Source organism: Myotis nattereri, assembly GCF_964212035.1.
Source record: "Myotis nattereri genome assembly, chromosome: 6".
Lineage (NCBI taxonomy): Eukaryota > Metazoa > Chordata > Mammalia > Chiroptera > Vespertilionidae > Myotis > Myotis nattereri.
The window spans coordinates 17,805,808-17,949,986 of record NC_138081.1 but is presented as its reverse complement, the minus strand read 5'-3'; the positions used below and the strand labels follow the sequence as shown (position 1 = coordinate 17,949,986).

General features: G+C 45.9%; 2 protein-coding genes across 2 annotated transcripts; one reads left to right on the top strand and one right to left on the bottom strand.

Moving 5' to 3' along the window:
• Positions 1–24,815: 24,815 nt before the first annotated feature.
• Positions 24,816–122,604, top strand: CLIC5 (chloride intracellular channel 5; the record flags this gene model as incomplete). Its single annotated transcript, XM_081094708.1, has 6 exons — positions 24,816–24,878; positions 84,092–84,201; positions 88,520–88,645; positions 94,047–94,153; positions 114,986–115,170; positions 121,503–122,604. 6 exons carry the CDS (start codon positions 24,816–24,818, stop codon positions 121,668–121,670), a joined length of 759 nt encoding a protein of 252 aa, XP_080950834.1. The 3' UTR covers positions 121,671–122,604.
• Positions 51,341–54,377, bottom strand: LOC308521644 (F-box only protein 33-like; the record flags this gene model as incomplete). The annotated part of the gene is made up of 1 exon (XM_081094707.1): positions 51,341–54,377. Exon 1 carries the CDS (start codon positions 52,862–52,864, stop codon positions 51,341–51,343), a length of 1,524 nt encoding a protein of 507 aa, XP_080950833.1. The 5' UTR covers positions 52,865–54,377.
• Positions 122,605–144,179: the final 21,575 nt, after the last annotated feature.

The following is a 144,179-nucleotide window of genomic DNA, read 5'->3' as shown; positions in this document are numbered from 1 at the left end:
TGGGAAAGCTTTCCCTTTAAAATTTACATTTAATTTTCTCACTTAATTATATTTATCTTTTAAGCCTTTTTGTTTTTTTTTATAATCTAGCATCTATTTAATATCTAATTACAAATTATGGAATCAGAAATGTTTCTTTCTTCATTTAGTTGGAAAGAATATGCTTATTTTCTTCTATGTTTATCATTTTGCTTTGACCAACATTTATTGTAGTATATGTTGGGTTTTGACCCCGGTAGAGAGCTTTCCCAGGTATAATTGGGAACTGGCCCCTGTTTGCGAAGGGCAGGAAGAGACTGAAGAAAGAGGCAGACCAGTGTAGATTGGTAGGAGGCAGGTTTAATAAACCAGGAAATTTATATACAGGTTTGTCTTGGGTGGTCACAAGATGAGTAGACCTCTGAACCCACTCCCCAAAATATCAAGAGTTATAGAGGCTTTAACTGGGGTCAGTCACATACCCAGTCCAGATGGGCTCAACACCGCATTTTTATTTCAAGGCTGTGTCCCTCGAGCAGCTTCTAGGAGGAGGGAAGGCAAGCAGAACACACATTGCAAAGCCCTGGGGAGGGACAAGAAACCTCCAATCACCCAGGTTCAGCTCAGGGGTCAAACTGGTGGTCACATCTTCTTGACCTTCCCCAACAGTATATGATATGAGGTGTGATATTCTCTGTACTAGGGTTTGATCATCTCTATGTTCTAAATAATTATTATTTCTTAAGTTGCCTGTTCTATTTTTTAATTTAGCAAGTTCTTAATAGTTTTTTTTTTATCTATTTTTGAAATGTCCTAGTCTATAATTTCTTCCTGCTTTTAACCCGGTATCATATAGTTTGGGTAATTGTCACTTGTTTTAAAATTTAGAAGGCAAATTATTTTTTTAACCACTTTTATTTTATTTTACCCCTCCCCCCCCCAATTAATCCCCTCCAGCCTCCCCCTCCTCCCCGCCCCAGGCTTTTACCACCTAACTGTCCGTGTCCATGGATTATGCATATATACATACAAGGTCTTTGGTTGATTACCTCCCCCCCCCACCCCCCACCCCCACTTTCCTCTGAGATTCTGCATTCTGGTCCATGCTTCCGTGTCTCTGGATCCTCTCTGTTCATCAATTTATTTTGTTAATTCGATTCCACATGTGAGTGAGACCATGTGATACTTGTCTTTCTCTAACTGACTTATTTTACTTAGCATGATACTCTCTAGGCTAGGTCCTTCCATGCTGTCTCAAAGGGTAAGAGATGTTTTAAAATGTAGACGGCAAATTCTTAATCAATCCCTTTGGGGAAAAATATTTTTGATATTTTTTTCCTGCTTATCCTCCTGGAGGAATCTTTAAGTCAGTATTTCAGATTTTATAAAATATACTATGGGGACTTTGTTTATCTTAAGAACATTTGGCTTTCCATCCATGAATAAAGTTTAATTTCTCATTTATTCATAGTATCCTTTTTTCTTCTATAATACTTATTGCTTTCAAAATAGTTTCCTCATTTGTAGCTGAATTATTATCTAAGCATTTCATTACATTTTATCACCAGAATACATTAATTTTATAGCATTATAAAGTTATTCATCACCTAAGTATCAAGATACAAGTAATTTTAGTGAATTTATATTTTCCCAACTCATCAGCTTTTGCTGAACCTACAAAATCTAGGAAGATGAATATTCAGATGCTGAAACAATTTTCTCTTTCACTTGAAAAACAACATCCAAATTAGTAAAAACCATGACATCTGCTTGTTTGCCTCTTTTCTACCAAAGATGGAGCATTGCCCCTGGGTACTAAGGGGACCCAGGGACATGAGGACCCACCTAGGTGGGCAGCACCCTTCTGAAAGGCAGGGTCTTTACGTTTGGAGCCTAGATTTTGCAGTCACAGCAAAGGTAAATGAGTTCAATATCCATTCATTCATTCAACACATATTACTGGGCCATGCATTCACTAACTGCATGGACAAAACATCTGAGCTTAATTTTTTTTTCATCTGTGGAAGTGAAAAGGGGGAAAATACAGACACTGAACCAAATGAGCTAGCTCCTAGAAGCCTGTCACTTAGGATTTAGAATTTGTAGGCCTGCTACCACAGACTGGCTACCCAAGGAGCTTGCCAATGAGCTCTGCTAATTAAAAAACGAGTATTAGTAAGTGAGCCCTATGAGTATAATAAGTCCCACTGGGGCCAAGATTGGACTTTTTCTGAAGGCCCAGCTCTCAGTTCCAACCCTGAGGCTCATTGTTTCTGGTTTTATCTTTTCAATACAATTTGAGTGTCTTCCACCCACTGAGCAATCTGCCTTTTGATGAATCCCTGTCAGTAACTAATTACCAGTCCTTCCTGGGATTCTTCGGTTACATGCCCCCACTCCCATCCTTTCAGCCACGCAGCAATCACCACACCCTTAGTACACACCCAAGATGGGCAAGGAGTGTTCAGCAAACGGTTGTCAAGAAGTGTTCTGACATGGGTGCCTTTCTTTAGGTGCTCTGTCCACTTACGCATTTATTCATTCCTTTGTGCTTTCACTGTTTTTGTTTTTGTGTGTTTTTTCTGAGCACAGTTTATGTGCCCACACCCTTGGGCCTTCCTGCCCAATGACACAACTGAAATAATTTCTTCTTTCAAGCTAGCCAAGCACACCATTCAGTGGATAAACTATGACCAAATAGTGTATTTTAAAACTAAATGGAGGTTTGAACGTCAATCTACAGAAGAATTCCTAAGCACTGTTGTGAGTAAAGGGACAAATAATTAAGTCACTCACCAACCTGAATGACAGCCATAGTCTCCTCAGGGAGGATGTCCAGGGGTATTCCTGTGGGAAGCCAAGGAGATGAAGTGTAGCACCTACAAAACAGGTTAACACCTGAGGTTAAATAGGAGTTATTAAGCTAAGGATGAGAAAAAAAAATTTGGGAATATTTTTTTCTACTTGTTCTGTTGGAGTCTTAAAAGGGGATTTTTAAACTTTAATAGAATATACTATGGAGACTTGAATTATTATTTTTAATTCTTCTGTAACAGGCAATTGTCTGACGCCTCCATCAGAATCTGGAAGGCAGGGATTTCCAAGGACAAGACTTCCCATGTTATTTTCAAAACAAGCTATAAAACTCTTATACTGAAAAACACATAAGGTTTACAAAACTGGAACCCTTGGGATTTGCTAATCAAATGCTTGCTATTCTGCAATGCCCCTGAATTCATTTAACATCTATTCATTTATTCAACAAATACTTCCTCAGAACAATCTAGCACTCTGTGTGCTCTGTGGGGAAATAAAAAGAAGGGTAGGATGTCTTCCCTAATCTCCAAGACACTGCAGTCTGGTTAGCAGATAAGACGTATGGAGTGAAAGAAAACTAATAATAGAACACAAATAAATAAATTGCCAACTAAAACAATAAGTGACCCCGAGTCTCCAAGGGAATAAATCACTGTAGACTGGAGGAGTCAGAGCAGGCTTCCTGGCAAGGTAGGACTCGAGTATTTGAACACAGGGAGGACACAGGCCAGGCTCTCTGACTTGGGAGGCGGGAGGGATATTAAAAATCTCCTCTGGCTGGGACACAGCCACTGGGTCAGCCTGTGCTCCAGCCAAGCAAGTGGTCATTAGAATGACGACTAATTGCAAAATGACCAGTGACTTCAGCCCAAATGACCAAACTGAGAGCCTGGGGTAGACACGGATTGTGCACAGACCTCATGTAATTCTATATAAGTTTTGCAAACACAATTCTGAGAAATTCAACATCTAGATGCAAGCAAACCCAAAGGATTGCAGAGATGGAGGCATCGATGGGGGAGCAGAGGCAGCTATGTCATTTCAAAGGAATGGAGCCATCAGACAATTGCCAGGTAGTCACTGAACAGCACATATGTTTAAGCAATACATCCTGAAACAAATGGCTACACTTGTCACTTAATCCAAGTGCCCGGTGAAGAATATTTCCTGCTCCATGAGCCTTTTTTCTTCATCTAATAATAGTCAATGACTTGAACATTTCTGTGGTCTTTTAAGGAAAAGGTCACAGCACAATATAAAATAGGGAAACGGAAGTGGCTATTAAAAGCCAAGAGACCTGAGTTCCTGGCCTGGTTTCGCCATTGATACTCTTGAAAACTTGAGACTTGTCACTTAAACTTTCTGGATCTGCTTCCCCCCTCCTCCCCCTCCCCCACAAGACGATGACAACATCACCCACCTTAATTATCTTACAGGGTTATTTGGGTATGAAGTATGATGATATGAATTCATTTTTTTTATAAATGTGTTGAACACCTGTTTCAATCAAGTACTTTTACATTCTTTATGTCTTTTAATGTGGAGGACAATAGTTCACGATAAGCACTAAAAGCTCTGTTCATCAATAGGAAAAGTTTGCTGAAGAGATTAAATAATTTGTCCAGGGCCACATAGCTATTGGAACCTCAGTTCTTTGAAACCTTCTTGTCTCAGGAAGGTCTGAGAATGAAAGTTGCAAGTACAGTCCCTGAGGTGCGATGTCAGCCTGTATCAGGCAGAAAGCAGCGGCGGATCGCACGGAGGTGACATGGAGTGCCCAGAGGGCTGCAACCGCCTCATTTTCTAAACAGATCTATGAAACATCTCATCCTGAAGTGCCTGTACTGGGATTGTTTCCCGGCTCAGGACCACCTGAAGGGCAGGTCTTGCCTTCCATCTGTGGGACCCAAAGGGCTCCCCAACAACAGCCACCTAACTTAGATTGTGCGTTAGAATCAGCTGGGGAGCTTGAAAACTAACCCCAGTGCCCAGGCCACATTGCAGACCAACAACATCAGGACCTGTGCGTGGATGGGAGAGGAGAATAAACATTTTTTTAAAAGATAGTTATTTTTTAATGTGTTTTTATTGATTTCAGGGAGGAAGGGAGAGGGAGAGAGCGAGAGAAACATCAATGATGAGAGAAAATTATTGATTGGCTGCCTCCTGCACGCCCCCTACTGGGGATGGAGCCCACAACCTGGGCATGTGTCCTTGACTGGAATTGAACCCAGGACCCTTCAGTCCGCAGGCCAATGCTCTATCCACTGAGCCAAACCGGATAGGGCAGAATAAGCATTTTGATAGCTCCCAAATGTGGCAAGTTTGAGAACCACAGAGCCTAGAGAGCAGAGGAAGGATTTACCCAGGACACATCTGAGTGTGCAGTATTCCAACATCCAGCCTCTCCGGTGACAGGGGGAGGCTCCGTCTGGCATCATCTGCACCATCCATCTGTTTTATTTCTGTGTTGTTAGCACGTGATCAGTAGGAGTTCTGAGGTCCCACCTGAAGTCTTTGTACTCCAAGACCCCACTGTTGCCTTTAACATGAATAATCTCTTGTATTAACATAGCAGTTTGTGGCCATCTTCTCTGCTTACTCTTAAAACTGGCTCTTTAGGTGTCATGTAAGGAACAAATGTTGATTTTTAAAAAACCTCATTCTTGCCCTCATCAGTTTGGCTCAGTGGATAGAGCATTGGCCTGCAGGCTGAAGGATCCTGCTTTGATTTCGGTCAAGGTCACATGCCGGGGTTGCTGGCTCAATCCCCAGTAGGGGGCATGCAGGAGGCAGCCAATTAATGATTCGCTCTCATCATTGATGTTTCTATTTCTCTTTCCCTCTCTGAAATCAATAAAAATATTTTTTAAGTTAACAAATCCAGTATTTGCTTTATGGTACCACGGATCATAAATAATTTAGGAATCACACATTGCTCTCTGCTGTTTTTCCCGTCGCTGGTATCAGTTGGAGATGCCAGCACCTCTTTTCCTTCCAACTTCTATTTGGTTTAACACAACAGGCAGAAAGCAGCGGATCGCACGGAGGTGACATGGAGTGCCCAGAGGGCTGCAACTGCCTCATTTTCTAAACAGATCTATGAAACATCTCATCCTGAAGCGCCTGTACTGGGATTGTTTCCCGGCTCAGGACCACCTGAAGGGCAGGTCTTGCCTTCCATCTGTGGGACCCAAAGGGCTCCCAACAACAGCCACCTAACTTAGATTGTCCATTAGAATCAGCTGGGGAGCTGTGGGACAGGCTGTTTTGTGGTGAAATCAACACTTTGCCCAATTTACAAATAATTGTCCTGTGCAATAAAAGCAGGACAGCTGTGGTGACCCCAGGAAGTGCCCAGCCCCCATGGGCTCCCTCTGCTGCCTTGGCTGTGGGGCTTCAGGGGGAAGAAAATCACCCAGGACTTAGGGAAAGTGTAGATTTCCAGGTCCCACCCTCAGACTCAATGTTTGTGGGAGGCGCTCAGAGAAATCTGTTTTTAAGAAGCTCCTGAAGTGATTTGGTACAGACTGTCCCAGGAAACGCTGCTGGCCCCACACCCTTCTTGGAATGCTGGCCTTTGTGTAAATTCCCTTCTCCTATGATGCCCTTTGTAAGCGTGTGGCCGTGTGTGTGTGTGTGTGTGTGTGTGTGTGTGTGTGTGTTGCCCTTTTCAGATCCAGGTGTGATTGTAGCCTGAACAACTAAGTTCCTCTCTGCTGTGGGTAAATGTGAGGACCAGGGCAGTAGGAGTGTCTCCATATGTTTTCATTGAATGAACCAGAGGAAGGTAAGATCTGCTAGTGTGAGAATGCCGGTAAGGAACCAGGGTTCTGAACCCAGGACAAGTCGGTGGGAGAGGAAATTGTCTTCCCAAAGACAAACGTGTTGACTTCACAGCACAGGGGCAGCCCATGTAGCTGAGGGAACAACATTTCTGACAATATACAAAGTAAAAATTGTAAAAAGCGAAAGTTGAAAAGTTTTTCCTCCCAATTCTATTATCCTTAAATAACCATTATTTACAGTTTAGTATGTAGCCTTCCAACAATGTATATTATATAAAATTACGTATTTTACAAAAATGAAACAAATGCATGCACTCTCCCATAATTTCATTTAATGATATATCCCAAATACCTCTCCATGTCACTTCATATATGAACTTTTTGCTGATATGGATGCACCAAAATGTAACCAATCAAACTGCTGATGGATATTTAATTTGCTTTTAGTTTTTTCTTATTTCAAGCAATGATACAATGAACATCTTTGAACATCCATCCTTTGCTCACTTAAGAGTTTCCTGTCAGTAGACTTGTTAAGTCTTCATATGACCCAAATACACCTTCAAAACTGAGATTACAGGCCCACCAAAAAGGTTGTACCAATGTACACTCATTACCCATAGTACATATTTACCCATAATTTTCACATGTGTCTTTTAAAAAAATTTACCGATTAAATGAGTGAATAAAATCTCTCATTGGTGCAATTCCAGTTTCTTAACCAAGTGGCATGGCTTTGCATACATTCAATAGTCCCTGTGTTCCTGTGCACTAACTGTTCATATCTTTTACCGAGACTCAAGGCTCACCTCTGTGTTTTCTTATTTTCACTCCTGCATCTGTAGGTAAACAGCAAATAGTCATGTGCTCAAGAGAGTTAATCCCTTGAAAGGGTGAGGGTTGAGGGAGCCATTTTCCCCTTAATAGAGGTATGAGAACCAGCAACTTATTAAAAGGCACTGCTTGTTGTTATTTAGTGTGTGAGACCTTGAGAACTGAAGCCACATCTTATATTCTGCAATGCACTGTGATAGGAATAAAATAGGATCTTAAAAAAGTATTTGTCCCCTGGCTGGTTTAGCTTGATGAATAGAGCGTCAGCCTGTGGACTGAAAGGTCCCAGGTTCTATTCCAGTCAAGGGCTCATGCCTGGGTTGCAGGCTCGACCCCCTGTGGGGGGTGTCCAGGAGGCAGCCGATCAATGATTCTCTCTCATCATTGATGTTTCTATCTCTCTCTCCCTCTCCCTTCCTCTCTGAAATCAATAAAAATATATATATTTTTTTAAAAAAGTATTTGTTGAACAAATGAGTGACTGTAGACAGACAGGCATACCCAGACATACATCATGCGTCTGACTTTGTGCTAGGTGCAGGGAGACAGATGAGGAACATCATCCCTGCTTTTAAAACGTTGAAGCTTTGTTGAGGCTATAGCTATGCAAAGTGATAATGACAATGTAAAAAGTGATTGGTAGAGGGATGAGTAGATATATCCTGTATTTGAAGATCTTAGCTCTAAAGGACAACAGATGCATAATCAAAGGACTTCAGTGTAATAGACCAAGAGGAGAGGTTAACACAGGGTGCTATGGAAGCTTGAGTTTTAAGGATGTGGAATGGTCAGCTGGGTGAGGAAGTGTAGGGGAAGTGTAAGTAATGAGAGCAAAGACATGGGGGCATGAAATAGCAATGTGTGGATATAGGAAAACAAACAATATTAGGGCTTCCAGAATCGTTAGGGCCTGACCACATGAGTCCAGATGAGCAGATAGGTCATAACCCATCCCATCACCCTGTAGAGCCACAGAAGGGCTGGTGAGGCCTGACGTGCACTGTAGATCGCTTCTTCTGGCTACCCGGTGGAGGGTGGACTTCAGGTGGGTGGTCGAGAGAAAGTGCAGTTAAGAATGTTCTATGACCTTTCATGGATGAAGCACTGCAGCTGTGGTAATAGGGCTGAAAAATGGAGAGATTGGAGAGTAGGAAATTGGTGACTAATTGGATTTGGGATGACGGAAGAATTAAACAAAAATATGGGTTTGGTTTCTGGTTTGGGTGGCTGGATAGATGATGGTGTTACTGACTGGGAAAGAAAATGCAAGCGAGGATTTTGGGAAGATTATTGGTGTGTTATTTTGGAAACGTTGACTTTGAGGAAACTGGGACATCCAAGGGAAATATTCAGCAAATAGGTATATATTAGTTTGAGGCTCTCAAAGAAGAGATAAAGGCTAAATGTTAAGATCCGGGCATGAGTGAATGAATTTTAGATGGCAGTAGATTTCAAGGCAAGGCCTTTATGAGCCTCACCCAGAACTCACTCATAACCAGGCCGAACTCCCAGGGCAAGTTCATTGCCCCTTCAAGGACCCATCATAACGGAAGATCTGGAATGAATTTTGACTTAGATCCCTGAAGCTTTTTTCTCAAACAGGAGCAGGGGAAGCCCAGCAGTGCATTCTTCACTGTTGAATGAGAATGAACTACTCACTGATCAGTTGTTTTAAAATTTCCTTCCCAGAAATCAATTTTTCTGCCCAGCAGTAGTTTGCTTATGGTGAAAAACAACAACAACAACATGCCTAGGGTTTGCTGATATGGCTGCAAGGTCAGAGTCAAGGTCACTCTTCTTTGTGAGAAGATGTGCTCCCCTGAGTAGCAAGATTGTATAGCCCACATCTGTCAATGTATCAGCAGGACTTACTTTCTTGTTCAATATTTGTCCCTTGGAATGACCCAGAGGTTGGCTTTAGGGGAGACGATGCACAAGGTAAGGGCACCCAAGGCCACCAGGGCGTGTGGAGGCCACTGCTTGCTCTGCCACTTCCCCATGCAGGGACTTTGGACAAGCTATTTTACTTCTCTGAATCTGAGTTTCCTGATCTTGTTAAAGTGGGGACAATCAGAGGAGTATCTGCTCTCTTACTTTTCACTTTTACATAAAATAAGACACATTTTTGGAAATCAGATGCAAATGATATCATTGTTTGAAGATGCCTGGGAGAGAGGTGCACTTAATAGGCCTCAGCGTGAGTAGTTGTTAATGATGCACGAACTACACTCATTGATTTGCTCATTTATTCAACCCATTTATCCAACCAGAGCTCAGTGAGGGTCTAATCTGTGTGAGGCACTAGGGATAGAAAGGGAATGGACATCAGGAAAAGACATGGAAGAATCTAAATGCTGTTTACTAAGTGAAAAAAGCCAGTCTGAGGTGGCTACATACTGTCTGGACATTCTGGAAAAGGCAAAACTATCGAGATTGTAAAAAGATCGGTTGTTCACAGAGGCTAGGGAGAAGGAAGGGATGATGAATAATCAGAGTGCAGAGGATCTTTAGGGCAACAAGACTACTCTGAATGATACCATCGTGATGGATATGTCATTATACATGTGTCCAAGTCCATAGCATGTGCAACACCAAAAGTGCATCTTAACATAAACCATGGACTTAGGGTGATAATGTTCGTCCATGTAGCTTCACTGATTGTGACAAATGCACCACGCTGGATTGGGACGTCCATAGTGGGGGAGGCTGTGCAGGAGTGGGGGCTGGGGGTATATAGGGACTTTCTATACTTTCCACTCAATTTTTCTGTGAACCTAAAACCATGTATGTGTGATTTTTTAAAGTCTGTGTCTTAAAAAAATAGGGAGAGAGAGAGAAAGAATGCATTGTGTATATCTTAAAGGCCCCTACAGCTGACTGGAGGATAGGAGCCTGTGAATAGATCTGCAAATAGCAGCAAATGTGAAGTATGGTCAGGCACAAACATGGTATGTATGAGCAAGCTTCTTCTTTTTTTATTGTTTCCATATGTTGTCTTCATTTGTGACAGGTGCGTGTAGAGGGTCAGTAATGTTTATTGTTCAGATAGGACCCCCTAATCCTTTATTTACTGCAGGGTATATGCTCACCCAGTGGTGTGCAAATGCAATTGCCTATGGCCCACTGGTATGGGGGCAAGGGGTATGGTCCAGTCAGCATCCACGTGGGCAGCATACAGCCTCCCTGTGACCGGAGGGAAGGAGTTGATGTTGACTGGTGAACTTGGCCAGACAATTTTGGCGTGGCTGTTTTGCATCCCTCTGCCCTTTAATTTGATGACTTCCCGCAGGGAGCAGGGTGCAATGAGTAAGGCAGAGCTTAAGTCAGTGGTTTGACTCTTCAGGCCTTAATGCTTCATTAAGAGTATGAAGTCTGGTGTCTACTGATGCAATTGCCCTGTGTTAACCGGTGATAAATGACTGTGTTTATTCATCTTGGGACTTAATTTTATGAGAAAGGAAGTGACAATGCTTGGGTTTACAAGATACCAAAAGCGCAAGGTAAAAAAGGATGAATTTCAATGTAATCCAGTGAAATTCAAAGCAACTTTCTAAACAGAAACTCACTTAGATGGAATAGTCTTTGGGAGCGGGTTATGCTTCCCCCGCATGCCCAAGCCTGCTGTGTGGGAGACAGCCAAATGTGAGGGACCCTGAGATGAAAATGTGTATTGCAAAGGAGCCTTAGACTAATTCTGTCTTTTGTGGTCACTGCAAACCTTTTCAAAGTGTATTTAACTGAGGAAATGATCAATAGTTACAGAGCAATGCGGAAAGTCATTTGCTGCAAACAGCACACATTCAGTGGCCCTGTCATTATTCCTTCACACTAGAACTGTTTCTCTGAAGGAAAACCTCTGGGTAGATTTCCTCCCACATGTACTGAAATTACAAGGGTTGCGCAATGTACAGTTGACCCTTGAACAACACTGTTGAACTGTGTGGGTCCACGTATATGTGGATTCTTTTCAATAAGTATATACAAGTATTGTAAATATATTTTCTCTTCCTTATGATATTCTTAACATTTTACTTATTCTAGCTTACTTTATTGTAAGAATACAGCAATATATGTGTATATATATTTACATATGTATAATATACTAGAGGCCTGGTGCACAAAATTTGTGCACTACGGGGGGAGGGGGGGAATCCCTCAGCCCGGTCTGTGCCCTCTCACAGTCTGGGGGCCCTTGGGGGATGTCCAATGGCTTAGACCTGCTCCCACATTGAGCGTCTGCCCCCTGGTGGTCAGCGCACATCATAGCAACCAGTTGTTCCACTGTTTGGTCGATTTGCATATTAGCCTTTTATTATATAGGATATTTATAATACAAAATATGTGTTAATCAACTATTTATGTAATTGGTAAGGTTTTCAGTCAATGTTAAGTTTTTTGTGGAGTCAAAGCTATACTTGGATTTTATCTGCAGGGTGTTTGGGATCCTTAATTCCCATGTTGTGCAAAGGTCAACTGTAATTTCATAGGAAAAGGTGAAAATGTGACCCCATGATGAGATCCCATGGAGATACTGTGGGGAAATTCAAGTTAGGCCTTCTGCCCCTCAGCATAAAACACTTTCTCCTACCTCAGGGCCCTCGCACATGCTGTTCCCTCCTCTCCTCCCTTTAGACTTCAAATGACTGCCCCTTTTTTATCTTTTAGGTCTGGGCTTAAATGCCACCTCTCTACAGATACCCTACAAAGGAGGTTCCTTCAACTTCCACTGTGACTTTTTAGCATTATAACCCAGATTCCCCAATAATATTTTTATCATGTTTTATCATTGTAATTGTATTTGTTTTATTTAATTGTTTGTTGTGTCTCCCACAGTGGATTGCAGAACCCCCCAGGCAGGGGTTATCCACAACTGCGTTATCCCCCAAGATATACTTTAAGTGTCTTTAAGAGTATTTGGTGTAGAGTAGGTGGTTAATAGAGAAATGAAAGTGAAAATGATAAACTAACTCTGGCCACTGCTGTCTTAGTACAAGACAACTCATTTGTGAGGCAGCTGGTAGACCCAAGTGCTCTCTCATTTTCTGGTTATGGAAACTTAGGCATGAGCGTCTTTTCTCAATGCAGTCAGATTTATTTCAATTCTACAGGGTGGGGCAAGAGTAGTTTTACAGTTGTTCACATATAATAATACAATAATAAATAATGATACAAGAATAAACTCTTTCATGTACTCACAACTATAAACCTACTTTTGCCTAGAACACATTGTATCTATTCAAGCTAGAAATGGGGTGAGGAGTGAGAGCACCCCACATGTATTTCAGGCACTGGAGCTCCTTGCAGACGGGGGCTGGGTCTTATTCATAAATTTATCCTCAGCACTGAGCACAGTGCCTGGCACACAGCAGCCAGCCCAGGTATGTTTGCTAACCTGCTTTCTGCCTTCTCCTTGGAAAAAGGGAATTAAAGCAATTCAAGGTAAAACTCTCTGATTTTCTGTCTACCTAGCTTTATGGGAATAGGGTTAACCTTCCTGGCAGATCATAAAAGATTGCACAGTTGGACAAAATATATGATAAAAATAGAATCAATGTTTACTCCCTGATTACAGATTAAAGAGCACCAGTTATTACAGCGAGGCAGAAATCAATTTTCTCTGTGTGTGCCTAGCTATGACCAGCTAATAATGCATAGAAATGTTTTATTATCTTGTTTCTCTGAGATGCTAAAATGGAGAGAAAGAGAGAGACAGAGACAAACAGGCAAGAAAATAAATGGAAAGAGAAAAGAAAAACACTTCAATATGAATATGTACCTAGAATTCTTGGGAGGAACAGACACCTCAGGATAGATTATTTTTAAAAGAATAACAGCAATTCAGTTAGATCAACCCTGCCCAGTTTTAAGAAGGAATTTGTAATTTTTCTCAATAAAATTCGATGCCTTTCAGGGAAGAATTCCTTACGTAGCTTCAAGAGCTGGAAGGATGACAGGGAGACAGATAAAGGCTGAAGGTCATCCAATGTGGTCAGGGTCATCTCAGGGTCTGTATTTTATTCTTTACCTGGGAGCATTTCTTACTTAAATGCTCCAGCAGCTGGTCTTCAGCCTTCACTTGCAGACTGGGCCTGTATGTAGGTATTCACTTAACTTTTCTGTTCATTTGTATAATTCATTAATAATAAACCATACTACTAACTAGTACTCAATAAAAGCAGACACTTGGATGTTAAACAGACCTGGATCCAAATCCCAGCTCTAGAGCTTTCTGATGAGTTATGTTTACTGGCTAACGGAGTTGCTATCTCAGAATTAGGGCCGCAGTGAGGAATTAAGTAACTGCCTTGAAATGAAATGCTGTCTTGTACACATGGGGGGAGGGGGAGATAGCTCTTTTGTTCTTTATTTTATAGGTCTGTCAATATGGTGGATGCTTTATGTATATTCATAAATAGTATTATTTAAACTTTACATAAATTTCAGGGAAGGTACTGTTATTCCCGTTTAACAGATAAGGAAATTGAGGTATAGAAGGTTGATGACCAGGTTACAGGGCAAGAAAGTGACAGGAGCCAAGTCTTGAATTCGAAACTTCTGGATCTAAGCCCAGTGCCCTTTTCACTGTGCTGTTAGATATTCTCTCTGTTGTGAGATTTTTAAAAAGCAGTTTATGAAGACACTGTTTTATTTTTACTTATGATGTTACCATTTTATTCTGTAGCTATCTATGATCACCTTAAACCTACACATAGAGCCCATCTCTGCAACTTTCTCAATTTCTGAATATATTTTACTTTCATTTTTGTATTTATCTTGTGAGCATGGAAAGTGGTTTTATGAGGATCTGGAACTTTTATAGATAACTAGAGGCCTGGTGCATGGATTCGTACACTGGTGGGGTCCCTGCAGGGATTGGGTTGAATCCAGCAGTCCAATGCCGCCTGCTGCTCCTGCCTGCTGTTCCTGCTCATCCTGGCCCTGCTGTGCCTGCTGCCACTGCCACTCAGTAGGCTTGCTTCCCCTCTGCTGTGGTCTCCAGGCTGCAATAGCCGGCAGTGAGCCCTGCGTCGGGCACCCTTAGGTCAGCTGAGTGGCGCTCCCACTGTGGGAGCACACTGACCACTACTGAGCAGAGATAGCCTTTAATGAGTTATTAAAGGGCAAGGTATTAAAGAGCACCAGAGTTTGGGGGAGAACCAAAGTGAGGAACCTTGGGGAGGGGAAATCAGCATTTATATAGGTGGGAGCAGAATATAGGATGTTTTGAGGAAAGTAGGCAAATGCCCATGAACAAATATATTAAAGTTTTAAAAGGAAAGGTGGACTGGTCATTTGGTCGTTCAGTTGCTTAGGCTTTTATATATATAGACTAAAGGCCTGGTGCACGGATTCATGCATGGGGGGGTGGGAGGGGCAGTCCCTGGGCCTGGCTGGGGATTGGGGCCGATTAGAGCCATCTGGCCCAGTCCCGATTGGGAGCACACTGACCACCAGGGGGCAGCTCTTGTGTTGAGCATCTGCCCCCTGGTGGTCAGTGCACATCATAGCTACTGGCTGGTTGTCTGGTCATCTGATCGTAACAGTCACTTAGGCTTTTATATCTATAGATACTTTTTATTCATCTCAGGGTGTGGCCTCCTTTTTAAAGTGTATCACTGTTGTTAGCTCATGTCCCCCTTACAATATCTCTGAGATCTTTCTTCTGTCATATGAACTATGTCTTGACCATAGCCCTCTTTACTCGATGCAGTCTCTAACTGCTGTGGATATAAATCTCCAGTTGCAAACACCAGAAATCCCAATTCAAGTTAGTCTGAGCCCAAAAGGACTTTACTGACTATCAGGGACAGGAAAGCCCAGGGGTATCAAGCTTCAGGCACACCGAGAGTCACTCAAACAACACATCAGAATGTGGGCTTCCTCTCCATCTCTTGGCCCTTGTTTTTTCTCTGTTGACTTTTCTCTCAGTCAGAGTCTTACTGGGTTTCTCCATAAGCCCAGCAGAAACAGGAATTGACTTTTAAATACCTTTCTGACAAAAGTCCCAGATTTGAATCTCACTGGATCCAAGTTGATCATGTGTCCATTTTGAACTAATCACTGTGCTCAGGGATGTAGTGCTCCCATTGGCCAACATGACTCTCCTGTCCACTCCAGAATCTCCACTTGAACCTAATTGGCTGTGAATAGAGGTGTAGATTCCCAAGAAGTATTGGGCTGGTCTTTTAACAAAAGGGTGAATGGATTCTAGTTGTCAATCATTACAAGTACCCTTCACCTTTCCTTTTAAAGCTTTAATCTATTTGTTCATGGGCATTTGCCTACTTTCCTCAAAACATCCTGCATTCTGCTCCCACCTGTATAAATGCTGATTTCCCCTCCCCAAGATTCCTCGCTTTGGTTCTCCCCCAAACCCTGGTCCTCTTTAATACTTTGCCCTTTAATAACTCATTAAAGGCTATCTCTGCTCAATTGGCAAGATGGGCCTAGTGGCCAAAAGAAAATCAGATGTGTGGATAAAGGTAATATGGATAAACAGTTTTTCAAAAATGTGTAACATGTGTTTATCTTGGGCCCTATCCAAGTTTCTTTTAAAATGCATTTTGAGTAATACTTGAATTTTTATGTATTCTTGCTGTGACTAAAATATGAACTTTGCCATGAAGTGAGGACAGTCACCAGAGCAGTAAATCCTGCCCAAAGCACATGGTGATGCAACAGACTATGACCTCAGATCCCTTTTCTCCTGACTTTTGTCTTCCATGTTTTCCTGTCTCTAGGGGGCTGGGTGTTTTTTGTTTTTTTGTGTGCCACCTCCCATGTTTCTTCTTGCAGCTCATGGCTGAGTGTCTGTTAGGTTAAGCAGAGTACAGAAGGGTTCCAGAATCCCCAGATGGGCTTTAATGATGGAGAGACTTGTGTCAAAATACCAGCTGTTTTATTTATAATTACCCATGTGACCCGGACGAGTTACTTACCCCCTTTAAATCCTTTCCTCCTCATTTGTGAAAGGGGACTACTAGCACCTGCCTCACTCAGTTATTATGGAGATGAAGTGAGCTAATAAGGGATGCAGAGCTCCAGGCACGTGATGGGCTCTTAGTAAATGTTATTATTTTTACTTAACTCTTTCCCATGTTTTAGTTCAAAATTAGAATCTTAGAACCTCAACTGTAATGTCCATTTCACTGATGTCAGCCTTTGAGTAATGCATGTACAGGCAGAATCCCAACTGGAGGAGGAGGCTGTGAATTAAAGAGGTGCCAGTTATTCATTAGTTGAGTCCATCAACAATTATCTATTGAGCATGTACACTGTACTGGGAATATTACCAGTTTGTTAACGAGTTTGTAGCAAGAGACTGCTCCATCTGTGGGTCATGCAAAAGAGACACAAAGCTGGATTCCTGTTCTCAGGGATCTTGTGGGAAAGACATGCTTCAGCCCATGAAGGAATAATGCAGGAGCAAAGACTGTTCATCGCCAGGAGGGGATGTGCATACTGCATGCTCTCAGATGGTTCTCGAAAGAACATGAGCAGTGCTCGGCACACAGTAGGCACCTCCAAAACACTGGTTGGAGGAATGAGTAATGAGTGAATCAGTGGGATGAGTGACTGGTTTTGACAAGACTCTTGGCTTCAGTGCAGCCCACCCACAGGCCTCTCCCTTTGCTAAGCACAAGTAGAAGGACTGGTATGGGGACAAAGATTACTGGCAGTGTTGGGCACACCCAAGGGCACATCCTATATAATAAAAGCATAGTATGCAAATTGTCCCCTTGACCAGGAGTTCGTCCGGGAGTTCAACCAGGGGGCGGGGCTGGCTGGGGAAAGGGAGGGAGGCCCCAGGCGGCAGCTGGCAGCCACTAGGGACCCTACCAGTGCACTGGGCCTCTAGTTATTTTATAAAGGAATGAATAGAAATAACAACCCACCTTGATCCTCCTTACAGATCAGTCTGTGACCTTCTGCAGGTGTGATTCCTCCAGGACTCACCTCTCCTTGTCCACACTCACCTGGTCCTCCCACAGAGACTCAAAGTAACGGATGCTTCTGCAGCTGTCATCAACATTTACCAGTCTGCCTGGCTGGCGTGTCTCAGTGGTTGAGCATTGACCTATGAACCAGGAGGTTGCGACTCAGTTTGGACCGGGGCACATTCATGGGTTGTGGGCTTGATCCCCAGTGTAGAGCGTGATGATTCTCTCTCATCACTGATGTTTCTATCTCTCTCTCCCTCTCCATTCCTTTCTGAAATCAATAAAAATATATTTTTTAAAAATTACCAGTTGCTTCAGCTTGAACTTCAAACCCTTGGGATTGTTCAAGAGATTCCCTGTAGAGAATGTAAGGGTGGAACAATGTAATTTTCATAGAAATAGCTGCTACTGTGGGCAGAGTGAGTGGGTTCAACTAAGTATCATTAAATACATGAAATTTTGAGCTTATAACTGACTAGAGGCCCCAGTGCACAAATTCATGCACGGGTGGGGTCCCTCGGCCTGGCCAGTGATGGGGGCCATCTCATCCAGTCCCTATTGTGGGGAGTGACTGTGGGAGGTTGGCTGGCTGACCAGGGGGGCAGGGCCAATCAGGGCCAATCAGGGCCAGCCAGCTGAGGGGAAGGGACCACAGGAGGTTGGCCAGCCATGAGAGGTTGGCTGTGGGAGCGCACTGACCACCAGGGGGAAGCTCGTTGTTGAGTGTCTTCCCCCTGGTGGTCAGTGTGCATCATAATGACTGGTCGACTGGTCATTCGGTCATTTAGTCGTAATGGTTGCTTAGGCTTTTATATATATAGATAGTATGGCTATAGTCTGATACTGGGTTTGGTGAACCTATCTGGAAAATGTATAAGAATAATCATTATTTCATAATAAATGTCCTTTTATCACATATACACACATTCTTTCAGTCTAAATAAGCTTACTTTGTTTTATTTTTTATTTCAATGAAGGTTTGTCCTATTTTATTGATTGGCTATGATAGGAGCACTAAGCCTCATGGAATAGATCTTTTTAATGTTTCTGCAGTCAATGGTAAGATAAGATGTGATGTTAAGGGTTTGAAACAAAGAAAGAATGAAAAGGGGAGGTGGAAATAGAACCTAGTGGCTTTATTTTTTGAAGTTTTTTAAGCATCTTGATAATTTTTAAAATTTACATATCTATTCTCTTTTTTGGTATACAGTTCTATGTGCTTTAACACTTACAGAAATGTTTATAACCACTGCCACAAACATGACACAAAATATTCCATCACCTGAAAAAATCCTCTTGTGCTGCCCATTTACAGTCAAACTCCCCTTTACTCCAACACTTCACAGACACTCATTTCCTCTCCATCCCTATAATTTTGTCTTTTCCAGAATAAATAGAATCATATAGTATGTATCCTTTTGATACTGCTTTCTCTCACTTAATATAGTGTATTTGAGATTCACCGTATTTTGTATCTACCCATTCCTTTTTATTGCTCAGTAGTATATCATTGTATGATGCGCCACTGTTTGTTTATTCATTCATCCACTGAGTGACATTTGGGTTCTTTCCAGTTTGGGTCAATTATGAATTATGTTGCTATCAATATTTATGTCCAGATTTTTGTGAGAATCTATGTTTTCATTTCTCTAGCATAATCCCCAGGAGATGTTAAGTGGGCCGTATGGCAAGTGTATGTTTGATTTCATGCAAAATTGACGAAACTGCCAGAATTATACAATTGTGCATTCCTGCCAATTATGTATGGGAGTTCCATTTGCTCTTCATTCTTGCTTCCACATGGGATTGTCCTGTGTGTATAGTTTAATCTTTCAAGTAGGTGTTTGTGGTATCTTTCATTTAATTTGCATTTCTCTAGTGAATAATGATGTTGTTCATCTTTTCATATACTTATTTGCCATTGGTATGTTCTTTTTTGGTAAAGTGTTCAGCTCTTATGGCTATCTTTAAAAATTGTGTTGCTTGTTTTCTTATTTTTGAGTTGTAACAATTCCTTATTCATTCTGGATACAAGTCATTTATTTCATCTTCTTCTCACTTGTGGAAGAGATTGGATAGAGCTGTGGGTTTGTTTGTTTGTTTGTTTGTTTGTTTTTCTGGAATGTTTGGTTGAATTCATTAATGAAGACATTTGGGCTTAGAGTTTTTGGAGTTTTTTCCTAGGAGAATTTTCCACTGTGTATTTCATATTTTCAGTAGATATAGAACTATTTAGGTTATTTACTACTTCTTGAGTGAATTTTGTTAGTTTGTGTCTTTCAAGATTTGGTCCTTTTCATCCAAGTTTCTAATTTGTCTGCATAGAATTGCCTGTAGTTTTCCTTTAGTATCTTTTTATCTTGGTAAATCTATAGAGAAGTTTACCAATCTTAGTGATTTTTTACAATAACCAGCTTCTGTTTCATTGATTTTCTCCACTATTTCTCTTTTTTCAATTTCATTAATTTCTTTTCTTATATTTATTATTTTATTCCTTCCTGCTTTGGCTTTAGCTATCTATTATTTCCCTAGTTTCTTAAGATAAGAAGCTTGGATTATTGATTTGAAACTTTCCTCCCCCCTAAAAACAGCACTTCAAGTATAAATTTCTTTCTAGGCACTCATTAGGCTGCATCCCACAAATTTCGATAAGTTGTATGTTCATTTGCATTCAGTTCATATATTTTATAATTTTTTAAATTTCCTAAAACTATCCTCTTGAGACTTTCTTGCTGGCAAATGAATTTCTTAAAGGGTATTAATTTCCAAATATTTAGATGTTTTCCTGAAATTTTTTTATGGGTCAAACTGATTCTATTATGGTTAAAGAACATATTTTGTATGATTCCATTCTTTTAAATATGTTGGTTTTATGATGCATATGCTCTATTTTGGTGAATGTTCCATGTGTACTTGGAAATAGTGTGTATTCTGTTGTTATTTGGGTGGGATAATCTATGAATGCTCAGTAGGTCAAATTGATTGATAGTATTGTTTAGGTCTTCTATGTTCTTGCTGTTTTGTTTTGTTTTGTTTTTCTTTTTTGGTCTACTTGTGCTATCAATTGCTAAGAGAGGAGTTTAGTCTCCAACTATAATTGTGTTTTTGTCTCTTTCTTCTTTCACTAATCAGCTCATGCTTCATGCATTTTGAAGCTCTGTTATGTATACATATACATTTAGTGTTGCTATATCTTCTCAATGAATTGACTCTTTGATCATTATGTAATATTCCTTTTTATCTCTAATAGTTTTCTCCTCCTGGATTCTATTTTGTCTGATGTTAATATAGCCACTAATTTTCTTTTGATTAGTGTTTGCATAATATTTCTTTCCCCATCATTTTACTTTTAATCTATCTACATCATTATATTTAAAGTGTAACAACATGTGGTTGGGTCCTGGGTTTTTTAAAAAATTTTATTCAGTCCAACAATCTCCAGCTTTTAATTAATGTGTTTAGTTAGATCATGTTTTTTTTTTAATATATTTTATTGATTTTTTACAGAGAGGAAGGGAGAGAGATAGAGAGTTAGAAACATCAATGAGAGAGAAACATCGATCAGCTGCCTCCCGCACATCTCCCACTGGGGATGTGCCCGCAACCCAGGTACATGCCCTTGACCAGAATCGAACCCGGGACCCTTGAGTCCGCAGGCCAACGCTCTATCCACTGAGCCAAACCGGTTTCGGCAGTTAGTTAGATCATGTTTATTTAGTGTAAGCATTTATATGGTTGGATTTAGACTCACCATTTTATTATCAATTTTCTATTTGCTCTCTTTTCCAAAATATTTTTTATGAAAGTATATTTTCATTTATCAATTGGTTTTTATTATATCTATTTGTATAACTTTTGTAGTTGTTGCTTTAGGTGCTGTGATAATATACATACCTAACTTTTCTCAATCTGCTTAGAGTTCATAATTTACCACTTCAAGTGAAGCATAGAAACCACACAACTATATAAATCTCTTTCCCTTAACCCTTTATGTCATATCATTGAACCTGAATATATTGAATACTATATCCATAAAACAAGTTGTAATTCTTTCTTTCAACAATCATTAAAAAGTATGGATGTCACATAGACTTGCATGCCATCCTTTCATTGGAGCCATGCTAATCTTCTCTGTATTGTTACGAAGTGAGCACTGAATATATTTTTGACATGCTTTTCTGGTAAATATTTATTCAAAATTTGCACCAAATTTGTGAAACTATGATTATTAGAAGTACAGTCTATGATCAAGGAAGTGTTTTCTCTGAAGAAATCTAGAATTGATTCTAAGCGGTTAAGCTTTGACATTCAAAGGTGAAAAATGAAGTCATCTTATCTTGAACTAAAGCAGAATTTAAAACTAGAAATATTTTATAACCAAAGCTGATTTTTTTTTTTTTTTGCAACATGAAGGTTTATAAATTATCAGTTATCTGTAGGGATGTCCAAATGGGAAGTATTATCTAAAAATTAAAAAGAAACTTTTCCATTTTCCAATAAGCAGCAGATATTTGGATAAGATGAAATGAAAGCAAACTCTGCTAGGTGTGGGATTAAAAAAGGTAGAGGTCATACCACACATTGTTTAGATCACAGCCAGGAAAGTGATCACACGTGTAAAGCATCTTTCATTCAAACAAAAGCCTCTCAGGTACCTTTATACATATAATTTTATTTATCTCTGCCACATTGCTATTGCAAATATTGTCCACACTCCAGACCAGGACAGTGATGAATCTGTGCAGCATGCAGTGAAGGTACCAGTCTCCCTCTGTAACCTTGTCCTTCCCACAGGGTGCAGCCATTAGCTCAGAATATATAGCCCTGAAGGTTTCTGTAAGGGCTTGGGTGATGTAAGCCCAAAGCCAAGGAGGAGGAGAGAAATGAACCTCACCTTGATTAAGCTATTGTATGTTGTGTGGGTTGCCAAGTTGGGCTTGGTGACTGATTCTTCAGTGAGGAGACACAAGTTTATGGGCACACAGCCTGCCATAAAGGGTGGTCAAGATACCTTGCCATCTTCTCTGCCTGTCAGATACCTGACATTCAGGACCGTTTGGCTGAAGTACCTTCTGCTGTAGGAGGCCTTTTCCTTCCCCACCCCAGTCATGGTGAATAATATTTCTACCTGCTGAATTTATGTAGCCCCTCCATCTGCCTAATTCATGTGACAGCCTTAGTTCTCCTTTCATGTGACCACTATCCTGAAATGGATTTTAATTTCTGTTAAGACAAGGGCAGTGTCTTGTTTCCACAAAGTAACTTGTATGAACTGAGCTTGGGAGAGGCAGTTAGTAGAGTGGCTGAGAGCACAGGCTCAGCCTTCCGGGCTTCAAATTCTGACTTCAGCATTTCCCAGCTGGATGGCTGGGGGCAGTTACTGAATCATCTATGCATTGGTTTCCCCCCTTGTAAATGGAAATAACAACACTATTGTAAAGATTAAACAAGTTAAGACATATGGAGTACTTAGTATTTTTTTCCTGGTACATAATCAATACTGTTACTTATTTATTTTACTGCTTTGCTAATCCTCACTCAAGGTATTTTTCCATTGATTTTTTTTTTTTTTTTTTTAGATATAGTAGAAGGGAGGGGGAGAAACTGAAAACATCAGTGTGAGAGAGACACATCCATCGGTTGCCTCCCAAACAGGGCTGGGGATTGAACCTGCAACCGAGATCCGTGCCCTTGACCGGAATCAAACCCAGGACCCTTCAGTCCATGGGCTGAAGCTCTATCCAATGGAGCAAAACTGGCTAAGGAAACTATTACTTATTTTTATTGTCAAGTGATTATTTTGTTTAATAAACCTCTGAAAAAATTTATATTTGTAAGTAAGGCAAGACAGAGCACAAACAGAATTAGCTAACAAGAAGGCAAAGGAAGCAGACAGAATTTGATCAGATTTCAGATGTAAAAGACCTAGTGTTTATTTTTAAAAGAAATGAAGGGCAGCAATGTAAATTGGTACAACCACTTTGGAAAACCACCTGGCTGAATTTACTCAAGAAGCACCTTCTCATGCTCTATAGCCTAGCAATTCCACTCCTAGATATGTACCTAACAGAAGAGTGTGCATGTACTCACTGAAGGATGTTTGATAGACAGAATGTTGTTGGCAACAGTATCCATGGTAGTCATTAACTGGAAACTATGCAAATGTCCATCAACAGAAGAATGGGTAAATATGTTGTGGCAATGAAAATGCGTGATTTACACCTGCACACAGCAGAATGGATGAAGCTCACAAATGTAATGTAAGATTCCAGGCAAAAGTGACCTGTGCTGATACAAGTCAGCCTAACGTTGCCCTGGTCAGGGAGGGGTCGGGTGGGGTGGGGGAGAAGAGTTAGAGAGGAAAGACCAGGAGGAACTTCTGGGGGTGTAACTAACATTTTATTTTTTCATCTGATGTTGGTTTTACATGGGTGGGTTCAGACTGTGAAAATTAATTGAACTGCACACTCAGGATATGAGCATTTTTTTTCTAAGTGTATCAGGCTTCATTTAAAGGCAAACAGAAAACAGAAATAAAATAAGAGGAAGGGAGGGGGGGAATAAAAAGCAAAAGAAAAGAAAAAGAAAGGAAAGAAAGAACAAACCCAGAAGGTTAAAGACAGGGATTCTTGGCTGGGCTGCACCTGACCCCGTTGGCTCACGCCGCTACCTTCCAGCCCCGTTCTCCGCCCCGCCCCCTGACTACCCGCCCAGCAGGAGGGTGGCACATGCCCTGTTTGGGGTCTTTCCTTCCGTCTCCCGCACCCCACACCAACTCTCTGTTCTGAGCATTGCTAAGGCAGGGAGGGCTTTCCCAGCGGGGAACGCTGGTAGTATGTCATCTGGAGGAGGTTAAGCTTCATCATTGAAACTTAAAAGACCTAAAACCATCCCTTCTCTCCCCTTCTCTTCTCCCTGTCTCTCAGATCCCTCTCCCGCCCCCTTTCCCTCTCCTAGGACATCCTTTGGGCCTTAGTGGCGGCGGCCCCGCTGGGTCCACGCCTCGCGCCCGGCGGGGTGGCCTGTCTTGGGGGCGGCCCGGCTGCTCGCGGGGAGCCCCTCCCGCCACCCCCACCCCCGGGCTGACCCCGCCCCGCGGCCAACGGCTATTTTGGGCGCGTTGGCGGCGGCGGCGGGATCGCTGACAGGCGCGGATCCTGTGACACCTCCCGCAGCCGGCACTTGTTGCTCAGGGACCTGCTGCCATCCCTGCACCTCGCTCTCCCGGTGCCCCCTGTCCTCTCCGGGTTTCTCTCCTGTTCACGCGGTCACCCGGGGCTGGTTCGCAGGCATCGCGGTCCCGGGCTGGAGACACAGAAAAGGGGGCGAGAACCTACCAGGACGCCGCTCCGAAGGGAGGCCCCCCTGGGCAGGAGCCGGAGCGCAGGGCGCTGGCCCGGGCGCCGCAGGGCTGGCGCCTCCCCGACCCGGGACGGTGGCCCCGGGCGCCGACGGCATGACGGACTCGGCGACAGCGAACGGGGACGACAGGGACCCCGAGATCGAGCTCTTTGTGAAGGTAGGTCGGCGCCTGGGCGCTCCCGCACCTGCGCCGGCTCACGTGCACCCGCGCGGCTCGCGCCGGGGCGCCTGACCCTCCCCGGGGAGCGCAGCCCGGCCCTGGCGGTCCCCTGGGCCGCCTGTCTGCGAGCCCGAGCCTGGCCTCAGGGCTCCCGGGCGGGCGGATGCAGTCGGGTGCGGTCTGGCAGGTGGCTGTCTTCTTGGAGAGTTGGCCGGCAGTTTGTCCCAGCGGCCGCAGGACAGGCGGTCCCCGCTGTGGGTCCAGAGCCCTGCCCGCAGGGTGTCGGCTTTTCTTAAGGGGCATCCTCAGGTGTAGGGAGATGGTCAGAACCTGGCTGGACCCGTGAACCCATCTTCTAAAACTGTGTGTGTGCAATAAAAGGAAGCATTGGTGGTCATTACCTTTGGCAAAGCAAAAATAACATTTCTTAAAAACCTCTTTCTCTCTATTATTCAGAGCTAAAAGCAAAGCAAAGGGAAACAAAAGACGTTTTCTTGCGTTGTGCCCTGCAAAGCAGAAAACAAACACTCGCATTTCTCCCAATATTATTATTATTATTATTATTATTATTATTATTATTATTATTGTCGTGATCATGATCCTGCAGGGTAGTATCAGGAAACGCTAAGGGTTGGACAAATCGGAAAACGTCCCGGGCAACCTGGGCAGACGGTCGTGAAGGGGTGCAGCGAAAAAATAAACTAGTCACCTCGCTCCCGAGGCAGAAACAGTGTAACGTCAAAGCCGCGCACTTCAGTTGCAACCTGTAGGAGGAAGGATGGAAGCCGCAGCACGTTTCCCGTCCGCCCGCTGGTGTAATAAGAAAGAAACATTTGATCGGTCCTCGGGTGCGACACCGCAGAAGCTGGGAAACCTGAGGCGGCGGGAGAGTTGCCTCCAGGGTGGTGCAGGCAGAGTCGCCAGGGCTTGGGGGAGGGGAAGTCTGCAGGCTGCCTGAGAGCCAAGACCTTTCACAAAGCGGGAAGAAACCCTGCAAATGCAAAGTTTCTCTAGAAATATGCAGATCGGGGAGAAGGCAAGGGTCCCTGAAGTTTAAATGGCGTGTGTATTTCCTGGGACCCGGGAAGAAGTCATCTGTCCTAGTTGGCCCAGGTGCTACAAGGGTCTGTTAAATTTTTTTCCACTGGGTTTTACATTCTCTCTCTCTCTCTCTCTCTCTCTCTCTCTCTCTCTCTCTCTCACTGTAAAAATTACACCTGTCATTTAGTGATACTTGCTTTTCTCAGCCTGTTTCTCTCCCCTCAACTGTGGCTTCTGGTGCCCTCATTTGGTTTCTGGGACCCCTTTGGGTAGGATTTCCAGGCCTCTGGCAGACCCAGGTAATGAGAGGGGTCGCGTCCCCTGGGAGGCTGAGCGCGTGGGCCTCAGTGGTGACCGGAGCCTCAGCCTCCAGGCCTGCGGTCTGGTCTGGGGAGTGAAGAGGGAGGGCTCTCACAAAGCCAGGAGTCTTGCTGCTCTCCTTGAGGAAAGCTATTCTGGGACTTTCTCAGGTTCCCTGGGAGCAGGTAGTTTCACAGCGTCAAGTTCCTGAAAGCTATTTGAAACACAAATTGACTCTTTAGAGCCAAAGAAACCCTGCGCCCGACTCCTAGGTGTGGGCACCAAGTCTCCCGGCACCTTTGGAATTTCATGTTGGCAGCTTTGGAGGTTTTCTCCATTTATATAAAAAGCTCACTGCATAGCCCCCGTGCCCCCAGAGAATTCTAAAATGCCCGTGCTGTCATTTGTTTTATTTTCCCCAAAGAAAAGCAATCCATGAGAGCCAGCAGGCCTTCATGGTCAGCTCAAAAACCAGATGGATGCAGGTGTTTTTTTTTCAGGTGGGAAAGCTCTTTTGACATTCCCCGCCCCCCCCCCCCCCTTTCAGCTTCTGGTTAGTAGTTATCATTGACAGGGACAAGTAAAGACGCAAAGTAATCTATAATAATAAAAGCATAATATGCGAATTAGACCAGACAGCCAAATGACCTTCTGGACATCCTTCTGGACGACCTTCCTGATGAAGCCGGGGCTGCGAGGGCTGAGCCCCTTGCACGGATTTCGTGCATTGGGCCTCTAGTTGTGAAATAAGACCCTGGCCGTGGTTTGCACAGTTTCAATGTCCTGATTTACGAAATTAGGCATTTCCAAGTTTGACATTTCTCTTAGCTCTATGATTCCCATACGAAGAAAGGCTTTCTTGTTGAAGGGGTCAGGTACCTGAGGTGCTTTCTGAAGAGCAGGGTAATTGTCAGCCCTCATTCGAGGATGCCTCCCAGGCAGGCTGGCCCCACCCAGCACGAGTCATGGTGTTGCTTATGCTCAACACTCCCACGAAGCAACTCTTCCACCCCGCCTTCCACTGGGTGTGTCATACAAAACCTCCGTCACCCAGGGAGTTTCAAGGACATACGACTCAGACCCACATCAATTGATCATCATGATCTGTTGCCATTGCAGCTGCTAATAACAATAATATGAAAAGGCAGCGTTTTAGGACTTATTCACATACTTTATCTCCTTGAATCCCCAGCATCCTTGTTCGTGAGCCTTGGTCCACTCATGTGAAAAATGAAGGAAACAAATAAACATGAGTCACAGGGCCCTCGGGAGACCTGCTGCTGTCAGCACTCGGTGAGCCGCAGTTTGCTCTCCTGGTAACAACCTCAGGACATAAGAATGATGATTACTTCCGTTTTGTGGTTGAACTACACTTGTGCTCACAGAGGGTACGTGAAATGCCCAGAGCAGAGGGTGCTAGTCCTCAAATCTAGAGGTTCTGACTCTAAATTTCTTACTCTTTTTTTAAACACCCGTATGTCAGGCCTTGTTCCTTCTTTTGTCAAGTTAGACTCTCGAGTGCCATCCAAGACAATTATTGATAACTTACTAATCTGTTCCCATGTGGTCATGGGATGCTGTCAAGGGGCCTGGCCATCCCTGCTCTGCACCCCAAAGCTTTCCTTCCCAGGGAACATTCTGATGGTGACTTTTAAGAGATTGCCTCCCAATGTGTTTCGTTTCTTCATCTATAATAAGCAAGGTTTGAGGAGATAAGCTCTGATTCTATTGCTCCATAATATCCATGTATGGAGCAGAGCTCTGGAGACACAGGACCTGAGTTCAAGTGTTGTCTCTGCCTCTAGTTAGTTGAGTGACTCTGAACAAATTACTTAATTTCTCCGAGTCTCAATAGTCCCCTCTTAAAACAAGAAGGTGGTTGTGAACAAGGTGACCAACCATATCATCTATTGTCCAAACCACGATGCTTCTGAGAGTGAAAAAGGGTGCGACCAATAATTAGGCTGGGACAACAGATGTATTCTGGAATTGATCAGGGCCAATCAGGCTATGTGGCTCCCTGGTTATGAAAATACTGTCACCACAGACTTGCTGTCAGGATTCCACAGCAGCCAGTAGGTGAAAGCGCTTTGTAAATGGAAAATTGCTATAGGCACATGGAAGGGAAATAATGATGTGAATTCCATGGCTCCCAGAACCTTTCTTGATCTGCAGGTCCCTGATTCGCCTTAGGATACAAAAGCCTGGCTCCTTCCTCACTTGCAGGGCTCTTTTGAGAATAACTGAGATCGTACGTAGTTTGGACTATGATCATAAAGGGAGGACCGCAGGTTAGAGAATAGATAGCTGGCACTGAGTGTGGTTTATTGAAAGAAAAAAGAGCAAGGAAGTAAAAGCAAAACAGAAAGTGATTTAGAAAGGCAAACACAGGACGTGCTGAGTAGTGAGAGATCAAGGCATCTCTCCCAGCTGCATTGACTCACCCATCCCCACCCTGATCCCAAGATGTAGAAAGTCATGAAGTGAGGTGCTGATGGTGGACCAATCTATGCTAATAAAAGAGTAATATGCTAATTAGACCGGGAGAACTTCCGGGAGACCTTCCAGATGTCCTTCTGGACAAAGCCATGGTGGCGGGGCCGAGGCAGAGGCAGTTAGGGGTGATCAGGCCAGGAGGGGAGGGCAGTTGGGGACGAGCAGGTCAGCAGTGGGGGGCAGTTGGGGGCAATCAGACCGGCAATGGGGGACAGTTGGGGGCGAGCAGACCAGCAGGGGGGGCAGTTGGGGGCGATCAGGCTGGCAGGGGGGCAGTTGGGTGTGATCAGGCCAGCAAGGAGGGGGCAGTTGGGGGTGAGAAGGGCAGCAGGGGGGCAGTTAGGAGTGAGCAGGCCAGCAGGCAGAGTGGTTAGGCAATCAGGCAGGCAGGCAGGTGAGCGGTTAGGAGCCAGCAGTCCCGGATTCCGAGAGGGATGTCCGACTGCCACAGGGATCGGGCATAAACTGGCAGTTGGACATCCCCTGAGGGGTCCCAGATTGGAGAGGGTGCAGGCTGGGCTGAGGGACAACCCCCATGCACGAATTTCGTGCACCGGGCTACTAGTTTGCTATAAATGTCTCTTGGGGCCATGGGTGTGGGTTTCTACAGAAACCAGTGGTTCTCAACGTTGGCTGCATATTCAGATTGTCTGGGGAAATTTTAAAACTCCTGATGCCACACTGCTCCCCAGGCCAACTACATCGAAGTTCCTGTGGGTGGAACCCAGAAACAATATTTATACCCCCACCCCCAGGTACGGCTCTACTGGAGAGCTTCTGAATCATAGTCAGAGGGGGCCTGAGAGGCAGGCAGCTTCAGTCACAGCTGAAATAGGTGGGCTGCCTGGTGCAGATTCATGTCCAGAACTTGCAACAGCCTCAGGGCACCGTGATCAGGGGTGTTGCAGGTAGAGAGCTTGTGCCCAATCAGTGCTCAGCTAACAGATGCTGACAGACAATAAGGCCCCATCCACCGGACTCCAGAACAATCAGTGCCTGGGGTCAAATAGTCATCCGTTCAGCATGAGGGAAAATAGAACGGAGTCCTGCTGATTGTCTGGCAGAAATGACTAGTCCTTCCATTTACTGAGTGATCCGAAAGGCTCTGACGGTGGTGCAGGGTCAAGTCAAGTCACGGTGCCCCACGTGTGGTCATTTGACTTCCAGAACAGACAAGAGCCAATCCCGTGGCGCTCCCTCGCAGGCCCCTGCGGCCCGCTGGCTGCCTGGGCACTTTGGGCAGCTTGCCTAAGCATGGGCTCAGCAGGCTTTGACATTTGCTTCATCACATTAAGCAAATGTTTTTCTTCTTCACCACCTCCACAGGTTTTGATCTGCAGTCCATAATCCGATACACAAATTCATCTTCCCTGCTATGTCAGTGAGTGCGTCTTTTCCTGTTAACACACCCATGGGAGTGCTAGTGTCAGATGTCGGCTGGTGCACATCTCAGGTGCCGTTCAGCAGGTAGTGGGAGTGAGGACTGGGGATCTGTAGACGCTGAAGTGCACGGTCAGTGGTGTCAGCTCCTGATTTCCTACTGACTTTGTGTTGTTTATCTGAGTGCTTATTGACTCCATCCAGCAAAGAGCCCAAAGATTTTTAGACAGTCAGGTCAGAAGCTTTTTACTCTTGGTTCCTTTTGAGTTGCTGGGTGCTAGGTCCATGTTCATGGTGGCAGGGGGTGCAGTGGAGGAGTATCAGGCTGTGGGTTACCTGCGGAGTGGTCTAGGACAGGCTGCTTGGCCTTCCTGGACCACAGTTTTCTTACCAGTGCAATGGTGACAATGGCAGTACCTATAACATGGGGTTGGTGTGAGCATTGAACGAACTGAGTATGAGTCTGGGGTATAAGTAAAGCCCCCTCTGAAGGCCCAGTATAGCCCAAATGGTGAGAAGCTAAACCCTTGAGTTTCCCTCCCTTGATGTTTTGGAGAAGTCAGACTCAGTCCTGGCTGCCCCTGCCTCATTGCTGGAGCCAGGACACAGACACTGGGAGCTGGAGCACAGTGACGCCATCCCTGGATCAGTCTGCCTCTGACGGGGCTGCTGCTCAGAGAGTTGGAGAACATAACAGATTCTCAATACCTGCTGTCATTTAAAACGATTACCAAGGAGGCATCCTCAGTTGGCCCTGTCATCAAGTCTGGGGATGAGAAATAGTGAAGAAGCCAAGTGGTCAAGCAGGGGTTTCCTGAAAACGTGAGTCAGTGTAGGGGTCCTCCCACCCAGGGGCACCAGAGATCTGCCCCTGCTGGTGTTCTGAGGGGGCAGCTCCAGCTACTGGGAACACTTCTCAGCCAGCCTGTGAGTGAGAATCTACTTTGGAAACTCACAAATTTACTCAAGGAGTATCTTAGCTCTGAACTGTGAAATTCTTTGAAGATAAGTCAGATAGTCTGCTGTCAGAACTGAAATGAATCTTTTCTGGGGAAAAGAAATGAGATTGTTAACTCTAGATGCACCCGTAGCGCTGCCAGTCTTTGGTCTGTATTTACTGTGCATTCAGGTTGAACCACGGCGAGGCCAATGGTGCTCAGCCTTGTGGCGTGGAAAAGTCACTGCCAAGCTTCTTCACATGGACCTGACTCAGGAGGTCTGGGTGAGGCCCAGGCATCTGTACCCTTATAAAACTACCCCTGGGTGATTTGGGGATTCATCAAAGACTGAGAACCTTTGGCCTAGACCATGGGTGAATAGAGCTGAACTACCCAGTAGGGCACCCAAAGGGCAAGATGAAATTCAGTCTCCATTGGAATCACGCATTTCATAGCATGGAGGAGGCTGAGACAAAGATGCTGGTAGCATGAATCACCCCAGATTACCCACAAATAAACCAGGAAAGGGAGGAAAGGAATGCTTTTGACCTTTCTTTTATAACTTGATTTTATGCCTTTGCAATTTTTTTTATGACATGGGAGTGACAAGTAATTTTAAAAGCTAGGCATGAAGGAAATGTTAGTAAGATAAAGAATTTCTGGAATTAAGGGATTACAGTCAATCAATCAATCCGCTGGCCAATTTACAAACATGTGTATGGAGCCACCCACTCTGAGAAACTGAAAGCTGGAAACAGAGAGGGGATATCTAGGAAGATGGGGTCCATAATCTCGCAGCCAAGAAGCAAAAATGCAAGGAAGCCTCAGAGCCACATGTGTGGCAGGACATGAAATGAAGGGTTCAAATGAGGGGACCAGTGTGGCTTGAATGAGGTATCCAGGCCTACTCTGGAAGGGGTTGGGGGGCGGGGGGAAGGCAGGGCGAGGCAGGACCTGCGTTGCACTTTTAAAAATTATTAGGATGCACAGAGTAGCTAGGAGTGGGTAACAGGTCAAGTCCAGCAACAGTATGGCAGTGAGGATGTTCAGGGCGCAGTGGCTATACAAAGTTGGCTGAAGAGAATGGTATATGGAGAGTGCAGTTGAAAACAAGATTAACACACACACACACACACACACACACACACACACACACACACACACCACAAACAGTGAGAATGGTTTTGAATGACAGGCAGTGGTTTTTGCCCCCTTGTGAGTAATGGGGAGTAAGTAACTAAGTTTTTACACAGAATAGAAGCTTGATTTGGTCCCTGCTTCTAGAAAGGTCCATAGGCTGTGTTGCTTGATGTGGTGGGAAGACTGATGAACTCAAAGTAAGAAGACCTGGATTCCATTGTTGGTGTGAAACTTCTTCAAGTATCCTCTTCTGTAAAATGGGACCAGCAATCATACCACCATAGAATTTCTGATTTGGGAAAACCTCTTAGAAGTCATCTAGTCTGGCCCCCTCTTATCAGAAAAATTCACAATCTAACTCTTCAGGATGCATGCTGCTAATGGATTGAAGGAAGAAGAGTGAGATAAAATGTGAGCTGCTGCTGTTTTTGTCCTTGCTCTTATGATTGTGTTCATTGTGACCATGTTGGGATACAGAGAGCCTTGAGGCAGAGCCTATGGGGAGGATTCTTCAGTGTTCCTGCCAGGAGGTGATAATGAGCCTAAACTAGGGCTGAACGGAACAGCGTGCTTTGAAAAGTGATGTGAACACAAAATTGGGCACAGGCCTTGGAAGAAATGTGTACACCTATAATTTCCAGTAATTCACCTCTGAAGAGACTGGTTTCCATATTTGGAATGGTGACACCCTTGATGGGCTTGCCCATTATTTTGCCATATACTAGTAAGATGTTGTAAATGGGTTGAGTGCAGATAAACTAATTGAGCTTGAGCTTTCTGTTTCCTTTTAATCACGAATCCCTATGACTGATAGAAATAGAGCCATGGCGAAGGGAGTTGTCATTAATGAGGAGAATATGGTTTTAGAACTGTTTTGTTCGAGGTGATGACAGACCAGGCAAGCACAGATGTCCTTTACAATGCTGGAAAATCAGAATGAAGGATGAGGGCAAGGTCAAGACTAGGAATGTGGGTTTGAACTTCTGCTCAGAGCAGAATAAGTTGAAGGAATAACTTCCCTGAAGGAGGAAGTATGGAGAAGGGGTAAAGAAATAAGGACTGCACTTTAGAAAATGCCCATTTGAGGGGAGGAATGAGGCATAAGCTGAGTTAGCCAAGGTGATGAAAAAGGTAGGAAATAAATGTAAATCCCAGAGGAAGGGAACTCTGTGGACAATGGCTCATGTAGAAGCAAGAAATGGCCGGATGTGTACGGAAGAACTAAGTGTTCTGCTTGGCTGTGGCAAAGAGTGTGTGAAGGGATGTTGGGAAGGTGGACAGGAATATAAGTTAGGGTTGGATCATGAGGCACCTCTCATGGAAGGCTGAGTGATTTGGAACTTTTATTTATAATGTAGAAGACTGCACGTGCTATCACGTGCCTGTGGACAATGCAATTATGTTTAGACGTGAGGAAGTGCGTACCTACCTAAGGATGCCTGGTGCTGCTGCATCAGTGGGGAAGTATTTTGAAGTGGGAGGTCTCAAAGTGTGTTTCGGGTCCCCTACAGGCTGTGGTGTTTACAAGTTTTGTGCTGGTTACTCTACACCCCACATCAACCCCTAGGAACTTTAAAAGGATTTCCCCACTTCTGTTTATCATTCTATAGTAAGGGGGAAAGAAATAAGCACCACTGAAGGAAAAACACTAACGGTGAAAAGGAGCATGTGTGAAAATGGAGACCAACTGAGAAGCCATTGTCTAAAATGAAGAAGAAGTGAAAACCATTGTTCCAGTCACGATCTTTTAAAAATCCAATTTGGGAAGTTGTCATGGCAACAGATATCGGTTTCTTGACTCAGCCCAAGGCTCCTCTCCCCTCAATGCAGGCCTCTTCTTCCTAATTCTATCGATGAGCAGAGACCCAGTAAACACAGCAGGAAGGGGTGGGCAATCTCACCTGCCTTTTATTCATTGGGGTCCTGTGGCATTTTACAGTCATATCATAAAATCTAGGACCCACAGTGTCTTTATAATTTGCCTGTGGTCCTTTATCACAAATACCTCAGGTTTGTCCTGTGGGGATAAAGGGTTCTGGACAGGGCTTGGCCAGAGGACTCCAGGAGAGGAGAGCCACTTGGGAAAGTTGTGTGACCTCTCCTGTTTTGGGGACTTCATGAGTATAACAGAGATCTGATCTGTCTAGCAGTATTATTATGTGTCAAATAAGAAGAAACTCAAACCCCTTTTGTAAACTCGAGTTTTCATTGTTCAAGAGTAAGTCATTGTGTTGTTCAGTATACGCCCCACTGCTAAAACCACAGTCCATGAACTTGTTCATATAATACCCAATGCCATGTTTGATGAATTGTCTTCCCTGCTCAGCCTCCTCCCTCTCCATATCCTGCCACATCCAAGGGCTGCCAACTTCTCTGATGGCCTCTGCATTGGGCAGCACAGGTGGAATACCCAAATGAGGATCACATGGCAGGTGTGCATGGTCCCTGCCTGGAAATGGCCAGATCCCTCCCAACCACTTTCCATAGTCCAGACCTTAAGTGCCATCTAGTTGCCTTCCCAGAAAAAAAAGGGAAGCGGGTTTGACAAACAACAAACCTGTCTCTTCCATAGAAATGATTTATTTCCTTGCTTCCTTTCCTCTTCACTCTCTAAGAGGGCATCCTGCCTAGAGCCTCTCTCACCTCTCATCCACCATGTTTGATACCATTGACTTAATCTTCCTAGAATACTGTCTTTATCACACCCACTCCTTTAGCTGCTACATCAAGTTCAACTGCTTCAACCTGATATTGAAGATACTCCAACTAGGCCCTCATTCCCTTCCCTCACCTTACTTTGTATACTCTTAAAGTGGTTCCTTATGGGTCCATAGAGTTTTTGGAGCATCTTTGAGTCCCTTGGTTTTATTCTCACACAGTCCCTTTGAGGGAGGAAGAGATTTAACCCTCATCACAGACAAGGGAACCTGCTGGGGCCTGTGCACTGTGTTGCTCTGCATAAGCTGAGGGAGAAATCCGGGGATCCTGACTCCAGCCCTTGGCAGTCTTCACCAGATCAGGGTTTCGCTTCTGTACATGATCTCACCAACCACCTGGACCACTTTCCAAATTCCAGCACAAACTTGTGAATCAGAGTCTTCAGGAGAGGGTCCCAGACGTCTGTAATTAACCAGAGCCCCATGACTGCTGCATGGGCCACTGAGGGAACACTGCTCATAACCTAACAAAGGTCCATGTGAATAGCTGAACCCAGAGAGGTGAGTCTAACGGTGGACATTTCTGTTTAAATGGTGCAAATGTGGGAGAGAACTTTGAGGGGCAGTGGGCCTTCCAGCTGCTCATAGGTCACCCCAATGAGCATAGTATTCCAGACTTCCTAAAAAGTGGTCCTTGACTTTAGAATCCGCTCCATGACCCATGGAATTATAAAAACAGTCACGGAGTCATGGGGTTTTTGGTAGTTGGTTTTTTGTTGTTGTTGTTTTTGGCACAGCTGCTCATCCCCATCCCTAGAGTATCTGGTGCTTGAAGTGGAAAGTGTTGGGAAAGAGATTGGGCGATGGCAGGGGATAAAAGGGTAGGAGAAGCAGAGGGGAACTGACTTACGAAGTAGAGGAAGTAGTCCTCATTCTTTAGTCCTTGTTGGACTCTGCATGTTGGGATGGCCACAGAATGGATTTATAACTGAATACTAATAGCTGTGGCTATGTGATGTTCTGAACACCTTACTCACATTGACTCCTTGAATTCTGTGATAGGTCCTGTTAATAATCCCAAGTTACAGATGAGGAAACTGAAGCTCAGAAAGGCAGGGTCCTCTGACCAAGGCCACAGAGCTGGGACCTGGTAAGACCAGGTTTCAGACCCCAGGCTGGGGCATCAGCTCTGTCCTCTCTGCTGCCTTGATTCACCCAGATGCTCCCAGCTGTGCAAGGAGAAAATATTCTTCCTGAAGCCAAAGACATTTTTTTTAAATTGCCAATAGAGCAGAATGCACAAGGCTTTGCCTTTTTCTTTCATTCTCCATTGGTCACAATGAATAGGCTAAGGTCAAGGTTGATCTCTATGCTTAAGCAAAGCCAGACAATTACCAGGTAGGGAGTTAACTCTACAGAAAGACCCCACTGTTCTCAAGTCTCCTTCCGGCTTCTCTGCCACAGTAACATCAATTCCCACTCATTGGTTGACACATTTGTTTTAGGTCATGTCCCCCAGAGTTCCTTTTTAAAAAATAAGTGTTACTCTGAATGAGCTACACATGGACATGATAGCTCAGATGTCATACCAGCTAGGATTGCTATATCAGGCCAAGAAACAGGAGGGAAAGGAATAAAGGGAGGGGGAGAGAGACACCAGGAGTGCTGCATGCCACTGGGGTACGGCCTGTACTGTACTCGGTGTCTGTCAGCACCCTGATCCGGTGAAGACTGCCAAGGCCTGGAGTCAGGATCCCCGGGTTTCTCCCTTGTGTGTGGCAGGATATTTAGTCCTTATTTAGTCCTTCGGCACTGAATACTTCCTCTACTTCAGAAATCAAGTCAGTTCCCCTCTGTATCTCCTACCCTTTTATCCCCTGGGAAGGGAGTGAAAGTAGAACTTGCTGTGTGATGTGGGGATGGCTACCAAAGGCAGACTTCTTTGGAAGGGCTGGCTTTCCATTGCCCCAGGATTCTAGGCTAGACTTCGAAACTCATCTTTGCATGGATGGAGTCCTTGGCTTGAAAAAAACCTATGCTTATTCCAATTAGTTGTTCTGCACTGCTAAGAACTGGACTCATTTACAGACATATGGAGAGTCCCACAGTAAAACAACAACAACAATACAGACAGTTTGCCAGGGCACTATGAAGGTGAAAAACTATCAATTGAAAGAAAACTAACAATTTTATTTCAGGAGTTCACTGGATTCCATTGAATCTTCATGGGATTTTAGTAGCTTCCAAGGAGCCTGCTATAGGATATTGAGGCCCAGAGAAGTTAGCTATCATAATGCCAGAGAGCAGCCTGAGGTTCTCTCTGAGGGCCCAGCCTCCCTGATGCTAGGTCCTTTCTGAATCATTCTGAGACAAGTGGCATACGCAAAGGTAGCAAGTCTATGGGAGGCATTATAATACCATTATTTGAGTATCTGCTATGTTCTAGACATTATGCTAGTCACTCTATTTAATTCACTACCCCTAACGCCACAGTGCCATGGGGTAGGTATATTGTGACTGTTTTATAGATGAGAAATCTGGTGCTTGGAAAGGTCCCATGGAAAATGGTAGAGTTGGGATTCAAACTCAGTTCTGGCTGATTCCAAGACCACATCTTTTAATGTATGTTAATAATTGAACATAAAATTAAAGTCAAAGTTTCTTGAAATATACTTGTCTGTATGGCAGTTATTTATTGAGGTCTACCAGGTGCCAGACCCTGAGCTGGGTGGGAATCAGGTGCACAGAACAGACACAGCTGGGCTCTGGCTGAACCTGCAGCCTGAGTGTGGGAGGGGCAGGGCAGCCATTGGACAGGCAGAAGGACTGTGACCCATGGGCATGTATGAGGCTATGGGAGCTTGAAACCATGGGACCTGGTCCTGGGAAGGCACTGAACAGGATTCTCTGAAGCACAGGCAGGGAAGGTACTTGGGATTCAATTCAGGGGTAGGACGTGAGGGGAGAGTGCTGGCTAAGCTGTGACAGAGAAGGGGAAGGGAGCCACCTTCCCCCAACAGACCTGTTGCCATGGCAGATTCTGGAGGGAGCAGATGAAGGGACCCCAGGTTCTCCATCCCTATCGGGACCCCAGGAGCTTCTCTTGACCAGGAGAATAAGGGCAACCCTAGAGAAAAACCATGGACTATCCCTTCTGGCCCCTCCCCCACCTTAGGTCACTTTTAAAAGCTATTTGAACCTTATCTAGGCCTAATACCCTTCAGAAAACATTTTTCTACCTGTGTGCCAAGAATTACTCTATCGTGGGCGAGGTACCTTTCATTCCAGAGTGGGAGATAAACGGCTCTCAGTGGGAACGCCTGGCTGGTTAACACTTTGCAGTGATGGAGAACCGCCCAGTGTGTCATCAGACATCCGTCAGAAGGGAAAGCAGTGGTTATCAGATGTGCCTCATTGATGAAGGCTTTGACTTGGGAAAAGGATGGTCTACAGGAGCTGAAAAAGAGGCTGGGATGAAAGATAAAGGTCCCCAGGCTTGGTGCTGATTTCCTCCAGTGGTTCAGCAAATAGGACAGGAATCAACTGGCCATGGGACCTTAACGTCACAGATCACATGGATCCACTCCTCATGACTGGCTGCTTCCTATAGGGCAGCATGTGTGCCATAATTTTTTTCTTTTTCATAATTTTATTATTTATATATATATTAGAGGCCCAATGCATAAAATTCATGCAAGAGGCTCAGCCCTCGCAGACCTGGCTGTCTCGGCTGCCCCTCGAAGCCTCTGCCGGCCCTCGCAGCCCCAGCTTTGTCTGGAAGGTCGTCCGGATGGTCATCTGGAAGGTCGTCCAGACAGTTGTTCTGCTGTTTGGTCTAATTAGCATATTAGCTCTTTATTATATAGAATTTACTATTTGTATATATTATTTGTATATATTCTACATACCAATTAGATATACTTTATACATCTACTCTTCTCCAGAGATTTGAGATCCAAGACTGAAATGCCTATATCCATATAGTGTTTAGCATACACTGTATACTCAATCAAATTGCTATATAATTCCACACATATCTTTGCATTTCTTCCATAATCACTCAATATTTGTTAAGTAACAGAGCAATACAGTGGAACTCAGGAACTTGTCTTTTGCTCTGCTTCCTGTCGTTCTATTATTGTGGACTAGTCATTTGGATTTCTTCATCTTCAAAATAAGGGGATTAGATGAAATAGCTGAGGTCTTGATTCTTTGATTGAGCCCTGTGCGAGGCCCTGTGGGATATTCCAGAAGGACTCTCTCAGGCAGTTTACCATCTACTTGGTAAGGGTCTTGGAGCTCCTGTAACGTAGGGGCCAACAAACTTTTTTATAAAGGGTCACACAGAAAACACTTTCAGCTTCGAGGCCCATGCAGTCATTGTCCCAGCTACCCAACTGTGTCAATTGTAGCATGAAAGCAGCCACAGACAATACGTAAACAATGGGCATGCCTGTGTTCTAATTAAACTTTATTTACAAAAATAGTCAGCAGGTGCCCAACTGACAAGGAATTGAACTAAATTTGGTGTGGTGCCCAGAGCTGTGGGCTTGGCCTTCTCCATGAATGATGATGAGATTGGACAGGATGCCTTTGCTGGAGGTGGCCATCATCACCCATGGCTGTCCATTCCAGGAAGCGTTGAGATCCTGTGACCCCAAGGTTGAGTCATAAGACTCAACATCTAGGAGAATATTCCTATGTGAATCTAAATGATTAATATTCCTATCCTACATGTGATGAAATATTCACCGAGCCTGATGCTCTGGACTTCGTTGCCAGACCCATGGAAAGGTGTCCACGGTCATGCACTCAGGTTCTTGTGTGTAGAGCTGCCCATGGACAGAACTCATTACCAGCTCCCACCCCTTCATTCTTCTTTCTCACTTTCCCCTGCACTCGGGGTGTGGCTCTGTCCAGTGATCCCCCTTGACATGTACTGCTTGGCCTGGCTCCCTCCGAGACGTGCTGCTGACATAGGCTGCTTCTCTGGGCAGTGCCCTGACGTCAATGTGCTGGGCCTCAGCCACCTGGCAGTGGGGAGGTGCAGCAGGGTCCGCCCAGGGACATCACCCGGGAAAACACGACGATGACCTCATTTCCGAACCAATTTCACATACCAGGTGAGACAGGTAAAGAATTCACACACGCAAGCCAATCTGTGAGGCCTCAGGTGGCGAAGGTAGACTTCCTGAGAAAGGAGAATGTTGATTTACCAGGAGAAGACAAACATTCCTAATGGTGAACACTTGGGTTGGTTTATGCCCTTGACTTCCCTGTGCCCCTGATTAAGACACTTGGCCTCTCTGGGGAATTTCTCAACTATGCAGTAGATGGAACTGCATTCCTGGGCCTGCTGGATCCTGGCCTCAATTTAAATTGTGTAAAACCGTGGAATCCACTTATGGTCTCTGGCTACTGTTGACTTATGCTGGTTAACTTTCACATTAGCCAGTTTCAGTGTGTATGTGTGTGTGTGGTGGGGGGCGGGGGAGGGGGGATTGCGAGCGCACCTAGCTTGCTCATATTCAAGGTCTTGGCAGGAAATTGGTTCTTTCCTATGCCAAGCAACAATAAAGAGCATGCTACTCATTATTCATATGTTTATACTTTGGAGAGTATTTTCAACTGATTTCAGTATTGAGGTGTAGTGGGCATTTGTCCTACTTTGTTGCTGCCCTGCACCTTTCAGACATGCTTCTTATGGGCCCAGCGTCTTCAAGGCAGAAGCCAGGAAATGACTTTCCAGACCAATTCCTTTTTTGCTTAAATTAGCCAGAGTGAGTTCTGTGGTTTACTAAAGAGCCCTTATCAATATTTCCTTAGAAAAAATAATGTGTAACAGACTCTTTTTTGAAGTCTTAGCAATCCTATGACATTAATTATAATACCTAATCTGAGTGCTTAGAATATCCTATTAGGATATTTAATGCCAAATATTTATTTTACAACTTTAGTAAATTCGTTGGGTTGATTTTAATGGAGACGGACAAAAATGTAGATCCAGGATCTCATCTGGGCCTCTTGGCCGGGTGGGGGAAACTGGGGCAGAGCAGATTACACCAAGTTCTTTCCCTGCCTCCATGCCCTTCACGTCATCAAAGTGGAGCCTTTTCACTGAGTGAGAACAAGTGGCAATAATTCCCAAGCGTCTCCTCCAAGGGGAAAGAATAATGGTAGTAATAACTAATATTTATTATATGCTTACTGTGTGCTTTCTAACTGCTTTACATGTACTTATTTAATCCCTACAACTCTCTGTGTGAATTACTACTATTAGTATCCTCATTGTAGAGATGAGGAAACTGAGGCACCCACAGTTAGGTGGCTGGTCCAAGGTCACTTAAGTGTTCCTGGTCTATCAGTTCCCTAGAGTGACCTATGACACCAAAGCAGTCACTGTGGTGTGTGGAGCCAAAGGGACAGTTTTTCTCAAGTTAGAACTTGGCATCACTGATTTAACTGACTAGGCCCCCAAGTGACTGCACATCAGAACCTTCCAGGGAACTTCAAAAAATACAAGCCTTTAAGCTCCACCCAGGAACTCGGGTGTGGGAGTGGAAAGCTGTATTTGCCCTAATGCCCTGCTTGGCCTTACAGCCTCTGGCCTCCGGATGTGTCCTTTCCTCTGCTTGAAATGCTCTCCTCCTCCTCCTCTCTCTTTTGCCTTCCTGGCAGCCAGCTCAGGATTGGCTTGTTTTAAAGAACCTCCTTTCTGACCAACACACCATCCCATTCCTGCATGCCATTGGCTCTCGTACCCTCTGTCTCAGTTAATAGAATGTGGATTTGCAGTACTAGTTTTACCTATGATTCCAATAGGTGTGATTTCAGGCAATTATGGTGCATCGAACCTTTAGAGACTTAAATGGTTATCCTACTTCAGTGGGAGTGAAGCTTCTGATGTCAGGTGTGAGGCGGGGTGAGGGGGACAGGACTGGTGAAGGTGGGGTGAGGGGGGACAGGAGGGTGAAACTGAATGTGCCTGCGAACCTCCACAGCTGGTGAGCAGCTCCCCTGTGTCAGACCCAGGACAAGAATGGAGGACCCGGTCCCTGCCCACAGTGAGCTTGCACCCTGAGTGGTAAACAGAGAGACAATGGGCAGTTTCAGTACTTCCCTTAGGGGGTTGATGGGAGGGTTACATGAGGTAATATATGCAAAGTGCTTAAAACAGAGCCAGGCACTTAGTAAGTGCTCAACAGGTGCCCCCATTATTATTGTTATTATCTGTCTGTAAGCCTGGCCTGGCCTGGCCTGCTTTCTTGTCTGTAAGGCTCTATGACATTTCTTATTTAAAGCTCCTGGCCTTTCATACCTTCAGCAAACTTTTGTCTCATTTCATCTTATGTCAACAAAGGTCACTGAGTGCTTTCAGTGTCCTAGATTGCTGCCAGGTGGGGCTCAGAAGTGATGAGGAGTCAGGGTGTCTGCCCTCGATCAGATTTGGGGGAGACTCCACTTTCATGCCTGCCTGCGGGTGAGAGACAGAGGCGCTGTAGCAGGAGGATGGCCAGTGGAGGGACTTCGGGGATGCAGGGGGGAGCAGCCACTTCAAGCTGGGTGGAGTGGATGGAGACAGCACTCACAGATGCCTACATTGGAGGAGAGGCCGTGAAAGAGCAGGTCTGGTGATACAAATGGGCCACATTTTCTCTCTGTACCTAGGCTCTGCTCAGGCATCACCTGCACTGTCATTTAATCCTTACCTTATAAAGCAGGTCCTCTTAGAATCCCTAATTTATGGGTGGGGAACCTGAGGCTTAGAGACACGAATGTGCCAGTCGTCGGTATTTCAGACCTGGTAGGAATATGGTCAGGCAGACAGTATGGGGAGCGGAGAAGGCTTCTGGGCAGCTGAGAATAAGAGCTTAGCCCAACTTTACAGGGTAGGTCAGCAAACCACGGCAAGGTGGTCACGGCACAGCTTCCTGGGTACCTGGGCCTCCACAGGGTGGCAAGAGCCAGGTGAGGGTCAAGAGCACTGTATGAGGAGCCTTCCTAGCTGCTGCACCAGGCACAGTCCTCAGAAACGGGACCAGTGGTGTCTGGGGAAGCTTCCTTTTCTTTCTCTCATCCCTGCATCTAACCCTTCAACGAATGTGACGAAGGTGAGCGCTATCTTCCTCAACCCAAGCCTGTCTCCAGGAAGTGATTTCCGGAAGCAGTGGTCACTAGTTTTCTATTGGTGTGTCACAATTTGCCACAAATATAGTGGTTTAAAAGCAATACGTTTACAACCTCAGGGTCTGTGGGTTAGGAGTCTGACAACGGCTTAGCTGGGTCCCCTTCTCAGCATCTCACCTGGAGCTCAGAGCCCGTTTCCAAGCTCTTGTGGTTATTGGCAGACGTAGGACTAAGGCCCTGAGCTCCTCCAGGCCCCTCCGGGTTCCCTGCCACATGGCCCTCCCTGGGCCAACAGTCAACTTTCACAAATTTAGACATTCACACTGCAGGATAGTTAAGGGAATGTATGCAAAACCCCTGTTTAGAAAAGATATCGATGCCAAGTCCAAGGTCACAGATATGCTCTTAATCTAAGCTGGGGCAGAAATAGAAAGAAAGTTGGTGAGCATCCAGGAAGGTGAAAGGAAAACTTTAGTTTCCAATACAATGACGTCCTCTGCGTACTTAAGACTCTCAGCTTCCCTAAGTGGCATTTTCGGTTGATTTTTGGTTAATGGGCAATTCACATCATCATCGCTTGTTTCTTCAAGGCCAGCAGAGGAGCCTCTCTTTTAGACGCTTTCCCCTCATTAAGTCAGGCCCCCTCAGGATACACTCCTTTGGAGGAACTTAAAATCAACTGATTTGGGGCCTTGATTCCATCTGCAAAATTCCTTCAATTTTACTGTATTCTCCTGGATAGAAACAAGTCATAGATCTCAGCCGCACTCAAGGGAGGGGATTCAATTCAATTGCAAATCTTGCGTGAATTTTGGGACACCCTATACAAGAGCATAAATGCCAGAAGACAGGGCTCCAGGGGGCATGTGGGCAGGGGAGAGGGTCGCCTTCGGGTCTGTGTCACAGGTAGGTTTAACTAACTTTCCTCCTCACATAGTAACATAGCCAAGCACCTCATATACAACCTTTGCTCATTTAATCACAACTGCATGAGGAAAGGACATAGTGGCCATTTCACGGGAACAGAAACTGAGGTTTAGAGATCCATCCCTTTCTCAAGGTCACACAGGCAGTAGGGACCGAACCATTTCTTGAATTCAGGGTTGTCTAACATCAAACCGATCAACCCCAAATCTGTGTGCCACTTAAGGGAGCTTACTTACTGTCTTAAGTAACAGAGGACATCTTTGTATTGGAAACTAAAGTTTTCCTTTCACCTTCCTGGATGCTCACCAACTTTCTTTCTATTTCTGCCCCAGCTTAGATGAAGAGCACCTCTATGACCTTGGACTTGGCATCAATATATTTTCTGAGGGAGGAAGGACACCTTTACCACATTACTGGGGGTTTTGCATTCATTCCCTTGTAACCATCCTGCAGTGTGAATGTTATCCAAATGTTTGCTACAAGGAAACTCACCTGCAGGCTCAGGGAAGGTATTCGACACGACACCTCTTGTACTTGCTCGGAGTCAGATACTAAACTTACCGTCTTTCTATCACATTGGGCACTCGTAGGCCAACTCAAGTGGTTTTCTAAAACAAAAGGGAGAGACAAGAGGAGGTTCCTTCTTTGCTTTCGGCAGATCTATTTTTAGCTCGCTGACCTGTTGCTAGAATGGAAACTAGTGACTTAAACATGAATGGAAACCACTTTAAAAAATAATAGCAAGGCCCTGGTGCTGCCTACAGTGAAACTGAGGGTAAAGTTTTCAGAGGAGTATATAGAGACTCTGCCTTGTTTTGCTCTATTGTAATAATACCCTTCATTTGTAGAACTGACTGCAACCTAGAAAGAAGATTCACAAAATTATATAACTGAATTGTTCTAACGACTCTGTTTACAGATGAGGGAAAGTTTCAGGGGAGGTTCTGTGTCCTGCCTGCCGTGGCACAGTGCACAAGAGGAAAGGCTGGGTCTACTGCACAGGCACTCCCTGTCGGCTGCCCTGTTGCCCTCTGTCTCCTAAGCAAAGGTTGACCTATGAGTGGAGATGTCACTGGAGAATGTAACAGATGTGAGATGAACCCCATCAGGCACCACAGAAACACCCAGGGTTGACTCCAGAGTTCAGCCATCAACATCCTGTTGGTGAAACTCCTCAAACCACTAGGCCAGGACTATTGTCTCGCATCCTGGAGGGTGAGGTGACTCACCCTGCACTCTGCCCTTTGCATGATTTTGGTACCTTTAATGGGATGCCTAGTTTTTTGTGTAGTTTAATATCCCTCATTTGCAAAACAGAGCCAGGGAAGAGCATGCTTATAGAGAGCAAGCTGGGCCTTTCCCATTTCCCCATTCAGGTTCAAATGCACTACCTGGTTTGCACGTTTACTGACATTGTAAATGTGATGTTGTGAAGGCACCACCCAAGGTACTGGACAAACAGTGCTATCAGACCCAGAAAGGTGGAGAATCTAGAAAACGACTGTTGGGGTCCAGCCCCAGCAGGTCCAGGGGTTCCCAAAGGTGTGGACGGAGTCGGAGAAGAAGGAATGACACAGAGGCAGCATTCAGATGATCAGCAAAGCCAGGTTCTCTAGCTAGGTTCTTCAGCTAGGTTCTGTCTTTATTCTCCTGTTACATCTGTATTTATACTAGTTGATTTTAATCCTATCCATTCTATTCCAAAGGTTAGGGCGTTTGTTATCTCCATTCCAAGGTCACCATTCTATTGTTCTGTTAAGCTACAAGGAAGTAACTGAAGGAGATTATCCTAAGTAAAGATTATGTAGCTTAAGCGTGATTGTTCGTAGTTAAAGTGATTAACTACCCACCTTAGTTAAGGAGTTTTACTGACTTATTCCCATCCTTAGTCCTGTTAATCCCTAACTCCAGGGAAAAATCCCCACCTGGGGAAACAACCTTTCTTGGAGAGGTGACCTTGGTTAAAACACATAGTGCTAAGAAGGGGAGCAAACATATTAAGAACAGTATGCCATATACGCCAGGTCCCTTGAAACATATGCTGTGCAGATGTTTCTTCCCTGCAGCGACTGTGTCAAGCAGCAAGGATGGACTGGCTTCCAGAAAATTCCCCCTTTTTTATTTTTTAAATGATAGCACGTGTAAATCAATGGCCACCTCTCGGATTGGGTTGTTTAAGACTCGGAAGAAGATTGACAAGCAATGATAGCAAGCATAGCAATAAACATACTGGATGGAGTGCACACAGAGCCTTGTTCCTGTAGAAGGTTGCTGACCTCTTCAGTCAAGGATTTCAGCTGTCCCCAAGTCGGTGGTTTGGTTGTCCTCCTTGATCTGGCTAGCAGGTGGCGTCACTGGCAATGGGCTTCCCGAAGCGTCAGCGCGTTGAATGGCTGTACCAACGGGACCATCAGGGCCATGCTTGATGGTGGTGTCAGTGTCCAGGGAGGAGTCAGCTGTGCCCTCTGGGTCGGCTGAAATGGATGATACCAGGGAGGAGGATGAGGTGGAGATGGAGGGTGGTGTGACATAAGGTCGGACTAGAACCAGGGGTGGGCTAACTTTTTGACTCGAGGGCCACAATTGGTTCTTAAACTGGACCGGAGGGCCGGAACAAAAGCATGGATGGAGTGTTTATGTGAACTAGTATAAATTCAAAGTAAACATCATTAAATAAAAGGGCACAGTCTTTTTTTTTTAGTTTTATTCATTTCAAACGGGCCGGATCCGGCCCGCGGGCCGTAGTTTGCCCACGGCTGGACTAGACGGTTTGGAATCCACACAGGTGAGTCTGCGTCCTGTGGAAATATACAAGCATATCCTCTCCCCCAGGTTAAAAGTACATCAGGTCCCTTCCAGGCTCCTGTAAGTAAGTCTCTTCATTTGACGAGGGCTATAGGTTTAGTTAGATTAGGGTTCCAATGTCTGTACATCGGGGAATTTCCCTCAGAATCTACATTTAGTATATTAATTACAAATAGAGTATGTTGTAGTACATGATGAGGAGAGGAATATTTAAACTCATTTTCTTGTAATTTTTGGTAACAGGAGTAAATCAAACACCACTGGGCCTATATAATAGAACTCCCATTTGAGACAAGATATCTCTTCCCCATAATGTAAAGGGGATAGTCGTAATTATATAGGGACAGAATGTTCCTGAATGTTGATCTTCATCAGCCCAAGTTAAAATCTGAGAACTCTTTTTTACATTAGATGCCTTGCCTAGTCCTACTAGGGAAGTGGAGGTGGTGTGCGTGGGCCATGAAGAGGGCCAATCCTTCCCTGCTATGCAGGAAACATCTGCTCCTGTATCCAATAGACCTTCAATTGGTTTTCCCTGAATTTGTAAAATTTTTGTAGGTCTAGCAGCATGAATTCCTTGTATCCAAAATGCTGCATCACTAGATTCAAAGCCTCTGGCCCCTCTGGCTTCCTGAGTAACAGCTGTCCCTATTTTATGTATTGGTAAAAGGAGTAATTGGGCAATTCTCTGGTTGGGCTGAATCTGTATAGTTGTGGTGGGTGGGGAAAGTAAAATCTGTATTTCTCCTGTGTAGTCTGCATCAACAACTTCTGGGATGACTAAGATCCCCTGTAACGAGGTAGAGCTCTGTCCCAATATTAAACCTACAGTTCCCCCAGGCAGCGGCCCGGACACACCTATAGGAATGGCTGCTACTGGCGAGTCTGGGGTTAGTATTGCGTGGGTGGTTGAATGGAGGTCCAATCCTGCACTGCCTGGGGTTGCCCTGAAGAGGTCACTGACTGATTGAAATTTGCAGAGGGGTTGAGGGTTGATGCCCCAATTATTGCAGGGGCCTGGGGCTGGCCCCCTCTCAAGTTTCCCAATTGAGGTGATGGGATAGAACTTCCTTGGGAGAGGTTTGTAGAATTTAAAGGCTGACCATTTTTATGGTATTTTTCATCTACATTTCTTTGCCCAGTGGAATCCTTTCTGACATCGGGGACAAACAGTTTTTGGAGGATTAAGATTATTCCCTGATGTATTTCCAGGCTGTTGAGGAGCTTGCCATCTGGCCTGAGTATTATTATTTTTATTTGGGCATTCTCTGCTAAAGTGCGCAGGTAGGCCACAAGAGTAGCAGTTCATATTTCTATTATTACCTGTATTATTACTGGCTTGTCCTATACCCTGTACATATTGAGGGTATGTCTCCCCCTTGAGGGCTGCAGCTATAGTTACACTGTGTATAAAAGCTGGACTTACATCTGCACACTGTTTTATAAAATCATTTATAGTTCCTGTTCTACGAATCGGCCTTAATAAAGCCTGACAGGTGTTGTTAGCATTTTCAAAAGCCAGTTGTTTGATTAGGATATCAGCTGCCTCTTCATTAGTGATTACTCACTTGACTGCCTGTATGAGGTGAGAAAGGAAATCCTGATACGGTTCCTTGACTTTCTGTTTAACCTCTGTAAGGGTAGTTGTTTATCCCACTGTACAAGGTAAGGATTTCCAGGCATTTACTGCACAACTGGTTACTTTAATAAGTGTCTCTTTGGGCAAATACATTTGCTCCTGAGCCGTGTTAAAATCACCTTCTCCTAATATCATGTTATTATATCATACCTGTTATTATATTATACCTTCTCCTAATATCATATTAGGGTTATTCCTCCTCTGGAATTTTTGCTAGTGGCTACAGCTCTCTTAGCAAGATCATCATATTCAGTTTTCCATAATAAGTAATCGCCTCCTGAGAGACAGGCTTTACAAACCTGTGACCAATCATAAGGAGTCATCCATTTACTGGCTAGGGTTTCTACCAAGGTTTGTGTGTAAGGAGCTAGAGGTCCATATTCAGAGCAGACCGATTTTAATTATTTAAGTATTTTGTAAGGTATAGGCTCCCTTCTGGGATCATCGTCACCAAACTCATTCTCATATGCAAGTGGGAAGCAGAGTGAGAATTCAAGATCTCCATTAGCTTCAGCTTCTCTTATCGCCCTTTGAAATTTAGACATGGAGCTCATAGGAGCCGGAGGACCTGGTTTAGGCTTCCTTTCTAATTTGGGGAGCCTGTTTTGAATGGGAGGGCTTTTCTCCTCTCTACTGACTGGAAAGGACCAAGGGTCATGTTTATGATATTTATTCTCCTTCCGATCAGTAGGCATAGCTAAATTGCTCTTAGATTGAGCTGGAGACAGTAATGATGTGCCCTCTCTAGGTGGAGCTGAGGGACTATTTAAAGTTTGAGAAAGTTCAACGGTTTTTGCCTCTGGTGCCAAGGTGTCACGAATTAAATTCCAGAGGGAAAGGGTATCTGCCGGGACCTTCTCAGATCCATGGAATCTGTAATAAGTCTTTAATTGCTCTCTCCTACTTTAGTCCAAGTTTCTAAATTAACAGCTCCTTCCTCAGGAAGCCATGGACATACTTCTTGTATAAAACTTTCTGTCTGACTGGGAGTAACCTTAACTCTTCTGCTAGCAAGCATATGTGTTAAAAGATCAATACAGAGTCTTTTTTCTTTAGACTCAGTATGACTCATCTTCTCAATCTAAGTTCTGTACTATCCACCCTCTTACCCTACTTATCCTCTATAGGGGGGTCTGCAGCACCCTACAGTGCAGTCCTATCTGTCCCGAGTGCGGGGGTGGGGGGGTGGGGGGGCTTACCCAGGGGAACCTTGTTCGGGTGCCAGTTGTTTGAGTCCTTTTTCCCCCCACTTTTTAATGCTTTATTCATTGCTTAAAAGACTATACATTTAACATAAACCATATAACATCAGTCATCAGGTCAAACATTCAGCTGGTTTCCTTACAGTTTCTGTCAGGAGTTATTTTATCTGATCATATTTATAAGATAAAATCTCACCACATCTGGCATTTACACACACTGTGCCAGTGGATTCACACTACTGATGTACATATAAAATCCGCATGGTATGTGCCCACTGGAGACAAAACAGTGTACACCTGTCAAAAGGTCATTTTAATATAAGATGGTAAAAAACCATCTGTAAAACACATATAAACTTTTTCCATAAATAGAATCATATCTGGACATCTGTTGCATAAATTGTGTTTCCAAAGCTTACAATAGAGCAGCCAGGTCTCAGCACTGCTGGGCACCCATGTTGGCTACTTTATTATTGAAGACTGTCTTTTAACATTAAATGCACAGCATTCGTACCACTTAAAACTGGGGTCAGGTAGAAGTCTCACAGAGACCATGTCTGTACCGCGGTTGCCCTGAAACAGTTAAATTGGCTTTTAAAGCCTCTTAGATATAACAAGGTTTTAAAACATACTTCATGGAATGTTCTTCATGTATTATAGCAGCTCATACCTGTGATAGAACAAGTTTTCAGTTTTTCCTCTCTTCCTTTACATTCACTATTCACAGTGAAACAGGTGCATGTTTTTTTTTTCTTTTTTGTGTGTTTTGTTTTTCAGAGTTCTGAGGTTGCTGACTGAGCCACAGCACAGCTGTGTACCATAGGTCAAAATTCAACCTTAAATATTACAATCTAGAAGAATCTGGCTGGCCAGAGTGGGCTGGCCCCTGCCAGCATGTGGGCACTTCTTCAATTAAGTCTATTCTTTGGCAGCTGACACGCCCGCTGACAGAGAAAAATTCAGTGACTTGTTGCTAGGGATTTCACGACTAATGTTTGTTTGCAAGCATGTGTGTTTACAGTTCTGTTTTTTGATTTTCTTTTAGGAGGTTTTACCCTGGAATATAGCTTTTTTCTTCCTCCACTACTTGAAATCTGGGCTTAAAAGCTAACTTGAACGTGTAATATAATTGATAAATAAAATCATGTCAGATATAGTTTCTAAAAATCCAACAATTTTAGTATTTGTTTATGTAAATGCATTTTAAAATAAGGGTTAAGCAAGATTCTAACCTAGTACTATACAAAATTCAGAATGGTAATTGGTTATAATCAATTTTATATATGTAATGAAAGTTAAAATTTTGGCTTTTCTGTTAAAGATAACTCATTTAGGACATTGTCCTCCCTTCCATTTCAAATCAAAATTAATGAAATGCTATTAGAATGTGTGAATGCAGTATACTGCATACAAATCCACCAGGCTATAGGTATATATCTATATATGTATAAAAATATTTTGGCTCCTGAGTTCAGCTCTGACACACAAAGAATAAAATAATCAAAAAGAGAGAGTAACTCAGTGAAAAATAAAGTGAGCCAGCAACCTCAGACAACCTTCGATTGTGTATCTTTAAGGTTTGGTAAGAGGTCTATTAACCGTGAAAGCCTTATACATTGTCATTTCGAACTTCTAATCCAATACCCGACTACGTTCTTTGATCAAGAAGTAGAATATACATATATAATTCTATGAAGCTAATACTGATTAAATACAGCACAAAGGGATTAATTCACACTACTGAAAAAAACATAATAGGACCCTACTTGCATATGTAACCACAGGAATTGTACATTTAAAAGAAAAGCTAAATGTCTTCGCTAAAGCTTTGCATCTCTCTGTAAAAATGACGATTTGTTTTGGTGAAGACACTGAATGATTCATTGTCCATGACTCTGTGCCAAGGTTGACCCAGGCCCAGGGACACCTGCTCAATAAGGTTATGCACTGGATCCACATCCTGGTCGACCAGTTCATCTGGGTCAAAATCAATGCTTTCTTCAGTGACTTCAAGTACTTTTAGATTAGAGCCACGAAGACGAGCAATGGCAATGAGGTTGTGTGCCCACACTGTGTAACCGTGAATTGCCAGAAGAGAAAGCTTTGTGCATCTCCACGCTAATAACACCAATGGATCTTCGTTTTGGTTATCACTAAGATCTACAATATCAGACGTGTCAAGCACATCATTCTTTAATATGAAATGAGTGAAGAACTTGTCATATTGCCTAGATATAAGATCAACAATAGCTCCCGAAACAGCAGTGAAACACCAGTAGCTGTCAAAATGAATCCTCTCTAGTGGTATACTGGGTTTCAGAATCTTTAACATGTCTTCCATCATAATATCAAAAGCCATGATATAGACTCGGAGGCTGGGGCTCCTTCGTGACAAGGCTTCCCAATGCTCATCATTTGGCATGTTGTCCAGAGACTTGTGCATCACAGAAACATCGCGGACCAGGAGAGACAGTCGCTGCAAAGGCACATGGTTGCTATGGCTTAAGACTCTTGCCATCTCAGCTGTAAAGTCGCAGAAATCCAGGGCAAGTGAGCGCAGATTCACAAATCGCTCTAGTTCCACTGTAGTGATAAGGGTGCTGTGACCAGGAATATTGTTGTCCAGTAAACTCAGGTGCTCCATGGTGTTGGCAGTAGAGTTTGAGAGAGATGACAGTGATGTTGGGGTTACTATTTCCAGCTGAAACCCACAGGACAGCCATTTCAGTCGCCTACTATTACTCAGTATTTCTTCAAACAGCTGCCGAATTTGCTTGATTTTTTTGCCATCAGGGTCCACCTTGCTGAGGTATGTATTGGACAAATTTCCTTGCTGTTGTGGAACGCTCATATCTCCAAAAAGGCTAAGCTTCTGGAGGTTCCTGTTGTTCCGGACGCTGACCAGCACGCACAGCACCAGCTCCAAGTAGGTGCGCAGCTCTTCCAGCCAGTGGGTGAAGAATTGCAAGGCCTGGACTTCTTCCCCGCTGATCCCGGTTCCGGGGTCCGGGCCACCTTGGTCTCCAGGCCCGCTGCCTCCGCTCAGGTAATCCTCGGCGGCGGCGTCAGGGGCGGCGAACTCAACGTGCAGCTCCTGCACGAACCGGCCGCACTTGCGCATGAGGAACTCGAGCCTAGGCTTCTCCGCCAGGGAGACCCGGAGGCAGATGCGGAGCTGGGGCCAGAGGGCCGGGTGGAAGAGGCACTCGCGCCAGTGTGAGCAGGAGGCCGAGGCCCGCAGCCTGTCGGGCTCCGGCAGGAAGGAGAAGATGTGCACGATCACCTCGCTGGGCAGCGACTCAGCTCCCACTGCCTGCCTGCACAGAGCCATCCAGCCTGCTGGGTTGACCCCAGAGAACCAGCTGCTAGCCTGGCAACCTTTACTCACAGCCTCTGAGGCCTGCAGACTCAGTTACTTCAAAACTGTTGTCTGGTTGGTTTCTGCCAGGGTCCAGCCACACGGGTCCAGGGGTTCTGAAAGGTGAGGACGGAGTAGGCGAAGAATGAAGGACACCGAGACAGAGTTCAGATCATCAGCATAGCCAGGTTCTGTCTTTATTCTCTTGTTACATCTGTATTTATACCAGTTGATTTTAATCCTATCCATTCTATTGAAAGGTTAGGGCGTTTGTTATCTCCATTCCAAAGTCACTATTCTATTGTTCTGTTAAGCTACAAGGAAGTAACTGAAGGAGATTATCCTAAATAAAGATTATGTAGCTTAAGCGTGATTGTTCGTAGTTAAAGTGATTAACTACCCACCTTAGTTAAGGAGTTTTACTGATTTATTCCCATCCTTAGTCCTGTTAATTTCTAACTCCAGGGAAAAATCCTCACCTGGGGAAATAACCTTTCTCGGGGAGGTGACCTTGGCTAAAACACATAGTGCTAAGAAGGGGAGCAAACATATTAAGAACAGTATGCCATATACGCCAGGTCCCTTGAAACATATGCTGTGCAGATGTTTCTTCCCTGCAGCGACTGTGTCAAGCAGCAAGGATGGACCAGCTTCCGGCAAACGACTTCTATTGATCTGCATCTTAATGGGAATTTTCTCCCCAGAATTTCAAAGCAATTCTGACCGATGCCAGTCAAAAGGTTTCTTTCTTTAGAGGTAGTATGTGGAATTAGAATATTTATAGAACAATTTAGCTTCCGAAGATACTGGGCTCTTTGTAGAAGCTGGAAGGGGGTCTCTGAGGCCTTAGGGATGACAATCAGGAAAGGGGACACGATTCATGGTAAATGATGCCTGGAAGACATCAGTGGGGACAGAGAGAGGATTCAGAGTTAAAGCCAATCATGCTGTGTTCTCTCCTCCCCACAACATTTGGACAAGAGTGAAACAAGATTCAAATGGATGCCAAGTGCAGCCAAGCCGGGCAGACCAAGTCCCGCACGTCAGCACCTCTGGACGAGTTCCACCATGTGGGCAGGAGATTCATGCTGCTACCCAGGAAGGGGAGAGCCTGGGCCTCAGTACTGACCTCTGCACTCAGCCAGGGCCCAAAAGACCGAGATTTATCTCCAAGTCATCACCTCCTGCTAAGTGCCTGCAGCTGCACTGATGCGGCCAGAGGTCAGAGTCTGTGTGGGGACCATATTTGTCTTGCCCTGAAAAGGCTCTGCTCTCCCGTGGGCACCTCTGCTCACTGGCCAAGCACTACAGTGTGCAGGTCAGTAGCAACCTTGGCTTTAAAAATTCCATGCCTTGACTTGTATGCATGCATATAAGCATAACCAGTGGACATAAGACATTGGGGGATAGGGGAGGCTAGGGGACTGTCTAGGGTGGGGGGATAAAATGGACACATATGTAATACCCTTTGTAATACTTTAAGCAATAAATTAAAAAAAATAAAAATAAAAATAAAAAAATAAAAATTCCATGCCTTGAATCCACAGTCTTTATGATTTTAATCTAAACTTAATTTGTCTTTGAAGGCAAATTAATAGAACCCTGATAAAAACAAGGATAATATGTAAGAACCACCTGACAATCCAATCAGGTTGACACAAAAAATTAACCATCACAGGGGTCTCAGAAGTCATCTGGTGCAGCCCCTTCGCCAAAGCATGACTTCCTGTGACCATTCATCATCAATAAACCCTAGGACAGGGGTGGGCAACCCCTGGCACGCGTGCCAAACATGGCACGCCAGTAACTTTTGCTGGTACTCGAAACCCTCTCTTATGATCTTCCATTTACAATTATGAATCTTGGTTCTCAGTGATGAATTTTGTTAAGTCTTGTAATAGGAGTAGCCTGACGGATGAAAGTAGTAGCTCGTGCATATCTCTGAAGGTCACAAAATATAAACCTGATGTCAAATCTCTGTCATCAGTGATGCAGCAGCAAAAGTCCCACTGATAATATCAAACGGAGTCAAAGTTTTCTGTCGGACTATCAGTGTACATGTATACATTAAAAATAAATGTATTTTTCATCATCATATACTGTGTTTTTGTCACTCGAATGAATTTTATTATTTCTTTAAGGTTCTTCACATACGTACACCTTAAGAGATATCAAGTAGGCGTAACATGGTCTCAAAAAATTAGGGTTGGCACGGAGAAGAATTTTGAGTCAGAGATTTTGCTGGTTTTGGCACGCACTCACAAAAAGGTTGCCCACCCTGGCCCTAGGAGGTTCATACCTATAGGAAGTTCATGCCTATTGTCCTTCCTGATGTGTCCTTCCTGAACCAAACAATTAAAGACCTAAGTAGAACAAAGAGGAACTCCTCCTGTCTGTCTCCCTTGGACATCAGTGTTTTCTTGTCTTTGGAAACATCGGCTCTTCTTGGATCTGGAGCTTAGACTACTGGCTCTCCTAGTTCTTAGGTCTTTGGACTCAAACTTGAATTTATATACCATTGACTCTCCTGAGTCTCCAGCTTGCTGACTGAAGATGGTGAGACTTCTCAGCTGCCAGTCACATGCACCAAGTCCTTATAATAAGTGTATTATAAGGGTTCTCCAGAAAACCATGCTATTCTACTGGTTTTGTTTCCTTGGAGAACCCTAACTAATATACCTAGATTTGCATGTTGTGTAACAAATACCTAAAGTTGTAGAAGTGGTTTTGAGTCATGAGTGTTGGGTAATGGGTAGACAGGGGAAGACCTTTGAGGTACATGCTAGAAATGTGTATGTTAAAGATGATTCTGATGCGATTTCAGGAGGAAATGAGTAACAGGTTATTGGAAACTGGAGGAAAGATAATTCTTGTTATAACATGATACATAACCTACTGAATTATGGGCTAGTGTTTTGTAAAAGAACTTTTGAATGATGAAATCAGATGTTCAGTAGCGGAGATTTCTAGACCAAGTAGTGCAGGTGTGACTTGGATTCTCCTTACTGCTGTGTGAGAGGAGAGATTTGAATTAAAGAAGTTCTTGTTAGGCAAAAAGGAACCAGACTTGAGATTTGGAAAATTCTCAGTTTACCTGTATTCTAAAAAATGAGAAAGTTTGTTCTGAGAAGAACACGGAGGGTGTGTCTCAACAAACATTGGACTTAACCGCCCAAGGACTTAACCGCCCAAGGACTTAACCAGACATCTCAGTAGAAGCCAAAAATAGAGATGGAGTTATATCAGCAGATATATTGTGGGCTGGAACTAAAGAACAGAAAAATGAGACAAAAATGAAGGAGGGCTGTTGGACTTCATAGATCCTACAGGCCCAGATCATAGAGCTAACATACACTATTCTTCAAGTAGAGAATGACTCTGAAGGCAATTCCAACAGAAATCATCATCTCAGTTTCATAGACTGGAGCCATTGCCTTGGTTTCAATAGGCCAAATGGCCTTCAACTGCGCAGAGCTTTGGGGACAGGGCTTCCCAGAGCCTTGGTGCAGGACTCCCACCCAGCAGAGCCATGAGGGCGGGACTACTGCCTGGTGGTTTTGAGAGGTAGGGCAGTGAGTTAAAAAGAATTATTTTTGAGCTTTAACATCTGACGAAATTTGCTTTATGTTTTGAACCTACTTGGGAACTGTCGCCCTTTCTTATTTCTTGTTTCTCCCTTTTGGAAAGGGAATGTCTATCCTATGTTTCCCCCACAGTTGTGTTTTAGAAACTCATAATTTGTCTGTTTTCACAGCGTCATAACTGGAGATAAATTTTGCTTCAGGGTGAGTGGTACCTGGATTCTCACCTGATGTAGATGAAATTTAGGTGAGACTTTGGATTTTAGAGTGCTGGAAAGAGTTAAGACTTTTGGAGCTATTTGTGTAGAATGGATGTATTTTGCCTGTGAGAAGAACATGACTTTGGGGAGAGCAAGAGTGGAATGCTATAGACTGAATTGTGTCTCCCTATAACTCACACGTTGGAGCTCTAACCCTCCAAGTGACTATATTTGAAGATGAGGCCGTTGGGAAGTAATTGAAGTTAAATGAGGTTATAAGGGCAGGGCCCAAATCCAGTAGTATTGATGGCTTTATAAAAAGAGAAAGGGTGAGATCTCTATTTCTCCACCATGTGAGGAGCCAGTGATAAGGAGGTCATCTGCAAGTCAGCAAGAGAATTTTCATCAGGAACCAAATCTGGTAGCATCTTGATCTTGGTCTCCCCAACCGCCAGAACAAGAGAAGTAAATTTCAATTGTTTAAGGTATTTAGTCTGTGACATTTTTTATGGAAGTTCCAGCAGACTAAGGCATCTCTTTAAACAGTTGTTCTCAACCTTCTGGCCCTTGAAATACAGCTCCTCATGTTGTGACCCAACCATAAAATTATTTTCGTTGCTACTTCATAACTGTAATGTTGCTACTGTTAAGAATCGTAATGTAAATATCTGATATGCAGGATGGTCTTAGGCGACCCCTGTGAAAGGGTCATTCGATCGCCAAAGGGGTCGCGACCCACAGGTTGAGAACCGCTGCTTTAAGATCTTAGTGTTGTGATTACAAACAAAAAGCAACGCTTACCATCTGCCAATAAGTCAATCAGCTTTTTCTTAGCTTCCTCTGTGTAGAAAGCAATGCAGAGAATATAGAGCTGTGCACATGCTTCTTTTGCCAATGGAGACTACAGGTTAGCAGAAGAGATAGAACTTGGACATGTACACCAACAGGTATCTAAATTCAAAGGGCGGCAGAAGATAGCACTAATATTGAGTTTGGAAGGAGGAGCAATGATTTTTGGCAGAGAAGTTACCCAGTAAGGTTTTATGGAGTGAGAAGTGATGTTAATAAATGTCTCTAGGAAGCAAACTTTTTGCAGAGCTCCCTACATACCAGCTAAGTTAATGGGTCACATGCTTGGGTCAAGTCCACGGTATCACTCATGTTGCTATTCTCAGCATCTTTCACTGGCTGCCAGTGGAAGAGAATCAGGTCTCCAGTTTCATGGGCAACATGGAAGCCTCACTAACTTTCAAGTGAGACATGACTGCCACAGATACATATGAGCAGTTCATGGAAAATGACTCAGGTTAATGCTTTTCTACAATTGTGTACAAGCAATAGGGCTCCAGGTTGTCTGTCCCTGTACAAGCATCGCGTTGGGCAAGGTCACAATTACTGCCCCTTTGTAATCTTAGTAATTAAGTGATGCCACAAGTGCTTGAGCTACTGGCTGCCATACTTGTGGATTGTTAGCGGAGATTACATCCTTAGCCAGTTCTCTATCCAATGAATGAGCAGAGCGGAAATGTCAGCTCTAAAAATAGAAAGGACCTCATAGCTTCATCAATCCCAATAGTTTTCAAGACTTCCTGGTGGCAAGGAATTCTTTTTTGGTCAAAATAAATTTTTTATGGAACCTTACTATATATATAAAAAAGGGTTCAGGCCCTATGGAGAGGGTGAAGAGTGGATAGGGAGGGACAGCTCACCAACACACCTGATTAGGAAGCAGTCACTTCACTGCGGCACTGCCTGGTGAAACACTGTTTCGAGGGAGCTTTTTACAGAAAGGTAACCATGGGAAGAAATTAATAAGGAGATTGTGCATATTTCCTGCTCTGCTGCACTGAAATGGTACAATGATTTTTTAAATTAATATGTGAGATTAAATACTTATGTTTCTCCTCTGGGTAGAATGAATCACTTCAGGATCTGTTCCATTTATTTCTCTACCCATCTCTCACCATTCCCTACCTTGTTGCCCAAGCGATATGGTACTGAACAAACAGCTCAGGGCTCCCAGAGGGGCCAAGCATCCCCTCCTCCCAGGTATTGCACATGCTTCCCTCTCTATCTTACACTTTTCTCCTTTCTTCTGTTGCCTAGACTTAGCTGTAGGAAGCCTTTCAGCCTCTCCCTCCCACCCATCCTGGTTCCGGACTCTCTTGGGTGTTCCTCCAACACCCTTTGAATGGCTTTGTCACCACTCCCTTCCCATTGTCTTCTACAGAGCATGCTAGGTGATCTGGGTCTGCCCTTGAGGCAGCCATAGGGCCAAGGGTGGCGATTACTGACCCTATTGCCCTGATAGGAAGACAGTGCCTGACACAGCAGCTCAGTGATGCTGTGGAGGGAAAGAAGGACTTCTTGGGCTCCAGTCTTCTCCTCTTTGAAAACAGAATATGGAAAACTCAGTGAATTCTTTATGAAAGATTTTGATCCATGGCTATAAACGAAGGCGCTCACCTATTGACTTATTTATTTCCTTTACAGTCCACTTTAGAGCTCCATTTTATGAATAATGAACCCCAGCAAAGGCAGCAAGTCCACAAAGGTCTTCCCTGCATGAGTCACAGGAGGAGGCCTCCTGGTGGTGGCCAAATAGCTCCACGCGATGTCCACGTTTATGGAGCATGCACACTGTTACCAACTGGGACCTCAAAACAAAACTGTGGGGCTGGGGCAATTAGTCCAAAAGTCATTATCCGCATCTTACTGATAGAGGAAAACTGAAGTTCCCAAAGTCACACAGCCAGTTACAGATCCATGTAGGGCTGAGCCTCCTGACCTCTGCCCAGTGTCCTTTCCGCTCCAGCACAGCGACCTGAAGGAGCATTGGCACCGTCTGCTCAGGCCGTTCATCCCACACATGAGGAACCAATACACTGATGATTGCTCTGATGGTTTGCTACTTTTGAGATGCCAAATACGTTAAAATTTGGAGTGGAGGGCCAGTTACATTTTTGTGCTGACTTTCCCTTTTCCTTACTGCCCCACTAGGTGTTTTTCCACACTCTCTTAGAATCTCTTCTCAAAGGACCCGGGTTATGTTAATCTCTGAGTCACTCATTCAAAGAAACATTTTTTTGAGGACCTACTATGTGCTAGACACTGTTCTAGATGCTGGAGGACAGCAGGGAATAAAGTAGACAGGGTCCCTGCTCATATTTTAGAGGGTGAGACAGATAGGACATAAAGAAATAAGCAAAGTAATTTCAGATTACAAAAAGTGTTGTGAAGGAAATAATCTCCTATGATTTATTTAGATAGGAGAGGGGGATAAAAGACTTAGCTGACAAAGGCACTATATTGTAGTCTATAATTGAGGGCTTAGCCCTTCCTTATCAGGTGCTGAGGACATACTTGGTAAATGAATGCATATATGCAACAATTAAAGTGAATGAATGAATGAATGTTTATTTGTATCCTCTTTTTAACCAGACATCCCCCAACCTATCTTGACCTAGCTGTTGTTTCTTTGTACCAGCCTGTCCATACTTAACACCTGCGTGTGTCTCCTCCCTCCATCCCCACACGCCCTTAGTAAGCTGAGATGTGCAGGAGCAGTGTAGGCCTGAGCTGAGCTCTGCAGAACGCTTCATTCCCTTTTCCAGCAGGCTGGGAGGGAATCTACCCATGAGAGGATGTGGTGTGCAAGAACTCCTCTTCCTTGACATCACTTTCCCAACTTTGACCCTCTGTGCCCTCCCCCCCCCCCCCCCAGCAGTTTAAAGACATTACTCTTTCACTGGCCCTTTGGTGGCTCTGCGCATGACTGCACACTCCCCTTCCCAGAAGGTGTGGAATTTCAAGGCTTTCTAGTAAGAATACTAACAAAGCCCTACCCAGCCATTCCCCACATTCCTCCCTGTCTGTACTGCTGCGTGGACTTTAGACCAAGTGGGATCAGGCTGTGAAGAAGTCCCTGGAGAGAGGGCTGAGGGTTTACATCGAGAACTACGGGCTCTCACTGAATATACTCCACAAGGAAGCTCAGCTCCTCTGTTTTATTGGCATTGCATTTTCTTCCATTTCCCCAAACATGCAGGATTCTCCCTGGGCGGTTCAAAAAAACAGGCACCCAGGCTTAATAATTCCCTTTATGTGCCAATCATTTCTCCCCTCTACTAAGGCTTATTCCATTTATCACTATTCTTTTCAGTTCCCACAAACTCCAATTGCATGTCATTTAAATGGACTCCCAGACAGGAGATAAAAGTGTCAGTCAGTACTAAAAGCTAATCATTGCCTTCTTAAATGTCCCTTATTAAAACCACCCGTCTATGCAGCCATGCAACCCGAGACCAACAGAGTCGACCCAAGTCTTTATCTCCATGTGTGAAATCTCTCCCGAGTTGTGGAGCTTATATAAACATAATGTCACAGACTCATCCGGTGAGTTTCTAAAAAGGTCATAGGTTTAGAAATTTCAGAAATTATATAGGATGAGAAGGTTCTACTTGTCTAATAAGTATAAGTATTTCCTTTAATAGGAAATTGCAATAAAATAGAAAATGAAAATAAGGACTCTAAGAACCTGTGACAAGGAACCACATAGCTTTTGAGGCTGTGCTTCAAATATGATTTTGAGCTCCTTGGAAGGCATCAAAATAAAAAGAAAAACCACAATTAGTTATAGAATTTCTGAGAGCAGACGAAGCCATCTAATTTCTTGGAGGAAATAAAATTCCCTCCCAACGAATTACTTTGAAAAATAATGTTGTTTGTTTTCTATTTAAAAAAGAAAAAAAGTAGTTCATGCTCTTTGTAGAAAATTTGCAACAGCTAAGCATAAAGAATAGCATCCCTAACCCACCTTCCAGTGATAGCTTCTGATCACATTTTCCTTTCCTTTTCCAGTCTTTAAAAAAAAAATGAGGATCATGTAGCCTACACATCTTGCAGTGTTTTAGTCACAACATTTTAGCATTAGCTTTCCTTAACATTAACTACGTTTTTGCATGGGGCACTGGGTTCTAAGGCCATTTCTCACAAGATGTTTTATGTGGAGTATGTAGGGGACATTGAGAACTGTAAGGAGCAATGTTATTAACTCTTTAAAATTAGCAAGTGCAGTAGAAAACTTTGTATGTTTTTTTCTAGTGGTAAAATCTGAGGCCAGGATATTTAAAATGTAACTTAGTGAGGGTGGTTTTCACAGGTGCTGACCTTACGTGGTAGGAGTATTTAACTACTGGAAATCCAACAGGATTCAAGACAAGACAGAAGCTGGGAAGGGTACATGGCATCACATACCCTTGGTGGACCTTCCCTAAATGTCACTTTCCAGAGCGGGGGTGGAGGGGGTGGGGGTGTGGGACTTTTGATTCAAAGCTGTTTTGAGGTTTTACATTATTAAGGAATCTATTCAGGTGGTAGTTGGGTCTCTAAGGTACTAAATAATACTTCAGTGAATTGGAAAAGGTTGTGACTAGCTTAGAGGGTCTCTCTTGCATTCAAGGGGTCACTTTGGACTGAAAAAATGGGAGGATGTGTCCCCTCTTTTGACTCTTCAATTGCATCTTCAGTCAGCACTTTGCATTTTTCCTGCGTCTTCTCCACACTGTGAGGTATGAAGGGAATGTTCCCATCCTAAATTTGTAAATAAGGAAACCAGGGCTCAGGGGATGTAGTGCCCTGTCCAAGGCCATATTCCAGTGAAGGATGGAGCCAGGGCTAGACTTGTATGGTCCATCCCACTGGGCTGTGTGCTTTGCTCAGCCCCTGGCCCTGCTCCTTTGGGGGCTGAACTGGCCCTCTCATTGTTCTCCATCCCTGGCACCCAGGGCCCAGCTTCCCAAAGTGCGGCTCCTATGCCGGAAGCCTCGCCTGGGAACTTGTTAGAAATACAAACTCTTGGGCTTCCCTCCAGATCCACTGGGTTTGAACAAGCTTTCCAGATGGCCCCGAGGCATGCTAACATTTGAGAACCACAGTTCTAGACATTCTCAATAAATATGGTTGAATGAAAGTCCTAAAATTCCCATAGACTTTCATGAACATATTTACAACATTTAAGAACTCCCATTTATACCTTTATTTAAAAACTTCCAATGACTTCTCAGGAACCACCCCTTATTCACTAACCCCCAGTCAGAGAGGGGAATATTCTATCACACGGTGACAGGAGGCCGACACTGTGCTCCTATCTGTGGGAAGCAGGGAGAGAAAACCAGGCACCACAGGGACAGACAATGCTGATGGGCATGTGACGTCACATAGAAGATGGTAGTATAAGTATTGCTTATTTTGTATCACAAACTATCCTTAAATGCTTTATATGAACTACCTCATTTAACTCTGACCACAACTCTATGAGGGATGTACTACATTGCATTCCCACTTTACAGATGAACAAACCAAGGCCAGGAAACTTGCCCAAGATTACAAAGCTGGGTAGTGGTGAAGTCCAGTAGATTGCAGAGTGCAGGAGCTTACCTGCTGTTGCACTTTGCCTTCTCATGGTCTTCATTAGCACCACAGCAAGGCGCAGGGGAAGATGCTGAGTGGAGACTTGCCGGATATCTCTTGCACCTGGAACAGTACCAAGCATGTTGTTGATGACTGATATTTGTCGGTGAATGAATGGAATGAACTATTCATAAAATAATTCTAATAGAAATGATTAGAAAAGGTTTTACAGGAGGGTGGGATCTGAGTTGGTATTTGAAAACAGAGACAGGAAAATGCAATCCAGAAGAAAGGGCACAGACAACAGTACAAATAGAGCAAGTGGAATTCTGACAGAAGTGGTGGGTAAGACGTTCACTGGGAGGTGTGGGGAGGCAAAGGGCAAGTCCTTAAAGGGGAAGAGTGAGAAAACTGGGAAGAGAGAGTGAGAGCTCTGGGAGGCAGCCCAAGGGGTTGACTTTATTATCAATGAAAGGTCATTGGAGGGTTCTGAGTAGGGGCTCCAAAAAGTCAAAGAAATAATTTAGGATGTTCCATTACTTATTATTATTATTATTATTATTATTATTATTATTATTGAATATGCTGGGGTGTCATTAGGCAATAAAATTATATAGGTTTCAGGTTGACAATTCTATAACACATCGTCTGTATATTGTAGTGTGTGTTCAAGTCTCCTCCCATCACCATTTTTCCCCTCTTTACCCTCTCCTACCTCCCCCAGCCCACTTTCCCTCTGGTAATCACCATACTGTTGTCTGTGTCTATGAGGTTTTGGGGTGTTTTGCTTAATCCCTTCACCTTTATTTTCAGCCCCACAAACCTCCCTCCCTCCCCGCAGCTGTCAGTTTGTTTTCTATATCTATGAGTCAGTTTCCATTTTGTTAGTTTATCTTGTTCATTAGATTCCACATATGAGTGAAATCACATGGCACTTGTCTTTCTCTGAATGGCCTCTTTCACTTAGCATAATACTCTCCAGGTCCATCCATTATATTTAATTTTGTAAATGACAAAGTGAAATCGGTTGGACTATGGATCTGGAGGAGTTTGCTGGGATGGCAACAAGAAAACAGTCTTTCCCCAAAAGTTACAAAGCCATTCTGATTCATTCCGATTTGCACACAGTCATAATGACAATATGCCTGTCACTAAGTGTTGCAGGGGCACCTGATGAAATGACATTTGGAGTTCACTGTAAGAAGCCGGAAGTGCTGTCATAGGAACAAGGGATGTGAAATCAAAAAAATCACAGGGCCAAAAACAAAGAATGGAAAAATCACTATGCTTCCTGTTACTCATGGATAGAATAGCTAGGAAGCAATTAGCTAGTATGTTTACTTAAAATAAATATTTATCACAGATATTCATATATTTATTATAAATACTTATATTTATTTAATATATTATTTATTCTGAATCATCATTCAGCTTAAACATGGCTTCTTCACAAAGACAAAGCCCTAAAGGAAGTAACTTCCTCTTTTTCTATGTGGGCAGATCTGTTTGAACCACACTGCCCATTAAGTAGTGAAAAGTCAAACAAAAATAGCAATGTAGTATACACCTTGCATACACACGACGCAAACATAAGACCCAATGCTAGGGTTAATCAATAATACCCCTTGGTTGTTGTTGTTTAACTGACTTGCTGTCTTTAACTGTTCTAGTTATTATAGGAAATCTCAGGTCTGGGCCCTTACAATGTCCATCACCCATTTCAATGGATTCTAGAGTGATTATTAAAACAGAATCACTAGATTTAATCCAGTGAAGAATAAAACTGTGGTCTTTTTATATTTTTTAAATACTTTTTTATTTATTTCAGAGAGGAAGGGAGAGAGCGATAGAAACATCAACGATGAGAGAGAATCATTGATTGGCTGCCTGCTGCACATCCCCTACTGGGGATCAGACTGAAACCTGGGCATGTACCCTGATCAGGAATCGAACTGTGACCTCCTGGTTCATGGGTCGATGCTCAATCACTGAGCCACTCCAACCAGCAGGCAGATTGTAGTATTTTTAAATTTAAAAAAGGGTCATACTATTCATGTTACTTTGTGACTTGACTTTTTCTCCTATGACACTTCCTTCATAGGAATCAAGCTCATTCTTTTTTAATAGCTGTATACTATTCCATAATATGGTCATACCATACTGTAATCAACCATTCTATTGATGCACATGTTGTTTATAGTTTTTTGCTTTTGAGGATTAAATATTAGTGATTATAAAAGGACAATTTCTCTACAGAATTTAATTCATTATATATATATTAGAGACCGCACTGGAGGGGGCGTCCCTCAGCCTGGCCTGCCCCCTTTCATAGTCCGGGAGCCCTCAGGGGCAGAAGGTGACACAGCGATCAGGGGAAGGCGACACCCCCATCACACCTCTGCTGCTGCCACTGCCAGCAGCACAAGCCTCAGCCGGCCCTGGTTACCTGAGCCTCAGGCAGCCCTGGGCAGCTGGGCAACCACCATCTGAGGCTTGCCTTCGCATAGGGCTGGCCCTGGGAGGCTGGGGGGCTGAGAGGACTGGGGGACTCCAGAGGCAGGTGCGCAGCAAGGCTGGGCCTGACTGGGGGTGGGCCCGGCCTTGCCACATGCCTGCTGCCTCAGTGGAGCTGAGGGGACTGGGCACCACCATCTTGTGGCTGTGGGTGCCGCCATCTTTGAGGGTGTTGCAGTCAATTAGCACATTCCCTCTTTATTGGCTGTGTGCACCGCCATCTTTGAGGGCGTTGCAGTCAATTAGCATATTCCCTCCTTATTGGCTGTGGGCGCCGCCATCTTTGGGACAGTGTGAGGGTCAATTAGCATATTCCCTCTTTATTAGATAGGATATATACTAGAGGCCCAGTGCACAAAATTCATGCACTCGGGGGGGGGGTATCCCTCAGCCTGCCTGCGTCCTCTCACAGTCCGGGAGCCTTTGGGGGATGTCTGACTGCCATGGAGGCGGGAGAAGCTCCCACCACCGCCGTTGCACTTGCCAGGCATGAGCCCGGCTTCTGGCTGAGTGGTGCACCCCCTGTGGGAGCACACTGACCACCAGAGGGCAGCTCCTGCATTAGCGTCTGCCCCCTAGTGTTTAGTGTACATCATAGTGACCGGTTAATTTGCATATTAGTCTTTTATTATATAGGATATTATCATGTTGGTTGGCAAAGAAACCTTTTCTCTCCATTACACTCGTAGAAACCTTGAGGCAGAGAATGTTTTTTAAAAAGAGTTAGCTGCAACATATTGGCTTTCTTGTTTTTCCACACTTTCTATGCAGGCTTTCTATGAAGTGGGGGCTGCAGGCAGGTAGCCTCCCAGACCACGGCATTGCTCAGAGGTGGGCACTGGGAGCTCTCAGAGCGGTACCCTCAGAAAGCCCCATTCACTAACCACAACACACCAGTTTTCCATAAGTTAACCTCTCAAGTGAGGGTCCAACATCTGACTGGTCCCCCAGATGAAGAGGCAGGTGACTTCAGGGGCTAGGGGACGGGGCCTGCATAGGATGGATACTTCAACAACTCTAGGCTCTGCTGGCTCCTAACAGACAAGCCACATCACGGAATTTCAATAAATAATTTACCCCAGCTCCAGTTTCCGCTCAGGGTTCACTTTCAGCAGGAGGCTGCCATTCTTATTGGCAAGCTGGCCCCTCCTCTGCACGAGGTACGGAAATTTAGCTGAGATTTGCTGATGTTTTTAGAATGTGGTAGGGCTAGATTACCATGTGCAAGGGTAGAGATTTTTTTCTGAGTAGGAGTACTGTGCAATCCAGATGTGCAAAGATAGACTTTTTAAAACGAAAAAGAAGAACTGGACATCACTGAACTCATGCATAGGTTATGAAGGCGTTTGCATTGTTGCTATAGGAGGCCTTTGTCTTCCAAAGATAGGAAGACCAGCCTTCTCAGTAAGTCAGGGGTTGGACCCGAGGAGCTATATTTTTACCAAGCTCCTAGGGGAGGCTGGTGCTCCAACTTGAGTAGCAAGGCTATAGACAACCTAGAATTTTATATCAGGAAAACTGTTTCTTTCAGGGCCATTGCCGGGAATTCCGGGAGAGAGATAGAATGAACTTCATGGGACTGGGTTGAGGGGCAGGCTTGTGTTCATTTTCCTAAAAAGACTGTGGAGCTGTAGGGCGTGGTATTCTAGCTATAATTTCAGTCCACGGATGGACAAGGACTGGGTGTGGGACTGTAGTGTTATTATTGTGCCTCCTCCGCCAAGAGCACTTGCCCACGAGTTTCTCACTTGATCTCACAGAGAACTCGTGAACAGGTGGGCAGCTGCTGTTATTCCCAGTTACAGATGAGGGAGAGAGCTTTGAGGCCAATTCAAGCCATTTTTTTTTTTTCCTTTCTGGGCGAAAAAATTGAGAGAAAAAATGCCTTGCTCAAAACTAGCATGTGATCATATACTCCCCTTATACAATTTTGTCTCCAAGGCCTTGTTTCTCTCCAGCCCCACATAGGTGTCTGAGGCTGTGGTCTTTGCCTGCAGGCTACATTATTCACAACGAGAATGAATACACATGAACCTGAACTATATCACTGGGCTGAAAAGAGAAAAATAAAACAGGGTCTATTTTATGACTTGGTAGAAAGAGATCCTATTAAAGAAAGTTGTGGTAAGAGCAAATTGGGGGAAATGGTTCTTCTCATTTTAGTTTTGCTCATTTCATTGACCTCTTCAGCAGTCCTGTGCTCTCTGTGTGCAGAATTCCATCTAAGGTTAGCATTTATAAATAAAGCACCTTATCGCCAGATGACACGGCCTTCTTTCCCACGGATCCTAGTGGAGACCTCAGAATTTTCTACATCACACTCCACAGCCTTTTCCAATGGTTGCGGGATGAAGCCAGTTGAATAGGCTTTGTCACTCCTGAGCCACCATCAGAAGATAATTTGGAGGCGTTGATCCTCAACATTAGATAAGATCTAGAAGTCTATCTGCTATTCATCCTTGAAGGCCACTGCTTAGCATCATCTAGTCTAAACATAGCCCCACAATAACAGGCTTCCTTCCTTAGATAGATTTTGCAAGTAAACAGAAGTTATTGTGATTAGCTTGTCCTGGCTGACAATGGCAGAAATAGTTTGCCTGGGGTTTGGGGTGTAGAGGACACAGCTATAGTACAATTTTTAACAAACAGGTGCAAATATTCTATCTGGTACTTTTAAACTAAAAGGAGATACAAATGCTATGCTTTGATGATTATCCACTGTGACACAAACTTCTATTCCAAGCCTATGGATGGAGCAATCTCTGTTGAGCTGGAAACACGTCTTCTCATCTTCTGATAGACCAAGGGGCTGACTTGAGGGGTCCCCTCTGTGGAGCCCAGTGTTAGGATGCAGAAGCCAAAGCAAGGTGTTTTGTTGCTTGTGAACTTGAGTACCCCAGCAGCACCACACCACCTTCCGAGACTTCTAGGAAAGGTCTGGTAGAGCAGAACAATTTTTGCACCGGACTTATTTTGAAGTTTGCTTATTTTGGATTTATTTGGCGGGGGCGGTAATCTCATATCTTTATAATGGCCACTGTCTGTTTTTGTCTCTGAGGCTACACTATAGCTCTTCACAAACAAGGGCCATTTCTAGCTTCCTCATACACAATGAATAATGCTGAACAAGTGATGAGGGAGAGAACCAGAGAATCCCAAGTTCCACATTATCCAGCCATCTCTTCATTTTCCAAAGGCACAGATGCAGAAGACCACACTGAGGCAAGGATTCGCTCAAGGACGCATTTATCTTACAGAACATCTGGGACCAGCCGGAAGGGCTTCTGACTCACACTGGCCTGGCAGAGAGCAGGGGGTGGTGTTTAACCTGCCTCCCATTGTAGGACTTCTGAAAGAAAATATGGTAGGCCTAGAAACATTTTCCTTTCTGAAAAGAAACATAAACTCCACACCAGGTTGTGGCTTCCTGGGTGATGGCTTGGGCTGTTGTGTGTGTGGTATAGTTACTGGGGTAAGTTTATTTTTTTTAATGGGAGTACAATACATAGAACATTTCCTGCTTTAGTCTGCCATTTGGAAAAGCGTTCCATTTCCCCTTTGGGCCTAGGAGATTACAAAAGACAGATTCTTTTCAATTATAACTGGGCCTGGGCTCGAACATATAACTTATCAGGGAGCAAGTTCAGATTGAGTTTTTTCAAGGCAGAGAAAATGAAGTCAGGTCTCCTTGACACAAAACCCAGCTCAGTTTCCATGTGTGTAGTTGTGAGGTTGTTTTAAGAAAGCCCCTCTAAAGCAGTCACCTGATGGGAAGAAGGAGTGTGGGGAGGAGGGATTTAGCCACACAGCTTCTGTGCTCTTGGTGGGGGCCGGGGGGAGGCAGGGTTTGGGAGCTGGAGTGTGAGCCTGGCTTCTTGTCTTTACCCTGAGTGACTCCTCCACTTTACAGCAGAATAAACCTTGGTTAGGTTAGAATCTATACCCTGCAGTAATCAGACCTTTTCTCCCTGTGTCTTCAGCATTTTACCCTTTGAGAGAGTAGAGTGACAGATAAGCAGGGGCTAACAAGACCATCTCTAAAGGTGACTTTTGAAACGATTCAGTTCCCATAGCTTCTCTAATTATATCTAAACTAGAGGCCTGATGCAGGAAATTCGTGCAAGAGTAGGCCTTCCTTCCCCCGGCTGCTGGCACCGCTTCCCTCTGGCACCTGGGACCCGGGCTTCCCTCGCAGCCCCAGCTTCGTCTGGAAGAACATCCAGTCTAATTTAGCATATTATGCTTTTATTATTATAGATTATTTACATTGATAATTTTGACTGAGATTTCATTCATCTTCATTCCACTGCCCACTCCAGCCCCCTATGGTTTGTGTCTTGGACAAGTCACCTGACCTCTGTACCTCAGCTGGCCTCGTTGGAAAATGAGAGGGTTGAGTGAAGCTAGAGGGGTCTGGGTGGGGGTAGGGTAGCTTTGCGAAAAGGATGCTTCTTCAACTGCTTCTCAAGGTAATGTGCTGAGGATACTAAGGGAATACGTTCAAGGAGAGCCTTGAAGGAGCCCGAGAAGGTGGTTACAGGAGGTTCTTGCTGTATGTCTGTATCCCCCCTCCAACCTGCATTGCTGGCCACTGCCTCACAGGTCCGCCTGCCTGCCTTTCAGAATAGAATGGCAGCCTGCAAGCTCTCTCATCCTCTCAACTCAACTTAATTGACTATCAAGCCCGAGCCATGAGCCAATCACGGTGCTGGGAGCTGGTACTGCCTAGCTCACGAAGTCTCCGTTCAGACATTGGAATTCTTAGATGCAAATAAAAGACAGTGATATTCACCTTCTCCCCGCCACATTTTAGGGATACTTTAGAGTGTCCTTCAAGATCATCTGTCCTAACTTATACATTTTATAAATAACAAAACTAAGGCCCCGGAAGGGGGAAATTATTCACCCAAGATCACCGGGTTCTTTCTGCCAAGACTAGTTCTGGAACATAGGGTTCCTGGCCCTCTGCTTTTTATTCCACTGCCTTCGTTTGCCTCTGGAGCTACCCAGGAAATTCAACTCATCAAACATCTTACTTCTCCAAACATTCTGGCTAAGGCCTTACCACACATGTATAGGAAAACATAACTGCCCTAAATTCATAACGCTCTTATTGAAGGCAAAGTTAAGTATTCCTATAGTCTCCCACCTACAAGTTAATTTTTTAAAAAATGTGTTTTTTGTTTTGTTTTTAAGTCTTGCCTTTCAACCAGCCCTGGAGTAATTTTAAATAGAGAGTTTTCAATGGAAATTAAAGCAGCCTTGTGGTAAGAGGTGCTGCCCTTTGGTCTGGGCAATCCTACAAAAGGTATAACCGGTTTCAAGGCTCTGTGTTGGCCAGCTTCTCAAGGAGATGGACCTGCCTCATTCATCGCTGCACTCCCAGGTTCTGGCCCCGAGCAGGCCCTCAGTGAAGAGGTTTGTCCTGCTGCATGGACCTATCCTGCCCAAATGGCTGATGACCACATATGGTCGAGGGTGGAGCTAAAGCTTCCTAGTGCTCCACACGGTCAGGAAGCTGAACCTAGGACTTACAGGGGTTGCATTGAAGAAAATGTGTGTGGAGCAACACATTCAATAGAGAAAGCAAACACAGGAAGAACTGCGGCCACTGTCCAGTGCAATCCCTGTAAGTTTCTAGCCATTGCCGGCTGAAGGGCAGTGCCTAGGGAGAGGGAATGTGATTGAGCATTTATGACCATGTGGGAGCTTGGGCTGTGTGGGTGGATTTCTGGACCTCGGCACACGGCCCTCTGTCACCCTCAGGGAAGTCCTGTGCTCCCATTGTTGCTTGTGGTCGTGTTGAGTTGAGATTCTGCACACATCTTTGTCCAAAACATCCTCTCCATTCCCGTTATTCAGGGTCCATATAAGGACTGAGGATGGGGAGAAACAGCAGTAGAAGTGGGCGGAGATAGAAGGAGGCCCAAGATCTGAAGGAGTTTCCAGGACAGATAGGAAAATAGGGACAAAAAAAGCAAAGAGAACACCTCAGACATCTCCTGAGACTCTGACTGTGTGTTAGGAGTGGGCTCAGGGAGTATTTTTGTTAGTTTTCTTTTTAACACACTCCTTGGGTGATTCTAGTGTACATCCCAAGTGTGAGCAACATCAGGTCAGAGGTGGCCAGGCCTGAAAAAACAAACACCTTTTAATTAAATCAAAATATCCAAGAGTGGGGCCTGGACATAGCATTTTAAAATGAGCATTAGACTAGATGTTTCAAGCTTGATACAATACTTTGTTGATATCTTACAAAATACTAATTTTGCACAGTTTTCCAGAGGGTCCTGATTTAAGTCACCCTATATAATAAATCTCATGACTCAGATGAGACTTTAGTGCCATAAGCTTTTAATCTGTCATAATTGGGAGGTTTGAAGAGATGAGAGCTTACTGAGCTTAGCTGAGAGGGAGGAAGACAGATTTGTGATTTCTCTAAAGTCTTTTTTAATCAACTTGTGAGAGTAAGATACTATATTCAAACTCAACATTCTGGCGACCAGAGTGAAGGCCAGGATGAGTATCAACTGAGGACCCTCCACTATCACAAGATCCCAAACTCCAACCTTTGTAGAAGAAGCTGAGCTCAATGTTAAGATGCCTCTTGTTCAAGGATTATATGCAGGCTCATTCCATGAATGTAAGAGAAATGACATGAGTTCATAATCAAAAGCTGGAAATAATTTCTATAGCATCTTAAATAACAAATAAAAAATATGTCAAGGGAAGAAAGCAAACGTTTTGACAGTGGCCTCATTAAGGCATGCTTCCTATTCTCCCGGGGAGGCTTCAGTGAGAGGACATCATCTTCAAATTAAACCCACGCGGGAAGGGGTTCTGTTTACACGAGGCTGGAGATGTGTATTGCTCTTCCGTTTCCTGTGCTTTGGTGCATTTCTGAGGTGGAGGAATTCCAGCTTTCAGCTTTCCTGATCCAAGCATGAGAATCATAACAATGCCTAAAGGAGAGCATAACGGCTCCGTAAATATCTCTAGCAAAGGTTCCTGAGTGTTTTGAGAACACAAAGACTCTCAAAGGCTTCAACAGAAAATCACCAGGAATCTGTCACAAAACCTGAGTCCTCAGCTTCACCCATTGATCTCCCTGGAGTTCCATCCCTTCTTGTCTTGGGATCCTGAATCACTTGTAAATGATATTTGGCTGGAGAATGTAGCTCACACAGGAGCTCAACAGCCTCTCAGAGAACAGACGTGCACATGCCTGTCCCCCTTCATGGCCAACATGAGACTGCCCTAGTTTAGGAACGCTCTTCTCCGACCAAGGGACAGTGGCCGCAGTTCCTCCTGTGTTTGCTTTCTCTATTGAATGTGTTGCTCCACACACAAAACCTTGAACACCGATGCGTTGCTGAATCTTTGTGCCATCCCAGAGAGCTCTACTGACTCTTTACTAAGGCCTAGCATTTCACAAACAGGGGTGTTTTAATGAGCTCTTTCAAAACGTTTGTCATCTGTTATCATAATAACAATAGCTCTAAATTTATAAAGCAAATGTTTTATACATATTATCATTCAGTTGTAAAATAACCCTGCAAGGTAGAGATTTCTGCCCCCGATTTGACTGTAAGGAACCTGAGGTTCAGTGTGTGTGTGATTTATCTGCTCGGTAAGAAACCGCCCTGACACTTAATGGCTTTACACAATGACAACATTTATTTTGTTCATGAACCTGAAGGTTGGCCAAGTCTTGGTCTGGATGAGTGATTTTATTTCACTAGGCGTCATCTGGGACAGCTCAAAGGCTGAGCACTGGAATCATCTGAAATCTCACTCATTCGCATACCTGGTGGTTGATGCCACCTGTCAGCTGAGTGTTAGCTGAGACTGTCCACCAGAACCCTATTGAATGCCCCTTTATATGCTTGGGCTTCCTGACAACATGGTGGTTGGGGTCCCAGGGCAAGCATCCCAAAAAAGAGAGAGAGCACCAGGCAGAAACTGAACCACTTTTTATGCCCTGGCCTCAGAAGTCACACATCGTGACATTCCACTCAGCTAGGCCCCGAAAGTGATTGGAAGAGACTCATGTTAGAAGAGGGTGTTAAGTAGAAGCAGGACCGACAGAGGTTTAAAAGAGACCCATTCACTTATTCAAATAATTTGGGCATAAGTGAATAGGGAAAAAGCCATGTCGGAGCAGGAAGAGGGGGTGGGGAGAAGGGGCACTGGTGTTGAGGCAGCTCTTTCTCCAAGAGTCTGTGGAAGAACAGGAGGGAGAACACAGACTCAGTGCAGACTGATGTAAAGCTCAAGGCTCTCTTAGTGAAACTGAGTAGCCGTCTGGGTATGGGGCCTTCAGTTCCTCTGGCGGGGATAGTTACATGACAGTATTTGGTTGTTTATGAAACCATTTGGCAAGCTAAGGTGTTGTGGACAGATACTGGATTGATGGGCTACCTGTCTCGGGTCATATTTTTAAATTCACCTGGTGTGATGTTTAATTTTGTGTGTCAACTCGGCTGGTGCCCAGATATTTGGTTGAACATAATCCTAGATATTTCTGTGGTGGTGTTTTTTGGATGAGGTTAACATTTAAATTAGTGGGCTTGGTGTAAAGCTGGTTATCATCCATACTGTAGGTGGATGTCATCCATTCACCTGAAGGACTTAATAGATGAAACTGAGGAAGAGAAAATTCTGCCAGCAGACTGCCTTTGGACTCAAATGCAGCTCTTCCCCTAGTCTCTATCCTGATCACCTGCCCCATCGGGTTTTGGACTCACTAAGCCTCCACAATCATGTGAGCCAATATAAATCTCTCAATAGATCGGTAGGTAGACAGATAGATAGATGATACTGTTAGATGATAGATACATAGAAAGAAAGAAAAAGAAAGTAAAACAGAAAAGGAGAAAGAAAGGAAAAGAAAGAAAGAAAAATAAAGACAGACATACACACACACATCCTGATGGTTCTATTTCTCTGGAGAACCCTGACCAGTCCACCTGGGGTTCTTCATACTCTGTTGCGCAGGTAGCCATCGGCCCAGAGCTGAGTTAGCCTTTATAGTCCACTTTGCATAAATGCTTAGAATCTCTGAAGCCTCAAATGGATACTTGTTACCTGACTGCTTGTTGAATGAAAAATCGCTGAGTAACCCCCCAGTGAGTTAAGCCTTTTGTGATGCTGAGAAAAATAATGCGTGTCTGTAAGTGTAGAACTCCCTATCTTCAAGTGGACTACAGACCCAAGCCATATCCCTGCTAATGAAGCTTATCAATCACATTATTAGGAGGACAGATGATTTAGCATTAAAAATGATACTAAGGAATACTATCTGACTTAACACTAATAAGAAAACGTGGGCAGCTCTTTGTTTTACAAAGAAAAATTCTCCACATGGTAACAGTCAACTTAGGGCTTAATATAGATGAGTCGTTTTATATCCGAAGAAAGTCCTCTTTCTGTGGCCTTTGTCACTTTGACACTCTTTTCTGTGAGATAGCAGCTAGCCTAGCACAGTGGAAAACTAGGCGTCAGGAATCAGGAATTATGTCCCTGATTCGGCCACGGGACCAGGCTGTGCAGCCACTGGCAAGTTGTTGGAACTTTCTGGGCTTATTTCCTTACCAGTAAAAAGTAAGAGCTAGACCGTATCACCCCTGATGTCAGCACCAGCCCCACTGTTGCAGAATGTTTATCTGGAAACTTGAATATAATTAATCCCTTGCGTCTTCAGGGACAGGGTTCATGGGGCAAAACAACAAAAAGCTGAAATGTGGCATAAATGGTGACTTAATTAGCTTTCTGTAGAAAACTGATATTTCTTCCTTCTAGTACCTCATTCAGGTCTTAGCTTTGCCAGATTTTAAAGGAATCAAACAAAGAGCCAAAAATTCTTGCATTTTGAAACACAGACATTAAAATCTGTCCAGTAGTTTGGTCCAACCAGGAGAGAGAAATCACGCAGTAATTCAAATAGAAGTTAAAATAAAGAAGTGTTAAACCATGGTAAAAGCATAACCATAACATATAGAAAACTCTGTATGGTATCTCAGAGCTGAAGGCGAATGGCCAAGTTAAGGACAAACTCACTGGAGAAGGAATGGTCAGCCCAGCAGAAGGCATAGAAGTGCGTTGGTTTGGCTAGGCCAGAGCTGCTGGAGTTGCTGGGCAAACAAAAGGCCCCCCTCCAGAGTTCAGGTGGGGAGCAGGCAATCAGCAGTGGTGGCGCAGGTGTGCAGTGGGATCCAGGTGTGCAGTGGGATCCAATTGTGCAGTGGGATCCAGGTGTCAATGGGAATGGGAGGCTTGCAGGCCATGCAGGGCTTGCAGAGGACATGGCAGATCTGTGTGGAAACAGGGGCCATTGGCAGGCTGTGTGCAGGCTGCAGGGGGTTCTGGCTGCTGTGTCAAGAGGTCTGCAGGGAGGTTCACCAGCCAAGGCTGCAAGGTGCTAGAGGGCTCACATCCCGCCTGTGCTGAGGCAGGCTCCCCTGGCTGTCCTCACGCACCCCGACCCCAGCCCACACTGGAGATAGAAGGAGCACCTCTTCCTCCTGCCCTGGCCCCCCTGCCCTCTGAGGAAGCGCCTTCATGCTCACTCAGCAGTGCTGGAATGAATTCTCTCCTGTTCTCACAGAGCTTCTACTGAAGGTGCATTTGGAGTTGAGAGAGAAATTGCTAAGTGACACAGCTGTCAAGCCTAAATGTCATTTGTCTTCTGGGATCTTCTCTGAGTAATTTTCCCCTCTTCTAGGCCTGGGTGCCCTCAAGAGGCTTTTAGACAACTATCAGCTCCCCCTTACTGTCTGGGGACAAAGTTCCCTGTACCTGGTGTGTTCATGGGATGTCTCAAACGAACAGTTCTCAAATGGCCTGGCTGGTGTGGCTGAGCAGTTGAGCATCAACCCAGGAAACAAAGATCAGCAGTTCAATTCCTGGTCAGGGCACATGCCTGAGTTTTGGGCTTGATCTCCAGTAGAGGGCATGCAGGAGGCAGCCTATCGATGATGTTCCTCTCTCATCGATGTTTCTATCTCTCTACCCTTCTCCCTTCCTCTCTCTCTGAAAAGCAATAAAAACATGTTTGTTTGTTTGTTTTTAAAAAACAAAAAACAGTTCTCAAATGTTCTTCATGGACTCTTAGGGTCCCTGAAACCCTTTTGGGCATTCTGGGAGGTCACAACTATTTTCAGAGTAATATCATTTCTCTCCGGGGTTGACATTTTGTGGGTAAAGCCGCTGGTGCTTTAGCTTAAATTGAGGCAGTGGTATAAATGGTTCTAGGAGTCATGCATGCGCAGAAGAAGAAGAGCCGGTCTCATTTATGAATGTCCTTGATGAAGCAGTGAGAAGTATATGACATAATTAAATCAGCCGTGGAGGGCATGTCTCTTAAACCTCTGGCTGACGAAGTGGGAAGTGCACAGGCAGCTCTTGGGATGCGTCCTGGAGTACAGCAGCTGTCCAAGGAAAAGCACCAGTGGGACTGAGCTGTGAGCTGAACCAGCCGTTCCTTTCACAGAACAGGTTTTACTTGAAAGAGACACCGACAGACAAACTGTGGATTTTCAGACCTGGTATTTGACAGATATTTCCTGCAAGGTCAGTGAAGTGAGCTTGTAATTTCAAGGAGAACAGCTGATTTATTGCCAATGATAAAATACAAGCTTTTAAGAGAACATTAGGATATTGGAAACCATGTCTCCGCCACTATGAGCTTGGCAGCTTCTTACTTAAACTTTTCTGATGAGCTCGGCTGTGATGTTACTGAATGAGGTGCTTTGATTTTGCATAATGAACTGCATCAGCACTTGGAAGATCTGCATAACTCAGTGAAACACTATTTTCCAAGTGATGAATTTGTGATGCTACAGAATCATCCCAGGGTAAAAGATCCATTCAAAGTGCAAGACAGATGAATGGGTTTTAGTGGAATAGAAGACTTTAATTGATAGAGTTTCAAATTCCATCTATCAACTAACCTTTAAGAAACTACTATTGTTGCCTTGGCCAATGTGGCTCAGTTGGTTGGGCATCATCCCCTGCACCAAAGGTTGCTAGTTCGATTCTGGGCAGAGCACGTGCCCAGGTTGCAGGCTCAATCCCCGGTAGGGGGTGTGCCGATTGATGTTGCACTCTCACATCTATGTTTCTCTCTCCTCCCTTCCTCTCTCTCTAAAAATCAATAAGCTATTCTTAAAAAAGAAACTACCATTGTTGAGTTTCAGTATGGTATTAAAGAAAAATACCCACAAATATCTGAAAAGTCTATTAAGTAAGTCTATACAGTTTCCAGCTGTATCTCTGTAAAGCCAAAACTTGATCATATGTATACTTCAACCAATTTACTTACATTACTAAATTTCTTTAAAAAAGAGTTTCTTTATAATAAGACATGTTATTTATCGCTCTATATAAAAGCCTAAGCAACCTTTACGACCTGATGACTGGACAACCAGCTGGTAGCTATGACACGCACTGACCACCAGGGGGCAGACACTCAATACAAGAGCTGCCCCCTGGTGGTCAGTGTACTCCCACAGCCAACCTCCTACGGACCCATCCCCTGCCTGCCGGCCCGAATGGCCCCCACCTGTGCATGAATTCATGCACTGGGCCTCTAGTGTTATACATTTATTGTTATAATATTTTAATGAATAAGTAAATAAATATTTCAAATATTTTTGGCTTTCATTTAAAATACTAGAGGCCCAGTGCATGAAATTCATCCACTGGGGGTGGGTGTCCCTCAGTCCAGCCTGCCCCCTCTCACATTCTGGGACCCCCTCAGTGAATGTCCTACTGACACCCACAGTCTGGCAGCAGAGGCTCAGAGCAGGTGCCCTGTGTGTGTGTGTTTGTTTGTGTGCTTGTGTGTGTGTGTGTGTGTGTGTGTCAGGCGGGGCCTGCCCCCAGCTGCACCACGTAAGCTCAGAGCAGGAGGCCCTTGTGTGTGTGTGTGTGTGTGTGTGTGTGTGTGTCCACTGGGGGCCTGCCCCCAGCCGCGTTGGAGGCTTGGAGCAGGTGCCCCTCTGTATTGATCTCTCAGGCTCCTAGCCTTGCCTGCGTGTTGTTCTCTCCCTTGAGCTGCGGCCAGGGCAGGGTGCTGCCTGCAGGCCATGCTTGCCTGCTCACGGATCACCGTGGTGACCTGCGAGCAGGCCCTGCTGGGTGCTGCCTGCTGGCGGTGCTTGCATGCTTGCGGGTCGCCGAGGCAATGCCTGCTGGGTTCATGTTGCCAGGGTGACGCCACCAGCATCTTGCCCCAGCCGCTATGGGTGCTGCCATCTTTGTCATGGAGTGATGGTTAATTTGCATATTACTCTTTTATTAAATAGGATAATGGATATTGATAGCGATGACCAACATGAACAAAAGATCTTTGGGATCCTCAACAATCTTTAAAGGCACATAAGGATTCTGAGACCAAAATGTTTGAGAACTGCTGTCTAAATAAATCTCCATTAGCCACTTGAATTCACAAAATTGCAGGAAGTTATGAGTGCAATGACTGAGGCCAAAGAGGAGGCGACTGGCCTAGTCAGGGTCACACAGTGAATTGGAGGCAGGGGCGGGTATAGAGCAATGGTCTCCTGCTTGTTTCTCAGGACACTCTTCAGAGTGCCCACGTCAGCATTTTGAGATAGTCAGGCCATAAAGAGGGAGCGATGTCACCCTCCCCTCAACAGGCATCCACTCTAATAGGCACTGAGTATCAACTAAGTCTCTGGCAGCTTGTTGCTGCTGAAGTCAAAGTAAATAAGACATGGCCCATGTATTGGGGGTAGACAAGCTCAGTATATAGCAGGAAAAAGTACATGAAAGACATATAATGACTTTCTCAGCACATAATATATAGTCTAATTATATTATGCTATTATTATCATGTGATATTATCTATATACTAGAGGCCTGGCACACAAAATTCATGCATGGGTACAGTACCTAGGCCTGGCCTGTGATCAGGGCCACCTTCCCCAGCTGCCTGCAGCCGGCCCTGCCCCCTGCCACCACCCACCCTGGTTCCCCATTCGCCATTGGGTGATCGGAGCCTGATGACCAGGGGAAGGGACCGAGAGGTCAGCCATTCCTGCCTGCTTGCCAGCCTTGCCCCCATTATGGGTTGCCCTCTGTGTGTGGAGTGACTGGCAGGGCGGAGGCCTTGGCCTGGCGCCACCCACGTCCCCCGCCACCCATCCCTGGCTCCCTGTTTGTTATTGGGCTATTGGAGCCTGCCGGCCAGGGAAAGGGACTGAGAGTTGGTCAGTGCGCTTCACAGTGACTGGTCGAGCAGTCATTCTGGTCATTCTACTGTTAGGGTCAATTTATATATTACCCTTTTATTATATAGGATATAAAAGCCTAAATGACCCTTTGACTGTTCAACCGGAAGGATGTCCGGTCTAATTAGCATATTACCTTTTTATTATTATAAATAATATACAGTGGGGCCTTGACTTATGAGTTTAATTCGTTCTGTGACGGAGCTCATAACTCAATTACTCGTATGTCAAATCAAAAGTGAACGAGTGAGACACGTGATGCTGGGCTGATGTTGTGGCGTTCACTGTGATGTTCGCTGCGCCAACTAGCGGTGGGGTATCTGAAGCTGGCTCGTAACCCGAATTTTAGCTCACAACTCAAAGCAAAAAATTGGCCGAGAGGGCTCATATCTCGAAAAACTCGTTAGTCAGGACACTCGTAGTAAGTCAAGGCCCCACTGTAGTATAACATAGTGTAACTGACAGTCAATACATTTACTCTAGGTTATAGGAAGTACTTTGGGGTTGTAGCTGGCTTGCAATTGTGAGTATGCCCACTAGGCCCATGGCAAAGCAGAATTTTGAACTTGAGAACTTTGCCATTAGCTGTGCACCATTCTGCTTCCCACGCTCTTCTGCTTGCATGAGTGTCCTGTGCCTGCCATAACCACTGACCATAAACTGGGTGGCTTATAACAACAGAAATGTAGTCTCTCGGCATTCTGAAGCCTGGAAGTTTGAAATCAAGGTGTCAGCAGGGCCATGCTTTCTCCAACCTCTCCAGGAAGAATCTTGTCTCTCTTAACTTCTGCACTTTCTGGCAATCCTTGGGGTTCCTTGGTCTGTAGCAGCATCACTCCAGCCCTGTCTCTGTCTTCTTATAAGGACACCAGTTATAGTTAGGGCCCGCCCTAACTCAGTGTGACTTCATTTTAACTTGATTTCATCTGCAGAGACCCTATTTCCAAATGCGGTCACACTCACAGGTTCTGGGTGGACATGAGTTTGGAGGGGGACATTATTCAACCTACTGTGCTGCTTTGTTCCTGCCTCCAGCCCCTGTGCTCAGAGCCTGTTTGGACAAAAGTCCACTTGGATTTTCCCTCCCCCTTTTCAGAGCCTGGAATCCCATGGAGCCCCACCCCATTCTTCTTGGTTGATGTTTTAAATGGTTGCCACAAGCTCACCCCATTTAACCCATGGATTTAACAAATGGTTCATTCAGGCCCCAGGACTGATGAATTTGTGAAGGAGGAAAAGAAAAAGCTGAACAACTCAATAGTAAAAAAAGGGGGCCCTTGCTGGATGGCTCAGATGATTGGAGTGTCATCCTCTGCATCAAAACGTGGTGGGATTGATTTCCAGTCAGGTCAGGGCACATACCTAGGTTTCGGGTTCAATCCCTAGTCAGGGGGAGTACAGGAGGCAACCAATAGATGTTTCTCTCTCACACTGATGTTTCTCTCTCTCAAAAAACCAATCCTATATAATAAAACCCTAATATGCAAATTGACCTAACGGTGGAATGACTGGTCACTATGACACCCATTGACTACCAGGGGACAGACACTCAATGCAGGAACTGCCCCCTGGTGGTCAGTGCCCTCCCACAGGGGGAGTGCTGCTCAGCCAGAAGCCCTGAGCTGGGCTCATGGCTGACGAGCGCAGTGGCAGTGGTGGGAGCCTCTCTTGCCTCCGGGGTAGTGCTAAGGATGTCCGACTGAGCCGGCCTAAGCTGTCAGTTGGACATTCCCCAAGGGCTCCTGGACTGAGAGAGGGTGCAGGCTGGGCTGAGGGAACACTCCCCCCCTTCCCACCCAGTGCAAAAATTTCGTGCACCGGGCCTCTAATAAAAATATATACTCAGGTGAGGATTAAAAAACAAAACGAAAGACCCCAAAAATAACCCTTAAAAATGGGCTAAGGACTTGAACAGACATTTCTCCAAAGAAGACAAAATGGCCAGCAGGTATATGAATGTCCCTCTCTGTGCTTTAGTTTCCACATTTGTAAAAGGGTGATAATATCCCACTTCTCATGAATTAGCAAAAGATGTAAAGCACTTAGAACAATGCCTGGCAATATAGAAATGAGTTATTATTGCTATCATTATTATGTAATTTTTGCCCAGCTAATAAGAATTTTAGTATTTTACTAGTTCCTCCTTCAATTCCCTTATCACCCCCTCATCACCAGCAGTAAAACAGAGGCTAGTTTGTAAATGTGTCTTTTGTTGTTTTGTTTTTTAATTCTTCAATTGTTCCTTACATTGGAACCAGCCCTGGGGAAAGTGCCTTTGTTGTGATGTCTTAAAGGACCAAGCGCCAGGTACCTGCTGAGCAAGGACTCTGACATCACAAACTCAAGTTAGCTCCAAGCTATTGTTAGTGTAATAGCTGCCTGTCTGCCTGTCTGTGAGTAGCTTTATTGGTAACATTAGCTCTGCCAGCAGGCACACCAGTGCCCTCCCATCTTTCAGATTTTATATAACGGAGCCCAGGGCATCTCGACTATGCAGGGGTGGGTCTGTTTCCAGCACCAGGGAAAAGTGAGAACTGAATAGGGATGGGGCTCTCGATGTAGTTAAGAGAGAGGTAAAATAACTGTAATTTCATAGCAATTACCTACAACCAACATTGGCAAAGGCGCCAGTTTTCCATTATAAACCCGAACCTCTGCTGGGAGTGATTTGCAAGGCAGAAAAAGGCACACAATTAGGCTCTCGGTATGCAAGGCCTCACTCCTCCATACTAAGGCCACAGCAAAGCAAACTTCGGGGGGGAAATAATGCATTGAGCTTTGAGAATGCATTGCTTTACTCCCTTAAAAAAATATCTTAGTAAATCCCTCTTTCAGGATGTTGATTGGATTGTTTGCAGCTTTGCTAGTAGGTCTGAGGGCCTCCCTGTCAGAGGAGCCGGGTGCGTAGGCCACCAGACGAGGCCACGGTGTCCAGGGGAGCCAGCAGCAAACCAGGGAGAGTGAGTGACCTCTCCCTCTACGTACCATGTCTGGGGACAATAAACCACTCCGGGGAAATGAATTCCATAGAGATCAGTTCTCCTTTCTGTGTGTTTGTGTGTTTGCTGAGAATGAATTCTTATATAATTTGTGTCCCTGCAACCCACTCAGAAGTAGATAGACTTGCCTTTCAGGCATTACAAAAGCAAAAACATAAGACATGCTGTTTTGAAGAGGGTTCCTGGAAGGGGAAGTGTGATGAGCAGAGCATGCAAGTGCCCAGTAATGCTACCTGCTATTGTCATATATGTTCCTGTCTATCCCCCGCCCAGCCCACAAGGCCATGATTCCTTTGAATCGCCTGTACAGTTTCCTCCAGTGCCTTGCACATAATTGATAGTCACTATGTATTTGTTCAGTGAAAGGATACTTTAAAATGAATGGTTTATTGACACTGCAGGTCCAGTACTAGTCAGAACTAAGTTTATTGATTAAAGTCTTGAGTCTGCTGACGAGTGAGACATAGGGAGATAGGGTCGAAGTCTGAGGTGTTTATCCTCACGGCACCCTCATGGAGCAAGGACCAAAGGGTCAGAGAGGGTGAAGTACAGAGGAGCACGCTGAGGTTAGGTAGAGCCAAAGAAAAGCATTTCTAATTGTTAGACCTGTCCTCGGAACGGACTGCCTGAGAGAGAAATTCCTGGTTAGTGGGGACAGTCAAGCACAGGCTCGATGATTACTTGGGGCGCAGCAGTTGGTGGCCCAATGTCATTGGTGTTAGTCGATGTGATATGGAAGTCCTCTTTTCCCCTCGGAATCTAGGGATCTGTGGTTTCAGAAAGCCATGACTCTGCATAACCGCCACACTGGAGACTCACATTCTCTCCAGCCCTTACCCTATGCCAGGCATTGCCCCGCAGACCTCTAGGAGACAAGGGTGAATACCTTCAGGGGTTAGGTTGGGGCAGGGTTCAGTCAGTTCTCTCCAGACCATAGTTTGGGAGTTACAATCCTCTATTCCAGTCCTTCTCAACCTGTGGATCGCGACCCCTTTGGGGGTCGAACAACCCTTTCACAGGGGTCGCCTAAGACCATCGGAAAACACACATATAATTACATATTGTTTTTGTGATTAATCACTATGTTTTAATTATGTTCAATTTGTAACAGTGAAACTGGGGGTTACCACAACATGAGGAACTGTATTAAAGGGTTGCAGCATTAGGAAGGTTGAGAACCACTGCTCTATTCCTTCTTGCTAATACGCATGCACAACTCAGGACTCTGCTCTCTTTTTCCTAGGCTGGGATCGATGGGGAAAGCATCGGCAACTGCCCCTTCTCTCAGCGCCTCTTTATGATCCTCTGGCTGAAAGGAGTCGTGTTCAATGTCACCACTGTGGATCTGAAAAGGTAAAAGGTGCTATGTTAATGAGGAACTTATTTAGCTGCAGGAACAGAGAACCTTCCATGAGGGAGGGAAAAGCCTTCCCATGGCTCCCGGCAGCCTCCTCGGCCAGTTCCCTAGTGACAAGAGGCTGCAAATGCCAGTGTCTTGCTTGGGACTGAGCGCTTCGATGCTTAGATTAGGAAAGTTCAATTAGCAAGGAAGCAGGAGGGAATGGGCGTAGGGTACCCAGTTGAGAATGCCTGGCACCGAGATGGGCACAGCATCTTAAATCCAGGAGTCAGCCATTCCCATAGTTCTAGGGCCCCCATCCTGGGGGACTAGCAGGGCTTCAGGGGCCAGAGTCTGAGTCTCCAGGGAGTTGGGATCCAGCCCATTTCCCCTGCTCCATCCCAACCTTAGGGTTCCTTAGAGTGAGAGCTCTGGGTTACATGCAGGATGGAAAGTTACTAGTGTTCCTTTTTTAAATGCCTCATAAAAATACCAGGTATTGTTCACTCTCAGGAGCCACATTATTTTATTTTTTTCGATTACAGTTTATTCACGGTTATTTTGTATTAACTCACACTCTTCAATCTTGTTTTCTATTTCCTCTCCACCACCTGTCCTTTAAGTGTGGCATCGCTGGGAGCTCACCCCCTGAATGCTTTATCATATGCCTCGACTTTCTTCCCTGTGAGCTTAGCATCTTTGCTCAGTCCCCTTTATGCACATTAGCCTATACCCAGAACGTGCTATCTTCTAGTTATGGCACCTGCATTTTCAGTGATCACTTCAAACTCTTTATGTAGAGAATGATATCTGTCCATTTCCTTTGCGTTGTTGGGCTCCCCTCCTGAATTCCTTTGTTCTCCGGTTTTCTAGGCTGAAGCATTTCCAGCTCCCTGCTCTTGCCACCTTCATTGTCCGTCAGTGACCAGGCCAGGGCACTCTCCCACTGGGCCGTCTCTTACCTCCAAGCTCTCGATCATTCTCACAGCCCACGCCTGGTTCAGGTCCCACTGCTGCCAGCTGCACTGTTTGCTCTTCAAACTGGCCTTCCTTCTAGAATCTAGATCCTTCCAGGTCTCTCTCTCTCTCTCTCTCTCTCTCTCTCTCTCTCTCTCTCTCTCCTTATATTATATTAAGGTTATTCTCTCTAAAATGATGCTCTAATCACATGGCTCCCCCTGCCCAGGACCCCTCTGACACCTCCCAGCGCCTGTGGAATAACCCCTCTGCAGGCTTCCTTTGCCTTTGTCTTTTCCTTGGTTCTTCCCAGCATTCTCTCCCCACTTCTCTCTGACCTTCCAGCCGCTGTCAGGTTGGACGGCCTCCTGCTGCCCTGTTCTCTCCAGCCCTCAGCACCTGGCAGATGCTCCCAGAGGCTGTCCCCACCTTCCTGAAAGGACAGATTGTCCCAGTGCCCCTGCAGCTTGGCCCTCCCCTGGGCCACCCCTCCCACCCCTCCGCTCTTAGACACGTCTGTCACTCAACCTCCTCCAAACTCCCCAGCACCTCTTGCCCCTGATGCCTGGTGTCATCGTTTGGTATTTCACCCACTGTGGTATCTACAATCTTGGCACTTTACAACTAGCGAGTGCTTTTCCATAAAAATATCACACAACAGATGACCTTGTAAAGGCCTGTCTTCTTCATTTTATACAAGGAAACTGAGATGGACACATTTAAATCACTTTCCCAAGGTGCCATCTTGAACTGGCGGGGCTGCTTCTAGACCCGCTCTCCTTGGTTCAGATGCCGTTGTCTTCGCAGCACACCAGCTATGAAGTGTGTTTTGTCCTCCACAGGAGACCTTAAGTCCCTCAGGAAGAGGCTGGGGTCATGCTTTCTGTTCTTGTATCAGTCATAGCAGCTGATTTACTTAGACCCCAGCTAATATGTCCGTCAAATAAACGAACATGCATCTGCTGTGAAGTTACTGTCTGTGACAACTGAAGAGGGTAGCTTCCTTCCGTGGAGAAGAGGAGGTCTCTGGTTACCACCCATAAACATGGACTTGTGTCACCTGGAGCTCATAATGGCAGAGGGAGCCACCCAGCATTCCTCACGTGCTTGTGCTGTTCCTTCATATCTGTTATCATATCGGACCCTGCCAACACCCTGTGCTGGAGGACAGCAAGTATCACAACTCCTGTTTTACAGATAAGCTAGCTTTCTCACTGCCAAAAGATAAGAAGGAAGGAAGGAAGGAAGGAAGGAAGGAAGGAAGGAAGGAAGGAAAGAAGAAAGGAAGGGAGAAAAGGAAGGAAGGGAAGCAAGGAGGGAGGGAGAGAGGAAGAAAGATATATATATACTAGTGGCCTGGTGCACGAAATTCATGTATGGGGTTGGGTGTCCCTCAGCCCAGCCTGCACCCTCTCCAATCTGGGACCCCTCGGGGAATGTCCAACTGCTGGTTTAAGCCCAATCCAGCCTGCTCCCCCTCAACTGCCCCCCTTGCTGGCCTGCTTGCCTCCAACCCCCCCCCAACTGGCCTGCTCACCCCCAACTGCCCCCACCTGCTAACCTGCTCCCTCCCTACTGCCCTCTCCTCCTGGCCTGATCGCCCCTAACTGCCTCTGCCTCTGCCCCGCCACCATGGCTTTGTCTGGAAGGTCTTCTGGTCTAATTAGCATATTACCCTTTTATTAGTATAGATAATAAATAGTTAAGGAACTTTTAAATGTATGATATAATACACTACAAGAAGTTTAGCAATTTCCAAAACTGATTTCTTTTCCTGGCACCAGCACTTACTGGCTGAGTGAGCTTGGACAAGTTACCTTACTGTTATGAGCCTCGGTTTCCTCATCTGCAGGACGTGGTGCCTTGCTGAGGGTCACTGTGAGGAGTTAGTGAGCAGCCGTGTGAAGCATCTGCATGTGGTGCTGGGCCTGCTCAGAGCCAGAGCCCGCACGTGTTGGCTGTTCTTAGCATCACCCCTGCCTCAGGGAGCTGCAGATCAGTCAGGGCAAGAGGCTGGTACACAGTCAGTAACCCGTGAGTTCGACCTGGCAATATGTATGTAAATGCTAAGTATCTAATTTCAACCATAATGCTGAAGAGGACCAGAGAGAGGACCACAGCTGACCAGCACCCACGGGCAACGTCCCGCGGAGCCTCAGCAGCCGTGGGCAGTACTTCCCAGGGTGACCGACCCGGGAGGCCACTGTTCTCTCCAGTCACAGGAACAAAAGCAAAAAAGCAAAACAAAACAAAAACCCTCTGTATCTTTAAGCTATAGAGGTAATTGCTAAAAAATAAAATCAGTATGGATTTCCCCTCCCAGCTGAGAACCCAAGCATTGCAGCTCTAAAAACACACACACACACACAAACAGGAGGAGGAGGTAAAGAATGTTCTTACATTGTCTGAAATGAGGGATGCGTACAAAGCAAACAAAGGGACTGAGTAAATTAGATTTTAAAAGTACTTTCAGCCTCACTTGTCTAAGGAGCTGCAAGTGCCGGGTGCAGCTGGGCAGAGTGTGCTTGGGGGGGCGATACGGGAGCAGCACTGTAATTGAAATTCCTCTCTTCCCCTCCCAGACTGATTAGGCCAGGAATTTGCAGCATTACAGATTCCTCTTCTCCTGCTGTTTGCTTTTCTTCACTTTCCCCATCTGCTGTTTTCTCACTCAGGACTCCCACAAATGTGGCACCTGAGAGAGCATTGGGGTGAACCTGGGGTCCCAGCCTGCTCCTGGAAGGCTCCATCGCGATTCCTCCGCTTCCTCCTCTCTTCTCAGTGCAGCCCACTCCCTCGCCTCCCCCCATCTGCCAGCCCTCTCCCCCTGACTTGGCTCTGTCCCTCATCCCTCTCTTGCATCCCCACAGCTGGTGGGAGCCCAGAAGCCCTGGTGGGCGAACAGGGCCCCGTCAGACACAAGCTTACTGGCCTTCCTGTTGAATATACCCTTAGCCACGCAGAGGACCCTTCTTAGTGTAAAGGTGCGAGGGTTGCATTCATTCATGTATAAAGTTGGGAATTCTGGGCAGGGCATTTTTGTTAAGCTAAGCGCTGAAGGAACCTTTGAAAGCAAAGTCCATCCTCTGCCCTGGGTAGTGAACGCACTAATTACATAGTCACCTGCCATTACTCTGTCTTTAATAGTTCTCTGCTCCTTCCTCTTAGCTTGCTCCTCTCTCAGGGACTTCTCGTGTCACCCCACCCCCTTCAGAACCTCTCCAGCAACACCCCCCACCACACCCTAAACCGTAAGTCTGTTTTGCTGACAGGCATGTTGGACAGCACAGGAGTGTAATGTATGACACACCCCAGGTTGCCCTGAACATGAGGTGCCCTGATGTCAGCCACCCCTGAATCTTGCTCTCTCCACAGAAAGCCAGCTGACCTGCACAACCTCGCCCCTGGCACCCATCCGCCCTTCCTGACCTTCAACGGGGACGTGAAGACGGACGTCAATAAGATCGAGGAGTTCCTGGAGGAGACTCTGACCCCTGAAAAGTAATGGGCTGTTTATCTCCACAGCTAACGGCAGGGAGGGGCCCTGAGGGGACTGAAAATATCACAGTGTTAATGTCGAGGGGGCAGATTTCCAAAGGGGCCTCCTTCATTCAGAGCATAGGACCCTCTTTTCAAAGAGACAGTCCAGGGCACCCCTCCTCACCCCCAAAGAGCTGCCAGTCTCAAAACTGCTCCATAAAGTCCAACTCCAAGAGTGGGCGCCCCTGTGAGGTGGACAGACCACCCCCCTAAGAATGGCTTCAGGAGCACTGGGGAGGTCAGCATCCCTCCATCCTCCTAAAGAAGTCCTCTCTCCAGTCCACTTTGCCTGGAAGACCCCCACATGAAGGCAAAATCTCCCTCATTTCAGAAGGAGAGCTGAAAGGCTAATGAATTGAAAATAAGCTAGGAGAGAGGCAACCCACAACTCAAAGCCACACGAAGGCATAAATAAGAGCTGTAAATTGGACCAGGTCTGGTCTGAGGTTATAATTAAACATGAGAAAACGGACTGAGAGCAGCATCTCTTCTGAGGAAGGGCACAGGGAGGGGAGATGAGGGGCTGTTGCTTCCTGTCAGGTACGTGAGCTGTTCCCCATGGAAAAGAGGAGTAAAGGGCAGATGGGGCCTAAAAGTAGCTGGAACTGGACCTGTTTGTTATATTGAATTATAATTAGGGAGTGAGACAATCACCAAAGGTCTTTTTTTTAATTGAAAAATAATATTATGTATAGAGCTCGGACTTTATCCTGTAGGGTACATGAAAAGCTCTAAGTGAATGTGCTGGAGAGTCGATTTTCAGGCTTACTTTCCAGGTTGGGGGCAGGGCGATGAGGAGGACAGAGATTGGAAGAGTTGGAGGTGGAGAAATCAACAGGGAGAGCCCTGGCTGCTGTGGCTCAGTTGCTTGGAGCATCGTCCCATACACCAAAAGGTCAAGGGTTCAATCCCCTGTCAGGGCACATGCCCAGATTGCCCAGTCAGGATGCACGCAGGGAGACAACCAATTGATGTTTCTCTCTCTCTCTCTCTCAAATCAATTTTTAAAAAAATCCTTGGGTGAGGATTAAAAAAAAAAAAAAAGAAATCAATTGGGAGGAACCAATTAGTGACATCCTATTGGTGAGGACCCAATCACATGACCCTCAACCAAACTGAGAGTGAGAAGCTGGGAAATGCAGAGTAACACATGGATACTTATTGAGCACGATTGGTCTCTGCTACAGGTCAATTACCTAATACCTGTCCTTTAAAAAATGTTTTTATTGATTTTACAGAGAGAGAAAGGGAGAGGGAGAAACATCAATTGGCTGCCTCTTGCATGCCCTCTACTAGGGATTGAGCCTGGGAATTGAACCAGCAACTTCTCAGTGCATGGGACTACGCTCAACCAACTGAGCCACACTGGCCAAAACTTAAAATCGCTCTAATATTTAGTTCTCACATCTATAGAATGATGACCATAATGTTGATTTCAAGGGACTATTGTAGAAGATAGTGCTACTTATTCTAGTGACTGACAGAGTAAGAGCTCATTGAACAGCAGCCTGAAGAGTTAGAAAAAGAAGTCAATGCCTCTTTTGTGACCGTAAGGACAACGGGCGAGCTTAGATCTTAAAACCACAGATCCCAGTGGGTGTCTTTTAATGAATAAGCCAGATTCTGTCCACCTCCAAGGCTCATTTGCTTAAGTAGCAGAGACAGGACAAGGCAAGCTGCTCACAATCAAGGGTCGGAAGAGTCGGAAGCCATTAGCCTGCTTCTCGGGGAAGGTTTGGTGAGACGAGGAAGCAGAGATAATGGAGAAGGGACAGAGGGCAAGTCCACTCACTTTTCAGCTCATTAGCAAAAGGAAGGTTAACACTCAAGCTGCCCTGGGAGCCCCTGAAATCAGCAAAGGTCACTCCACAAGGACAGGAAGACCGACTTTCTTTTTCTCCAGGGGAGCCCCAACATCAGGGTTAAGGCCTGGCTGCTGGTAGGCACGTACTGCATGTTGATCTACTTGCACTGGGCCCCTTTTCAGTGGTGTGGCGGTCAATGTCTGGTCAATGAGAAGTCAGTGGGGACTCTACGCCAGTGAGAGCCCTTCCATCTACAATCACATATATATTTTTGCTGCTAGTTACAAAAGAAAGGTTTTTTTTTTTTTTGGGGGGGGGGCAACTGTTTTACTTCCCAGAATGAAGCTGAAGTGCATGTCTAAGATGAGTACATTTGAAATAAGGTATCTTAAAAACAATGGAGAAAATGTTCACTAGTTAGAGCAGCGGTCCGCAAACTCTTCCATAGAGCCAGGTAGTGAGTACACTTGGCTTTGTGGGCCGTATAGTCTCGGCTACACCCCCACTCTTATAAAGCAAAGCAGCTGCAGACAGAATGAATGGACATGGCCATGTTCCACTAATATTTTATTCATGAACACTGACGTGAATTTCATGTTATTTTCACACGTCACAAGATAATATCCCTGTTTTGATTTTGTTTTAATCATGTCAACAGATGTTGGGCTGGATTTGGCCTGCTGGCTGTAGACTGCTAATCTCTGAGTTAGAGAAACTCCCGTTGCCTTAACTGTCAACAGACATCACAACCTTATTTCAAAGATGTTTCTATGAGTGAAACACTATTCTCTAGCCTTTTGGAGAAAGAGAATGGACCCTATAGCCCACCTATTGCATATCTATATATCTATATCTATATCTATATCTATATCTATATCTATATCTATATCTATATCGATATCTATAAAAGCCTAAGCGACTGAAGGACCAAAAGACAGAACGACCGAATGACTGGTTGCTATGACATGCTCTGACCACCAGGGGGCAGATGTTTAATGCCGGAGCTGCCCACTGGTGGTCACTGTGCTCCCACAGCCAATCTCCCCCAGCTGGCCAACCTCTTGTGGTTAGCCAACCCCCCTCCCCCCCACCTGTTGGCCCCATCGGCCCCCTATCAGGGCAACCAGCCAACTTCCCACAGCCCCCATTGGCCCTGATTGCCGGCCAGGCCAAAGGATCCCACCTGTGCAGGAATCTGTGCACGGGGCCTCTAGTTTAAAATATAGTGTGAATATGGGGCCGAAATAAATATACTTAATATCCTGCACACAGTAACCTCCTCAAGTCTAGTTACTGAAATCTGTGAGATTCATATTTGAAGGCACACTCCACATAAGGACAAACTTCACATGGGGCATATTGCTCTACAGCAGCGGTTCTCAACCTGTGGGTCGCGACCCCTTTGGCAGTTGAACGACCCTTTCACAGGGGTCGCCTAAGACCATTTTGCATATCAGATATTTACATGACAATTCATAACAGTAGCAACATTACAGTTATGAAGTAGCAACGAAAATAATTTTATGGTTGGGTCACAACATGAGGAACTGTATTTACAGGGCCAGAAGGTTGAGAATCACTGCTCTACAGTAAGGTCTCAATGAGTCCTAGTGCTTAGAAAACAAACAGGACTACCGTGGTCTCCCTGACCACATGGACCTTGTCCTCCCTCTTGGATTGGGTACCACCCACCCGTGTTTGTCTTAGACTGATCATGAAAAAATGATCAGATTACTGGAAGTGTGAACAAATGATGGCATTAAAAAAACACACACCTAACAAACCCAAACCTAAATAAAAATGCATTTTCTAGGCCCTTTCTCTTTCCATTATTACCTTATCAAGAAAAACAAAGCATTTGGTATCTATTAATAACTTAAGGCAATCAATTCTAAGAGCATGCGAGTCTCTACGAGAAGGTGAAAATAGGAAAGGCTTATCCTAAATTCCCAGGTCTTGGTACATTACCTAGCTTGCAATAAAGCTTCCTTTGTGCCCCCAGTCAGAGCAGATGAATTTGATTAATTCCCAGTAACACTCAGGAAGACAGGTGTGTGCAGAACAGGCGCAGAGCGCCCCCTCCTGGTGGATGGAGAGAGTTCAGCCATGCTGTTCAGCCAAGGCTCAGAAAGGATTTGGGGGCTTTGAGGGTAAAACAGCAGAGTCTACCTGAAATTAAACAGCTACCTACACAGCCCAAGAGTGGACAGTCCTAGCTAATGGACCAGGGGAGGAGCAGAAAAAATGAAAAAACAACAAATAATTTTTAAAGGAATTTTGGTTCAAATTATTTAAACCATTAAATAAAAAAAACCTGTTTTGCTTTTCAAATATACAGCAACCAAAGAGGTGATCAACCAAATGTAATAGCAACCATTGGCAGCTATTCACCCAGAGATCACAAAGGTTCACAGACTTGATGATAATGACAACCAAGCAATTGTCTTACATCTCCTCTCAGCCCGGCCTGGCCAAACATACAGAATGCATGTGAAATATATATATATATTTTAAAATCAGAATTGTTCATTTTAATGGTGTAAATGGAGTCAAACCCATGGATTCCCACACAGGCAAGCTTATCCCATTCTGACTCAAGGACTATTGTCTCATTGGTAAACAGTCCTAACCCCAGGGTACCTTTTATATTCTTCTGGCTTCACAATGAAAGAATGTGCAAGGGAGAGGGGCTGGATCCTTGCAAATCTGTATCTACACTTAGAAATGACACAATTGAAAACACTCGCCCCAGCCAGTTTGGCTCAGTGGGTAGAACATTGGCCTGCTGACTAGAGTGTCCCAGGTTCAGTTCCGGTCAGGGGCACATGACCAGGTTGTGGGCTCCATCTCCACAACCTGGGGCGTGCAGGAGGCAGCCAATCAATGATTCTCTCTTATCATTGATGTCTGTCTCTCTCTCTCTCTCTCTCTCTCTCTCTCTCTCTCTCTTCCTCTCTGAAATCAATAAAAATATATATATTAAAAAAGAAAAAAGAAAGAAAACACTGGTGCTGCTGCTGGAGCCCAGTGCCGAGCTCCCGGCACACAGATAAGGAGTGTGCAGAGGATGTTTCAGAAGAGGGCCGTGGTCCCCTTCCTTTCGGAAAGTGGTTTTGAGGCCTCAGTGGCAAGGCGCTAGCATCTCCTTGCTCCCAGAATTCGCTCCAGGATATAATGAGGGGCCTGGCAGTGGGTAGCGATTTTAATGTGTGTCGGGGACCTCACCTGATACAGAGCCAAGTTTGAGCAGATTTTTGATTCGGGCCTTTCATTGGTGCATTGTTGTTGGTGGTCCAGGAACTCGGCACCTCCTGGGCCCTCTGAATGGTGTTTTGGCTCCTGCCTCCAGACTGTCCCTGCAGGCAGCTCACCGGCCTCCGTGTCCTCCATCGGTAAATGAGGGCTGAGATGCCCGCCCTTCCTACAGGGTGGGAGTAACACCCAGGGGGTTTGTGGATCCAGCTAGAGACAGGGGTGCTGCTTAGACAGCAACAGAGTCCCCCCTAAAGGAGCTCCAGGTTCTCACTGACCCCAGAACCCCGCGACTTCCATTGCAGGTACCCCAGGCTGGCTGCGAAGCACCGGGAATCCAACACAGCAGGCATCGACATCTTCGCCAAGTTCTCTGCCTACATCAAAAACACCAAGCAGCAGAACAACGCTGGTGAGTGCCTCCCGGACACCAGACCCCTGGCCGCGCTGTCCCTGCCCAGGGCCTCTCAGAGACTCAGGTCAGAGAGGCGCCAGGGAGCAGTGCTGCTTGCTGTTAGTGCGCCTCGCCCCATCCCCCAGAGTCAGGGCAGGGCTTGTCGATCCTGCTTTCTGGCTAGTGTGGGAGGAAAGGCCACGGGCCTTGCTGCTGGATTCGGGGGAGGGATGCAGTGTGCGTGACAAGTGGGCTTTAGTGCACAAGAGGGTCCCTCCTCCGCATACTATGGTCCATTTGTCCCAAATTCACAACCCTGCCTGCGCTCTCAGGAAGTCCTGCTGGAACAACAGCTTCCTCTGGTCCCTGGAAGACCTCTCGGGGCTGTCAGAGGCCCTGGTGGGACAGCGCAGTCGCCACAGTCGGGAAGGCTGAAGGCAGGGGCGGAGGGGGCGGGGGACCGCTTCTCGGAGCCTGGCTCCTCCTGCAGTGGCCCTGGCTGCAGAGCTCAGGACTTGGTCCCCTGGTGCAGCTTCTCAGAGGGCCTGGAGCGCCGCGCTGAGGCTCACAGCACGTCCAGTGCCTCCTTGGGCATTGTCCTTTCAGAATGAACTGATGCAATTGGAATAGAGCAGTCAATGGAGCGTGTAGGACACCTAGAACGCAGGCCCTAGAGAAGGAGAGGAACAAGGAGGAGAACGTGTGCTTGCCCTCTGAACGGGAGAGTGAATGAGATCACCTGATAGGCCGGGGCCTGGGTGGAGCCCAGCACAGAGCCAGAGTGAGCGCTTCATGAGTGTCTGTGAATGCGTGGCCATCAGATAAGCGCACAGTGGACCAGAGCAGGGTGGCTTATGACAGACCTCCAGGAGCTCAGGGGAGAAGGCATTGCTTTAGACCCGCGATTTCTGACCTGTGTGCCTCAAGAACTTTTAAAACATGCAGTTCCTGACTAGTCAGGGGCACAGACCTCTTTTCCCTTAGGTTGTCAAATAAAACAAAATGACAACAGCCAACACAGCAATAGCCATCCGGTGTGAATGAATTAAAATTATACCTGTTTGTTTTGGGGTCTTTTGTCAGATTGGCAAAAAAATACAATATACATTTTGGTGTGCCGCAGAATTTTACGTGCCAGGAGGTGAGAAAGGTTGAAATCGCTGCTTTGTACCCAGGTGACCAGGAAAGGCAGCCATGCGTGGCTGGAGAAGAAATTTTGGCAGGTGCAGAGTTGGTGCAGCGAGAAGTAAATAATTCAGTAAGTTACTGAGGACCTGGATTGTGCCAGGCACAGAACTAGATTCCAGAGAAAGAGCTAGAAAAAGACTCTCTATCCTCTGAGGCCTGGTCGATGCAGAAGAAAAGGCTTAACTTCCCCAAATGTCAAGTGACAAGACAGGTAAATGATGGCTTATTCCAAGGGGGGTCTGAAGAGCTGGTTAACTGTCCTGGAGAAACAGTATCTCCCAAAGGTGCTCAGAGCAGCAGGAGGGATTTACCGACAGGGCCTTTGAGAAAGCTTCTTGAAAAAGTTTCCGCTGCGTCATAACAGTTGAAAGGGAGTCAGTTGCCTGGATATATTGGGTGGATGCTGCGGGGAGGGTGGGAAAACACCAGCAGCAGAACCAGGAGGGGTCAGGGCCTGCAGTGCCTGCCGGGGAGGCTGGACCTGTGGAGGGGCAATGGCAGCCATTCGCGGTGCGTGAGGAGGCACTAGGAGGAGAGCAGTCTTTCAGGGACCAGAAGAAGACGGATGTGGAAAATATTTTGAACATATTCAGTGCCCCTGCTTTGTAGCATTTGGACCCTGTGGTGGGGTGAGCAGTGTCCCCCACAAATTCGTGTCCACCCAGCACCTCAGAGTGTGGCCTTATTTGGGAAAAGGGTCTTTGCAGATGTAATTAGTAATGAGTCTCCAGATGAGCTCGCCCTGGATTGAGTGTGGTCCCTAAATCCGATGACTGGTGTCCTTACAAAAGGAGGAGAGGGCACACGGAGACACAGGGCAGGAGGCCACGTGAGGACCGCAGAGACGCGAGGGCAGCAGGCGCAAGCTGCGGGCCCCTTGGGGCCACCAGAGGCTGCAAGAGGCAGAAAGGCTTCCCCTCTAGAGCCTGTGGCCCTGCCGACACCTTGATTTTGGACTTCTGGACTCTAAAACTGAGGGAATAGATTCCTGTTGTAAGCCACCCAGTGTGGGGTACCCCACTGTCGTCATCCTGGGAAACTGAGGCAGCCCGCACACCATCGTGTGAAAGGACGGGTTCTGCCACTTCTGGCCGGGGCCGCAGAGGCAAACGAGAGGGCCGGGGCCTGTCCCTGCCTCCCCTCAAACCCACAGAGCTGGCTCCGGACCCTCGTTTTCAGATTCCACACCCAGGCGCCCTCTCCTCCCAGCCACAAACATCTTCCTTCATACTTGTCACCCTCAGAGCGTGCAGCTCCTCGGAGCCTTCCAGCTTTTCCAAGTTATAAACAGTGTTCACATACCATCCGCACTTGCCGTTCTCCCATCCCCAAAGCCAGAGCTACAGTTTCCACTGAGCATCGGGTATCCATTTCCTATAAACTCCACACGGTCCAGCTTTCATTGTTTCCTCTTCTTCTGTTTCGCCCTGTTTTTCTCCTCAGGGTTTTGCCCTTGTGACTGCTCTCCCCCGGCTCATTTGCACATTTCCAAGCGCCTGCAGTTTGCCTTCCCAGCGTCCAGCCCCAGATCAGAGTCCCTGGCGCTGTTCTCTTCTGCCTTTTAACAGGACCCCACATGCTCGTCCTTCGTTGTAACCATTGTAACCATAGCTGGCCCACTCCCCTCCCTTCCCTGACCTCATACCCCCTGGTTGTGGTCAATGGGTCCAAGGTTCTTAGGCTCAGAAGCCAGAGGTCAAACCTCCTGCAGAGAGCAGTGCCATGGCCCGCACACAGCCCAGTCCCCCGCTCCCTGAGACAGCGCACACCCCCTGTCTGCTCCTTGGAGCTCTGTAGGAGGTGCGGGGGCAGCCTCTGCAGATCTCAGGTTGGCATCAGCATTACACCAGCCTTCCTATGGCCTCCCTCCTGCACCACCCTCCATCTCCCCCTGCATCTTCCGCTCTGCTTCTATCTCTCCAATGTCCTTTCTTCAGATGGTTCCTTTTGTGTTTTTGGCTTTTTTCTCTGAGCAGAGCCCTCCTCCCTTTCCACCATCTCCCCACCTAATGTCCCAGCCTCCTGTGCCTACATTGGTTGAGGTCCTGATCCTTTCCTGCCCTCTCACCCCAGCACTGTGATGTGGTCTGCAGGGTGGATCACCTCTCCATACCCAGGGTGGGCACAGGAGCACCATTTAAAATACCCCTGATGCCCGGCTGGCATGGCTCAGTGGTTGAGTGTCAACCTATGAACCAGGAAGTCATGGTTCGATTCCCGGGTCAGGGCACATGCCTGGGTTGTGGGCTAGATCCCCATTGTGGGGTGTGCAGGAGGTAGCCGATCTATGATTTTCTCTCATCATTGATATTACTATGTCTCTCTCCCGCTCCATTCCTCTCTAAAATTATTAATAAAAATATATTAAAATATCCCTGCTGTTCCACAATTCCTCCAAAGTCCTCAGCTACCGGAACCCAGACCCCACTGTGGGTAGCCACCCATAGCTAGCACACGAGAGAGTCATCTGTTAGAACGTAGGTTCAGTCATTCCTTTATTCATTCAACAAGCACAGATTGCATGGAGTGGCGACAAGTCTGAGCCCATGGGTAGGGCATTTCTTGTGTGCCAGCCACTGTGCTAGATTCTAGAGATGCCAAGACAAATGCAACAAAGTCTATTGCCTGTGATGAACGAACGGGGGCAGAAACATATAAACGGGCGATTGCTGGCCTGGCTTGAATTCCAGGCCTGCCACTCCCAGCTGCACAACTCTGCCGAGGGGCTGACTCTCTCTGAGCCTGTTCGGGATCGGGAAAAGAGACTTAACAATCCCTGCAGTTCTTCAGCTGCCACATAAGGCAACTGACAGGGTATCCAAGGTTTGTAATGCAGATGCACTCATTCTACAAGTCACTGCCTGCAAATCCTTTAGCGCCCCACCTGACACATAGTACATGCTCCCTAAATGTTAACTTTAGTGTTATCCCAAACATGAGACAAACGTGAATATCTGCATCGAAAACTATGGATTTGGCTCTGACTCCTCCCGTCCCCCCCCCCTGCCCCCCCCCCCCAACTAGTACTTCCAAATCGCCTACCCATGTAGTCTCTTTCTGCTTGTTTAACTTTGTTCCCCAGTTTCTTGGTGCACTCGCCTCCTCTCCAAAGTATACATCAAAGCGATCAGGGTTCCTGGCTCTGGGGGTTACAGCTCAGTATTGCTGCCTCTGACTGGGAAGTCACGGTTTTGTGTCGGTTGCTGCACTGTCCTCTGTACCCCTTGCTCTGCAGTGATGGGTTCCACCTCTGCGTCTCCCGTGCACGGATTTCCTTATGACAGTCTCCAGACCCCACACTGAGTGAGATGCTGCAGGGGCTCGCCTTCTTCTCACGGGGGGGGGGTCCCCCACCGCCACCCTGGTTTGGGGGAAACAGGACTTTGTTTCTGGACGTGCCGTACGTCCCACAGTTCAGTCCAGGTGAGCGAACAGTAACAGCAGCTCCCAGAGCCCCCAGCTCCACGCCAGCGGCCGGCCACCGCCAGCAAGCAGCAGGGACCTACAGTTGGCTCTCCCAGAAGAATAACAAATATTCCTGATTTGGGGGCTTGAGTCGCAGGCGGGAGGAGCTGTTATTTTCTTTTTCTTTGGCCTTTCCCTCTGTGACTCCCCTCCCGTTGCCTGCAGAAGCCAGGCGACTGGCTTCCAGCGGATGTGGCCTCTCTCCAGCGCCCCCTGCAGGCACCCTCCCACCCTGTGGTCTTCACCGGTGCCTTCTCCATACCTGAAGGCCATGTTTCTTCTCTCCTTTTTAAAAATATGTATTTTTATTGATTTCAGAGAGGAAGGGAGAGGGAGAAAGAGAGAAAAATATCAACCATGAGAGCATCATTGATTGGCTGCCTCCTGCACACTTCCTACTGGGGATCCAGCCTGCAGCCTGGGCAGGTGCCCTTGACCCTTCAGTCCGCAGGGCTATGGCTCTCCCCATCTTCTCTTGAGGACCCGGGAGACCTCCCTGCAGCCTGAGGCCCATGCCACCACCTCTCCTGCTCCTCTTCGTCATTTCCAAGATTCAGAGCAGCCTGCCGATGCCTGTCTCTTTGTATTATCTGCAGCCTGAGGGAAGGGTCCACTGAGGGAAGAAACTGTGATCTCTCAACATACTCCTCCTGAAATATTTCTCCTCCTGAAACGTTTGTTCTTGCAAACTCCTTCCAACTTCCTGCTAACCTTCCTTGGGTGCGCGGGACATGCTGGATGCAGTGCTAAGCTTAGAGGGCAAATCCCAGCCTCCGATGGAGTTGTCCCCCTGGCTTGGCCTTTCATTTGTTATAAGGGTAGTGGCTATATTTTTCAGTCGGAAAATCAGATGTCTAACAAGTTGCCTTCATTAAAATGAATCAAATTATTAGAAGCTGGTACTGGTCCCAGAAAATCCAGGACACGTGTCCCCAACGGAAAAGCACCTGGTCCGGCTGAGCCTTCTGTCCTGCTCCCCCCCACCCCAGTCCAAATCCAGATGTGGCTGTGACTGTGGACAGGGGGGCATGCATCGCATCCCCACCGCCTCCTGCCCCAGATCCTCCGCCGGAACTAAAGCGTCACCATTAACCACAAAGCAGTTTCCAAACAAGGACCGAGCTTTCCTCTTCCCTAAGGCCCCTGTCAGTAACTTCACTCCCCGGGAGCCAGAAGCAAGCAGGATGCTCGCTGGGCCTATTCTGAGAAAACTGACAACCACAGCCACATATCCTGAAGAAGACTCGGGGGCACTCCAGAAACCTTGGTGAGCTCATCTCATCACGGGACAAGCATTCTTTTTATATTTTCTCAGATGTTTTTGTTGTTGTTAATCCTCAACCAAGGATATTTTCCCACTGATTTTTAGAGAGAGTGGAAGGGGGAGAGAAACATCCATGTGAGAGAGACGCATTGATTGGTTGCCTCCTGCATGCGCTCTGACCAGGGCTGGAGATCTAGCCTGCGACTGAGGCATGTGCCCTTGACCATCATCATACCCAGGACCCTCCAGTCCACAGGCAGACACTCTATACACTGAGCCAAACTGGAGAGGGCTTTTAAAAATGTTTTTATTGATTTTTAGAGAGAGAGGGAGGGAGAGAGAGAGAGAAACATGGATGTGTGAGAGAAACATCAAGCAGTTGCCTCAGGTACGCATCCCGACCCAACCCAGAACCCGCAACCTTGGCATGTGCCCTGACAGGGAATCGAACTGGCGACCTTTAGGTGCATGGAATGACTCCCAACCAACTGAGCCACACCTGCCAGGGCAGGGGACGATCATTCTTAATGGAAATCGTTCTTGATGGACACGCGACGGAAAGGTTCCATGTGGTTGTTATCACAGCATCAGGCAGGGTGCTCCTGCACCATCTCCCAGAGCTCAGGGGAAAGGAAGGACAGCCAAACCAGCCGAGGGGTCCTCCTTCTGGCCTGGTCTTCCTCCACTCAGGCCCCACTGTTCAAATAGCTCCTGGTTTCTCTCTGCTGGAAGGTGCCCCAGCCGATGTTGATGGAACACGAATCTGTCTGTAGCACGGCAATCTTTCTTTCCCTGTCATATTCTCAGTGGTTTGCGTCCACACAAGGTCACACCTACTTCCCACCTGGCAGCCTGGGGAACCACCCCCACAGCCCGAGGCCCCTGCAGCCTGCTCTCTCCTCCCACACCAGTGGTCAGAGTGCTTCCTCCAGCATGTACCCCTCACCCGGAATCCAATCTGTAAGACGTGACTATGTTAAACTAAGACCGTCCCCATTTGATGTAAAGAAAATGGAGGCTCACAGACTTCAGGTCACTGCTAAGAAGTTTGTAATGAAATTTGTTGTCAACTAAAGAATGAGCGTCCCATCCGTGGGAGTGTATGAAGGAGGCTGGACCTGCCTCCTCTAAGGTGTGACCTAATGTAAGACACTGTTGTTTAAGTGAAATTCTTTCACTTACATTAGAATATTTTGCTTTCAGAGGTGTCAAATGTGAAAACACAATGCGCATCTTAGTCTTGATGAGATATGGTAGTTGAGTCCCATAGCCCTTTCTCATTTGAACGTTTTACCACTTCCTAGAGGCTCTGCAGTGAAAGGTCAAAGCCTCCCTTCTGCTTGACCTTGAGCCACCCTGTGGAAAGAAAGTGGGTCAAGGTCGGCCTTGCTTCCTGGCTCTGGGCTGGCTGTCCCAGCTCCCTGCCCAGTGACCTGTCAGGTCTGCTGCTGTCTCCTGCCTGGAGGTAGCACGTACCTCTGAGGTCAGGAGCGGGCACTTTTTCTGTAAAGTGTCAGATGGTAAATATTTTGGACTTTGCAGACCCTGCAGGCTGTCACAACTGCTGGGCTCTGCTGCTGGAACTGTAAACAGTGAAGGCGGCCGTTCCAAGAAAACTTGGTTCATGGACCCTGACATTTGAATCTCACATCATGTTCAGGTGTCAGGAAATAGTTTTCTCCTTTTGACTTTTCCCAACCATCCAAAAATGTGAAAAAACAAAAACATACTTAGCTCGAGGGCCGTGCCAAAACAGGCAGCGGGTGGATTTGACCCCGGACTGTAATCTGCTGAGCTGCGTGTTAGGCAGCCCCAGGCTACGCTAACCTCCTCACTCCGACGTGAAGATTATAACAGGGCTCTTCCTTGTGGCATTGTCACGTTAATTAAATGAACGAACGCATTAGAGCAGGAAGGACAGTCCCTGGCACACAGTAGGCACCAGCATGTGACAGCTACTGGGGCTGCTCTTGTTGATTTCAAGAGCCTTCCTCACAGGCAGCCCAGCTTTTAGTGTAATGTAGGCGCCTGTGCTGCCCTCTTCTGGCCGGTGGAGGAATCAGCGCCAGACACAGCTAATCATGCTTCGCATAAGGAGGCCTGTGGGTTTTCAAGCATCTGCTAAAGAGTCAGTTCTGCCTGAGCATTGGCCGGGGGTCCCAGAAGAGAGCAGGTCTCCTTCAGGGGCTCAGGGCCACCCGCCATCATCTGTCCCCCACGCCCAAGCTCGGGCCCATGGATCCTCCAGAGCTCGCCGGCTGCCCCATGACACGCTGCCACCAACCTCGTCTTTCTCCTTTTCCTCTCCCTCTTCCACCACCTCCGATCTTGACTTTTATGAACTTCCTTGACCTAAAATAGAAAAGTGTTTGAAAGGGTTCAGAGCGGCCTGGGAGGGCTGTTAGCGCACAACCAACAAGCCCCCGTCTGTCAGAGGCTCATGCTTTCTCTCCGCGCGGCATGAAAGCAAACTGCTGTCGGGGGTGTGGGGGGAGCAGGGTGTCGGGGAGGCGAGGTGGAGCATTTTTCCAGATTCCCCAGGATGTGGCGAGCCATGTTTAAAAGAGAGTGTGTGTATTTATTATTCCAAGCCACTTCAATCACAGGGCGCCGATTTCCTTCTCCTCTTCCTCCCCCGGCCCTCAGCCCCACGTGACAGGGGGGGCTCAGTCTGCAGGCCCGGCCTCTCCAAGGGGCCGGGCCGGGTCCCCACCGCACAGCCAGCCTCGCGCTCTGCGAATTGTGGTAGGAACAGGAGTCCTAATTGCACTGCTCAGAAGCAGACGTCGGCGAGGTGGCAATGGGGCCCTGTGTCTGCTCTGTCCCAGGGCAGATCCCTTCTTTTGGAGGAAGACAGCTGGGTCCCAACTCAGGTCCAGGGAACCCTGGAGAAGGGCTCAGGCGGGGGCTTTCCCCGTGGCGCTCCGGGTGGTCCCCGGCCCACCCTGCCGGGTGGTGAGGATAACGAGGTCTTGCCACTTCCTCATAAAGCAGCCATCGCCGTCTCCTTTCAGAAGGTGCCTCCGGTCACAAAGGAACCCTTCAGGCTGCCTTCCGCGGCCACCCTGCGTGCAGGGGCCGGATAGCCAGCTCAGGGTGTTGTGTTTGTTTGTTTGTTGGGTGGAAGTTTTGCTTTGATTCGCATTCTTACCAGGAAAAACAAATAACCTGGCTGTGAGGGACCCACCTCTGAGGTTTGGCGCCTGCCCTGCAGGATGCAAGAGCCAGAGGGAGGGGAAGGGGCGCTGCTTCCCGCTGGCACCGCCCAGGATGGCCCAGGGGATTCCTCCAGAGGGTCTTGGATTTGGCTCCTTCTTGAGGCAGATGCTGGCAGTTTATAATTTAACAAACGTTGCTCCTGAAATGAATCCTTGGGCGGTCATAAGGAAGGCGGTCGGTGGCCTCGTGGCTGGTGGAAGGGGGCAGCCCGGGATGGGGGCGGGGGGGGGGGGGTCCTGCGTGGGTGGGCGCATTCATTAGTGGAGGAGCCTGTTAGCTCTGTGAGCTCCCGGCGGGAGGAGCGCGGAGACCACCAACACCCTTCCATGTGGGGGAATTTCCCACAGTCTGACCAGAAGCAATTCTCCTGGCCTGGCCTGGCCTCATAGCAAGGCCTGGGGAAGAAGGGAACTTTAAAGGACTAATTTGAACAAGAGCTAAATGCTCTTTCACCTCTGGCTACTGCTACCTCATCCTATGCAACCAACACCGCTTGTCTTTGTGCCGTCTACACGGGGAGCTCAGTCTCTCTCTCTCTCTCTCTCTCTCTCTCTCTCTCTCTCTCTCTCTCTCTCTCTCAGCTTATACGTGTTCTGCAATTTCTGTGCACTAGCAGGGGCCATTACATATCTCTTTAAATCAACAGGGTCATGTATCCATTAATCTCGAAAAAAATGTGCGTGAGGTTGCATGACATGGTCTCCCAGCTTCGCCTTGAAGCACGGTGGTGTCTGTGGGGGCGTCTACATTGCAGCCGTGTAGCTGGTTTATAAGGAGGGCTGCACTCTGACCCCTCATCTGTGGTCAGAACCTCGCTTTGGGAAAAGACTCCCCGCCTGTCTGTAGACACTCTGCGGGGAAGGGAGCTGGGTAAAGGGCATGTAGCATGGGTTCCCCCATATTTGGTAGCGGGACTGACAATCACAGGATGTGAAATCCAGGTGGTGTGTGAACCTTCCAACAGAACTTCAGACAATTATACACTTTCCTTGTCCGATCCATCGCTGCCTCCTGGGGTGGCAATGTTCTCTCCGTTTCACACGAGAGAGGCTGACGCGTGGAAACGTTGTCCGCAGACCTGGGGCCAGTGACCGGCACAGAAGAGCCAGGCTTCCCTCGACGGTTACGCTCTTTGGCTGCAAACGAAATAACAGTAAAACATAAGAATTGAAACCAGGGGTTAAGTCCGGTCTGGTATTCGGAAGGTATCAGCTGCTCAGAGAGGATAATTTGTTGGGGGAAAATAGCTGCTACGCAGAACTTTGGCCCTAGAATCCCTAACCTTCTTTTCAAATGTGCTCTAGAGCTGCCTTTCAGGAAGGCACCTACCCACTTCGGCCCCCTCCTGAGCTTAGCCTGTGCAGCCCCAGGAGCTAGAGAGACACAAATGTTTGGGAGTTACCTGTCATGAAACAGTTCGTTTTGCTTGTCTTCTTGTCCAGGCTGTTTTCTCATTTGGAGGCACATTTGAGTCCCCTGGGCGTCTTGTTCCTGAGAGCTCCCAGGTGGTCCAAGGGGCTCAGGAAGAGGGTTCGGGCAGTAGTCTCCATGTGGGAATCTCCATCATGACTGTCCTGAGAGCCTGGCTCAGCACCCAGCTTAGAGTAGGTGCTCCATAACATGTGCTAAATGAATGAATGAACCATAACTCAAGCACTTCACCATGCCCCTCCCCTGCCTGCTCATTACCCGAGAGGTGTTGGAAAGGCCTAACCTGACACTTCAAGGTCAGGGGCACTTCCTCTGCTCAAGAATGAATTCTTGCATATACTTCACTTTTAACTTAAGGTGGTTTTTAAAAATGATGGTGAAAATATCTGATCTAGCCATGCCAACAACAACAACAGAGAAGACACACTCTTTCAACCTCTCCTTTGGGGTGATCAAATCCCCCACCTAGATTTTTGGGAAGCATAAACCACACTGTTAATCTGCTACACTCTTACTTCCAACTCTTACTTTCAAAGCTGTGCAACTAAAACACCCAGTGAATAATGGCTCCTCCCCCCAGACTAATCTGCATGGAGGCAAGTGAGGGCAGCTAGAGAACTGCGGTAAGCCAGGGGGTGGCGGGTGTACTTGCGGCATATCTGGGGAATTTTACAGAAGTATCAGCCACCCCCAGCCCCTGCTGAGCCTCCCCTCTATGGCTGCCCATCGCACTGGTAAGAAGGAGGCTCGCTCTGCTGGGGCTGTGGTCAGGGCAGCAGTCAGGTGAAAGGACCGGCTGAGTCTGCAAGAGAAGACTGCAGATTCATCTCTGATGACTTCCTCGGGGCGGAGGCTGAGCCAAGGACAGTACTCACCAAGCGACTGTTCTCTTGCAACCCGAAGAAAGTATTCGCAGTTCTGCATGCTTTGGTTCTTATACACCAGCATCATCATGAATTGCACCGCAGAGCCACTCACGGCATGCCAGGCACCCTCCTGCGCCCTCTGCAGGCATGACTGACTGTAACCCTACATGCCATGCCGTGTTACGATTTCCACGTTGCAGCTGAGGAAACTGAGGCACATGAGGTTAAGCAGCCTGCCCAAGCCAGTACATGGCAGAGCCAGGACCCCAACCCGGCGGCTGGTCCAGGGTCTGTGCTCTTCATACAGTGACTATAACCCATTGTGTAAAATGCATGTGGTGCTGAGTTTCTAAGCAAGAGCAGGTAGGTCATTTAGGAAGCTGTGATTGAATCAGGTCATAAACCAACAGATACTCATTGAGCAACTACCCTGTGTGTTTCCCTAAATATACTCAACAACCCAGCTTCCCCATTGGACTCAGCAATCCTGGAGGGACCAGGGGCGCCACGCCTGGCCCACAGTAGGCTCTCCGTAGATACCAGCTTAACAAATGAAAGAGTGGGCAGCCGGCAGCAAACTTAGGACAGTCACAGAATGACTAAAACCAGTAGTTATTTACATTTACAGTTGTGGTGGCAGGGTGGCTGTTTTTAAATTTGTTAACGGCTCTTGTATAAAAGATGTGGGCCTTTGAGGATGAAGCAAGACAAAGTGTGGTTAAATCGTGTCAGCCTGAGTGTTTGGAGGAAGCGAGGGTGGAGGAGAAAAGTTCCTAGGCCCAAGCACTAGGACAGATGCCCCCCCCCACCCCCCGAGGAAGTTAGAATCTCCCCGGACCAGCTCATTCCAAATGTTTGGACATCAGCACTTAACCTAATCTATGGCCTGATACTTAAAAATAACCTGTTATAAAGTCACCATAAAAGCTCACAGTTCTCAGCCCTATGCAGTCTGCTACATAAGCTACAACCCGCATTAATAGCTTCAGTCAGCATTTATGTCGTTCTTTCTATTAGCACAATGGGTTTTACAACCATTTATGAGTTTCTGGAAAGCCTAATAGAAAACACACATACATGTTCCCTGTGAAAGATGCAGAAGAGTTTTTTTAAGTGGACCAGCAGGGGTCGCCACCGCCCCATCCCTAAAGCCTGGGCGGGCTCCCTAATTAGGGAACACATTCTCTGCCAGTGGCTCCAGCAGCAAGCCTCCCTGGTGAGTTCCTGCAGTTTCCTCTCTGGGTTGGCTCCATTCAGAGTCCGTCTTTCTGTCTGTCCTCCTCCTGTTGGTAAATAAACATCGGGGGCGCTTACCTGTACACAAAAGACACCCTCAATGTGAAGACCTATGTGATTAACTTTGCCTTCAAATTTACTATGGCTTTTTAGGAGATCCAGAAAATCATCTGAATCTGGAATTGCCTATACTGTCCATACCTCCCTTCGTACTTATAAAAAAGTCTTACGAAGGGCTCACTGAAGTCACCTTAAATTCTTCACCATGCTGGTGTTTTAAACGCAGCGGAAGGCTTTCCTTTAAACCCATGTTTTGTTGTTGTTGGGAACAATATTTCTGAACATAGAGCAAATCTCAGATTGATTTGTGCAGCTGTGTAAAAAACTACGATTCTTCACAAGGATCCCCTATAGGGCTTGGGGGTCGAGGGAAGCCATATACTCAAGCTATACAGAGATGGGTCTCTTCCCCTAGAAACCCCTGAATTTCCCAGAAGTATATCATTGTCTCATGCTCTCCGTGATTCTCTCTGCCAGAGGGGAGTGGGGCATCCAGCAAGGTCCTGTATCCCCATCCACCAGAGTTTAAGACTTGGATCCTGCCTTGGGAGTAAAGAATCACTGACTGGCCTCTTACTGGAAAGAGCCATGGAGTTTGTCATTTAATTCACCCTCCCATTCAAGGCCAAAATCCTTCCTAGAACAAACGAGCACCAGCCACAGCCACGCGAGCTGCCCAGGCCTCTCCAGCCAGGCTGACGCAGCACGAGGGAGCAGGAGGGAGCAGTGGAAGCTGCCCTTGCAATTTGCTTTCTCTCCTGTTTGCACCAGTGCTAGAAACGGAGACCCGGGCTTGCTTTCCCGTGGGAGCCCCTGGGTCCGTCACAGCCGCGCCCACGCGACCAGATCTTCTCCTGGACCCTGAGGCCACGTCCAGTGTTCTTGGTCTGATGCCAAAGGTGGACACGAATTCTCCAAACTGTCAGACCAAGAGCATTTGACACACCCATGTAGCCTGGAGAGAACAAGGCCAGCCCCAAAGAGGCGATTCCGGGAGACTCGGGACCCTGGGCTTGCTGGGAAATGCAAGAGTGAGCTCCATCCTCTCAGCTCCCGGCTTCTCCTTGCACCCGGGAGCTCTGGGAGGCCCAGACAAGCTCCCTTCAGACAACTTCTGCCTCGGGCTGATAGCTTGCTCTTAGACGTTCACTCACTCTCCCCTTCCTCCCCATCCTCTCACCAACTTAAGTTCTACCGCAAACAGCAGCCCCCATCTCCTGCGAGGTCCCGCTGTGCACCGGACTCTGAACAGGGTGCTTCAGTCGCAACTGCGAACAGCCGTCACCAGGGCAGGACTCACATCCAAGTCTCTTGGAGATCAAATGGTACCACTCTGCTACCGTGTCTGTTAGCGCAAGAACTCTCAGGGAAGCCTGGTGTAGGCCTACCTGACACTCCCCACCCAAGCTCTCTCTTTCCCTTCCTTGACGATAGTGACATGCTCACAAAGCCAGGAGGCCCAGGCACACGGAAGAGGAGGGCCAAGCAGACCTGAAAGAAAGCCCATCTTCTACAACCCTGCTTTTTATTTCTGCCTCAGTGTGTTGTAAGGATGGGCACAGATACTGTCTTAAGAGGCAAAGGGACCATGGGGATCAGCCACCCCCTACCTGCTCTGTTCTACAAGGGACACTATGGATCAGACGGTGTGACCCCCCGTCTCTGCCTGGTTGGTAATTTTGCCTCTGTGTGGTCATTCTCACGTAACCCAGCAGTAACTGGGCCATCATACCATGTCTTTAAGGACTTTTCCGGGGAAGAAAAGCTACACAACTTCAATTCCCCAAACTGGAAAGATGAATGGGGATCTTTACCGAAGTTTCTTGGGGGCCAGGGAGTTACACTGCCCATCACCAAGCCAGCTGTCCTCACACTTCCCTTAGCACATCCATGCCTCGCCTCAGGACAGCAGCGTCTGCCTTTCTGCCCGCTGGGGGCCTCCATCTCCTCTTGTCGCCTCTCATAACTCTCCGGCTCCCGGCTCCCGGGCGCTGCTGCTGCTGCTGCTGCTCCGGCCCGCCTCTCCCCTGCCCCCTTGGCCCTGGGCACCTTGCCATTTGACCTCTCTCAGATTCTAAAGAAAGGCTTCTTCCCCGCAAAGGTGAAGGAGAGGTGATATTGAATTCTTATTTCATTTTCCCCCATGACGTTACCATTCATGTTTAAAATGATCAAAGTCAATAGGGTCATACCAGGTATGGTCATCTTTGTACTTTCTCCCCAAGAGTATAGGCTGGCAGGAGAAATATTTGCTGTTATCTCCCTTGAACCATCACTGTGCTTTTTTTTTTTTTTAATCCTTTGGTTACATCGACATGATTTCAAAAGAGAAGATGGAAAGTAAAAACTTCATTTAGTCCTCCGGGTATTTCTCCATATCTAGATAATTCTTTCTTCATAGGCAAAACCCCAACTGCATGTCTCACTTTTCACCCAGGTGTTTTGCTGTCACACAGACAAGGTGACATCATGGGTCCAAGTGCAGGCCGAGTTGAGAGTTGGTATTTGTTGCTGAGAAATGATGTGCAGGGTCCTGGTAGGCTCTCTCCTTGTAGACCCAGTCATGGTCCTTGAGAGCACCAAGGACTCCTAGCATCAGGGCATTCATAGCAGAACACAAATATGTTATCAAACAAATTAGCTGGAAGTTCCCGGCTGCTGTGGCTCAGTTGGTTGAGCATCATCCCATGCACCAGGAGGTTGCGGGTTTGATATCTGGTCAGGGCACATGCTCAGGTAGTGGGCTTTGTGTTTCTCTCTCATCTCTCTCCTTCTCCCTTCCTCCCTCTGAAATCAATTTAAAAATGTATTTTAAAGAATTATCTGGAAAGTAGGGCATAAGGAGTGACGTTATGATGGCCACATTCTGGTTAGGGGAACAGGGGTGAGTGGGAGAGGTCTGTGGCATTAAGAGAAGATGGCCGCCAGGGAGCCATGGGGTGGTCCTGGCACCCAGCGATACCCTGCAGAGTGGAAGAAGTTTACATTTTGGAATCCAACGGCCTGTTTTAAATCCTGATTTTTCTCCTAACTCATCTAGGAGGGTTGCTATTTTTAAAATATTTTCTCTTTGCCTTTCTGAGTTCCTGATTCTAATCTGCCCTAGGCATCCATCGGTCCCACGAGAGATGAGGGTTTCTTTAGAGGAATTCCAAGAAAGAAAAAGAAATTCAATATTTAGCTTCTGATATTCAAAATAGCATTTGCAGCAAGACAGTAGCTTTGCAAGCCAAGCTATTGTCTGAAATTTTCTTTAGTTCTTAATTTTAGCACATTAAGAGCCAGGCCTGGAGGGCTCAGCTCACAGGGAGGCTAGCTGCTCTGTGGTTGACACAGGAACCCGGACAGGAAAGGCCACCCCTTCTTGCCAGGGGGCTTGGGGATGGAGAGGAGGCAGGCAAGGGCACCAAGGGACTAGGGACATGTCCATGAAGCCCCATGGGGCACTTCACTGAGTGTCCTGCCAGGGTTTTGGAGGTAGGCCAGCAGCTCACCTCTGGCCACACTCTAGGAGCAACACCCCAAGGCTATTCTGGAAGGAAGCAGAGGTTCTGCGTAACAGGGAAGAGACGAAGGACTTGTGTTACCTTCCCAGACCTTCTACCCCATGGATCCCAGGACTCACACCTCCAGGTGCCATGAGGTCACAGGAGACTCCTCCCCACCCACCCCTAGGACTCAGGGAGAAGAGCAGATAAGGAGACTGAGAAACAGCATTTTTATGCAAAAGCAACTGGGAATTCTCTGGAGGGACCATTCGATTATTACATCAGACTCAGTTATAATCCAGAAGACACTACATTGAAGTTGTTTTCCCATCACCCAGGGGTGAGGAGCTTGTCAGAAAACCATACAGTTAAAAACAGGCAGGTACCTTTGCTTTGTACGCCAGGAGTGGTTTGAAAAGTTGCTTGCATGCGTGAGCCTCGGATAAGTCTGAGACCCGTTTCTTTGTGACATGGAGATGAATACGAAGGCACATCTCAATAGCTTCACTGCGTACTTAAATGCTGGATGGCGTAAGCATCCCGGTGGGCCGCCTCAGACGTTCAGCCAGTGCATTTATTGCTGGTGCTGGGGAGCAGGACTAGAGCGAGGAGAGGAACCCAGTGGGGTGGAAGGTGCTGGGCCTGGGACCAGCCTCCAGAGCCGCGGTCTCTTCCATGGCACGTTGAATAGACCCCCATCCAGCCTGCAGATGTCATCAGAGGGGAACCGTGGTTCTTATCTCTCCCAAGTTCACAAGCCAGGGAAACTGAACACAGCACCCTGGGCCCCCAGAGCCACGCCTGTCTTTCAAGGAGTGCCTTTGGCATCTGCTCTGCTCGAGGGAACATGAGCAAGGGGTCTGCATGGCCGCGTGCTGGTAGGCACCCGGGTGCACAGAGCTCGCCAGCGACCCAGGGCTGAGCTGTGCTTGCAAGAGCCTGTTGGAGGCCGAGCTGGAGTCTTGGCTCCTGGGTCCCCATTCAGCCTCCATGCCCTGGTAAGAATATACTATTTTCTTAGCTCAAATTGCCATTCCCAAGTCATTATTTCTCTATGACGAGAAAACAATATTGGGTCTTATGTAATAACAACCTCAATGAATCTGGAAGCGATCATGGAATGGGTGGATATTTTTTCCCTCCTTAAAAAACAGAAAAATAAATTTGAGATTGTTTGCATATGGCTGAGAATATTTATGAACTCTTCCCCCTTGTTTCCTCATCTCATATTTTACCCAGTGCGTTTGTGTGTGGTACAGAATAAATCTTTACGGGAAGGGGTGGAGAGAGGAAGAAGCAGTTAAAGGAGTGGGTATCCATCAAGTGCCTGGGATATTAGTGGTTCTGAGTCTTGGGGTCCCCTGCCCTCAGGCTTGTTTGCTGTGGTCTGAGGGTAACCCATCCTGCTATTCAGAAGGAGGTTTTGGAGAGAGAGCTTTACATGCAAACACTGAGGGATCAACATCCCGGTTACTCTGGTTTCCTTTCTATCCCCCACTCTTACCAGAGCAGAAAGTTCAACACCAACGGTTCCACGGCCTGGGTGCCGTCGGCGAAAGAGATAATTAAGTCCCATGGATGCCAGCCTGGGCCAGGGTCAGAGCAGTGAGTTGGCAGGTAGGACGGAAAAGACCTGGCAGGCAACGTGTTGGCGCTGGCACTTGTTACTAGATAATAGGCAGCGTGTTAGCACACAGGCCTGTGGGCCTAGTCCCTCTGGCCGTGCCTCTCAGCACGGCTTGTCCCTGAGAAGGGTCCCCAGTGGGCACAGGATCAGGGCGGTGGCTGTACATTAAATCGGCAGAAGCAGAACGTCCGCTCTGGTTGTTTATTTCCTCCTTGGGGCATCGGGCTTCACACTGGAGCTTCTCAGAATCACCCATTCTCTGCCATGCCTTGGATTTATCAGGAACACACTGACCAGGGGTGAGGGGTGAGGGCCCGAGAGCAGGGTGACTGTCACCTTTGGTGATGCAATGGCAGTAGCTGTCATTCATTCCTACGATGGGCCAGGCACTGTCCCTGCATAATCTGAGTGAATCCTCACAGTGGCTGTACGAGCTTTAGAGATTTTTAGTCCCATAGTTGAGATGGGGAAACTGAAGCCCTGGGGGGTTGAGAACCTTACCCCAGGTCATAGTTAGTAAGTGCCAAGATGGAGGATGTTTCCAAGATTTGCAGGATCTGACGCCAATATAATAAATACTAGTAAATAATTTTAAAAGTCAACTCCAAGGTCTTGGAAGGGGTCCACACAATTACGGGGCCTTGAAGCGTAAGCTTTAGCAGCCTCACAGTCAATCCACCTGGGCAGGATTAGCCCCAGGCCACACGGCCCCATCCCTCCTGCCTCATCCCCTCTTCTCTCTACTGTAAGGACCGCCAACTGCACCTTCACATTCCTGCTCCAAACACACAAAGAGAAGTGATGAAGCTGACACGCTCAGGACGGGCCATCGTGGTATGTCACAGTTGTGACATAAGGCAACAACCATGCCCATTGCCAAATTTTACCTTTTCATCTCAAGAGATCACTGGAGAGACAGTTTAAATTATTAAAAATGGTTTTTAATTTTCAAACACAGTTAACTACAATATTATATTAGCTTCATGTGTACATTCCAGCAATTAGACATTTATACAACATACAAAGTGACCCCCCCACCTCAGTAAAACTAATATCCATCTGACACTATACCTAGTTATTACAATGTTGACTATATTCCTTGTGTTATGCTTTACATCCCCATGACTATTCTGTAACTACCCAGAACAAGCCGCCCAAGGAGCTCCCGTTGCTACCCTGGGTTCGGCCTCTTTCACCGAATGACATGATAGTTCCCAGGCTGGGTGACTTGGGCACAGATTTGAGCAGAGGCCTGCTCAGGGCATTTGGAATCAGAACCTGCAACGTCTCACTTCCCTTCATATGTCTCTTTGCCTCGGATGATAATCAGTTGGTCAAATTTCAACAGGCACTCTATTAATATTTTTTCTTTCTTCATTTTAATTAAGATTTTATCATAATCTCCCAAAGTAAAAAGGGTAGAGGATTTAAGGACGAAAACAAACCCAACATAAATCACAAGTCCTTGGAGGGCAGGGAGGGAGCATAATAAGTGTTGTTGGGTACCAACCCTCGGCTATTGCCCTTGAATAGGCTTGCAATCCCACCCCAGTCTAGACAGTTACTAAGGGGAATACAAGCATTTCCCCGAGCCCTGCTTGCTCCGTTCTCCCAAACTGGAAACACAAAGCAGATGATGAAGTTCAAATTCAAATGCCACACCAGGGAGAAGGAAGTATTGAGAAACTATGTCCAACCTCCAGTCTGTTTTTACACATTCCAGCAAGCGTTCGATTGATTTGTCTTGGGCTGGTGTCCTCTCATTGTCTCAAACAAAAGTCCTTCTATGAAAAGACGGACTCGGGTTATGTGAGGAGTGGCTAACAGGAGGCACATTTGGGAAACTCTGAAGGAGAGACAGTCCCCAGGATCTTCCTCCAGGGCCAGCACCTCCCATTTATCCGCTAGAGTTAACATCAGGACTGATTCCTCTGATCACAGCATCACGCTGTAAACCAGAGTCTGGGGAATACGGCTGGTGGGGGCTGAAGCTGATGAAACAGATGCAGTGGCCAATGAGTGATGCGGCCAGCCACCTCCTCCAGCTCCCTGCTCTGGGCTCAGGTGGGCAGTTGCCATGTCAGCGCTTCATGACGGAGTGGTCTGTGTGATTCTGGGTGGAACGACTCAGTGGGAGTGAGTTTCTGGAGTTATTCTATTGAGTATTTTGTTCTGCTCTTGTGACTAAACGAATGAGTGGGGAGATAATTAATGAGTGGGGCAAGACTGTCAAAGTCTTCTGCCACCTTCTCTTCCTGTAAATGTGCATCCTCAGAGCTGTGGCCTTGGCAGGTTTCCATTCGGCTGTGATTGCATGTTCCCAGTGGAGCCCGCCGCCTGGGGCCCTGGCCCTCCCCTTGTGGACAGTGCTGATTTTTAGGGCAACTCAAGCAGGCCTCCCTGACACCCACTGGTTCTCTGGGGGCAGTGCCAAGCAGGGGTCGCCACTTTCCTATGTCTTGTCCTCCAGGAAGCCTGTTCCCTCCCCTCTCAGGTTGGGTTAGCCATGGCCAATGCTCCCACAAAATCTACTGCATATCTCTCTCCTCGGGCTGCTATACAGTTATTAGTTATTTAACAGGCCTTTCTTTATATAAAGGTATGTGGGTTAATTGTGGAATATTGGGAAAATATACATACACAAGAAAGGATGATGAAAGTTGACTACTGTTACATCTTCTGAAGATAAGCACTAAACTCTGATCTATATGCCAATGATTGCATATCTATCTATCTATCTATCTATCTATCTATCTATCTATCACCTATCTGTCTATATTTTTAAAAAGGATTAGCTAGTGTCTACTGTTTGGTCAAGGTCTCCTTTTTCAGGCCACTTGATACTCTTCTGCATCCTGCTAATGGCTGCCAGGTATTTGTATTGTTCAGGGAGCTGGCAGTGTGATGAGGGGAACCGGATTCGGGATAAAGCCACTTTACCGTGAAGACTGTGGCTGTAACCAGTGCAGGGATGACTAAAGCACTTCTTTTGCTGTCCCACGCCAGCCCTTGAGAGAGGCCTGAACAAGGCACTGAAGAAACTGGATGACTATCTGAGCACCCCTCTGCCAGAGGAGATTGACGCCAACACTTGTGGGGACGATGACAAGGGGTCCCGGCGCAAGTTCCTGGATGGGGATGAGCTGACCCTGGCCGACTGCAATCTGTTGCCCAAACTCCACGTGGTCAAGGTAAGAGACCTCTACCCACAAGTGCTGGCCAGATCCAACTCCATCTTAGACTGGCCAGATCCAACTCCATCTTAGACTGGGGTTAAGTCAAGGGCAGTGCCGCCTGCTGGGTGAGAAGTCACATGAATAGGGACCCCAAGCCAGTCTCCACTGCGTGCTGGCTGTATAGCCTCCATGTATGGTTCAGTTTTCACCCATGGATTGATTATTTCTAGGGTTGTTGGGAGAATAACATGCATGAAGTGCATGTTATTGTAAGGACTCGAAATATAATAGCTGCTATTGCATTATCATATATAGTTATACAAAGTCGTGTCACTCCAAAGGCCTCTTCCTTGCCTCTTCCTCACAGGTTTCCACTGGCCACACCCCCACGCCTGTATTAAATGTGCTCACATGTGCATGTTTTCTCTGTGCACAGACCCACCTTCTCATTCCCGCTAGCAACCCCTTAGGGCAGCAGGCGACCTCTTCCTCCTCGATCAGTTGAAGGGATGGAGGTTGCAAGAAGGGACATCATTGTTTTACTATTTTACTTTCTGACCACCTTTGACAGGCAGTGTAATCCTTTCCTAAAAGAATCTTAGGATCTGTGAGATGAAAAGAAGGGAATTCTGAGGTTATCCCGTACAATGTCCCTTCCCAAACTGGGCCACTTTCTGTGCATCCGTAACAGCTGTGACAGGCTCCTGTGCATCTGTGGCCTCATGCTTCTGATGATGAAGAGCCCTCTGCCTCACAAGCCAGCCCCACCACTTTGGACGGCTCAGATGATTAAAACAGCCTTCCAAGTGGCCCCCTGCCACCCGTTACTCTCTGGAACAACAAGGGACAGGGCTGTTCTTTTCATCTCATTTGAAGACAGCAGTGTGTCCCCCAAACTTCTCTAAACTAACACTTCTCACACCCTTTTTTGACCCTGTCAGCCGGGAGAAAAATACAATGGGGTCGAATTAGACGCTTCTCTATTTGTACACGTGTTTATGTCTTATTGTCTCAGAAAGTAAGCTCTGTGACATAGGGCCTTCTCTAAGCATGATGATGGGCAGATAGTGGCGGACCTTTAAGAAATACTCATTGATCAATTTTGTTTTATCATCTAGCTGTGTCTTTATGATACTCAGTGTCTGTCTACCTCTCACTGAGAAGAATCAGCTTCAGTCGTTGATCAGCTGGATATCTGCCTGTCTTTTCCAGCTGAGGTCCTGGGCTAGGTATGCAGGCTTCTCTCCAGCCTGCTTCAGTTGAAATCGCTCAGCTGGGTTGCACTGGTGTTCCTATGGGCTCGGCCTGAGCTGAGCCCGGGAGGGAATCAGGCACAGCAGTGCTGATGAGCTGGGCAGATACAACCTATTCATAGGAAGACACTTTGGGTTCAGGGCCAAGCCAATGGTCAATGGTGAGTCCAGCCAAGCAACATCTCTTTGAAGTTATTAAGTAGCACATGCCCCACTCCACCCCCAAAACATCCTTTATTCTCTTTTCCTGAGGAACAAGTGATGCCATTTGGGATGATCTGACTCCAGTTCAGTCATACTGTGACATAGTGATGCAATGGAAAGGCCTCCATTTTGGAAGTCAGGAGGCCCAAGTTCTGGTCTTATGTCTGCTACCAACTGGCAGCATGAGCTGGGGCAGGTCATTTACTCTTTTTGGAAGTCATTTTTCTCTTGCCTAAAAGAATAGATATGGATTCTATTCCTCCTCTCTTCTTCTTCTCTCTCTTCCCTCCTTCCTTCTCTCTCACTCAGACATGTGCTGACTACCCGCTCAAGAATCGCTTGCTGAATAAGGTAAACAAACGGCTCTCCCAGGCCCTGTGCTTTATCCTATAATTTCTTCGGTTCCTCCCAGCCCTGAAAGACTGTTCCGCCCCTGTCCTTGGAAGAAGTTCAGTGAGTGGTTCACTGGGAGAGGCTGGATCAGAGGAGGATGGCCTGTGAAGGACAAAGGCTGGGCCTCACCTCCCGTCTCCTTGGATTTCTGCTGATCCAGCTTATCAGATCCCAGAGACCTGGCAAACCTCTGAAGTGTAGAAAGAGCGAAGGGGAGCCAAGTCAGGCCTCCAGCTTGGCTTCTGATGCCAAAACTTAATCTGGGCTGTGGGAGCTAACTGTTTTCATATGAAAGAGCAAATTCAGAACATGAGCCTAGAAGTCCCTGCAAACGTCAGAGCTTCCTGTGCGAATCTCACCCTCACTCTTATGTGCGCTCCTCTCTCTCTCTCTCTCTCTCTCTCTCTCTCTCTCTCTCTCTCTTTCCCCCCTTACCTCTCTTTCCCCCTCCCTCCCTCCTGGCTCTCTTTCAGGTTCATCTTCATCCATGCAAGCCAAGTGGCTCTGGCCCAGGTGCTCACTGAGTGTCTTATTTGAACTTTCATTGTCTGGCTCCCTTCTAGGTCTCATCTCCTCAAGTGAAGCCAACACCCAAGGAAACAGCCAGTTTTGTGACAAAGGCGGGCACACGATTCAGGCAGGCAGGACATGGTGGGCCTTTCATAGCCTCCCCTGGGCCCTCGCCGGGGGCCGTGATCTGTCCAGCTCTTGCAGCAAACAGGAATATGTTTTCATACATTGCATTTCTTCTGTTTTCAAGCTCATAGTATATCCTTTAAAAGCTTGAGGGTAAATTCCAGCATGGGGAGACCTGAGGCCACTCTATCCATCAGCTAGTAACCCACCATTCCTGCATGGATTTGCTCCTTAGCCAAGACAGCCTCTTCCAAAGGCTTGTGGGCAAACCCAGGGGCCCTTCACTTGCAGGGAGCAGAGACCAAGGAGAGCTGGTGGTGGGCGCTGGCCCAGCGTTCCCTCTTGGTGGGTGTCATGCTGAAGGCTCCGATTTCACTGCCTTTCCTTATTAGCCACACCCGAGCTGGACAGAGCAGGGAGGGGGTGCCTTCTTCGGTAACTACACCAAACCGGTCATTTTAACTGAGAGATTTTAATGTAAGAAGGTAGTAAGCACTGAAGAACTAGGAAGACAAAACGAACAAGGAAGTTCTACCCTTAGGAAGCAGCTACTACCCCCAGGGCAGGAGGCGCAAATGGAAGAGGTTGGAATTATTAAAACGTAGAGACTTTGATGAGGGGCCTTGGACCTCTGAGGTGAGGCGCTGCTTAGCTGATGCTGGGGGGCCAAGTTCAGAGAATGGCTGGTGAGACTGGGACTGAACCTCTGCAGTGGGGTCACTGTTGGGTGCTGGCCTTTCTGAGCTGGTGTGATGACGCAGGTTCCATGTGCTGGCAAAACAGCAAACTGGATGCAGCTGCTGTTACAGGAGCAAACAAGACTGGCATGAACAGGAAGCCAATAGGAAGGGGCACCTCCTTCTGCCCTCCTCCACCATCACAGGCTTTATCTCTAGCGCCCCGATTGGTAGAGCCTACCAGGGAGTCGCAGGCAAAGCAGAGGTGTGATTTGAGCAGTCTTAGCCCCAGCATCACAAAGGAGCAAACACAAGGGTGGGTTTGTAGAAAAGCAGCAAGAGTGGCATAACCAAGGAGAGCTATTCCTTTGTCATTTACACAGGGCTGAGTGGCAAAGTGGAGAGAACTGTAGATTAGAAAGCAGGGACTATAATAAATCTTAGTGATTACTCTGCAATATTGGTTGCATTAATTATTTTTCTGTGTCACATTGTGCAAGCCACCAAATCTCTGGTGGCTTCAGTTTGCTCATTGCTAAGGATCTTCAGTCTTTAAAAATTAAGTGAGTTGATAACATATGACACGAACCACACTTTGATGTTGGGATAGCTGGGGATGGTAAAGATGAAATATAACTGTTTATGGAATCCCTACTTATTTAACCTTTTACTTTCCTCATCTGCAGAATGGGACATAATACACTCTGCCTTATACTTCTTTAGAGATTTAAGCAGCTTGCAGAGTGCTCCCAGCAGTGTCTGGAGCAGAGCACATGGGAAATAAATGTTTGTTATTGTGGTTACTCTTACCGAGAGCATTGCTGAGATTATAGGGGGGCACAGAAATGAAGAAGTTGTGGTTCCGTCCTGCTCACACCTAGGGAAGTGAGAGAGAGACACTAAAACAGCGGCTGTGATTCAGAGAAGAACAGATCTCAGTGTTGTAATGGAAGTTCAAAACCGATGTAGGAGAACGGAGGGGAAATGACTCCTTCCTCCTTGGAAATATGGTGTCTACAAGGCTGAGCCTTTCATGCAATGGGTCGTCATTGTTCTCCACTCAGCACAGCTTTCCGGGGAACCCTGCACATCACTGGCAGCAAAATGAGGTTGAAAGCCCAGGGTGGCTGATCTGGGGGTTCTCTGAGTGGGAAGATCCTGACCACTGGCCCTTGTCTAAGAAGAAAGCAAGGGAAGGAGTCAGAGAGGTGCTTTACGAGAGAGAGGTCACCTGTGCTAACCCCACCCCAGCCCCTGTAGGGCTAGAGCAGCCGTGGGCAAACTACGGCCTGTGGGCCGGATCCGGCACATTTGAAATGAATAAAACTAAAAAAAAAAAAAAAAAAAAAAAGACCGTACCCTTTTATGTAATGATGTTTACTTTGAATTTATATTAGCTCACACAAACACTCCATCCATGCTTTTGTTCCGGCTCTCCGGTCCAGTTTAAGAACCCATTGTGGCCCTTGAGTCAAAAAGTTTGCCCACCCCTGGGCTAGAGGAAGGACCAGTTAATGTGCAGGCCCTCGTGCCCAGTGAACATAAAGTATTCAGAACTTCCGGGCATTGCCAACATGGCGTTAAACCAAGAGCATGAGGCCCATATGACCGCACAGGCCATATGTCTGTGAAGACCCCTGGCTTGTGAGACCTGAGAAAAGACACCACCCTGCCCCTACCTATGAAGGAATGCATGCACATGGGTAAAAGGTTGGACTCAATGAATTCTAATAGTATGTCATGTTTCTTGAACACTGAGTCCGAGTCAGCCACCCCTCCAAGCATTTATGTGTGTTAATTTATGTGTCTCTACAGTTTTCTCCACTTTGCCACTCAGCCCTATGTAAGACCAGTCCTATTACTACCTCTATTTTAGAAATAAAGAAAGTGGGGCTCAGAGAGGTTAAGTAACTAGTCCAAGGTCACACAGCTGTTAAGTAGTGGAGTCAGGATTGCAGAGTCAGTCAGTTGGGATCAAGAGCCTATGCTTTTAACCACTATGCAACTCTCAACACAAATACCACTTCCCCGAATACCCAAGTCCCTGGCCCCCAATGTGGCAACGTAGAGAGAGAACAGAAATCGCTTTGTTCACTCCCATATCATACCTGGAACCATATACATTTAATTAAGATATACAGTCAATATATAACTTACTTTTTGTGTTTTTACTGGAGGCCTGGTGCACAAAATTTGTGCACTCGAGGAGCGGGGGCGTCCCTCAGCACTCTCGCAGTCCAGGAGCCCTCAGGGGATGTATGACTGACAGCTTAGGCCTGCTCCTCGCTCAGTCCCGATTGGCTGACCCCAGCCGCAAGATAAGCTGCTGGTCGGAGTGTCTGCCCCCTGGTGGTCAGTGCACGTCATAGTGACTGATCGACCAGTTGACTGTCTGCCCCCTGGTGGTCAGTGCACATCATAGCGAGGGGTTGAGTGGCCTTAGCATATCATTAACATATTACACTTTGATTGGTTGAACAGACAACCGGATGACTAGACACTCAGCATATTAGGCTTTTATTATATAAGACTCCCTTCTATAAATAAGGATGCTTATGTAAAATAAAATGGATATGGAAACATAGAAAACAATTTGATTATCATTCTGTCAATGAGACATGACCACTGGTAATACACTGGCACATACACTTCTAGTCATCATACATATTTCTCCAAATATCATGAACTTTAAACTTAATGATCTACCTGGAAGAGTTCTCAAGGTCACTGGAATTCCCGCTGCAGCATCACTGTTACTGGCTGTCCAGGACACCATTGCCTTTATGTATGATAATGTGTTCATTCAGTCATATGTTGCTGGACATCTGTGTTGTGTACCATTTTTTTTTTTTGCCATTCCAAACAGTCCTGTAATCACATATGTGTAGCTAAATCTTTATGTACACCTATGATTATTTCCTAAGGAAAATCCCTAGAAGCATAATCACTAGGCCAAAGGGAAAATTATATTAACTTGAGAAATGTAAAATAAAATAATGCAAACCAAAATCAAATACAGAGGCAGCACTGGCCCCTTGCATCACACACACTTTGCTGCTGGTCTGGTGTGATGCATGGGGGGGGGGGGGGGGTCGGGGGGAGGTTTGCTGTGCGCACATCCTGGGTCGCACCCTAACACCTCCTCAATGACTTGTTTCCTGCTCTCACACCATCTCTGTTGTAGATTGTGGCCAAGAAATACCGCAACTACGACTTCCCGTCAGAGATGACAGGCCTGTGGCGGTACCTCAAGAACGCCTACGCCCGGGACGAGTTCACCAACACCTGTGCCGCTGACTCAGAGATCGAGCTGGCCTACGCCGACGTCGCCAAGCGCCTCAGCCGATCCTGAGCACAGCCACCTCGGCCACCTCGCCCCGTCACTGCTGCAGAACTCAGCTTCTCCCAAAGGACTCCTCTTCACAGACCCCCCTCCACTTTGCCTCGGGACACATCTTTAATGGTCAGGCCACGCCTTGCTGGCATCATTCGAACTCCAGCCTGCCATCTTAGTGAAGGTCTGCGCCAACCCATCTGATCACACAGGACTCCGCCAGCAGAAATGCTCGACATAGTCAAGCTCTCAGCCTTTTGGTTCCGTCTGGGTTCAGCGTACTTGGGGTCAGTGTTGCAGAACCCACATTCGGGATTGTCACTGGCCCCTTCTGCCAATATCAAAATATCTCCTCAGATGCATTAGAAACATGCAACGCCCTGTTCTTTTCCTTCCCCCTCTTTGTCGGTAACTCCAAGGCCAAGGACAAATGCCATCTTAGTTCTTATTACATGAAGATCCCCTGCTCTTACGGGGTCGGAGAGAGTGAATGGAGAGGGACCGAGCAGGCTGTGGGTTTTGACATCTGGAAGACACACCTGGCGTCACTCACTCCTTCCTGACATTCCTGGACACCGAGGGCCAGACTGGAAAACCCCTTCAGGCCCAGTCTCGGTTCACTGCAACGCTCTGACGGTCACAATGCCGTCGTGCGCCTGGCTGACACCGACCTCCGTGTTTATGCCATCCAGGCCTTGCCAGGAAAGGAAATTGGCATCGATTCCAAACTGGGGGCACAGGGATGGGGCGGGGAGGGGAGCAGTGTGGATGCCAAAAGGCCCTCGGGGGTCTACCAGCCACGGGATTGCTTGCTTAGGGGTAGTTGCTTCCTTGCAGGTTACATGCCTGGGTTTGACTGTTTATCTTCGAGTGAATATTCGTCTGTGAGAAAGTAGATGAGCGTGGGAGGTGGAGGGATGAGTGAAGATTTAAAAAATCCTTTATGATGCTCAATGTTCCCTGGAAATTTTGAAGACAGGTCTTCTCTCTCATAAGCTAAGTCTTGAACTGATGTTGTCATGTAACTAGCAACCTTATAGCAAGAACCCAAGAATTGGCCAAAAATGACTTTGCAGGCTCTTCAGGTTGTTCCTGGATACGGGTCTGCTACCTGGGGGCTCGCAGGCAGCCGCTCCGGGCTGACCCAGCCGCAGCCTCCCCTGGGAGAGAGTCACCGTGAGGAGGTGGCATGGCCATGGAACCTTAGGAAGAAAGCCCTTGAGCTTTTCTGACTGGGAAACCATGCGGTTTGAGCTTGAAAAAAACAGGTGTGCCCATGTGGGTTAATGTTCCTACCACCGGACTCAACGACCCGATGAACAAAAGGAAACTATTTTTTAGATAATATTGCTCTCCTAAGTCCTTCTTCTGGAGTTTCGCCTCCTTAAAATCTTACCCTGCTTGAGTCTGGTGACCAGTGCAGAGGAAACTAAGAGAAATGAACTAATCATCAGCTCCCGCTCCCAGGAACGCCCTGTGTGAGGAAATCCACCGCCACGGACCCTCACCTTCAACAATCCTTCCTTCTGTGCTGCCTGCCGGTGGAGAGTGAGGTTCCCAAATGCCGCAAAGCCCCAGGACTTGGCTCATTGCTCAGGGAGGGCAGGACAGCATGGGTCCTCGCCATACAAACACCAACAAATTCCAGCCCACGCAACCCCCGGAACTAGCTATCTCCAGGGATCTCAGGAGAAAAAGGGGACCCCTTGATCAGAGCAGAGGGGAGGAAACGGGGTCTCCTTCAGCCCACTGAGGAAGAGGAAATTGCTCAGTAGGACGTTTTATAAGCCTGAGAGTTTGGAAAAAGCAGAATGAGTTGATTCATTTCCACCTCTAAAGGGTCCTTTCCACAATTCCCTGGAAACTTGTCTCTCCCCCTCCAAGGTGTTTGAAAAGGAGACATGGTGAGGAAATAGTCCTTTTACCATAAGGGAAAGCCCCTAACTGGCCTTCTGGGGGATGAAAGCTTGAATGATCCCAGGAGGCCTTTTCATTAGTGTGAAACCCTTCCCCACCTTCGCAGCTCAGGCCACGACCCTAGAGGCAGCCTGCTTTCCTGAGCCCCTCCATGGCGCTGTTCTAGAAGCACATTCATGGGACAGAGAAAATAGGGAGCCCAGGCGGGCCAGCCCCCCCGGAGGTGTTGGCACCCACTAACAACCCTGACTGGATACTCAGCATTCCAACAACTGGCGAGTCTGTAAAAGCAGTTTTTAAAAACAAACAAGCCAAAGCAAATCAATATTGTTGTTTCTAGATGTTCCTTCTGTGGCTGACCCAATTTTACATAAATAACACTAATAGGCACGGGGTGGGGGCCGTTATGATTAATTATAACCATTTAAAAGAGGGGGAGGAGTTAGAGATGGAAAGAGACTTAATTCAGGAATATCTTTTTATTTCAACTTTAGATTATTATATAATGCAACTATTGACTTAGAGATTGAAGGTTTTATGGCCAGATTTATCAGAGTATTTTTAAATAATCATAATAGTATTACCTTCTGATTTTTTTTTTTTTCAAAAGAGATTTTTCTTCAGCCTTCTGAGGCGAGGCCATCACCTTGTCATATACACAGCAAATCATCTCCCAACAAGTGTGGCGGGCTCTTAGGTGTCCCCAGGACGAACTCACGGAGTCTTGGAGGTTTGCAGTGTGGTCCTACACCCCAGAGTTTTAAGACAGGAGGCAACCCTTGTCATGGGTCCCGAGCGAACATTGCTCCCGCAGAAAGCATTTCAGTGGCCCAAAAAGGGTTGAAATCCTGTTTGTTTGTTTTTTAATTTATCTCCTGTGACTTTCACATAACTTTTCTGTGTGTGTGTGTGTGTGTGTGTGTGTGTGTGTGTGTGAGGGGCAGAGGCAGACACAGTCAAACTCAATGACTGTGTTGAATTTACCCACTTTACTCAGCACTGCCTACCTCTCAGGTTGGCCCAGAGTGAAGATACTGGGTAAGATTTTAATCACTCTGAAAGGTGAGCTGGGTAAGTAAAATCTTGACTGATCCAGAGCATACTTCCTTCTATCACTGGCCTTCATCTCTTGACAAAGGCAGTCAAATAATTGCCTGACAATTCAGAATCACAGGCACAAGTAGGAGGATCTTGTTTGAAATGAGGGATACAGCTACCTGGCACGAAACTAATGCCTAGAAAAGTGAAAAACACTCCATCGGTTCCTTTGGCCACGGGATCTCCGACCAGGCTCAGCGCTCCAGGACACAGTGTCCACTTCTCCTGCTGTGGGGGGCCCGTGAGGATCTTTAATTTTCACTAGAAAAACCGTATTTTCTAGCATTTGTCAAATGAAGCCACAGAAGCTCTTCACCACACCAGTGCCCGTCAGCCACTTTGCCGACAGACAATATAAAACATCATAGAGTTGTCACAGAGTGATCACACCTGGAAAAGACCCTGAAGATCCAAGAATCCCAGGAATCAGCAAAGCCTAGAAAAATAGAAGTAAAAGGGAGCTGGAGTCAGGAAGCTGCAGGTCTATCTGCACGAGTTTCTCATCCTGAGAAACCAGGGGGAGCCTGAACCCAGAAGCAGCAGGTAGCCGGGAGGGGCTGTGAGTCTCAGCCCCGTTCCTACTGCCCTGGAGCCATCTTGGAGCAGAGTGGATCAAAAGGACAGTGTCTCTGACTTTGGAGAGGTGAAGCATTAACTCATAGTTAAACTTCAGTCCACGATTCCCAAGGGATCACGGGCTTAGTTTTGTGTCTGACATGAAAAAGAATCTTAAGCTTTAGACAGAGAGATGTGCACGCAAAGCACCCTGGGAACACTGCGGGGTCACAGCACTGGCCTTGGGCCCCTTCTGCACACAAGGCCTATTGTCTTCTGTTCATCGCTCTTCAGCCCTCCAACCAAACAGCAGGTGCCGCCTCAGGGAGGCATGTTCCTCTCCCTTTGTCAATATTCTCCTCCCAGCTCAGTTTCAGGACCCTTTCATTTCATAATTAGGTATGATTCAGGTGTGCACCATTTTATTTAATATTACTGAAGGAAATAGATCCAAACCTTCCCTCCCCGACCAAACATAAAATAAAAGATGGCCTCACGAGAGGGTTTGGGCTAATCTGTGTGTCTATAAAAGCCATCTGTTTTATGGCAAAACATAGTTTTAAGGAACCAGTTATCTACAGTATATTTTATGTAGCCTGAGATTTCACAATCTTGACTATGCCTATATTTAAAACATAAAATGCCCAGCTGATGTTTGAATTTGTCTTACTTTTCTGACCACCTGGTTGTCCCATTTGATAAGCTGGAGAGTTAACTAATTTAGCAGAAGATGCCTAGATTTTAGGAAAGAACAAATATCTCATGTAATAAAGACACTTGATTTTCTCAAGACCTCTAACTGTGGTGATAAAATAACAGGACTTGCTTTCCAACCTTAATGAATGTAAAATGCCTTTTAATGAAGATATTTCTGAATGTTTTCCTCATATGAACCAGTTATAAATTTGTTTTCCAGTCTCGATTGGTATTGATTGATTCAAATAAAGTTGGTTTATTTTCAAATATTACCAAGGAATCATCAGACTTCTTACTTAAGGTGGGGAGTTCTTGTGCTGTTTTGAATGACAAGTATGAAATACTTCTTTTTTTCAAAATAAAGGTTTTCTTTTTTATTTTTTATTATAAAAGAACATACAAACTTCTGGTTATAAAATAAATTTTTTTAAAAAAGAAAATATGTTCATTCTCCTTAAGAATTAAAAACAGATAAGAAAAGAAGGAAGAAGAAAGGGAAAAGCAAAAAGCTTGTGCCCCAGCCATACAAAAATGGATTTTTATTTTAGCAAGGCTAAAATTCTATCATAGTACATGGCTAGGTAAAAAAAAAAAAAAAAAAAAATTCTGATGTTCCTTCATGTTTCTCATTTCAACTTCCTGTCTGCATTGTAGACCCTAGGGGTAAGCTTATAGAGACAGTCCAGGAGTGATGTAAGAAATACATTAAAATGCCCTCTCGGCATTCCCGGCCTGAAATTCCCACCTTAGCACCACATCAGTGACTCTGGATTAAGGACCCGAGAGTCCTCAGCCAGTTTCCCCTGAAGTCAGCCTAATCCCTGATAAGGACCTCTGTGAGCATTCACATTGCTCGAAGGTGCGAAGGTCTTGCCAGTCCCGGTGTCCTCCCTGCTGTCTCAGAACCTAGCTTATCATCATCTGGGACAGGAAGCAGCACCTGGCGCCGGTGACAAGTCCTGGTGGGAGAGGCAGCCTCTCACGGGTGTAGCACATGCTGTCACTGCTCACCTCTCTATCCTGACCAGCCCTGTCTCCCTCCAGCAGAGCTCTGATTGGTCGGAGTCCATCTCCCCTGCCTCCCACTTCCCTCCTGATCAGTCTCTCCATACACTTATGTGACTCAGGTGAGTGCATTTCCAAGCCCATTTCCAGGGGTGAATCATGAACGGTCTGAGCCCTTCCTCCAGCTGTGGTTGGTTTCTGAGTGGGCGCTTGGCCAAGTTCCACCCAGTATTGTGAGGGAATATTTGCTCAGGAACTTCTGAGAAACATCTTGTTCTTAAGAAAGTGGCTCCTGCCCAGCTGGTGTGGTTCAGTGGTTGCACGTCAAACTGAACGAGAACAAGCATGTCAAACTCAAAGGCTAACACAAGCCAAATAAGGTTTAAGTTTATGTGGCTGCAAGAAAACAAAAGCTGCAATTTTCATAGAAATGTAGGTTTATTTCAATAGAGACATGCGGAATACAAAGGGCTGAAATAAATGAGTAATCAACATAAAATAATACATTTTAATAAAAATTAATATTTTTTCTTGAACATTAACTTACCAGACACTGAATAACTGCACAAATTAATAAGCGTAGCACAAATAAACCTATTTTTCTTGTTCTCTGAAAGTGAAATATTTCCTGTTGCGCACACCAAACAAGTCAGTCCAAGACTAATGACGTGGCAATTGGCTGCTAAAATAGTCGCTGCTAGTATTAGTGGAGAGAAATGGTGCTCCTGCGAGTAAGGTGCATAAGGGAAATGAATACAACATGATCATAGTAATCAGACATTAGCAAATGTTGTAGTTCCTTATTAATAACTAGTGCCCCGGTGCACAGATTGAAAGGAAATTAATTAGAAGGTAGCCAGTGGGGCGGGACTGGGCAAGAGGGGCGGGACAAGCCCTGGAGCCAACCTCCAGCAGTCCCTTCCAAGGGCATCTGTGGAGTGAGTGTTGTTCCTCAGGCAGGTGGGGTCCCTCAGCCTAGCCTGCAGGGATCAGACCCAAAACCTGCTCTCCGACATCCCCCAAGGGGAACTAGATTGCAAGAAGGCGGTTCTTGGGTAACACATCCTGAATCATGTTCCCTCCTCTCTGGTTCCTGGGTGCATCACCTGAGAACCAGTTCGGCAACTCAATGCAGTTCGGCAACTCCTGCATTGAGCATCTGCCCCCCTGGTGGTCATTGCATGTCATAGCTACTGGTTGGATGGTTGCTTAGCCTTTTATATATATAGATTATGTACAACAGGATACTGTAAAAATTAAGTTAAGAAATTTTTATTAAAACATTTCTTACATACCATTATATTGGCTGGGCCGCAAAAATATTTGTTGTGGGCTGCATGTGGCCTGCAGGTCATGAGTTTGACATGCTTGAACTAGAAGATCACGGTTTGATTCCTGGTCAGGTCACTTGCCTGGGTTGTGGGCTCCATCTCCAATAGGGGGCATGCAGGAGCAGCCAATCAATGATTCTGATCATTGGTGTTTCTGTCTCTCTCTCCTCTCCCTTCCTCTCTGAAATCAATAAATCAATATAAATATATTTAAAAAAAGAAAGTGACTCCTTAAGTCGATCCTGTGGGAGACCTGCAACTGCTGGCCCTCTGGAGACCATGATAGGCAAGCCTTGGGGTAAGGCAATACCTGCAAATGGCAGCAAGAATGGAGAGCTGGGGTCATGGATGGGACCACTGAGCTGCTGCATCAGCAAACTCCGAAACCAGTTCTAATTCTGTATTTCCGGTTCTGTAATAGATTCCAGGTTGTTTGAGAGTGGTTTAGTTTAGTTTATTATTATTATTATGAATGGCCGGAGGCATCCTAAGTGGCATATTAGCTAAGTTTGTTGTTGTTATTAACCTATTAGGTGATCATATTGCTCACTCAGGATGTGTCCATGTTTCCACTGTTTGAATGCAGAGGGTCTGCTCTACAGGCTGACCCAGGCGGGCCGCACGGGAGACGGCATCTCTCTGTGTCTGTACTATCATGAAACCTATGGCATAGGAGTGGCAATGACCATGACTTGCATTGAGGACTGAGTCCTGTTCCAGAGAAGCTTCCAGAAAGTGAACTTGGAAGTGAGAGTATCTCATTATACTCAAAGGTGTTGTGAGCTGTGTCTCTCTTTTTTTTATAAATTAAATCTTTATTGTTCAGATTATTACAGTTGTTCCTCTCCCCCCCCCCATAGTTTCCCTCCACCTGGTTCCCACTCCACCCTCTGCCCTTAACCCCCCCCCCCCCCACTGTCCTCATCCATAGGGGTATGATTTTTTTTATTTCCCCCCAAATGTCTCTTTTATTTTTCTGTCTAGTAGCTGAAGTCCTCAGAGTTCCAGTAAGTTTTACCTTGCAGGAAAAGGCATGGGGTATCAGACTGGAGAGGTAGGAAGCTCAGGACTGAAGAAAACAAAGAGGTCAGAATTCCAACCATGTGTCCATCATTAAACTTCCATGTGACCTTGAATAGGCCCCTTTCTGGGCCTCCGTTTCCCCAAGGCATTATTGAGGTCCCTTGCCGATGAGATGATGAGATTCCTGATGAAGAGTAGTTATTGTTAATAAAGGATTATTTAGAGTGAAATGGCATTTCAACCAATTGGAATTCATTCTGTTGGAAGGTCTCACTTTGGTCTTTAATAGAAAAAAGGTGATCACCAGGAAATACATGAATATTAGGAATTGGGGGATTTTTTTCTTTTACAGCAAATTTCAGGCTATCTTGGAGTCAGTTCACACCCATATCAGCCCCTTATCTTTCTAGTCTACGTCCAGTGAAATCTACATCTATATGCAATGAAAATGAACGTGAGGCCCTGCAGTTAAATTTGTTAAATTGCAATTATTTATGTAGAAAATAAAGCAGACTCAAATTTTGGGAAGATTTTAAATGAAAGGTATGGATGTTATTTTTAAAGTTTGAGTTTAACCCTTCTTTAGCTGGAATAGCTCAGTGCCCCAAATAATCTTATTTCCGAGTTTATATAGGACTTGGAGTCTGAACTGCACAAGGTACATCATACAGACATGGTGACAGAGACCAGCTTGGAATCCAGTACTCTCCCTCCCGTGTAGCAGTGCTTGGTTGCACGTCATTTTGTATTGACCTGGAATTGTTCCTGTGTTAGCCACTCCCCACCACCCTCTCCCCAATTAAAAACTCAGCTCCTTTAAGGGATGGATGTGGGTTATCCAGTGCTGTGCCAGGTCTCACCTTGGCTAGCACTCAGCAAATATTAGATGCTCGAAAATATTTATCATGGTTGGCTGGAGAGGTCATGAGACAGTATTCTGGATTTCTGGGTTCACCTCAGATCTCACTCTTCCTTTCCCCAAAGTCCCTGACACCCACTGTACCTTGTTTCTGAAAATGGAGTGATAACAGAGAGCCAAGGAGAAAAACGGGCATTTGTGTTAGTTAAATATGTTTCTAATATACTTCTGAAGCATGGATGGTTCTAAAACAGTCCATACAGCATGTTTCTGTCTGTCTGAAAAGATGAAAAGCTGCCCAGTGCTCATTGGATCACATGGTTGTGATTATGTAATGATTTAGTTAGTTTCCCAAGTTGGCCACAAAATTCTGCTTAGATTGAGTGTTATATTAAAAAAATGGATTAGAAACTTTGAGATGAGGATGGCTCTAGTTTTAGAATTATCTGGCTAAATAAGGATTAAACAAATTTATCTTTTTCTGCCTGAATATATATGTTCTTTAGAGAGAGTTGAGAAAATACAGAGAAGCAAAAAGGAAGACATTAAAGACTGACTACCTGTGATCCTTACACCCAAAGGTAACCACTATTAATTTGTAAATAATTACATTTCTAGGCTTTTGCCAGCTGTTATTGAGAACTGACACCAATATACTTTCCTGCCTCTATGTTAAACAATTATGGGTCAATGATATTTTCCTATTTTGGGCCAAACAATGCTGGAACCAGACAACAGTAACTGACTACTTACTCCAGAAAATCCTTCCTTATTTATGAAGACCAACAGATTGCTCAACAATATTTGCTTCAAGACCTTACCTTACAGTGCCCACCAATGCAAAGCCCACTGAGACAAAAATTGCCCAACCCCAACCAGTCCCTCCGTGGTAAGACCTGCCTCAGCTCTGGCCTCAAAACCCTATAAATATTCTCCCTCAGTTTTGCTCTTCAGAAATACTACCAAAGCTTTGTCAGGAAGGTGTTCTTTATTGAAATAAAACCGATAAACTTCCCTTTTCTTGATCAGCGAGTTTCTCGTGTGTGTGTGTGTGTGTGTGTGTGTGTGTGTTTTGTAATTGTCAGCTAACATTCTGCATCCTGTTTTTAACGTTTTTCACTCATATATCAGGAACACATTTCCTTGCCTTTTTTTCATCTGTAACATCATTCTTATGTATCATAATAAATTTAACCAGTTGCCTATTATTTGGTCTTTAGGATATTTCTAATTTCTTACAACAATTCCATAATGAGGTTCTATGAAGCTAGATTCTCCATTCTCACTGTTTCCCCTCAGAATAGGTTTCTGGAGATGAAATGGCTAGTAAATCAGAAAACTGCACATTTTAAGTCTCCTGATATATATTGCTAAAGGTGCTTCCAGGTGAGCCCAACTTTTCTCTTACCAGAGTGCTTATTTTCTTACATCACTGCCAGCACTGGGTTTTATCATTTTTTCAATTCTCCTTAGTTTCGTATGTGCAGTAGACCTGATGGTTATGTGCTTGCCGAGGCTCTCTCCTGGGCGCGCAATTCCACTTTCTTTACTGTCTTCAGGTTTTGTCTCTCAGAGGGCAGCATGCTAGCTTCCTCCTCTGCAGCGCAGCTACTGTGTCCACGAGCTGCCACATCATGGAAGGAGTTGACGATAAACTGGTTCTTGGGGCAGTTGTTCCCCTTGGGGTTTCTTGGTATATTTCTAAGTAGAAGAAAAAATGTAGAATGTCTCCTTTAAATAAAACATGAGAAAATTTAAAGAGATAAAAATCTTTAGGCCACACAAGAATTGCCATCCTAGATCAAACCCAGAGTATATATCCTGCCAGTAGAGTCTCAATATTAGGAACATATTATGGGAAGGCATGTACGTGCGTTGGGGGAGGAGTACTTTCTGGCTTATAAATTTGGAAACATTAGTTTTGGACTTACGAAGAATTATTTTCTATCAGAAATTTCCAGCAGAAACTCTCACAATTCATGGAGCTCTTGGCCTTCAGAGCAAGGTCAGCCCTGTCCTTAGGGAAGATGAGTATGCATAAAGTAAAGAGAGAGAGAAAAAATGGCAAGTTGGCAGGCACTGCACTGGGATTTGTGGAAGTGTGTAGGGGAAGGGAAGTAAGAGAACCTGAAATGCTAAATCTGTATTTCTAGGGTAATGATCTCCAAAGTACTGTGGCCTCTAAAATAAGACCTCAGAGACAGGCACATTTTCAGTCTTCAGGGCTAGTTTAAATAATGGGGAAAGGAGACTTTCTATTCACCTGGAACCAAAGGACTTTTGGGATATGGTGGTCTTCGATCTTTTCTTTTGCCCCCTCCACACCCTCCTGCATCCCACAACTCCTTGAGTACTATTTGTTATCACCATGTGTCTGTGATTCTCCGAGAAGTTCTCAAAAATCAAATCAAGATGGTCCTGCCTATCTGGCCCTAATGTATCAAAATGCCATATAACCTGAAAATAAAAGCTAGGAGAAAGGTGATGAATGTGAAAGAGCATGAGATTCTAACTGAACCACTACATAGTACAGACTGCAACAGTTCCAAGTTCAACATCCAAGAGAGACATGGAGCCCAACAGCTATCATGCGGTTATTTAATTCTAGAAAAGGGAACTGTATGAGTGTGTTGAGGGGGGTAATGAAAGGAGCAGTTAAAATGTAAATTGCCCACGAGAGACTATTTTAAAATGCTGTTTGGAGTACCTTGCAAGGAGCTCCAAAGTCAATAATAAAAGACCCTATAAATGCATCAAGTCAGAAAGCCAAGCAGATGATCAGTGAGATCACTTGACCCAGAACTGCACCGGGGGATGAAATGGAGACAATATGAAGAGGCAGCTCTTTTCCTTTTCAACGCTGTAAAAATGAAGAAAGATCATGGGGACACCCCCACTTCCTCTTTTGAAAACCATTGTCACAAATATGGACACAAACACAAATAGACTTAATGAACTGAGGGCAACGGATGCCAACAAGAGGTAGCCTGAGGGAAAAGCCAACTGGGTAAAATTCATGGTTAAAAGATGGGAATAAGCATCCCTGGGAGGGGCTATAACAGACACCATACAGGCAGTAACACGGTCCCAGCTGCACCCACAGAGTATTGATTCTCTGAGATATTGGCCCAAGGCTACTGTGTCCAAAAGACCAGCCACATGCTGGGCTCCCTCAGGAAAGGCCTTGGCATGACACAGAAAGCTTTGCTTCTCCTGGTGCCAAACCGGGGCGTGGGCATGCCTGTCTGCGGTTCTGACCGCCAAATGCCAGAGATTATCAACGGTGGCGATCGCCACCATGTTGAAGGCCTATCCTGGGTCTTCTGGTGCTAAATGGAATGTGTTTGCATGATCTCAAATTCTTTTCATAATTTAAAAAATTTTTCAATTGCAGTTGACATTCAATATTATATTAAAGGTGAAAGGGTTAAGAAGTACAAATTGGCATTATCCCAAATTCTTACAACATTCGCATATTGCATACCACTTTTTCATTTACAGAATGGGACTCTGAGGCCCACAGCAGTTAAGCAAATTGCTCGTGTTCACAAGCCAGTAGGAGTTAGGATTTCTACCTAAAAGGCTGATACCAAGTCTTAAAGGTGAGGAAGATAGACTGAAACAGAAAATAGTTTAATCAGAGGGGCAGAACTGTAATATGATCAAACTCAAAGTAATGAAAAGCTTGTGAGTTGATCACCAGGTATAAGAGTGAGCCAGGTGACACATAGTATGGGAAACCCTGAAACGGCTAAAATTAAAAGTACAAATTGCTTAATAATGGGTCTTGGAAACTGTTCTGTATAAGTACATAAAGAGCTTCCTCAGCTTGTTGATTTTATAAGGGCACAGTTTTCATCATATGGATGTACCTTTATTTGTAAAAATATTTAATTAAAAAAGCATGCACACAATACAAAGCAATCATGCCGTTCAAGAAGCATTATAATAAAAAGCCGGTGACCTTTCGGCTGCAAACATTCTCACCCGTTCCCCAAAGGCCCCCACAGGTTTTTTTTTTTTTTTATCTTGCATTTTTTTTAACTGAATATATCTTGGGGAGCTTTTTATGTGAATTCATGTTTCACATTCTTTGTAACATCTGTATAGTGTTTCATTGTGTGAATGTAACTCAATTGACTCAACCAGTCTTCATTTAATAGACATTTAACCAGTCTTCTGCTTTTGAAATAATATTGCAGTAAACCATCCTTGCAGGTGATTTTCTTTTTTAAAAAAAATATTTTTATTTATTTCAGGGAGGAAGGGAGAGGGAGAGAGAGATAGAAACATCAATGATGAGAGAGAATCATCTGTTGGCTGCCTCCTGCATGCCCTGCACTGGGGATTGAGCCCACAACCTGGGCATGTGCCCTGACCGGGAATCAAACCATGACCTCAGGTTCAGAGATCGATGCTCAACCACGGAGCCACGCCGGCTGGGTTGCAGATGATTTTTAATGTGTGAGAGCAAATATTTGCAGGATAAGCTTCTCGTATGATTATCAGATTCCAGAAAAAAAATTTTCATTTTTTTCTTGTAATTTTAAATAGTAAATGCATTCAAATGTTTTACAAATTAAAATAGCTTAACAAAATAAATATTGGAAAGTTTCACCACCCACACCCCTGATCATTATACTTCCTTCACCATCTTTAAATAAAGATTATATTAGTTTCTTGTGAATCCTTCCAGATTATTCTTTATTCAGTTGCAAGAAATAAAAATATATATTTTATCCCCTCTGTTCGTATCCCAAGAGTACATACTGCATACATTCTTCTATATCTTACTCTTTTTTTTGCTTAATGTATATTACAGATCTTTCCATAAATGAAATAGGGTTCATCCCCTTTATTTTTACAGCTGCATACCACTTTATATTGTAGATATTTTATAACTTAATTAGTTCTCTTTTGATAGACTGAGAGAACTAAAATTATTTCTATATATTTGCCACTGGAAACAATGAGTAAATGTATACATACCTCATTTTACACTTATATGAGTAGATATATGAAAATGCAGGTGGTATGCTACCATTTGTATAAAAGAATGCAAAGCTGAATTATATATCTGTGTTTGTGGGGAATCTTTAATAATTCCTTGGAAGGATAAACAAAAAGCTAATAATGTTTCTTGTTAGGAAGGATGGGAACCCAATGGAAGGGAGCAAGGTAGGAAGGAGATTTTTCTCTGTACATCTTTTTATGTTTTATTATTTGAATCGTGTGAATCTGCTACAAGGCTACATGCCTATTTAAAAAATTATGTAATATGTGTCAAGATCTGTTTATGACATGTTCAGATGAAATCATGGGGGTTATAGTTTTAACCTCTAGGATCTTGGAGCAAAGTTATAATTGGCCGTCATGCTTCTCTTCCAAATCTATCCCTTGGTTCTCCACCTGGCTTGTAGCACAACCACCAGCATCAGTGTCCACACATTTTCTTTCCCCGGTGATTGATTTAATGTTTCTAGCATTATCCCCTTTTCCTGAAACCCTAGTGACAATGGGAATCCCAGTTAACAGACCCTTCCTGCAGCATTAAAGTAAGGAACGTGATCAATAGAAAATACCCCATATCATACAGAGATCCAACATTAGGTGAGGGGACCTGTGGCTGCGGAGAATCCCTGGGCAGCCTTGGTTTGCAAAGCCCATTCAAGGGCCCAAGTGTGAAATCAGACCACACACGGCTTTGTGCTTCAGGCACCAGGGATCCCTCAGGACGGAACCTGTGAAGCTGATTTCACTTCAGTCCCCTTCTCTGAACTGCTGCTTCTGTGACTACCCAACAGTCTCCAACCACTTGGACCTTCTGAGAACCTAAAGTCTGATGTTGTCTTCTTAGTGTTTTTTTAACCATGCACCCTCTACAAGTCATGCTATAACAAGGAGGCACCAGTGGAATTCTAGTCATTAAGCTTCGTAGATCACCTTTTACACTTCTTCAAATTCTCCCCCCCCCGCCCCCTCCCCCCCCACCCCCCACCCCAGGTTCAAGAGTCCTCACAGTGACAATTAGGTCCCCAGGGGCTTCCCTGCCCGTCTGGCTAACGGCTCCCTTCTATATTTGTATTATACTTCTATTACACATGAGTTTATTGTACATTATATTATATCATATAAGTTATCTCTTTTTAGAATGAGAACAAAATACATAAAAAAGCCATCGGCCCTTTTAGTGGGTGAACTCAAAGTTCAGGTGACCATAGATACAAGAGCCCACAGCATTCCAGGTATTCTTAGGATAAATGATATGGATAGTAACTTTGCTTTTTTACATATCCATGTGTTATGGGTTGAATTCTATCTCCCCAAATGATATGTTGGACTCCTAACACCTGCTACCTGTGAGTGGGACCTTATTTGGAATAGAGCCTTTGCAGATGTAGTCAGTCTAGATCATACTAGAGACCATACTAGATCAGGGTGAGCCCAGCTCCAATAGAACTGGCATCCTTGTAAGAAGACGGAAATTTGCACACACACACACACACACACACACACACACACACACTGAGGAAGCTTGGCTGTGTGAAGACAGAGGCAGAGATTGGAGTCATGCTACCACAAGCCAAAGACACCTGGGGCCACCAGCAGCTGGAAGAGACAAGGAAATGTTTGCCCGAGAGGCTTTGGGAAAGTGCGTTCTGCCAACACTTTGATTTTGGACTGAGAGAAAATACATCTCTGTTGTTTTAAGACATCCCGATTGTGGTACTTAGCCATGGAAGCCCTAAGAAATGAATGTGCCATGTATCTGCTTATTCCTAAACGATGTCATACGTGTGCCCCTTCCCTGTTCTGCTTCCACATATTCCAGCCGAAACGGAAGGTTAATCCAACATCTTCAGAGAGGCTGCCTGCTGCACCGAAGGTGGGATGTCAGCGTCCCATGCCCTGGAGCCTGAAGCCAAGCAGCCTGCTCGTGCCTCCTCCCAGGCACCCCTGTGAGTATTCAAGAGCTACCGCACTGAATGGGGCACAGGTAATGTCCAGGAATGTCCAGGCAATCAGAGGTCTGGCTCCGTATCATCCCACATCCAAAGGGCTTCCCCACTGGCTGGCCCTGGCTCCAGGCATTTGGAAAATGTCTTCCTTTGCTTCCCTCCACCTCATCCTGCAAGGAGGCACCCACCAGCTTTGTCCACCCAAACGCCTCTGAGCTCTGCAGTGCCGAGCAAAGGGCAGAAAATGCCCATTTGCAGAGCTGTTTGCCTGAAGAGCACCTGGAGGACGTATTTGGCAGGTTCTCCCTTCAGATTTCCTTTCAGGTGATCATGGATTTGGCAATGGAGCACTTGGCTAATCCTCAAAGAACACAAATCAAAACGCCCCGTTCTCCTGCCCCATAATTATGTTATCCAGTTACTCCCCTTGAGCCGGTGATAAAAGGAAATCTACCAAGTGGGTGCTCGACAGGTGGCCTTAAAAGGTTTAAATTGCCACTTGAAGCTGGGCTGATGAAAGGGGTCTGCGCAGGTGTGACTGAAACAGACGAGGACAGGACACACTTGTTCAGGGTGGGGCCGCTCAGAGCACACTCTCCAACTGGCAGAGGGCTAGGCAAAGTGTCTTCTCTGGGCTTCACCTTGCGTTACGGACCCAGATGCTGAGGCAAAAGCCTGGGCAGCGTCAGGAGTGAGGCTGCACCTGGCCAGGTGGTGAGGATTCTGCTCCCTCGTGCCACGTGGCACCACCTATGACCACAGACCAGCCCTATTTCAGGACCCGTTCTGAAGAGAACCGAAAGAGCCCCTGGTGGTAGTCTAAGACGGTTAAAAAGCTCAGCTCATTCGGCATGTCACCTTTCAGCTACTGTTCTAGCCAATTGGTCCCACCCTTTAGCATCCATCTTCAGTGATGTTCCCTTACTTTTCATCTAGTGGGAATTTGCTGACGTAGTTTCTATGTCACGTTGGTTACTCTAGTTGGGGACTTTGTGAGGAAGTCACAAAGCTTATGTTTTTACGTTTTCAGAATGTTGAGGGCCTCTCATCCCTCTTGGGTCATTTCCACATTTGACGCTTCTTGACATGACATCATATTTTATTTTTCTCCGAAGCTCTTGAACATGTCTTCCTAAAGCCTGCTGGAGACATCTGAAGCACCATGTTCCCTTAGCTTGTAGGAGCTCTGGAATGAGTGGGGCACTTTTTCTCTGGGCTTCTGTGACTTTCTTCTTATCAGCCTTCCTTGTGTTTGAAATTAGATTGAGACAATGTCCAAAAAGTTGCAGTTCCCCGTCTTTTCATCTTTTGTCAAATTTGTACCCACAGTGGGGAAGGATGCATCCTGGGAGAGCTTCCTCTTTGGAGACCTGAGTGCCCTCCTGCCCTTTCAATCAGACCTGCTTTTGAATTGTCTTCTGTTGACATCATGGGCACAACATGACTAAAATATGTGGGGAAGGGTAATCCTCAAGTTGGTAATGGGCAGCCTCTCAATTAGATCTCTTGATTGAATTGCCTTTAATTTAGTTTTTAGTTTTAGTTTTTTATTGATTTCAGAGAGGAAGGGAGAGCGAGAGAGAGGTAGAAACAATAATGATGAGAGAGAATCATTGATCGGCTGCCTCCTGCAGGCCCCCTACTAAGGATCAAGCCCGCAACCTGGGCATGTATCCTGACTGGAATCGAACCGTGACCTCCTGGTTCATAGGTCAACGTTCAACCACTGAGCCACACTGGCCAGCTGCATTTTTTTTTTTACTCTTGATGAAAAAGTTGGGATTTAAAAAAAAACGAATTTCATGAAGTACACCGCCCTTTTCATGGTATTATTGACAATTTGTCACCCTTTGGGCATTTACAAATCATAATTAAATTCAGGAGAGATGAAAGAATGAGAAGTACATTATCCTCAATATGCCTTCTTGCCCAGAACTGAGATTGTCGTAGTTCAGCCTTAAGTTCCATTCCTCATGCAAGAGTCTTCCTTAGTTCCCGGGCATTGGGAAAGGTGGTCTCCCTGCTGTAACCAGTAACCGCTGTATCTCAGGGCTGAACAAAGTAAAGGATTAATTTCTCATTCGGGTCACAGCTCAGCTGCAGTGAGGGAAGCCTGAGTGGTCACATGGCTATTGCATTCTACTTTGCCAGAGACTCAGCTCGTCAGCCATCCTTGTGCTAGGGGTGGCCATGCGACCAGATGCTAGCCAACAAGAGGGGAGGGAAGTTTTCTGGGCTTCTTAGATTGTCTTCTGTGATTAAAGGAAAACACTTTTTCTACTTCCTCCTTCTTCCAAATCCCACAGGAGATCTGGTGTCAGCATGCAATGCCTTTCTACCTAGATAGTTTCAGTCCTATACTGTCTCCTGCCTCCAATCTCTCTTCTTCCACTCCTGCCTTTACATTGCAGCCAGTCATATTAAAACGCACGTCCTGCTACATTACTTCTCTCTGTAAAAACAAAACCTGACTTCATTGACTATAGGATACCTCCACATGCCTACATTTAAGAGTAAGGCATATCATTCATGAGAAATATGCCTGGTCCTGTGGCAGCCAACTGTTGATACGAGGCAACGAGCATAAGGGTGAAAAGCTAACATGCTGAGGAATAGCCAAGTAGAGGGATGGAGGCATCGCTGGGCTACTGAGCCGGTCCTAGACCCTCTCATTATGGACCTCCAGGCTCCTTACTGTGGGAGATAATTACTCTCTTTTTTAAAAAAAATATATTTTATTGATTTTTTACAGAGAGGAAGGGAGAGGGATAGAGAGCCAGAAACATCGATGAGAGAGAAACATCGATCAGCTGCCTCTTGCACACCCCCTACTGGGGATGTGCCCGCAACCAAGGTACATGCCCTTGACCGGAATCGAACCTGGGACCCTTGAGTCCGCAGGCCGACGCTCTATCCACTGAGCCAAACCGGTTAGGGCTACTCTCTTCTTTTTGTTGTTGTCGTTGTTACTTGCTGATATAGACCCTTCATGGTCTGGTCCCAACCTAACTAGTCAGCCTGTTTCCCACCTTCATCACAATGTATCTTGCCCTCTGGCCACTACAAGCTACTTAAACATTCTCATGTCCTTTTCCTTTTATTGATCTTCTTTTTCTGCCTAGAATGCTCTCTTTCTGCTTCTTTTCCAAGCACACAGATCTTCATATCCCTCCTTCTAGATCCAGTTCTGATGGCTCCTCCTGTGGGAGCCTTCATTGATTTCCTGCAGACATGCATGGTTCCTCCAGCACTAGTTTCTACCTCGGTGACAAGCCAGACACACATTTTACTGTGGTTTATTTCACACCCAGTGTCTTCCTGATTAGGAGCCACTTGAGGTCGGGGGAAGACTTTCACTTATTTCTGAGTTTCCAGCACCAGCACAGTATACTCTATTTATTTGACTACATGCTATTATTAGTAAATTATACTATACTAGAGGCCCAGTGCACAAAATTCGTACACAGGTAGGGTCCCTAGCAGCTGCCTGCTGCCAGCTGGGGCCTTCCTTTGTTCTGTGCCGCCCCCTGGTGGTCAGCGCACATCATAGCAAGCAATTGAATTGCTGGTAGGTCAAACTCCCAAGGGGACACTTTACATATTAGGCTTTTATATATATAGATGTACTAAACTCTATTAAGTACACTATAGGTTTTAAACTCTATTAAGTACCAACTAATTGATCAATTGGTAAAGGCTTCCTTTCAGCACTGACCCCCCCCCTCCCCCATGCCAGAGGCCCTCCTGCTGTGACCACAGCTTGCACCATTTCTCTGTGGCTTTCTTCTTCCCACATGTCCCTCCAGGTCAGGTTAGAGTTGGAAGAGACCTTAGAGTTTTGCTACGTTTTTGTTATAGCAATGACTATTAAGTGAAATTAAGGATTTTGTTAACACTGAGTTTTTTTAAATTTAAACAGTCCTACAGTGTAGAATATCTCAGAGCCATAGTATGCTAATATGAAATACGGTGATGTTTCTCAATGGCCCACCCTCCCTGAGGACCCTTTTCTCTCAAAGTATTCCCTTGGATTCAGTTCTATGGAAGGCACCCCAAGGCACTTGATTGACAGCACCCTCTCATTTTACAGGTGAGGGTTGACTTCCTTGGGCCCCAGAGCTAACCATCCTGCCTCCCATTTCAGAGTCTCTCCTCCCCACTCAGTGGCTCCATCCACTGACTTGCTCCACCACTTTCTGGTCACACCACTAATTTAGCACTGCGCAGAGTTGGTCATGTATGCACTTATGTCTAGAACTAAATTATAACTTTCTGAAGGGGGCATTTCAACACTCTTTAAAAAATATATTTTTACTGAACAAAAAAGAGAGAAAAATATATTTTTCATTGATTTCAGAGAGGAAGGGAGCGGAAGAGAGGGAGAAACATCAATGATGAGAGAGAATCATTGATCGATCGGCTGCCTCCTGCATGCCCCCATTGGGGATTAAGTCTACAACCTGGGCATTTGCCTGACTTGGAATCAAACCATGATCTCCTGGTTCATAGGTCGATGCTCAACCACTGAGCCATGCCAGCTGGGCTCAACACTCTTCTGCTGTCCTCCTCACTGTGCATAGGGCCAGGCATGTGGTCAATACATTCTCACTGAAGAATGAACGGTGAAGGAATGAGCAAGAAAGGTCAACGTTTATTACAGTGCTTCGAAAAGTCATCAAAAATCTCTCTGGGGCATAAAATAAATGCAGTATTATTTTATGTACTACTAGGAAGGGAAAAGCTTTCCACAACCTCACCACAGTTCTTTCTCATCATTGATTGTAAGGAATATCCTAATTTCAGCGGTATTGAAACAAAAGCAAATGTGTATCTTATCATTAATGAACACAGTACAAACATTTACTCAAAGCAAAATGCAGTTCTATAGATCATCTCATTCCACTGGAAACTTGTCTGAAAATTGCCCAAAGCCTCAGAGTGGGAAGGGGGTGGGGAGGAGGAAAGGCCTGGAGCCGCAGGGTAAGAGGAACAGCTAAGGGCAACCCACCGGGGGCCAAGCTGTGAGCGCCCTGAGGTTTTCCAGGGCGGTGGCTGCTGTTGCCGGGCCGGCTCCAACTGAAACCCAACAGGCAGGGCACACAAATGGCATCAATTAATCTGAGATTGGTAATGACATGTTTGTTTTGGATCGAAGGAATGTCATTGTGGCTTCAATGCAGCCGTTGGTTGCTGTGGATGGAGGGTGGGGAAATATGTGTCCTGGACTCACAGTCATGCCATGGCCCTTGGAAGCTATCCAGGAGGGTTTCGGGTGTTTTGGGAGGTGAGGTTCTTTCTCAAAGAACCTCAAAGAAGCAGCCTGGACCCGTGAACCAGAGGATAATGTTCACGTGCCAATGGCCATGGGGTAATGCTCTAGAGTTATCTGTACCTCCCTCCTCTCTTTCTCTCTCTTTCTCATTCCTTCCCTCTCTTCCTTCTCCTCCTCCTCTCCCTCCTCCTCCTCCTCCTCCTCCTCCTTTTTCTTTCTCTTTATTTTTAAAAATAATTCTTCATTGTTGAAAGTATTACATATGTCCCCCCTTCTCCCCCATTGACCTCCTGAAACCCCCTGCCCCCCCCCCCCACCACCACCAGACCCTCCCTCCCCATCCAAGGCCTTCAGCTTCTTTCTCTGACATGTAAACACTGGGCCAGGGACAGTCATTTCCCCGTTGCCAGAACATGGTCAAAATTCATGAGTTTGACATTTCAAACCAGACCCATGCCCTCGGTGGTCAGGTTGGTTTTCCTTTGGCCAAACTCAACCTTCTGCACTTGGAGAGGGTGGCCTGGGTGGAAGGGCACTTACAGGGCTTATTTAAAAGGGCACCAGAGTCTTCTGGGAGAGAAAATAGCTCTTTGCAGAGAGATTTTCATGATTAAGTGCAAATGAATCTAAAACACATGGATCAAATTTCCCTGAAATTACACACAGTTTTCAAAATTAAGGGGGAAAAGGCATGGTTTTTCTGGCAACCCCAAAACATCTGAAGAAGAAACACACACACACACACACACACACACACACACTCGTGTACACAAAAATAAACCACCGGTGGTGTCTGAGGCCTCCTATAAATGCAGGAGCCAGTGAGCCTGCCCTGCTGGTAAGGAAAGTTGAGGCTGTCCGCTCATCAGCTCGGCTAAGAGGAGAATCTGCGGCCAGGAGGCCTTCGCCAGCTGAGATGCCCTGCAATTTTGAAGAGGGAGGCAGGGCAGCCGGGGAGAAAGCCCATTTTCTGTCGGTTAAACTCTCCATTCGTTACCTTTACCTTTATGAATGCTGTTAAGATTTGGGCTTTCACATACATAACTTTAAATCAGTAATATCCTTCATGGTCCCGTGATTTGTTGGCTCCATATGTAACCTCTTGGCCCATTAAATTGGCTCCAACTCAAATCCCGTGGCTCCTTACTTTCCGTGTTCTTTTTGTTGGGAAGGGCCATGGAGTGGAGGAGGGCACGGGCAGAAGAAACGAGAAGAAGCTAGAGAAAGAAGGGAAAAAAAAAAGGAATTCCTTCTACTGAAATTTCTAAATGTGGAACTCATTGTCTGTGCCCGCTTTGAGGCAGACAAACAAAAAAAGAAAGAAAACAACCCCGGAGTTTAAATACTTGTTGAAGTCTGAGCTTCTCCCTGCACCCGTCCCCCTCTTATAAAATTCAAGCTGAAGCCAGCAGTTCACGTCGAGCTCTTGAAATGTCACCGGCAACATGGCTGTGATTCTGATTTTCTGGGCAACGCCCGTCGGGTCCCTGTTGCAGCTCAATTAAGTGAACTCGGCCCCTCTCGGATCTGGCTTGCCAGCTGCATTGAATTTGGGTTCATTGGGTGATTTATCGGGCCTGCTGATGTACAGCTGCGTGATTTAGGAGTGCAAAAAACCCTGGAATGCACCATAAAGCAATATATGCATTATTATTAATAATAATAATAAAGATAAATGTCAGCCCCCAGTGACTCTGGTGGCCCCTGCCACTCCATTTAACATTTTAACGGTGGCATGTGGCCCCTGCGTGGCACTTGGTTCTGTCTGGTGCCTTCAAGGAGGCTAAGAAAAGGTTATTTGTCAAATGGTGG